At 39.6% G+C, this 109,940-nt stretch overlaps 3 protein-coding genes and 1 non-coding gene across 9 annotated transcripts; 2 read left to right on the forward strand and 2 right to left on the reverse strand.

The window, feature by feature from the left end:
- Nucleotides 1–8,034: 8,034 nt before the first annotated feature.
- On the reverse strand, nt 8,035–14,543 carry ERICH5 (glutamate rich 5). The gene is given in 3 exon segments (XM_088065340.1): nt 8,035–8,306; nt 10,267–10,680; nt 14,489–14,543. Coding segments are annotated over 3 exon segments (741 nt in total).
- A 9,147-nt stretch (nt 14,544–23,690) lies between these two features.
- RPL30 (ribosomal protein L30) lies at nt 23,691–27,574 on the forward strand. The gene is made up of 4 exons (XM_014255662.2): nt 23,691–23,895; nt 24,769–24,914; nt 26,018–26,148; nt 27,410–27,574. The coding sequence occupies exons 1-4, from the start codon at nt 23,875–23,877 to the stop codon at nt 27,457–27,459; spliced, it is 348 nt and encodes a 115-aa protein (XP_014111137.1). The 5' UTR covers nt 23,691–23,874; the 3' UTR covers nt 27,460–27,574.
- Nucleotides 27,045–27,179, forward strand: LOC148185023 (small nucleolar RNA SNORA72). Its single transcript, XR_015774580.1, has one exon. It is a non-coding gene; the product is annotated as a small nucleolar RNA SNORA72 (small nucleolar RNA).
- A 931-nt stretch (nt 27,575–28,505) lies between the features above and the next one.
- Nucleotides 28,506–98,078, reverse strand: MATN2 (matrilin 2). Of its 6 annotated transcripts, none has more exons than XM_014255649.2 (27): nt 98,025–98,078; nt 87,901–88,062; nt 72,861–73,430; nt 68,728–68,850; nt 65,289–65,411; nt 59,210–59,332; nt 55,086–55,208; nt 51,087–51,209; nt 48,743–48,865; nt 47,731–47,853; nt 47,442–47,564; nt 46,946–47,068; nt 46,736–46,858; nt 46,401–46,523; nt 43,213–43,335; nt 42,996–43,118; nt 42,780–42,902; nt 42,489–42,611; nt 42,162–42,284; nt 41,900–42,022; nt 41,612–41,734; nt 39,237–39,650; nt 36,633–36,785; nt 32,583–32,654; nt 31,952–32,056; nt 31,614–31,709; nt 28,506–28,843 (listed from the first exon to the last, which is right to left on the reverse strand). In XM_014255649.2, the coding sequence occupies exons 2-27, from the start codon at nt 88,025–88,027 to the stop codon at nt 28,791–28,793; spliced, it is 3,804 nt and encodes a 1,267-aa protein (XP_014111124.2). In that variant the 5' UTR covers nt 88,028–88,062; nt 98,025–98,078; the 3' UTR covers nt 28,506–28,790. The 6 variants fall into 6 exon arrangements, with proteins under 6 accessions (XP_014111124.2, XP_014111121.2, XP_087908718.1 ...); XM_014255646.2 differs by lacking the exon at nt 98,025–98,078 and adding an exon at nt 97,265–97,340; XM_088052592.1 differs by lacking the exon at nt 98,025–98,078 and adding an exon at nt 97,265–97,340 and having other exon boundaries at nt 28,506–29,491; nt 31,584–31,709.
- Between the last annotated feature and the right edge of the window lie 11,862 nt (nt 98,079–109,940).

Consider the following 109,940-nt stretch of genomic DNA (forward strand, 5'->3'; position numbering starts at 1 on the left):
GGCAGATTTATTGTATTTATTAGATGCAAGATAAAACCTTTGTTATTTCAAACACCAAACTTCCAAACAGCCTTTGAAAAATACCTGACTTTTCTCTAAATAAGCTCCCTATATGTAAACTTTGATTAGTTTTGGCTTCTGTTCTTGTTCTATTTCCTTGGCTGTACTAATAATGCAACTTGTGCTCTGTAGCTTTGACTCCATAAGCAATCTCACCTAAGAAAAAACATGGTCAGACTTGTTAGGAAGGAGTTAGTACTAACTAATGTGGCTATGACTTTCTAGGAAGCATAAAGCAGATATTCCTTCATTTTTTCGATTAATAATCATTAAAAATAATTTAATTTGAGTTACATTTAAGTTTTTTAATGTAGTTTAATTCCTAGTTTATATTTAGGTTTCTTTGTTACAGCTTTGTTTAGGTGTAATTACTTGGTTGGGATTTATTTCACTGATTTGTAGTGGATTTAGTTAAAGTTCACTGTACATCAGTTGATTTCAAGAGTCTTGAACATTGGCTAAGTTCAGTCTTTTATAATCACGGTGGTTATCCCTTCTTACTGCTCGCCGTTCCCCTCTGCCTTCCTAACGCGGGACCCGCAGCCTTTGTGCCACCTCCAACCCAACACGAGATGGCAGTAGCGGTATTTTCTTGGCCGGTGTAAGTCCATTGCCGCCCTCCTTGGGAGACTTCGGTGGTAGGAGAGGGAATACACCATTGCTTTCCACAGTAAGGGACAGTCTGAAACTGAAATGTAAATGAAACACCTGGAAAAAGTTCCATGCTGAATGCTGCCAACAGGGCAGAACACATTAAGTGTTTTAATCAGTAAGGAGGTGCCATTCTGCAAAAACTCAGGAACTGAAGTTCCCTTTTAGCTCTACCATTCTTCAGGTGAAGACAGTTATAGTTTTTAGACTATATATTTAAATCAAAGCCATTCAAGACATTTTTTTGATATGTATTCTTCTGGTACAGGAAGTCTAGAATAAATGAAATAAACTCTCTTATTTACAGCTCTAGCATAGTAGTTTTCAAAATAAAAAAATCAGCGTTCCACAGAGAAGCGTAAGACTTTTATTTTATTAAGCAGAGTTATATTATATGATTCTATTCTTTAAAACAAAAAGGCCAAAACATGTGATTCTCTAATATGAAAAGTCTGTCTCTTAGGTCTTAATTTGCAAACTACTTAGTACATAGACATTTAATAAATCCAGTTTTAAACAGAAGCATGTTAAAAACAGCTTTTTTTTTTTCCTTTGCTAGAGTGAGCTGCATGCAAAATACAAAGTTGAAATTCAGCTTGTGGCATCCTGATTTCAGCATTTAAAATTTGTTTCTAATACATGTAACTAAAAAACCACAGCAAAACAGGTCACTTTCTGTAAAAGTAAAGCAATGTATGAAATACTGAAATGTGTATGTTCTACCAGGCGTTTCTTTTAGTAAGACCCTTTCTTCTTTAAATGATTATATTCTCGACAGATTAAACAATGCAAAAAATAAATTTCAGTACCTAGTTTTAATAAAACTGTGTTCTCTTAAACCACATAAATGGCCCCAGTCTTCTACCAGGACTTGCTCTTGCTGCAGTGTTTACCTAAAAGCAGTTCCTCATTGAGTGAAACCCTAGCCAGCCAGATAGGTGGATATCTTCTGAGATCCAACAGCGTGTGTATGTGTCTGCATAGAGCTGACAGTGTGCAAATTGAACCTCTTCTAGGGCTGTGTTTATTGGTAAGCAGAAAAAAATTCTACCAGAACTTTCTTGTTAGCTTGGAAATTAAGTTTGTTCTTTCAAGTGTACTGCCCAGCACTCCCTGCAGTGAGGAATGGTTACTTCTACCTTGGATGAAGTTGAGGGCTGGAGATTGTTTAGCTTTTGATGAAATACAAAAGAATGATCAAAAATTCTTGACTATATTAAAAATGAAATAAAGATTATGTTGCTTAAGATATGGAGGAGTATCCTGTAAACACAAATATTGGAGCATATCCTCTTCCCAGCCTTTAACATGAGGAAGCTCTTTGACAGACCAATTTCTACTCCTTGCAACCTCTGTGTAGTCCCAGGTTTGCAGAGGCAAATAACTGCAGGCACTGGCCCTTGATCTATAGTACATGATTTGGTAGCTCCCAGACCATGAATACTAGATATCAATGAAATTTGCATGGTAGGGACATCTTATTTCTCAGGGCAGGAGTGCTCAGTATATTTCTAGCAGGCAAATTTTGATCATTTAGGTGATTTAATTTTTCATGTTTAACATAGTATCAAGCATATTTCCTCTTTAGGAAAGGAAAAAGATAATTCACTATTGTGAATATAGAATATGTAAGGATGAAGATGATTGAGAAAGACTGCTACTGTTGAGTCACTGACTGGTTTATATTCCTCTTGTTTTCATCTGCATTGCTTAATGGCCTGAAGGAGCTGAGCAGTAAGGAAGAACATACATAGTCACCTGTCTTCATTGTTACAACAGTGCTAGAAAGAATAACTCTGAGGTGAGCAGGTCATTTTGACTCCCTTGTCAAAATCTTCATATTTTATTTACACTTATTTCACATTTAAGTGCAGTCTCCTCTGTTTCTATGAATATTAGATCTCTGTCACAAACCTCTTGTTGGTTTTTGCTTAAAAATAGTTCAATGCTTGCCAGACTGCAATTCATGATCTTGCCAGTAGTCAGCTTGTCTCTGCCAATTTAATCTCCTGTGTTTTGGAGTGGGCTGTGCTGGCACATGTGCTGGTGGCTGAACTGAATTCCCAGCTCACAGGAGGAAATCAGCCATGAGATGCAGCTGAAGATGGAAGTGCTTGGGGCATCCTGGAACATGGCTGTACACTCAGCCCGGTCCTATGTCACTTTGGGGTGCTCTCATTCTGCTCAGTACCTGTTCCCCCACTCCTCAGCTCTTGAAAGTACACAGTGTTGGTTTTCATGGCTTCTTTTCATGGAATGGTTTGAGTATGTGGATAAAAACTTTGACTACTTCTGTCTGAATTTTTGATGCTCACTTTAATGTCAATAGATTTTTTTAATAGAGCTAGGAGCTTGTTTTAGCTTCTCCATTACAGAAGGCTAGAAAAACTAAAAAAAAAAAAAAATTAAAGATGGCACCCACCTAGAAAAAAATCCCTAAAAAAAGTATGTGTTTGGGTTCTAAAAGTTTATGGTATTGCCTACAGGAAGTTGACATTAAATGAAGGTGACAAGTTCATAAGAATGCTGCGAAGCAGAAAACTTTAAATTTAGTGATACAGCCAAGAACTATCTGCTTATACAAAAGGTTAATAAGCCAAGGATATCAATTAGATTATTTAATACAAACAAGAGTCAGCTGGAGTCAGGCATGTACATGCAGTATGAAATCATCTCTTTGAGGGGATTTGTATAATTTACTGGTGGCAGGATTTTTGTTAAGTCTTTTTGTACAATAAAGCTTATTAGAGCAATATTGTGCTTGCCATTTTTAGGTAACTGACCTTTTCTCCATGTCCTGCATCCTTATGACAGAGAACCTTGTTAAACAAAGTCCCCAGCAATGTATTATACAGAGTCCCTTTGCACAGGACATAGCCTCAAAGCTCCTCAAAGGGGAGGTTCAGGAGGAACTTCTTCACTGGAAAGGTTGTTAAACATTGGAATGCACAGGGAAGTGGTGGAGTCACCATCCCTGGATGGGAAATGACTGGATGTGGCACTTAATGCCATGGTCCAGTGACAAGGTGGTCTTCAGTCAACATTTGGACTCAAGTAACTTTGAGGTGTTTTCCAACCTAATTGATTCTGTGATCCTGCAATATTCACCAACAGAAAAAAATTCTACTCTACCCAAACCACAAATCATATCCAGGGCCTGTTTTCACAGGAAATTTGTTTGAAAGTATTGCTATTCAGCTTCATCTCCAAAATGAATATTTAGCATTTTGGAAAATAACCCAGGTAGTCCCTGATAGCATATTTCTTCAGGAGGACAGCATTCCAGAGGAATATAATATAAATATAAATAATTTATGATATAAACCTTATCTTTGGGAACAGGCTTATATTTGTCTCTTAGACAGGTTTGTGTTTTCTCTCTTAGAAATCCATTTTAGAAGCCACAAAGGCATATGAGGAAAGTTACACAGCTAAAGACAGGTTATTATTGACCATGAATGTTAACAGCTGTGAAGTTTTAGGATTTATACAACTAAAACTTCCCACTCAGCTAAAAATGCCCTCTTCTCACTGCTTCTGCAGAAGTCATCACATATATTGTAATACAATCCCGTCAATATTTTTGAGTTTAGAAATAGGGAGTGATCAGCACACAGCTTGGTCCTGGACACTGCACTCTGTTGTCTTCTATTTTCTGGAAAACTCACCTCTGCATTTAGTTAGAGCTTGGTAAAAGGGCACTTTCCCAGTCGTCTAGGTGCTGTGCACTTCAGCAGCTGCCTTCATTGGTAGTCCAGGCACACAGAGGAACTGCCTACATACAATCATTTAAAGAGAAAAAAGCTACACTCTATTCTTTATCCTATATAATGTTGGTTGAAGGTTTCAATGGTTGAAGGCAGTTATCTGAGCCTGGGAAAAACTCGTAATTGAAAAAGGAATGATCATACTGCTGTTGAAAAATGATCATGGTGTGTAGAAGGCACTTTGTGGCAGGGAGATGAAAGTTTGGGTGTTTCAAACACTTGAAGTCTTGGCAGCTTGACTTCAAAAAATCTGTATTATATAAAACTTTTTTTGGTGCCTCCTATCATGTGTCTGTAGCTTGTGGTTCAATCCATTCTATTTTCCCAACCCAATAAAATTTAAAAATATTCATGTGAACAGAAGAGCAGGCCCAAGAAGAGGACGTTCATTGAGACAACTTCTATTCCTTGTTATTAGCTGTCTCTGAAACACATGGAAAAAAAATTTTTTAGCCATTAATTGAAGGTAAAACTTGATATTCACTAAATCTGACAGGAACTCAAAGTGAAAGTTCCCTGGAAGTATCACAGGATAACTCTTCTCCCACATCTGTAAGAATGGTCTGTGTGGACCTAAAAGCAACCACTGCTTCTGCTTCCTCTTCCCCCATCCCATTCATACACAGTCTTCCTGTTACAGACATTAACATCACATCTGTGTGTCGCTGCTATAATCTCGAGCTCCTCCTCCTGCTGCCTTTTCTCTTAACAACTTTTGAAATCACTACGTCATTCCAGTCAGATTTGACAGAGGCAGGCATTTCATGAACAGTAAATCCTAAATAAGGACAAGAGACAAGGAGTATAAATTGAAGTGCTGCGTATTACCTTTAAATACAAGATTTTTATTTTTTTTTCTGTAAGGACACTTTAAATTATGGAATAGGCTGCCCACAGTTGATGGAGTCTCCACCCCTGTGGATTCAAAACCCAACAGGACAAGCTCCAGAGATATTTTCTACCTCAGCTATTCCATGACAAAGTATGGCTGAGGAACTGTCCAGGCTCTGAAGCTACTGTTGGCCATCAGCAGCTGAGAAGCTCTGGGGCTCACTTGATAGCTAAAAGATAGTGCCTAAGGGGATGATTGTCTGAAATCACAGTGACTGGCCATTCCAGCTCCAATTACTTCTTAACCCAGCTAGAAAACTCTGCAAGGGTAGGGAACATGAGAACGTGGGACTTCCTTACATTGAATTGTGGTGTTCCATGAGGGTGGGTACGGAACACAGGAAAGGTGGGAAATTTGCATGGGAAGGAAGGTGACCAATGAAAGACATCCAACTGCAGTGATTCCTCATGACTATGAAGATTGTTAATGTAACATGAAAAAAGCCAGCTCTCTTTAATTCATTAATTTCAAATTCAAAACTTAGCATGTCACTGAGCATTCCCTTGTCCTTAGGTGGACATCAGCTACCTTTAGAGCCCTGTTGTTTTCTTTAACTAGGACCAGCTTGCATCCTCTCAGTCATACCCTCCTAGAGATAAAGCTGTGAGTGTTTTTGATGTCGCTCAAAGTAAGAATTTTTCCATTGCCTTGAGCAGTCTTGCTTTCCTGCCCAGAATCTTGTTTTATTTCTTCAATATCCTTTCAAGATGGAAGAATTGCTCCCTTACACAACAGAATCCCAGGTCTAAATGGTCACTATTCCATTCTTAGCATTGTTTGCTCCTCTTGCCTGCAGCTGTTCTCCGAGCTGTGTCAGTGCACTCCCACCATGTGAAATGTGTTACAGACATAGAAGCAGGACTGCTCTTTCTGCTCCCTTACAAAACTGTTGGGGAGAATACTGCCAAAGCAGGCAAAAGCAGGAAGAATTTCAATAAAGCTGTAATCATCACTGGGTGAAATTTCTGGAAATGTTGAAGGCCAAGTTGCTCCCAGCTGGAGCCCTGACCAACCTGATCTAATGGGTGGCATCCCTGCCCATAGCAGGAAGGTTGAAACTAAGTGATCTCTAAGGTCCATTCCAACCCAAGCCCTTCTGATTCTCTCACTCTTCAGGAACAGGAAGGTGTTCTTTGAGGTTTCCTAGAATCAAGCTAACTGCTTTGCTGGCTTCACAGCACAGAGAGGTGATGCTTTGCAAGAGCATAGGAGCTTTTAAAAAAGACATAATTTTAAGACATTAAAAATAAGTTGATTGATTAAACTTGTTTTGACTTTATAGGCAAAGTTATCTGGCATAAATTTAAAGATCCTGCAAAAGAACAGTTGTCAATGGCCAACAACTGCTTGGTTTAGGCATAGCTTTAGGCTAGCATAAAAAGTAACAATCTGTAAAGATAAGCAACTGTGAAACATGAAAATTAAAGGGAGGTGAGCATTTTTTTTTTTTGTCACTGCTGATTTAATTTTACTTGGGTAATCACAAGGTCATAAAGGTACATAAGCCTTGACCAAACTTCTTGACTACCACCCTATTTGTCTTACACACTGCAGTGCTTGTGCTGGAAACCATTTCCCTTAGCCCTCTAGCAGAAGCATACACGCTGGCTTGCCTCAGGCTGTGACACATACTAGCTTTGGGAAGGAACCAAAGTCTGCTCACCCCAGCTGCAAGAGGTTCCTTTGGAAGTCATTGAAGACACTGGTGTAGGGTAGCTACCATCCTTTCTGATGAAGCTGTTTCTCTTCTGAATTACAGAAATACTTGCTAGCTAGAGAGATTTCGAGCATGAATAAGTACACCAGTGATTAGGAGGGAGGGGAGAGGAGAAGGTGGTTCCAGCTATTGCAATAACTTTTGCTGGGGAAAAGAGGCGTTGTCTGCATTGCTTGCTCATCCTTTTCCACATTCCAGCAATACCATATGGTAACCTCTGGTGGTGGAATCACCATCCCTGGGGGCATTCAAAAAATGTGTGGATGCAGCACTTACAGACAGGATTTTGTGATGGACGTGGCAGCACTGAGTTAACAGTTGGACCCAATGATCTTAGAGGTCTTTTCCATCCCAAATGACAATATGATTCTAATTCTGCTTTCTGGGGCATGTGAACACACCTTACATGATAGACTCAAGTGTGAGGTTCTCAGTGAATGTGGAGGAAGAAGAAATTTTGTGGAAATTTTTTTGTAGAAAGACTATGGTGACAGAATTTTGACCATCATCTCAAAGTCTGCCAGAGGGATAATCTTATCCCCTTGAATTTTTCTCTTCACTGGTGTGACAGTTTTCCAGAGGAACTTTAACTGGCCTGTGGCCTTTCCTTCCCACCATGTGTCTGAACATGCTGTGCAATGTGCTTTCACCACAGCATCACACTGCTGATTTCAGCTGATAAGGAGAACAAGGGAATCTAAAATGACTGGCACACAATGGAAATCACAAAGCAGCATTAAGGCTTAGCTTACAAAAACAAACCCACAAATAATAATAAGCAGAGTCATGATTTTAACAAAGGTTTTTATTTTCCAAGACTGCATGTTACAGTCTTATCATTCTTCCCAAAGAGGGAAAAGTTATCACTGGTAAGGCTTGTGTATTATATAAAGATGACCCATGTAAAAAGCATGACTTCCAATTGATTGCTTCCAAAAATATATCTTTTAATGTAAAGTATTTTTGATTCTTTTATGTAAAAATGCAGAAAGCACCTGTGTGCCAACAGGGGAATAACAAGATACGCTCATTAAGGACAGCACAGACTTTGCTGTCTCTTAAACAATAACCCACGTAGTCCTTCCCTCCTCTGTCAACGTACCTATCTCTGATGCTGCTGCACTATCCACAGCTTCTCCTGTTTCTTCTTCTTTTGTTTCAGGCCCTTCACTTACTGTCTCACTGAGCAGCTCAGTTTCCACCTGTTCTCCCGTCTCACCTGGGAATGGTAACCATGGAGATCAAATTAGGATCCACTAAGACAAAGCACCAAGTCCCCCAGCTCCTTTCTGTAAACTTGATTTTGCTTTGACAGCTCTTCAATGCCCCTTACCAAGGTACCCTCTGAATTAACCCCTCTGAATGAACCCCATATAGAACAAATAGGATGATCCCAAACACTTTTCATCGTCCAGCTATATGGTTGCCTCATGCTCATGAAGTTCTATTAATGCTTTCACAAACTCCCCTTGATGCTGTGTCCAAAGTAAATCATGAGTACTATTTCTGTTCTAATTATTTTTCCTGGATTTTATTTCATACATATGCAGTTTTATTTGAAATTGGAACAAAACAGGAACAGAAAACATGGAACATGCAAGTCTGGCTGAAACCCTGCTTTCCCAGGGAACCTGCTGCCTATCTCATTTCCTCCCATAGATACAGAAGCATAAAGGAAAGTAAAACAAATGCTAAATATCATATGTACCATAGCATAAAAATAGAAAATCCCTTCTTCATCAGATGCCTCTGGAAAGAGAATGCATACAAATTAAGGTATTACTTCTACCTTGGAAGTAATAGGAGCAAAACTCTTTTCCTCAAAAGCTTCATTCACTTGCCCTGCATGCATCACTTGGTGCTAAAAGCCCCACAACTCATCTTCAGCCAGCCAGACAACTGTAAACATGTTTCCACTAACAAGAGATGACAGTGCAAGGTCCAGGGCGTGCTGCTCTGCCTCTGGCATTGCCCTGAGGCTTAGAAATGGTGAATAATGAAATTGGAGTTTGCAGCTGGGCAGGATGTGTGTTTAACAGGTGAGCAACCTGTCATTTACTGCTTACATAAAACAAGGCTTTATTCCAGAGGGTAGATGCCCATTTTATGTAGAGGACAAAATTCTCTCATGCAGAGACACAGGAGAGGACAAAGCAATCCTACAACCATGCTCAGCTACTGGGATGCACAGAAATGAGATTCATATGGCCAGTTCAGAGACATGCAGCACAAAGCCACAGGATTAGTGGGAGTGTGTGTAACTGACTCTGGACTTCACACAGATCAGTCCTTCCGCCCCTTGCACTTCTTCAAGGCAAAAGTGGAGTGAAGATGTCTCCCTGCAGAGAAATACTTTTCATGTGCTTTACCTGCTTATCCCCTGAAGAAGAGCTACCCCAGGATGTATCTGATTCCTTACTGAGCTACTTTGTACCATTTAGGAGAAATTTGATTCCTCCTGCGAAGTGTTCTTCTGTATGAGCAGTCCATGTCCTCTGGGCACTAACCCAAAGATGAATATAGCCTGCAATTTCCAGGAAGGAGCACACCTTCTGCTGAATGTCCCTCCACAGCACATGGAAATACCCATCACCTCAGACACCACCGCTTCCTCATACAGCCTCTCTCCCCACCCAGTCATCTCCAAGCATCTGTGCAAAGACAGCCCTATGTCTCTCCACTACTACTTCTATTCTGCCTGTTTTGTAGCCAAGTTTCCTGGACATGCCAAGTGTGCATCAAAGAGATGCTTTTACTTCTATATCGAAGCATGCACCCTCCAGCTTTATGTGTGCAAGGACAGTTGCTTTATAATTAATACATGTGACTAAGCAATCGAGCCTTTGTACTGGGCAAATATCAAGGAATGTGTCTGAGCTACCCAGGGACACAATGTTTTAAATGGGGGTTATGGTGGGACATTTTACCTGCCAAGAACAAAACGCATATGAAATGAAACAGCAGAGGTGGAAATGCTGATTAAATTTATTATAGCTTGGACTTGTATATCCAAGGCTTCCGCAGCCACATTCTCCTATGCCTCACATGGTACAGACTCGCTGGACCAAATTCTGACTCCAGAGGCTCATTTGAGGCTCTTAGTAAAGCCAAAAGGACCCACGCAGAAGTCCCTGGAGGCAAATTTTGGTCTCCTGAATTTATGAAAGCACAAATATTACCCTCAATGAGGTGGTCCTCTTCAGTAGTATGTACTTTCTCGACAATTTCCACTACAGAGCTGTCACTGCCCTCTACCAGCCCACTGTCCTCCGCTGGTCCTGGTGATGGTGCCCCAGCCTCTTCTCCTGGTGCTGGTGGCGAAGGCCCCTTGCTCTCCTCTCGCCACACAGAGGGCAGCTCAGAGCTTTCTTCCTCTCCTGCAGGCAGGGGCTCAGTGCCCTCTGGCTCCTCCCTTTTGCTGACTGACTCTGTCTTCCCCATCACGTCCAGGATCGTGGCTGAGCCCTCCTCTCCCAGCAGCTGCTGGCCTGGGTTGGTGTCCTCAGAGGCAAGGCTCACACGCTCTGCTGGGTCCAGCTGTGTTTTGTCAGTTTCATGGTCATCTGCAGTCAGGGTGTTTGCACCTGATGATGCTTTCAGTTTCAGTAGGACAAGGAAAGGAAAAAGAGAATTACAGATAATTGGTGACTGGGCACATGAGCTGGATGACAACTAAACCCACAGTGAACCACACAAGCACTACCTGTCAAAGAGATCCCTCCTGGCTACAGATAATACTCTCTCACAGGTCTGCTGCACATACCCACACATGTCCATCAGAGGATAATGCTGCTCTTAAAACTTTTAATTTGATGCATGTAATACATTTTCATACAAAGACAGCAGACTTGCTTGTAGGTCAATGTTCTGTTACATTTTCCCTTAAGAATCTGCAGTGTGCACATGGTTTGCTGGTGATGGGACACTGCAAGGAAGCACCTTTTCCTGTCCCAAACCAAGCACAGGATTGATGTGGGGAGTGTGAGGGAGCTGTGGTCCTGGGCTGCATGTGAGAAATTCTGGTGGTACCTTCAGGTAGATTGAATAAAAACCCTGAGAGCCCAGAGGATGAGTAGTGCCCTCTTCTTAAAAGGAAAAAAACTGTCTTTTTCAGTATTGAACTACCGTTCATACTATAATTTGTTTAATAAAAAATTCAACAACAGGAAGCCTAAACAAATTAAAACTTCCGCTTCTTTCATCTTTCACCAACTTATTGGCTAGAAATGTAATGGGTCTTGGCAGAAAAAAAATAATGAATAAAGAACTGACAAACTTGCTTTGACAGGTATTTAAGGATAAAAGCTGAAGACTCAAAATGAGCTATACCTACCTATCAGACTGACTTACTAACATTCTAATGAAATTCAGTTTGACATGATCTTGTACTTAACCTTTTCCTAAAGAATCTCAGGGTGAAACTCCCAGTAATTCAAGCATGAAATATGTTTATATAATAATTACAAAACTGGAAAAACTGTATTTCCCGAGAAAATTATGATTGCAGTGTCAAAGCCAGAAAGCAGAACCATATGACACTGTTCACAGATGAACACATATATATATGCTCATACAGACATAGGTGTTCATAGATGAACAGGAAAAAAATACCGTATACTCTGCTCTTAAAACATCTGCCTGAATACTGCTGCCCTTAAAGTAAGTTTATAACTCTTTTGAGACACTCAAATAAAATACCTCCCCAGCAAGTGTTACCTAGTCAGAGTGTGCCTACAGACCCAGGGAAGGATGGCTAAGCCAGAAGAAGAGCAAGAACTGAGAATCTGGACTGTTGAGACAGACAGAAGGCAACTTTGACTATGAGACAGATAAAACCTCATTTGTCCCAGGAACTGTCAAACTATCCAAGTTCCAACCAGTCCCTCCAAATCCACAGTGGTATGGAAGTTTATAATGCAACTCAAACAACAGGACATAAACTCAGCTATGGGTCTCGGACAACAGACCCCCCCCAGGGCAAGACCCTGCCTCTGACAGCTGCCAAGGGGCAGGGGAAAGGGCAGAGGGCCCCAGCCCACGGGGCTGAGTGCCAGTCTGTCAGTGGAATTCCTCTGTCAACCTGTTCAAACCCCTTTTCAATCTGTTTACACTCAGTCTCCAGACTATCCAATGGTAATGAGGGCTGCAGCCCATTTACATCCCCTCTAAAATACATCTTGCCTGGGTTTAAGCCTGCTGCTGGTCATTTCAAGTGGCAGTTCTTGTATTATGAGAAACAGCAAATATATTTCCATGATTACTTTCTCTAGATCTCTCTCACACCTTGTCTTCCAAGCACTCCTTTTCCTAAAATGAAGCTCAAGGTGAAATAGATACCCAATCAGAAAAATAGTGAGTAAATCTTAAGCTATTGTAAGCAGTGATTTAAAAAGCAATGCATGCTCAGAGACCAGGCATTCCATCTTTCCACATTTTTATTTTTCGTCCCTTTAGACACTTTTCATACCTTCACCTTGCTCAGTGCCAGATGGACAGAGAGCTTTTAAAACCTACAGACAGAAACAAATGAGCCATGAAAATTAGAACGTTACATAGAGTTTTAATTTATGTTAGCAGAAAAAGAAACAATTCAAATGTATTATTACTAAGAATCTCCTGCAGCTCCTGTAAACGCTAGCCCTGTAACTTCCAGCTAGCATTCTCTAAATCAAAATGTTTTCTATAAATTGGATTATAAAATACTGCCAGGCAACACAAGATCTGCGCTGCTGGAAACCCTGGAAGCATTCCTCTGCTCTCATCTGAAATGCAGAGAATTCCCTAATATGGAAAAAATAAATCCTCTCAGTAATCTGTTCAATACCTTTATCCCCAAGAAAAATGAATATCATGTGGCAGTCAGCATTCCTAGGATTCCTTCTAGTTTTGTTTTTTTTAAATTTAAAATTTTTATTTTCTCTGCTGTAGACTATTTCAGCTGGAGAAACAAAGAAAAACACAGTGAATGTATGTGGGCCATGGCTAGAGTACTTTCTCTTTGCTTTCTTTCCTTCTGGAAAAGCCTCAAAGTTTTGTGAGTTACACATCAACAGAAGAAAATTAAATAAATTTTCCTCTATTAACTTATTTAGGTTTTTTTTCAAATTATCTTTTCTCATTAAAATAAATTATAAAATTGTTAACATATCTGGTTAGTAATTGCCAAATTAATGCAGATCTTTCAGTTGTAATTACAAACTGTACTTCATCCTTACCATGACATTAGTGTATGCATTTAGTACATTTTATGACCTATCCTGCCACGAACATGCTTTTATACAGAATAATTGAAATACTCAGAATAAATTACTTCTGCTGGTTCCTTGAGCCCTTCAGTGTTCCTGCAGGTATCTTTCAGTGGAGAATGGAAAGGCAGAGGAATTGGTACACTGACCAGGTGAATGAGACAGCAGGTACAGAATAAAGAGGTTTCTCCTGATACTTTCAGCCGGGCTCCTCGATTTGCAGATGTGTGCTGGCTCTGTAGTGGCACAGACAAAGCTCAGCCCACACAACCTGCTCTCCTCTCCGCAGTCACAGCACCACCAGAAAACACACACAATATAAACCCACACAGAAACCATGGATGCTGCAGGCAGAGCAACAACAACAGATCATAATTCAATAATATAGGGAAAAAATGCAGTAAAACGAAATGCAAACAACTTTTTTGTATCTGCCTTCAAAATACATCTTTCTGGACAGGACAATTCCTGTAATTGCAGCAGGCAGGTTCTTACAGATGTGTTTCCAAACCTTCCTTGAAGCAAAGAGTTAAATATGAATATGGAAACAAAGTTTTGTTTTACTTCCCCTGAATAGCAAGGATATTCTTATGGAACATGCTACAAATATACCTTGCTCACAAAATTAATCTGCTGTGACATGAGCCAATTAAAGCCACAGGAACATCGCCGATGCTGCACACTATGTCGGGGTGGATTTTGTTAGAAAAAGGAAGGATAGTAGTTCAGAAGAACTAGAAGTAGAATATTGCTAGTTCACTATTCTTTTAATGAGGGAAGGAAAAGGCAGTAGACTGGCAAGGTACTACACAAAATAACCAGCAGCAGGACTTTCCTGGAAATTTAACAAACAAAAAAAAAGCCTGCGGAGCGGAAGGGACTTAAGCATTCATTCACAAGAAACACGAGTTTCGAAGCCACCACTCACGGGGCACAGTTCCCTCCACTGTGCGGGCAGAATTAAAGCCGAGGCAAGTCCGGGCTTCTGGCCCCGCCGCCTTCCTGAGGTTCGCGCACCTGCGGCGCCTTCCCCGCCACGGGACGGGACCACCCTGAGAGCAGCGCGGCCCCGCATCCCCGAAGAGCTCGGCGGGCGGCCCCGCATCCCCGAAGAGCTCTGCGGTCTGTCCCGCCCGGCTCCCCCGGCCCCGCTCACCCGGCAGCGGCGGCGGCTCCTGGAGGCGGCTGCGGGCGCTGCTGGAGCAGCCCATGGCGGGGCCGGCGGGCTCTGCAGCCGCTGCCGACTGCCGGGCCGGGTCGGGTCGGGTCGGGTCGGGTCGGAGCGCAGCTGGTGCGGCCGCCGGGCAGCACCGACCTACGGAGCCGGGGGCCGGCGGGGCGGCCCCGGCGATGGAGCCTTAAATCCTGCCCTGCCGCTCAGCCCTGGCCACCGCCGCGCCGTCCCTGCCCCGGGGCGGATTTCTGCGCTGTGTGAGGGTGCCACAAGGTGTGAGTGGCAGCAGGTGGGAAGGGACTGCAGGTCCAGTTTAACCCTGGGGGTGTGCACGTAAACCTCGCCAGCAAGCTTTGAGACACGATAGCTTCGAGTAGAGGAGATCCATAGTCCGGGTAAGAGGGTCCGGGTCTGGGCAGGGGTGTTAGGCGGACTTGGAGACCACGCCGATGTTTGGCGGTCCGTGAATGTGGCTTAGCTTGTGAACCTGAGACTGAGGGTGTGGGGTTTGTTTCGGGACCCCCAGCCCGGACCCGGGGAGAGGAGCCGCAGGGCTGGGTTATCTGCACTGCCTGGGTGAGGAATGGGCATCCCGGGGGCTGTGCTCGCACACACACCGGAGCCGCAGCCCCGCTGCCGGCCCTCCCTGCGCGCAGGAACAGCTGCAGGGTGCATCCGTGGCACTGGGACAGACAGACCCAGCAGCTCGGAGGCAAAAAGGAATCTCTGGTTTACAGAGCCCTCTGGGTTCAGCGGCCACCTGTAACATCCTTACCATCAGCCTGAAAGGTAAAATAAAGATAATATTTTATATTTGCTTATAGGCAAATCAGCAGATGTCCAGGAAAGTTGAGGTGGCCTAAAAGCTTCCCAGAGAGTAAAAATGAAGCATCTTTACCACACGTTTGCTTGCATAAGCAGATAATATATTTTTTGCACCCAAGCCATATTTGATTATGTCAAATTTAGACTAAAAATGAACATTTTTTCATAGTGAACATTTTTTATCCACCTAGAAATTTATTCAGACAAACTATATTGTATTTGGACATTCGTCCAGGGTTTGTGATGTTTCACAGCCATGAGAGAACAATAGCAATAACTCCAATAATTCCTGCAATAGTTTCTGCTTCCTCAGTTTGAGTTAATTTTCAGGATGCTTTTAAAAAGTATCAGAAAAAAAAAATCCACTGTAGGCTCTATAGATTTCTCTCTATAATATTTCTGTGAGACACTAGATGCTGAAATGCTGGTAACTTTAGGATTAGCAAAACATGTTGCTGTGTGACAACAAAAGTAGAAGTGCAACAAAGGGCTTAGCAACTTAAAAATTAATTTCAGATATATTTAACATTCCTGCTGTTGGTGTGAAACCCTGACTGCTGTGGTAGGAGCAAGGTCAGTTCCCTAGACAGCACATGGGGATTCCCTGCACAGCACAGATTAAGACACCCAGGCATCCCACTGCTCTGCTGACACAGACAGGAAATAGAAGTGACTGTGGCTGTGGAGAAGTACTGACAGCTGAGGAAGCCTGACATGCCAGGAAACATACCTGACATCCCACCTTTCTTCTGTGATCTTTCAGAGAACAAAGTAAGGAGGATGGGCCACCAGGACTCATCAAACACTGGGCACTGAGGAAAATAAAAAAGGAAAGGTAACGTTCAGTTCATTCTCTGGCCTGCAGAGCTTTGTACCTGCTTCCCTCCCTGTCCTAACCAAAGCGTGTCCTGCAGAGTGCAGCTGCCATCCAGCTCACTTAAACAGCAGAGAAAGGAATTCTAGGTTTGCAAGGCCAGAGAGAGGGAATATGAGACAGTGTGTATTGGCAGCAAGGCTCACCAGAGTTTGCTCTGTATTTCATCTTCTTTAAACAGGCCTTGGATAGGATACAGAAATAGAAATGAGAACCCGAGGGCCGTTTGGCAGGTGACTCCCACGATCACAAAATAACAATGTCATGGTCTTCCCTCCTCCTGCATGAAGGAGCAGTTGGAACTTTTCAGCAGGAAGGCTGGACATACCATAGCCAGTGCTGGAGCTGGACAGGGGCAGGACCACGCCGGGACAGGGCTGCACCTCAGCGTTTCAGCTGGACTGCCATGGACCAGGGCAGGCCAGGACACCGTGCGCCCTCTGCGGAGCGCTCAGCACTAACGCATTTCCCCGGGATAAATGCAGGCTGCCTCTCTGCCCGTCCTACCTTCTGGGAGCACAGGATTGTACACAGCTTCTACAGAGTCACGAAGAAATTCATGCAAGTGATACAGTGGCTGCAGCATGATGTTGGCAGATGAAAAATCCTCGGTAGGTTTTCCATCCCTTCCCCTCAGCAGGGCACCTCTCCACAGACTCTCTGCCTTCTCTAATCCAAGGTACCACCCTCGTACTTCCCCAAATGAAGGCAGTACCAAAGTAGCTAAAAAACCCTCCGAAAACCAACCCAAACCTTAAAGAGCAAATAAAGTAAACAATTATATTGAACTAGTTATTTTATTCAGGAATACAAGCTGGGAAAATTAAATGTAAACTATGAGTATTCAGGGACAGATATATATTCAGAGGTAAAGCAACAAATACCTATGACCTCTTATATACAATCAGCAATACACTTCCAAAAGAAAACTTGAAAAAGATTTCTCTAAGGCCCTGATAATCATTAAATTCTCCAGGCCAGTACTATATGAGCAAACTTGTTGCACTCATTCCAGAGCTCACTAGCTGCTAAGATTTTTGAGTATTTTTGCTCCTGACAAAGAGCAAGTCTACACATTTCCTTCTGACATATTATTCCTGCTGCAGCTATTAAATTTATATCTATTTTCTGACAGTCCCAAATCTTGAGACTTTTCAAATAAATCACAGTGACTTCTCAAAAGAGTATATTAATCAAGAGTTTTATTTTTTTCTGACTTCTCTTCCCAGCTCTTTGGCTGTTGTGTATAGAACAACCAGTACCTAAACAAGTAATAAAATATCCTAAATTGTTGTGTCAAGTAATTCAGGCCAAATGTTCCACTGATCCAAAATTTGTAGGTACATCGAAGGCTGTTCTGTGATGCTGATTTATGAACTTCAGAGACCTGCCTTCTGAAACAGCTATTTTTGTTTGGCCTGGGATGGAAATGACCTTGAAACTTAGCTCCTAGTACATGCCTTGTAATTTGCTGGAAAGGAGGCAATCTGAAGATTTTATCATCAAATTACTATCTTTAGAAATCTGCACCTGTGGATTTCTGCACAATTTGTCCCTTAGAAAATGCAGTTTCTCATTGTACTGGCACTGGATTTAAGCTGGCTACACATATAGGTATACAAATGTATGTATTTATACATGTATATATTTATGTACGTGCATACACACATACTTCTTAGCATGCTTTTACTGGCTGAAAAGCTATCCAGGTCTCAGCAGACATTCAGGTATTCATAACAGATGGTATTTAACCTCAAGGTTTGTCCTTAACAAGATAACCTTTCTGCATTTGACCCATTTTCCTCCACAACTCCTTTCTTTCTTTCCTTCCTTTCTCATAGTAAAGCAGCTTCAAGGGTGGCTGAGGAAAAGTTTTAATTCAGATCTAGTGGACCTGTGCCTTACTGGGATTCTACATTCCCAGTGATCTGAAACAAAGAGCTGCATTTGTCTGCCTGACAAAACAGGGGATAGTTCAGTGTATGACCCTGTGAAAATCAGATTAACATGTTTGCATTTGCTGTAAATGCAATGATTATCAAGGAACATAATCTGTCACTTTTAATAGCCCTGATGTGCAAAACTAGAGAATAATGGCTGCAGGTGTTCACACAACATTGTTGTGTAATTGTGCAGATTTGACCAGACTGTAAATCAAAGCAGGACTGTATTTTTGCATATTTTCATCCTATAAAAATAGCATGTTTTATCCATATGGGTAAAATAAGATATAGGCCTAGCTTGTCAGCAGATCAGTCTCCTTTTTTAAATTGGATCTCATCATTCAGGGTTAGCATATGACCTGTGGCACCGGAAGGATGGCTATAGACACACTGTCCCTCTTGCAGAGGCTACAATTTGAAATCCCTCCCAGTCATATCACACATTTACTGCAGCTTTCCTGATAATGGGTCAATACCTGTTACCGCCTCAGGCACCTGGCAGCTCTGACAAGGAGCAAGTCCTGAGTTCTACACATTTCCTTCTGACACTCAAGGGAAGGGGCTAAGCAGGGGTACAGCTCCAGATGTTCCTCTGCATCCCTGGCTGCCAGAGTGATCCCCACTTTCTCTCAGGATCAGCAGTGCTGCCACTCCAGCCTTATAAAGACCTCAGAAGGTCAGAGAATTTAACAGAATGATCCACCCCAGACTGTTTCATAGGGTGGCCACGTACTGCTCATTTTTCAGACTTCAGAATGATTTTTTCTTGTTCTTCTCTTCTTTCCAACCTTTTCTCTCAGTAAACTATACACTGTCAACAACAGCATACATCATTAGCACACATACCTGTTTTTTTAGTACCTCATTTTACTGTTCACTGGATTTTCCGATGAGTAATGAAAAAAGCTGATGATGTTCTTACCACGGCATTTGGGGAGGGGCAGTTCTTGGGGTTCTGTAACACAGAGAAGAAGTTGCTTTGGGATTTCTCTGCAGAAATGTATGCTGCTTGGATGAGCCCACATATTCACTATGTCCAGTGCTGATTCCTTGCAGCCAAACTGCTGCAAGAGACTCCACAGGTGATCCTGGCCAGCTCCATGAATTTGCTTGTTTGTCCTCAGGTATGTGTAACCCTGCCAGCACGGCTTGTTTGCTGATACACTGGCATTGGTGTCAGTGCTGCTACAGGAGAGTCCCTTGATGCTTTAGGATTTTATCTTTTATATTTTTCATATATTTATAATCCTGCAATTATTTAGTGTATAAATCTAAACTCCATATAGAGTGTTAGGTGCAGCTTTCCCATTTTGGTCAGACAAAACAAACCCTCTCTAGGCCTGGGAATCAAGGACACCTTTCTGTCTCAGGCCCTGAAAAATGTAAAATAAAAGAGAGTTGGGGGTGGAGAAAACTTGGGGTAAATTACTTCATTACCTGAATTACCTGTAATTGAAGATTAACCCCCAATATGAAAATAGACCAAACTTATAAAAGTACGAAAACTCATGACCCGTTGTCCATTTTTTTGGGTGTAGCCCCTGGGTGGGCTTTGTCTGCCCAAAGTGTACCTGAAGGTCCTTCAATAAATACAACCACTTTTTATTCCCTTAATTTTGTCTGGCCTCTGTTTTTAATTAATCCCAACAAGGCATCACCCTGACTTCAATTTTAAATACACTGAGTTGATTTCATTCACCCAAAAAGATGAAGTTGCTTTCTAATTTTTGGGATAGGTCAGTGTTCCACCAGTGACTTTTCTCACAGTGCTGTGACTCTGCTACCTCTTCATACCTCTAACTGGTGCTTTCTTACACAACCTTGTCAGTATTTTAGTGGGGAAAAGTGGTGAAAGAATTTCAAGACCACTGCTCTCTGGATTAAGTTCTCCCTCTCTGTTGGCAACCCTGGTCCTGCCCTCTCACCAGGCAAGCACAGAGTTAGGGCAGGGTGAGGAGTGGACCTGCTTTTCCCAAGTACTCTGCATTCCCTGCATGCTCATCTTCACTGCCAAACTGAGCACCAGCCCGCAGAGCCCCAGAGCCAGAGTAACACCTGACCCAGCCCGAGAAGGAGCTGACCTCCCTGGCTGAGCATGCTGGGGCAGGCAGGGGGGCTGGATGAGACCACAGTGCCTGCTGTTAGTGCTGGCAGAGGTAACACTGCTTTTCCTGAGGTTGCCAGCTGCTCCCTGGGTTGCTCCATCTTGAGACTTGTTTGTGGGAGACAGACGTTGTCTGCTGCTTCCCTGCCTTTCTTCTATTTCTGCTGTATCATGGCCTCATTGTGGAGGAGAGCTCAAGATCCCTGAGGGTGCTGAGGGTGCCTGGGAGCCAAACTCTCCCTGATGTGCCTTCCCCCATCCCTTAATTCTCAAACAGCTGCTGTCAAGGCCCATCCACTCCCAGCTTCTGTTTCTAACATAAACAGTGGCTGTATAATATTGTTTAAGGAATTTTAGTGGGGTCAAAGCCTTTTCTTTCTTCTAGTGTAATTTTCATCTGATTTGGTCTGGCCATTTGTCTTTATAAAGGACATTTTATGGACCACAGGAGAGGCTTTCACAGAAGGGAGATCTGGGGGGGAAGAGACATTAGTGCCAATTTCTGCATGTATTCCCACCACCCCCAACCCAATCCTTATTCCACCTAGATTTAGGGACATAATTTGGGGTTTAATGCTAAAAGTGTCTGTCAGAAAGTTATTTCGGAAATGCAGAGATTTTTAAAAAGCACATTACTGGAAAGAACTAGTTTTATAAACAGCTAAGGAAAGTTGTTCTCTCCTGAGTGGAGGCTTCAAGGGTACCCTTGGAAACAGCTCCCTCTCCCGGAGCCATGCATGCCTCCCGCACTTCGCAAGGTGACATAAAACCCGGAACAGGCAAAAGGAATGGCACCCAGGACTTGACGAGGCCCACTGAGCTTTATACTCCCTTGCCAGTAATTTCAACAAGAACGAAAGATGAATGTTTCACCAGACCACAACCAACCGAGTGAAAGTATAAAGAGCTAAAAGCAAAGTCACAGTTTGATGGGGAAGAACAGCAATGCACCTGAGGGCTGGGACAAGGGGAAAAAGAGGAACAGGAAGAGACATAGAATGGAGTTTGCTTTTCAGTTGCCAAAGAAAAGTTTGAAGTATACTTCAAAATTGATTTAACCATGCTCTGTAAAGGGATAGAAATTTATTTTTTTTTCAATAAAAGAAATTGGACTATAGAGACACATCAAAATGTAACATTTTTATATTATTATTTATATACTACATGCATCATTTATGTGCTTAAGAGAGGCATTATTCCTGGAGAACTTTACCTTTAGAGATGGACCAATGTCAGAATTTCACTTGTGATATTTCAGCTCCACTTAAGTTTGGTAACATTTTTTTTCCAACATACCTTTGTCTCCATGTAAGTTTAGATGTTAATTTAGATGCTTAAACTGATCTGTTGAAACCCAAGGTTGTTACCCAGAAAAAAATGATTGGGATGATGGTTTGCATTTTGACAAAAGGCTCCCTGTCACTGAGAAGGTTATCCTGTTGGAAATATTTTGGTTAGGTCTGTGGTCATACATCAGAAAAAGTTACTATAGAGGTAGCCATACCAGGAGAAGGACATAGCAATATATTGCTATAAATTATTTCCCTTATTTGAAATAATATCTATTAATATAAGTATACTAGAATAAGTGAATACAACATGTTTTGTCTTGGCTTTTTAGTTTGTTGCTCCATATTTCATATTGATAAAGGCATCACACTTCCTAAACCAAACAAACACAACACTTTCCCATCCTTGTGCTAACCTGCGCAAGTCTAGCAAAGCTCCTGTGTTTGTAATTTCATAAGAAAGGTACACCCTGTGATGCCTTTCTGGTGCAGCCTCTTAAGAGCATAATGTCATACCAGCAGCAAACTTGTTGTCCTGTGGCTGGACCCCTGAGCATCCTCTAGGGGATGTCACAGGCAACCTCCACAACTCAAACAGCAGCTGAGCTGCTGCTGCACTCTGCTCCTCCCTGCGCCTGCCTGGGGTGCTTGTTCTAGGATGGACAGCACTGTGGGACTGAGAACAAATGTCCTCAGCCTGAAAATGGCAGCCTCATGTCGTGGCCCCAGTCCCAAACAATGCAGTGCATGTGTGCTCAGCGAGATAGTTTTCAAGCTGGTAGTTTCCAGACTCCCTCCTGCATGGGGGGCAGGAGGAAGTTTCCTTGCACTGTTGCTCTGGCACAGCTATGGACCCAGCAGCTTGGGGATGGGCTAAGGACAATGCACAGCTACTGGGAGTGCAGAACCATCGCCCCAGCGAACTTGGGAGCTGCACTGAGGGCACCCAAAGTTGAACCTGCTAACACGGGCAGCATTGGGCCCAACTCTATTCCCAAGCTCAGTGGCTGGTTTCTCGCAAGAAACCTGTGTGTCTGCTCGGGCTCGGGGTTGTATCCCATCAGGACAGGCCATTCATGCAGAATTGGGGGCATGCGAGGGGCTGTCGTGCAGGACAGAAGGCAGGTGCTGCTGCTTTAGCGAGGCAGTGTGCACGGTGCGGACAGCAGGGACACAGGGGCACACCACCGCATGTGTCCCCTGTGCTGCTGCCTTGCGGTGCTCAAGTGATTTATTTTCTCCATCCCATAATTTTCCCCATCAGCCCTGCGTCAGAAGTGATAGTCCCCAGGGACACTGTTCTGGTGACACAGCCTGAAGTACTGTGTTCAGCTCTGGATTCTCCAGCACAGGAAGGACATAGACTTGTTGGACCGAGTCCAGAGGAAGCCACCAAGATGATTAGGGGGTGGAGCACCTCTCCTATGAGGAAAGGCTGAGAGAATTGGGATTGTTCAATCTGGAAAAGGCTTTGGGATGACCTGATCGTGGCCTGAAGGGAACCTACACGGAAGATGGAGAGGGACTTTTCTTTACAAGAGCATGTAGTGGTAGTGACAGGAGAAAGGGGAATGGCTTCAAACAGAAAGAGAGTAGGTTTACATTAGATATTGGGAAGAAGCTCTTTACTGTGAGGGTGGTGAAGACACTGGTACAGGCGCTATGGATGCCCCCCAATCCCTGCGAGGTATTCAAGGCCAGGTGGGATGGGGCTCTGAGCAACCTGCTCTAGCAGAAGATGGCACGGCAGCAGGGCTGGAACTAGATGAGCTTTAAGGTCCGTAACAATCTAGGGCATTCTGTGATTCCATGATGGGAGGCTCAGGACGCTACGTCTCCTCCCGCATCAGCTCCTGAAGCCTTCCGCGAGACTGTAATGTTCAATACGCCTTCAAAGCTCCTCTGCGGAACGAGGGAGGAGGCCCCTCAGCCGCGCCCGCCCCTCAGCCGCGCCCGCCCCTGGCCCAGGCCCCGCCCACGTCCCGCCAAGCCCCGTCCGTCATTCCGCCAGACCCCGCCCACTTCAGCAGCGATCCGTCCCCACTCAATGTGGCCCCGCCCACGCAGGGCACGGCCCCGCCCCGTCCCGCCGCCGTGGGCCGGGTGCATTGACTCTCGCGAGAACTGCTGCCGGCTTCAGGCGGTGCCTCGTGTTAGCTCGCTCTTTTCTGGCGGGCCGGCCATCTTGGCGGTTCGTCTGCGGTGATCGGGGCCGGGCCGGGGGCGCGGGGGCCGCTCCGTGAGCTGCTGCCGGGTTCTGCTGCCGGGTTCTGACCACTCCCCTACGTCCCCCTGTGTTCCAGTTACCACCCGACCCCGCGCGAGGCATCAACATGGTGGCCGCGAAGAAGACGGTGAGTGGGAGCGGGGCCGGGCAGCGCCGTGAGGACCCCGGCATGGCCTGGGTTGGCGGTCGGGAGTGCCGGGGGGTCCACTGGGCGCAGCCCGGCGCGGCCCTCAGAGCTCGGATCGTGCCCTCCTGCCACTGGCCGCGCCCCTCGGCCTCCTCCCGCTGGGCTCGGTATCCTCGGGTTCCCCCCATGCGATGTTTTGGGGTGCTTGCAGAGCTCCTGAGATGGCTGCAGGGAGGGAGAAGTGGTGCCGAGGTCCTAGTGCGGGTGGTGTTCAGGTTTATCCTTTCCTGACCTGTTCGGGCCTTTCTCTTAGAGTGGCTCTGACGGATCTGGGTTTCTTGTTCAGAGGTGGTGATTTCGTCTGTCAAATGCACCTAACCTGTTGTCATGAGCATCACGCTCTCCTGTTGTAATATGAGTTCGATATTGCACAGAATTACTTCTTTCTGCTGCCCATGTAACGTTGTCAGTGTGTGCCTTGAGGAGAGACAGACTCTAAACCTGGCTTAGATTTGCAAGGCAGAAGTGGTATTTACTTAGCCTTGGCTAGCTGAGCTTGATAAGAGCTTGTCAGATACACGGAGATGTCGCTGATTTATGTAGACAGCAGCAACAGTGGTTTGACAGATTTCCTATTGAGAGATACGGGGGTAAGAGAGAACTTTCTGAACTCGTGCAAACACAGTATCAGCAATGCCCCTATCCATAAACTTTCTTACACTCAGGTAACTTGACTGGCCTTTCTTATTCCGTATTTCAGATTATAGGGAGATTATAAAAAATGCATGTATTTGAAATGTCTCTATTAGGTTCTCCATTGTTTGAAAAGTGTGAAGTAACACAATGATTGATGCTTTTCTACATCTTCTTCAGAAAAAGTCCCTGGAGTCCATTAACTCCAGGCTTCAGCTGGTTATGAAAAGTGGCAAATATGTGCTTGGGTACAAACAGACCCTGAAAATGATTCGTCAGGGCAAAGCCAAGTTGGTCATCCTCGCCAACAACTGTCCTGCTTTGAGGTAAGCAGATGTGTGAGAGAACAGTTCTGAGATGGGTTCTTTGTCCAAATGCAGTGTGTGTTTCACACTAATTGCTCCAGAGACTTAATGCAGAGGGCTTTGCTGGCATGTTCTAGAGTGCTCTGAAATAAAAGCGATAGGTAGTTTGCTGTGCAATGATTTCAAGTCTAGAAGTGTTAAAGTGCTTCCAGGTCTAATTCAAGGAGTTTGCACTAGAAAAAGCACTGGAAGTTTTTCACACTTGGTAACTTTCACTAAGAGTGTAATGGAGCTGAATTCCCATGTTTTTCCAAAGTAATGTATTGGAAAATAATTTTACAGCTAGGAAAACTGATAACTGATTTAAAATATTTGAGTTTGTCGAAGTTAGTTATAAAGTTGGGGTCCTGGACAGCAAAACTGCTTTTTTGAGAGTGTAATCGGTACTAATAGTGTGACATTTTCCTCACTGAATATCTGGGCCCTTTTTGTTGTCAAGGGATATTGACAGTCTCAGGAAAATGTAATCGTGAAATCCAGAAATTAGATACTTGAGGAATAGCAGGACTCTTACAGTGGGCAGCAATCCCCAATATTAATGGGGATCCCAAAATGCTTGGAGAACAGCATTGACTGCTAGACCTTCCTAGTGGGAGTCAGAGGGCAGTATAGATGGACTTTTTATTTTAAATTAAAATACATGGTTCATTTCTCAGCTGCAACAACTGTGTCTCTCTGTTCAGCATCTGGCCACCAAGGGCTGTCAACATTAACTCTTAGTTTGTGCACTTCGGCACAGCTCCTGTGGCCTTTCAGAGATCTGCAAGTGCCGAGTCCTTCTACCGTGTAGAAATGAGCCTGTGTAGGAGCAGCCTGAAGGCTGTACCTGAAGGAGTACCAGTCTCCTGAAGGAGAAGCCTGTACAAATCAATTTCAATAAATAAAGGTTCCTGAGCCGCAACCCTGAAGTAATTTTGCCTCACAAAAACTGGCTGTGTTTTTCTGGATGGGAAGGAAAAGTGTATTAAGGTTTAAGTGTGGTAGGAGTTAAAGCTGCTCTTCCTGTATTGCAGTTGGTCAGAATTGTTTGTGGGTCTTGTTAACACCCAGTTTTTTGATTTCAGAAAATCAGAGATTGAGTACTACGCTATGCTTGCCAAGACCGGTGTCCATCATTATAGTGGGAACAACATTGAGTTGGGCACAGCATGTGGAAAATACTACAGAGTGTGCACACTGGCCATCATTGACCCAGGTAATTCCTTCCTGCAGTGTAGGGATCAAATGAGGAGGTGTCTGTGGATCCTCCTTTCTCCTGTGAGTAGCAGCACTGAGCAAGGAATGAACAGAAGTGATGACGCACTTCACTACCTTTTTCCATCTGGTTTAACACTTGAAATTTCCTCTGACCAAGATCCTGTTCTTTTGTGAGTCCTAATAGGACTTTTTTTCTTTTGTGAACTTGGTAGGACTGCTGCTTCTCTTGCACATAGCTCTTTTACTGCTGAGCCCTGTGAGCATTTTGTCTACTTGTCAGTCTGTAGGGAGGTTTCAGTGTCTGGAGCACAATTGTACAGGATCTGTTTCTGAAAACATTGGCTAGGACATGAGCTTGCACAACATAATGTTTACAACAGCCCTGTTTGACTGTTCTTAATATGAGACAAAGGATTGTGACTTGTCCTGCTTTCCAGAATAGTATATAGAGAAATAACCAGTAGGCAGATGGATATTCATCAAGGAAATGAGAATGTTTATTATAATAAACACTATTTTAAAACTGTGAGTTTTTATGTAATTACTATGGTTTGGTAACAGTCTTTGTCCCAGAGAGTTGCTCAAATTCTTTGCATAGAATGCTAAGTAGGTGACTTTCCATCCTCTTTCCAGAATGTTTTAAGAGCAGAATCAATCCCTTGTTCTGTTTGTTGACCAGAATTCATGCACATAGGTTTAATGATTTCTGTAATAACTTTAACCAACTGTTCCCCAAGTCACAATGATCTGAATTTCCTACTTCTTCAGAAAACTTTATTTAGCTTGCTTGTATTCAAATAGTAGCTGTAAACTTAATTTTCAAAATACCACTTTCAGGTTTGGTCTTGGGTGGGGTGGGAGCTGCAAGTAAATCCTAATGCTCTGTAGCTAACAATGCGAATATTCTCGCTGTCCTGATATTTCTGTGATCAGGGGAGGCTAGACATTCGCTATAGTAAAACTATGCATTGTGTCCTCCAGGACTACTTTGTTGTTTTAGTCCTGGCTTTGTAAATGCTGGTGACAGGTGCATAATTACTGGAAAATACTGTATTTGGATTAGAAAGACACAGTTACAAGTATTTTTATCGATTTTATCAAAACTATTTGCTTTTTTTGGTAAGCAGACTGCTGCTTTCAGGTTGTTTTCTTTTTTTAGAATCTCTGGTGATTTTATGGATTGGGATTTTTTTCTTACTTTTATTCCTAAAAACATTCTGCTGTGGGTCCTCTTGTAACAATCCATTTTTGTTTTACAGGTGACTCTGACATCATTAGAAGCATGCCAGAACAAACCAGTGAGAAGTAAATGCTATAAAGGTGTTATTTCTACAATAAAACTGGTTACAGTTTTCTTTAAAGAAAAATTTGTATTATAACTTTGTTGGTTTTAGGGAACAGACTATATAAATGAAGATTCATTACCCCTGCTGTGTTTCCTGTTCTGTTAGAAATAACCTTCACATGGCAAAATTTGCCTTTCTTTCTGTGGCATTGTGGATCTTGGGAGGTAAGTGAAGGAAGGGTTGATCATGCCAAGTGTGGTGACAAATTCCAGTGGGCTAGGGCTTCCTTAGTGTTTGCTTTTGGAGTGCTAATGCAAGCACAAGGTATGAGAGACAGTAGCAAATTTTGGGATGTTGGTGGGGAACCCTAAAGGTTTACTTGCATTAAAATAATTCACACTGTTTTTACCAAGTGAATCAAGTAATAATGTGTGTTACTCCCTTTTTGCTTTCCTTCCAAGAGTACATATCTGTAAAAAGGCAAACAGGATATAGCTTCTAGATGTGTAACATAGGCTTTCAGTAAAATACCAGTGAACTTCACAAAGCTGTTTTTAAATCAGTAGCCTTCAAGATATTAGAGGCAGATGAGCTGGTGTTCTCAAGTCACAATTGCTGAGAACATCAGTATCTTAGAGATTTGGGCCTGTTTTGTGTGACACCATGGCTACAGGATGTTCCTTATTATTAGGGATTGTTAATTGAGGTGCCAGTGATTTTCTGACATGGTAAAAGCAAACACCTAATGAAAATCAGAATGTACCTGTAACCTTGCAGAATTTGAAACTACTAAAGCACAGGGTACTTTTCAAAGTTTGATGTAATGTATCTCTGCACACTCATTGGCTTGTCTGAGATCACTTAAGTCCTGCTGCAACTACTTCTGTTATAAAATGGTCCCACTTGTTCTATATATGACTGTATACATAGAAATATATATATATATATATATATATATATATATACACATACATAGACTGTGTGCTTAAAATACTAGGAGTGGAGGAGGGAAATACATAAAAGCAAGCCAAGTAAATTCATACCCTAAAAATACTTCAAAACATGGAGGTTTCATTTCAAAAAATAACACCATTTTATTATTTTGCATAGCTTATTTCAGTTGTTCTGCTTAATTAGAACTTTTGCTAGTTACTAAACTGTTTATATAAAATTTTCAACATTTCTTATCTGCAATCAATGCAAAATAACACATGGCATATAAATGCAAGGATCCAAAAGAGTCTTTTCCACTTCAGGCACAAAGATGTTATTTTACTTTGAACCAGTTTAAGAAAATAGCTCTGACAAGTTTGAATGTATAAATATACAGTGTAGTGTACACTTAAAATTCTGATCAGTATTTTAGCCTGTTTTCCAAGTCTTCCATTCTCTTCGTCATTTCTTCCAGTGGATAAAAGTTAAGGAAAGAGAGTTTCTGATAGGAGGCATTAATAGAAAAAGTCAGCTACCTGATTGCTCTGGTCCATAAACATTCTCTTGTTCCTCTTCCAGTAGTTTCTCATTCAATGTTCCCCTGTATTTTCTTCAGATTTGATCAGCTGAGTTGAGAAAGCTGTGTGAAACCCTCATTCCTTAAAAGGCATACCTTTACATGGAGTTCAGACTGCAGCTTATTAAAAAGGCTGTTTCTACAAATTGATTTATTTTCTCTATTTTAAAGGAAGGGTAAATATTTATCTAGTTAATGCTGTTTAGAAAATGTTTCACTTAACCATATGGAAAACTGGGTATCTAACAGTGGATTATAAAACTATAGGGCTCTGAGACCCCAGTAAGACTGTCTGCTCCTCATGATCTCTTCCTGTCCACAGTTGTGACAGTGGTTTCCTGACAAATGTGGAGTAGAGCACAACAAACTCCATAGGGCTGGTTCCATTTCCAATAAGATGCTATAGAAATACAAAGTAGTATACAGCATCCGTTTCCTGATAAGCACGTCCAGTTGGCAGGAATGCTGTCTCCTGCAGGAAGAGGTTGGACCAGTACTACTTAAGCACTTCTCTCTGTGTGCCATGGAAAGGCAGCCAGGGGAAGCTGAGAGGAAGAGGAGACGTAGCATTAAGTGAGATCTGGAGGCACTGAGATCTACCTCAGAAGGATGAATTTGCTACACCCCACTCCTTGCTTGTTTGACTAGGGTCTTGATTTTAACATTTTAAGGTCTTGCACAAGGGAAGATGGAGAACTGGGTGTATAAATTGGGATCTTTGACACATTGCTGTTAGGAATTTTTTAGTGCAGACAGGCAAATTGAATTTGGCCTCTTGACTTTGGACAGAACAGCCATGTGTACCATGTCCCCCCCCATCGACATCAGGAGAATCTCTTGCTAGTACAGAGCAAGAGTGGATATCCTGCTTCTGTGGGTCTGCCTGGACATTGTTTGGTAATTTCTCATCTGCTGCAGCAAGGTTACTCTGCATATGAGCACCATGTGAACTCCATTTTCTTCAACAGCCATATTTCTCAAGTGTTCAGAGAGGCAAAGTTGAAGCAGTGAAACTGCACTCAACTACTGATAGAAGTTAGTGCAGCTGGACACAAAACAGTTTGGACTGGTGCCTCTAAATTTGTAGTGTAACTGGAGCTACTTTTGTAGCCAGTTCTCCCTCCCCCACCCTCCAGATCTCTGCATGAAGACTAGACAGCAATCTGCAGTTATCAAGAACTAGTGTATCACCTCATACCTGAGCTGCTCTTGAGAGAAGGCAGAGAAAGGAGGTTTCTAATAAAGAGGAAACTGGATGGTTCATACTCTTCTATGCAGTGGCTGCACAGTGCTCTAAGGAAGTGCTTAGCATTGTTCCTATAAAAATTCCTAGTCTGGCTCAGTGTTGGCAGGTTTTCTATCACCTTGAGCCATTTGAATAAAAATCTGAGGGTTGCCTGCTCAAACGGTAAAGCAAAAACACATGTTTCTAGGCTTAGCAACTAAATTCTGATTCTGAGTAAGCTCCGAGTTCCTCATAGCCCAGCTGCAGGGGATTGCAGTAAAGAGGTGGAAGGGCAAGAGTTGGTGTCCTTTCTTGTCAGCATGTAGGTCGGAACACTGCATGCCATATAACACTTAAGGATGTGGGAAATGACTTAGAAATTTTTCTCCAAAGTTGTCTGGAGAAGTCCTGTCAGAACAGTATGTAGATGAACATTTGAAACACACAGCAATAACATTATATGATGGCTTTCTCCTCTATGAAAATCTGCTTTGCATGGAGTAATTTAATAAAGTGATTAGAACATAATTCCTTAAAGTCTCTGCCAAAGGATTCACTTGGGTAGGTGAGAGGTTGGCTGTTGCTGGGAAGGTCTGAACGGGTAGGCAGTGTTCTGCATCAGGTTACCAGCCACCGAGGGCTCTGCCTGCCTTCCTCTGGACAGACTTCACAGTCTGAAGCTGTTCCTGTCTAGGAAGTGTACAGTGATGAGCTGCTGGTATCACTGCACTCTTCTGTGCAGAGAATAAATGCTTACTGCTCTTGCACACAGTTACGCAACTCAAGTCTAAGTTGTGATGTCTTCTTACTGTTTGTTTGATCAGAAGCAACTTTGATGAAGAAAATAAGAATTTGCTGCATAAATAGTACATGACGGGTTGTATTGCCAGTTTGCTGCTGTTTCCTGAGATGTGGATGCTACAGGCAGCAGCTGCCTTGAAATAAACAGACTAACTGGGTGGCAGAAGCTACTTATCTGCATTTCTTTTAATGCAAGATTAACCAAACCTAAGTCCTCTGATTTCCTCTGCATCTAGAGTATGATTTTAAATGACTCACTGCATATGGTGCCTCACCAAGCAGTTCAGCAGGGAAACATCTCCTGTACTCTGACACCTGTAGCCAGTAATAATATTTCAGTAGCATCTGAAGATGCAAAGCATGTTAGTCTTGAATTTGACCGGTTGTTTCTTTGCTGTTCCTGAAGGTGTTTACTGTAAGTGGTTATTAAAGTTCAAGTTCCTTACTAATATTTTGGTCCCTTCTATGAAGGAAAAGCAGATTAAAAGTTAAAGGCCTTGCTTCTTGGAAACTAACTATTATATGGTTTAGATTTTCATTACAATAAACTGATTTTAGCTGTGGAGGCAGTTGCAAAAATTAGTTTGTTTAACCTGCCTTTCTTATCTTACCTGTAAGAAACAGTTACTCAGAAAGGATATATCGCTGGGTGAGTTTTCTTACTTGACTGGTTGCATAGTTTTGGAATGTTACAAGGTTTTCACATTTGCACTGGTCATTATCTTTTGAGGCTTTTGCTGAAAAATAGAAACATTTAAGCATAGGCTAAATGTTGAATAAATTGAATAGGATGGGGAGGAAATGACAAGGAATTGTAAATGCAGAGCAGCTTCAATATGGCTTCCTGTTCTCAAAACAGGTCAACAGCCAAAGGAACACCCTGCAGCAGATTCTGTTGGTACTGGAAAATAGTACAGTGTGTAGTCTTCTGTGTTCAAAGAGCAGTCTGGGTTATTCTAAACAAAGGTAACCCAATTACCTGTTGTTGAGTGAACGTGACTGTCTTCAAAAAGATACTTGTGGTGTACTGCAAGATGTGGACAGTCAATGACATCTGTGATGGTTATTGTGGTTGATTCAGGTCCTGCAGGAAATCCCCCAAAAATCTAAAAATCAGACCCACTAAATTATACTTTTTTTTTCCTACCGGCATGCACTGAGTTCTCCTTAATTAGTAAGTAATCTCACTAACTGTAGTGAGGATCATTCAAAGAAAGGACATGGGATACAAAGATGTGAAGGAACCAAGCTGTTAGGCTGTGTTTACTGTATACATGATTTAAGTTCTGGGTTGCAGAACTGAAAGGGAATCGTGAAGGTTCCTGTGAGAAACAGAAGCAATTGAAAGCTGAACATGCTTAAAGTGTCAAGCACAGTGTTGAAATACAACCTTCCCCATGAAGTATTTCATTCAGATGATGTAAGAAGCATGCAGCCATGCTTTTGTTACAGTGAATCTCCATTTTTCATATTGCAGAAAGTAGACTTGGAGAGGCAAGGAGGCAGGGACATGGGATTGAACCATTTTAGCTGAATTGTGACAGTTCTCTACAGAAGAAATTAAGCATGAAAAGGCAGAAGGAGAGGACATTTGAGCTAAACCAGCCAACCTGAAGGCTGTGGACCAGTCTTATGAAGCCTCCCAGATGATGCATCCTGCTGGTGATGTGGCTCTTTCAAGGCTGGTAGATAGAAATTGCCAAAGGAAATGATATCACAAAAGGAGCAATAAAAATGTTCACATTCCCTAGAGTTGGAGATGTTTCTTGCCAGTAATTTGGTGTTTGTCTCTCATAACACCTGGAGAATGCCTCATAACTGTGCAATTTAGAAGTCCAGGGTTGATGGAAACTCCAGGGCTTGCCCTTCAACTCAGACTATCAGAGGAACTCCTCCAAAACCAGAAGTGAATATTTAAGAAGCAATCTGAAATGTCAGCAATCTACTTTGCATCCTATAGTGAAAATTCTTTAATGTTTCATTATCCATCGTCCTTTGGAATGCACTGAATAAGAATAGTGCCTGGAGAAAGAAAAAGTTTCTTCCTGTCCTTAGGTTTTCTTCTTTATAATGGGAAATGTTGATCAGACAGTTGGGAGCTTTTTAGGTGAGAAGGGTGCTGCAGAGTCTATTTGATACACTACAGTTATAAGCAAAAATACACGTTTCTAATTCAGGAAGCACAGCCTTTGAAATGTGAGGATTTATTTCAGAGTCTACACCCCGATCTTTTTAGTCAAGAGATTGGGAGGAAACCTGTTTTTTGAGGTAGAACCTCAGCCATTGTGTGCCCTGCCCGTTTCTTGCCGCCAGAGGGCAGTGTGGAGGCAGCTGCGGCTCCTTGGGCACGGGTCCTTCAACAAGGAATGAGCACCTCGCCTCCGACTGACAGACTCCGGAGCCCTCCATGGCCCAGAAGAGCTAAAGAGCAGGTATTTAACAATTGCACGACGTGACCGATGATGACAGGGTGCATGGAGCATCTGGGACACACTCCCTCCTCTGGAACCCAGAGCTCCTTCCCTGAAAGTGAGTGCATGGGGTAAAAGGTGACAGCGCAAACTCACCTGATAGGCCATGAAGATGCAGTAGGGAGCTGGAAGATGCTTCTGTGACATCTAGATTTGCTATAACTATTTGGGTCCCCTGCTGGTTTAGTCAGTTTGGAGAGATGCAAACAGCTGTGCTAAACTGCACTGGGAAGGAGATGAAGCCCTCTTGAGTGGAGGTTGGAATTACTGAGCATGAATATCAGGGAAGAACAGGTGAGTGGTTGCATAAGACTAGATATCAGGCAGCAGAACTACAATATTTATATATAGAGATAGATATAGGTAGATATGGATACCTGAGTCTGCATGGGACCCAGCTACTGGAAGGAGCTCAGATTTTGGAGAAGAGTTCAGGGCAGAGGTGTGGGATGAGATCACAGGGGAATGAAACAGATGAGAAGCAGACTCCAGCTGAAGAATGATCCAGTGGGAGCAAGGATGGTGAAGATTTCTGTTGTAGGAAAGACAGAGCAGGTAAGATGAATCTTGAGTGTTTGACCCTGGGTAATGACTTGTTCAGGAGCTGCAAGCTAATGAAGGGGTTGTTTAGGAAGGGCAGAGGAACTGACCTAAAATGTTTGAGCTTTGGACACAGGGCTGATGTGGACACATAATTAGAGACAGAAAAAGGAAAAATGCACTGGTAGAGGTCTGGAAGGAGGTCTCCAGTTTGGAATAGGAATTGGGCATTTCAGAAACTCCTCTTCAGGCTTCAGAAACTAGCTGGGGCTCTAAGATTTCTGATCTCATTGCCTCTGTGAAGCTGAATAAACACACAAATAGTGACAGAGGCTGATCACCCTGAATCCCTCGGTGAAGTCAGTGCAATGAATAAATTTGCTGGGGACCAATGCTGAGGTTGGATGTTCATTTTTAGTTTTCAGTTTTGTAAAAAAACACAAGTAATTTGTTAGGAGGAGCCTGTGAGAAAGTGTCATCGAAAGCAGTGTCTGAATATTAGCTGAACTGATAATGATGCACAATTTAGAAGGAGAACAGAATGTTAACCAGCTGGCTGCTGAGTACTGTCATATGATCAGGGCTGCAGTTTTGTGACAAAAATAGTATATGACCATGTAATTAAAAGCTCCCACAATGCACATGCTCAGAACAGGGCTGCATCTGCAATCATATAGAGTGTGTATTATGTATGACATTGCTGGAGCCTCATTAGTGCTTCCAGTCAGATGAGAAATTAACATTAACCAAGGCAATGAATGAGAACCTTCCAAATGAATTCTTCTTAATAAGAGGCAAGAGAAAAAAAAACCCTCCTTTTTTTTTGCCTTTACTACTAGTCATCAAGAATAATTAATAGTAATCAGCGACTATTTTACAAGGCAGCTGCTTTCTTGCAGAATAAAAGAAAAAAGCCTAACCCCAAAAAAACAACATTTGGAGGGCTTCTACTGTAGTTGGAAACATGCAGTGCATCCACAGCTGGGACTAGGGATGAGAGGCTCTGTCAGTGGAGTCCATGAGGACAGGATCTCCTACTGTCCTACAAGCTGGAGCCTCAGATCTCAGCTAAGGACCTAAGCTGGAGTAAAGATAAAAGTCATTATTATTGCAATGGAGGAGAAAAATTGCGCTGTATACAACAGAAGGAATTTCAAAGAAGAACTTTCAAATTGTGTAACAGGTTTGGAGGCTGAATTTCTGGTGGAGTGAGTTGATGAGTAATAGGTAGTCCTGGAGTGTCCAAAAACAAGGCTGGGTCAGTCCTCAGTTCACAGGTATGAGGCACTCATTGCCCGTTGTTGAGAGAGGGGGAGGACAGAAGCTGAAGCAGCAGTGCTGCCCAGTTACCAGAGGTGTAGACAAGAAACGGCCACAAAGGGGCAGGATTTACTTATTTTTTTAATATTGTAAATAATGTAGTTAAAAGGAATAAAAATGGTGATTGCTAACCACTGTTGTGGGTATCTGAAGGATGCATTTCCATCACTGAGCTCTAGGGTTTGCTGCTCAGTGAGATTTATTATACTGGGCTTTGCTAATGAGTGAGAATTATTGTTCTGGCTGCCAGATAGTTTTGGCTTTGGCATCTCCAAAAGCTTTTAAGATGACATGCTGTCATTGGAAGATTATCTGCTTAATAAGGTTAATTGAACTGACTTGGTTTTATATTATCATAGTATTTAGTATTTCAGAAAGATGAAGCTAGGACTTCTTAGGACTGAAGGACAAAGAGTATGCAAGCTAAGAAACATCCTCAAAGTCTTTTTTACAGAATCTTCCTTGAGATCTGTATAAAGAAATATCCTGCAGCTAATTTTATACAATAATGTTATGTTAAAGGAAAAAAAAAAAAAGGCTGTTTGCCTTTAATTCCAAGAAAAAAACCAAACCAGATAAAAGCTAATGAAAATTAAATAATTTTGCACAATTCTAGTCCTATGACTAACATCATTTTACGTGTTGTTTCTGAATTTTGCTTCTGATACCAGTTTGAATGTACAAAAAAATACTGAATCTTGGGAATGTGTGAGTGGGAGAGATGCTGTCCTCTCTCTGGCTCTATAGCTTTCATCTCAGCTCAGATTCCCCCTTCCCCCTGCAAAACTTCATCTGGGAATGTTTATATACAAGCTGTTCCGGAATGAAGAAGCGTGCTTTCTGAAACAAACCTTCCACATTTTGTAGCAAGACTCAGAGCTTATTCATAAATGAAATCCACTCTTTGTAGCTGTGCATGTTCAGTGAAATATTTTTAGTTCTATAAATACACACAACAGCTCTTGACAATTTATTTTGCTGTGGTTTGGGTCTTTGCTGCTGGTCTTAGGATTTTTTTTAATTCTAATTAATTAATTAATTCTAATTAAGGTATACATTCCCAATGAAATAGATAATTTTTTTTTTTTTTTTTTGGGGGGGGGGGCATTGCATGGCTGACCTGACTGTAGAAATAGAAAAGAGAAGAAGCAATTCATTCTTCTAGGCATAGAATTGTACATCTTATGCAGCCTTCATGAAAATAAAGGGAAGATGATTACATTTACCCAGTGATGGATTAACAGTATATATTCTTCATGTATTAAAGGGCAGAAAAAGCCAAAAAGCAGCACATTCACTTCTATCTCAAGGAAAATTGAATTTTGTTACCTTCACAGATTTGGGCTCTTAGCTCTTCACTTATGTCCTCCAGAGCTGTGAAATCCTCAGCATAGAAGAGATGTTTATATGATGGCTCAGAAGCAATTTCCAGCAGTTCTTCCTCAATTGCTTTTCCTATTCCAATGGCATAGATGATTATACCTGGTTTCAAAAGAAATTGCACATACTTATTATTTCAGCAGTTCTAATTCTAAGCACCTTTTTGACCACGGAAAGAAAATATGAGAGAAAGGGAGGGCCCAATAAATGTATATTCTATGTAACTTCAAAATCAGTGAAGAGGCTTAATATGCTTTAATTACTGTGAGATTTGCATAAACTCTCTTGTTTGCTGTAATTTGACCTACAGGTTTTGTTAAAGAGATGACACTTGCCTAGCCACTACTGATAGTAAATGGTCCCAGAAAAAGTATTACAAACAATCCAAGAGACTTGCACAATTCAGGCCTCACAATTGCACTGCAAGTCCCTGGTTTGTGTGTGTCTGTAGGGTATATGCAATGCAGCTGGCCTGATGGAAAAACCTGTTACATATTAGTAAATGGGGCAGAATCCTGAACGATGGGAGTAATTTTTCAGAAAAATACTTCGGTGTTTCATTAAAATCCTCAGAGCACATTGAGACTTGATTCTTGCTCTCCAAGGGGCACTAACAGGCTGGAGGGCCCACTTAGGAGGGTAAGAATGGGAAAACAATGAATTGATGGGGCTAGAAAAGAAAAAGCCTTACAACAGGGATACTCAGGACAAGCATTTCTGCAGTGGGTTGCTTGGGAGAAGGTAAGTGAGGATGTGTAGTTTTCTTAACTCTTGAAGCAGGGAAGGAGAAAGTGGTTCACAGCTCTCTCACCAGATAGATTTTAAACAAGCAATAAATACAAAACATAACGATCTTCAATAATCTCTTTTTCAGCAGTTATGTTTTTATGCTTGTAAGCATACGATCTGATACAACATTTCTCTTTATACCAGTTCTGGCTTGGAATGGGTCCACAGCGAGTACTTAATTTGTGATTCATAGTACAGCTATAAGCTGCACAGCTCTTCTATGACTCAAGAGAAGAAGCTGCCTTTCTGGTTGGCTTCAGATCGAACCTGGGATGAGGAGGTTTGATATCTTTATTTAACATGAGGTGATAACTGCTGCACACTCACTGAACTGCAACTTTTAACCTTTTTGCTGAAGAATCATGGACCTGATGATACCACAAAATGTGCATTTTCCAAGTTTTTACTTAATATAAGTACCTCCTTACTTTTCTTAATGAATCTGCCTACCATTGCAGGAAAGGAAAGTGTGAAGCTGATTCAATTTAATGAATGCTGAAGTCATGCTGAAGTTATTGCTGTTTAAAGACTTGGGGATATCAGTGATAAAGTAGTCAAGGTCCATTTCATATTGAGCATTACTCTTGGTTATGCTGCTACACAAGGAATGGGTTTGGCTTTGTAACATTGCAGAATCAGTGTAAGGAGTCCAGAGCTGAGGTTTCATTTAGCAAGTAAGAAAGCTGGTTTGTACTTCCTTCCTTCTTCTGTAAATCCTTCATGTAGTTTCATGTCACTAGTAAGCCTGTAAATATTTGGGGTTTTAAAAAATATTTTAAAACCACTTTATCTTTCATTGTAATGGCACTCTTGTTAGCACATGCCCTTCTCATCTCCTTGGATGTTCTCCCCTTCTCTCCTTACAGAGAGATATTGATCCTGATCAATACTCTACTAATCCTGTATCAAATTCTGATTAATATGTCAAATCAATAAAACAAGCACAGAAAAATAGATGTGCAAAATCTTTTAAAATCTGGCTATTTTCCTCGTGTTGTGGCCCATTAGCCGTGGTTTTTAAAGCAGTTTCTCATAAAATAAAAATTTTTGCAAAGAAAAGAGGGATTATTTTGTTTCTAGAGAAGTTTTGAAATTTTTTTAGTTGACTCTGCTAAGCAGATTAAATGCTTCTGATTTGTGGTACAGGTGTCCTAAAGGATGGATGTCTGCCCAAACATATTAGAAGTTAAAGATCACCATTTTTTGTCACATTTCAGCATATAGGCATGTAGTAATAGTAAGACAGAGAGTACTATAGCTATATTCTCTGAAAAAGAGTAATCTTCCTTCCTGAACATGCTTAGCACTATAAAACTGGTTAAAAATAAAGAATATACCCTGTAAACAAAAATATAGCAAATTATTACCATAGTATTTCTCACAAGAATAGGTCACTGTATTTTGAAGAGACAGCTTGGGGTTTCTTTTATTGTTTTCCTAGAACTTTTGATGAAGTTCCCAGTGTTCCCAGATCTCTGTATTGAATGTCCACCCTTAGAGATAAGTTCAGGGCACTCAGGACATGCCAGGTGGGTGACACCACTACCTGTGGTGAGATGCTCCCCATGGGTCCTGCTCTGGGGATGATGCACGTGCCTGGCAGCAGAGGCTCTTGTGAACACAAAGATCTGATGTGCAGGACAGTGGTCACTGTGCTGGCCAGGCTGTTTTGGCAAACACTCTCGATGAGCACACCCAGACTGTTACTACATCTTTAACAATATTTGCCTTTTAGAATGAGACATCAAAAACATCTCCACTTACCACGTTGCTTTGCTCTGGTAGCCCACTCAGACACTTCATCCTGGGCCCGTCCATCTGTAAACACAACGGCGATTCGAGGGACATTTGCTGAAGATGGTCTTGCTCCTTCTGTCTCTGTGAAGCTTCTCTCAGACATTTGCCTCAGTGCCAGTCCTGTCATGGAACCTCGGCCCATGTATTTCATTTGTGACACAGCTTTCTTCATGTCTTTGGCTGAGCTGAACTGCCTTAATGTAAACTCTGTACGAACCTCAGTAGAATACTGAAGCAAACCAACTCGAGCAGCTTTGGGTGAAATCTCAAGTGTATCCAAGATTCCTGAGACAAACTGTTTTACAATTTCAAAATTATCCTCTCCAAGACTTTTTGATCCATCAATCACAAACACCAGGTCAATTGGGCCTTCAGTGCATCCTGTGAAATGAGGAGCAGAGTGTACAGATCATGAAAAAACTCCACAAGGCTGGGAACAGAGCCAGATATCCTGGCAAAAACTCAGGGATCATCTAAAGTACCCTGTTCCTGGCTTGTCCTACTGTGCCATTGTGTTTGAAGATGTTGTGTACAGTCTGTCTCAAAAGCTAAGAGTGGGCCTATGACTGAGAATTTAACAAAATTATAACTATGGTGAATATTTACTGAGCCATAATCTGCTTTGCAGAATATCAGAACTCTTAAAAAATGCAGAAACAATCAGCAAATGTTAAGAATTACTCTTAAGTGGAGAGAACTCAAGAACATATCTAGAACATAGACAGAGTTGCCATCATTTTCTTCCAGAGAAGAATGCTAACTTTGCACTTGTCAAATTTGTCAGCACTGAGAGACATGGAAGAGAATCATTGAAGCTGCATTTGTGTTGCAGGAGTTATAAAATAGTTTTAAAACTATTTAATTATTGAGAGAATAAGAATTGGCTAGATAAGGGCTTTTTTGCTTTTAAGTGTCTACCAATTTTGTAACTAGAAGACTTACGTATTGCTGCAATTAATCTTCTCTGGTTTACCCATTAGAGCTGGAAGTTTGTCAGAAGACAGGCAAATTTATAAAATTTTTATTTCCCATACTTTCTGGCAAATGCATATACAAAAATCAAAGTAGTTTGTAGGCACTGGGCATCAATAATGAGGTGAGGGAATTTAGAGATTGCAGAATGTCTTCCAAGCTGCAGACTGCTTCTGCCAGGTGGGTTGTTTTGGTATGTTTGGTGTTTTTTTTATTCTGGGAAGGAATTGCCTTCAGCAGGCAGAGATTAGTGTGCTTTGTACAAAGGATAGCTGCAGATGTGCTCAGCTCCTATTGGGTCAATGTAGCTTCCAGGGCAAATACGCCATACTAAGGAATGTAAGAGCTTCTTACATAGTCTGGACCAAATAAACTTTGACCTCCACTCATCTCTGATCTTTGTACAGGGAGAATTCTGTAGCAGTACACAAAAGAGAATCGTGCAGCAGAAGTTACTCTGCAGAAATTACTAGAGATGCTTGTTACCAAGTCAATGTACAAATAAGGGGTTTACAGCTTTAAAGCCTGGACTTTCCTTCTTAGAAAATATTTTAAAACTGCTCAAGAATTCTTTTTTTTGCAGTCAACTGAGAAAAAGACACCTCACATATACTAAGGTGATGAAAATGTAATGAATATATATGTATATATATCAGAACCACTCAATACTACTGCATAAGTCAAGAAAGGGCAGTAGTTCATGGTGCATGGTGTCAATTAGGATTGAGAACAGCCAGAACTTGTTACTGTTCTTTTGGTAATCACAGTCTCCTCAACTAAGGCATCCATTTTTGGCAGAATAAATATTTTTACTGAGTTGCAGTAGAATTTCTCCTCCAAGTATTAAGAGACAATGAGATAAAAGCATGTCATGTTGGAAGATAAGCAAATAGAATTAATGGTATTTTAAAATATAGTACATAAAGATAAAAGACCCACAGTATATGAACTCGATTAAAATGCACATTCCTTGATAGTAATGTTCCACTTTGGCTTTCTCCTGATGTTTCAAAAGAATTATTGTTGTACTCAATGCTATACTAAAACAACTCTTCCAATATAGATTTTTGCTTAGGAGAGCATCAAGTTAGTTGTTTGAGACATTTTCTTCCACACACGTTATGCCCTGGGCTTTCAAATATTGTATGTTTGAAATGAGAGGTTGTGGCAGTGTTCAAAGCCTAGCTGGATTGGAGACACCTGGTCTAGTAGAAGGTGTTCTTGCCATCAGCAGGGCAATGGAACTAAGTGATCTTTAATAAGGTTCCTTCCAACCTGGACTATTCTATGATTGTATAATTTTTTTGAAGTGAGATCAATTAATTTTAGAAATAAAAGAAACAAATGCTTTCTAAATAAAATATACTTACTTCTGCATGTTTTCTGATCCTCTTTTAGTACATATCCCTCCTGGCATTTGCAGATATAGGAATCATCATTATTAACACAAGCATATTCGCAACCATGATCAACTGATTTACAGACATCTTTACCTAGGAAAAAATGAAGTATTTATCTGTATTCAATGTAACATTTTATAAATCCAAAGACTCCAAACATGATATCTGAAGAACATATGACAAAGGAGTAGAACATTTTTGCTCATTTATGTAGCAATGCCAGAAAAGAGAGGCTGACAGACATAATGAATTACTTACTTCGACATGTTTTCCCATCTTGTCGCAGGACAAAGCCCTCATGGCACTGACAGCTGTATGAGTTGTTATTATTAATGCACACATGTTCACAGCCATGGTCAATGGATTTACACAGGTCTTTATCTGAGAATTGTTAAGAGAATCCCCTTATTAGACCACTTTTCAAATACAAAACTGCTATGAACATGCTTTGAGAGAAATTAAATCTGTTGTTTCTTTAAGACTGAAAAACATATTCCCCATAAAAGTTTCAGCTACTCACTCCTGCATGTTTTCCTGTCTCGCCTCAATATAAATCCCTTATGACACTGACACACGTATGAATCGCCAGTTGGAACACAGAGATGTTCACAACCATGGGTGACTGTTTTGCAGACATTTTTACCTTGGAATAATGAAAATTGTATTTAGCACAGTTAGTTAAGTAAATAAATTTCACAAAATATAAAAGATTTGGCTATAGTTTTCCATGAAGGACCTCACTTACACGAAGCTGATTCTGTAATAAAGACACAAATAACACACTACTGTTGCACAGTGTGTTTCATTAACAGATCAGGAAGTACAAAATGAAGATTAAATAACTTACTCCTGCAAGATTTTCCATCTTCTCTCAGCATGAAGTCTTCATGACACTTGCAGACATAGGAATCATCAGTATTAACACAAATATGTTCACAGCCATGGTCAACTGAGTTGCAAACATCTTTATCTGAGAAAAGTGGATGGGGTTTGTGAGGTGAGGCTTGTGAGGGAGAGATGATATCTTTTTTTAACCAGCCCAAATAGTTGGAAATCACAAACATACACATGTGCACTCACACCCACAACACTTGAAAGCCTCAAATAAAAACAAACTTTTATAGCTCAGGCTACTCACATCTACATGTCTTTCCATCTTCCTTCAGTATGAATTTTTCATGACACTGGCAGATGTAGGAATCTTCAGTATTCACACAAACTTGTTCACAGCCATGGTCAACTGAGTTGCAAACGTCCTGGTCTGCAAACAGGAGAGTTGGTAGTCAGCACACATCAGCAGAGGCCTTCATTATTGTATGTGTAATTCATCCAATAAAGCTCTTGTGCTGCTTACTTCTGCAGGTTTTCCCATCTTCTCTCAGTTGGAACCCATCATGGCATTTGCAGGTATATGAATCACCAGAATTAACACAAACATGTTCACAGCCATGGTTGACTGATTTGCAAAGATCTGCATCTGAAAACAGGTAACAGCTTTTGCTGGTTAGCACATTTCTACACAAGCACAAGCTGCAGATAAAAAGTATGTTGATAAATATCAGACTACTTACTTCTGCAAGTTTTTCCATCTTCTCTTAGCAGGAATCCCTCCTGGCACTTACAAACAAATGAATCACCAGCACTAGCACACACATGTTCACAGCCATGGTTGACTGATTTGCAAATATCCTTGCCTGGGAATAGTTAGATAATATTTATGTGGCTTATTAGTTAAAATTTTTATAAATACAAAGACTGGGGGGTTAATCCCATGAGCAAAAAAGATGGAAGCTTGCAAACTGAAAGCAAATCTCTCGCTAGTTAAATGATGGACATCTTAGATTATCTAGTCTTTATCATCTGACAGAACTTCATGCTTTGGATGACCTCCAACTGAAAATAAACCATTTTAGGATTAATCTGACTAGATTAAGGAGGAGGAGAAGGAGGATTTTACATTAAAAGCACTAAGAGTGAAAGAAGGGAATAATTTAGTATAGTCATTTAGCACAAATTTACGCTGGTAAAAACAAAACTACGAAAAACACCACAGGACGTGATTTAAAACCATAATTCTTAACATTCTTATATCAGTGCCAAAAGTCTGCATAAACAAAACCTGAAAAATAGGAACTACTTATTTAAGACGATAAACAAAATCTAACTGGATTGATGAAAATTGATGCAAGAACTTGTATGACTGCAATGTTAAACCAGTTGGTTAAAAGCTCTTCAAAAAGGATAGATGGGAAGAAAGTGCAGAAGAAAGTGGAGCCATCCCTTTTTCTTCTTCATGCAACACAAAAGAAAATATCAGTTTCTAATGGAGAACTACCTTTACACTAGAAGTGGCCTCCTGAGAGCCAAGTTCAACTTGACTCTTGAGGTTTATAATTTAAGAACTTCAACCTGAGCCAAATTTCATCAGGGTCTCCTGCTACCAAAACAAAAATTCCAGAAACTACTACATAAGACAAAATTCTAACTGAAAAATAGTTATACTTAAGACATGGCAATCGAATCTAGATCCTGTCATAGTGGATAAGGGAGAAATTAAAACGTAAGTAAAAATTAGTATCATTATACACAGCTGTGCACAACTCAGAAACATTTGCTTAAATGTTAAACAGAATAAAATACAAACCAGCAACAGACATGGCTATTACTTCAGATGGATGAATTTTACGAAGCTGAAAGCAAATATAAGCTAGACTACTTTGGGATACAGGGGGGAAATAATAATAGTAATAAAAACCATCAATGATTACACTATTTATTTACTTTACTAGACATGCCCCAAAAATGTAGTCTCTATCTAAAAAGAATGCCAAGGTAGTTAAAAAATCTAGAAATTGAAGTTGAAAACAGATATAAGATTTGAAAAAGACTGAAAGAAACATTCACAGTACTTACTCAATGTGAAAAAATTAGGAATTTGAAAACACTTGAAATAAGAAGATAAAGGACAAGGGGGTACACAGCCAACCAAACAAAGGGTAGTATGAGTACATTATTTAAATGCTGTTAGGAACAAAAAGCATTCTACCAATGTATTATTAACTGATTGACAGAAAGGTAGAACTGGTAATCTTAATGCAGAAATAGAGAACATTTTAGTGTATTCAGATGAAATATATTACTGATGACCTTGTTGGAGTGAAGAGTTTCACATGTGTGAAGTAGATCACACAGCATCTACTGAACACACACACACATATATTTTTGAATCAGTAACTCCAGATAATTTGCAGCAGAGAGATGCAAAAGAGGTTTCTGAAGAGTACCTTGGATGCTTAGTGTTAATTTTCAGTAACTCCTAGAACTCTGAGGAAGCCCCAAAACACTGAGCTGTCTCTGTTCCCAGTGTATTCACACACACTAAAAAACGTACTATGGTTCCAGTGTTTAAAAAGATGAGTAGTTCACTGTAAGCCTGTCAGCTTGACATTGATCTGAATTAAAATAATGCAACAGATAATGTGGAACTTGAGTCAGAGTAAAATCAAAGAAAGGACTAATATCAATCAACTTAGTGTAATGGAAAAATAAATTCTGAAAAAACTAAATAAATGTCTTTCTTAATTGATGATGAAGCTGGTTCTGAAAGCTTGTGCTGTTCACACAATGCAGGATTCAAAAAGGCAGCAGTCTTTGTATTATTTTGATTAAGGAAACAGACTACAGAATCAACAATTAACACTGCCTAGAAAGGGCTTCAGAACTAATTGTAGATAAGCAACTATCAGATAGCTGTCTTTCTAAGAATTTGCCTTGCTTCTCTACTACTTAATATTTTTATAGACAGCCCAGAATAAAACATAAATAATGTTTTACACAATTACTGATTATTTTATTTTAAACAAATAAAATAATCTGTAAAAAATTTGTAGCTTACTCTACTTCTGTGAGAATAGCAAATAAATATAAAACAGCTCCTGATATAAGCTAACATTAATCTTTTTGGATAACAGCAAATCATATGTATCTTAAAACAGGCAGAATTACGGATATACATTTAGAAACAAAGAATGAAGGCTGTACTTACAGGACATGTAATACTGAGAATCTTAAATAACTTTTGATCATGGTAGATAACTAATTGAACACAAGTACTAGCAGAATGTTTTGGTCAGAGACTAAAACTATTTTTTGTCAAAAAGAAAAAAAAGATTAAACAAAAAATAAATTATAAAAAAAAGATAAGTAGATTGAAATAAGAATTATATGGCTTATTGTTCCTCTGCCCTGAAGCCTGTTTTGTCTCCTATTAGAAGACTTTCACTCTGGTGCATCCACAAGGATGTTGATAAACAGCAGAAGTTTTAGGGAGCAAGAAGAAAGTTATAAAAAGATTAGAAAACATAAAAAGCCCAAAGGAGTTTCATTTACTTATAATTTACAAAAGTACATGCTAAGAGGTTACAGAACAAGTTATGTCTTGATCTGCATGAATATAGACAGAAGAACACAGTGGTAATTAGAACTTTAACCCATTACAGTGAAATGCAGCAACATCCTATGCTCAAGATTAAAACTTAATATACTTAATTTGGAAATGAAGTTAACATTTTAAAACCTACATTCAAAACTTAAAATTGTATTATTTTTCTGAAATGTAGCTTTAGTTCAAACAATCTTTAATTCATACAAGTCTTATGATCTATAGAGAAAGATATTCCATTCTGGCTATTATGAACCAGTGAATAATATTCTAACAAGACAAAAATTACATTTCTTCTTGTATTAGTTAACTACTTACTTCGGCATGTTTTCCCATCTTGCCTTAGTACAAATCCATCATGGCATTGGCAAGTGTATGAATCATCATTATTAACACAAAGATGTTCACAGCCATGACTGACTGATTTGCAGATGTCTTTATCTAGGAATAATTTAGATTTTATTTACTAAAGTTTGATGAAAAAGAACATTTCCAAAACTTTAAAGACTAACAGTAGTAATCTCATAATAAATAAAGAATTTATTCTCCTTTTTGCAAGGAAAAATCTCCTGTAAGAAGAACTGCCTCTAAATAATATGTTTCTTCTGTAGATGTCTGAATATAAAATATATAGTAACATTAAAATAACTTACTTTTACACGTTTTCTTATCGTCCCTCAATACAAAACCCTCATAGCACTGGCAAAGGTATGAACTGTCAGTATTCACACAAATATGCTCACAGCCATGGTCAACAGAATTGCAAACATCTTTATCTGTTAAAAAATAAGATTACCATATTTAAAATATATCTAAAAATGTGCAGATTATAAAGAAAATCTGCTAAAGAGAAGTATACTTACTTCTACATGTTCTTCCATCTTCCCTTAGTGCAAATCCCTCATAACACTGGCAGATGTAGGACTCATCAGCATTAACACAAACATGTTCACAGCCATGGTGAACTGAACTGCAAACATCTTTATCTGAGAACAGTTGATGATATTTGGTTAAAACACATCTACAGCACATGTATCATGCAGGGAGAAGTAACAGCTTTCATTAGGTCTACTGATACCACTGGAATCAATAGGTTAAATTTTAGGCAGCAAATACTTTTACCTCTTGGTACCTGAACATATTTGAGTATTTTCTGTTTCCAGTCTGTCCGTTGATCTATTAAAATACATTATTTTTGTCCACAGAGTCTCTTACAAGCATTGAAAGGTCTAAATATATTCCTATATCAAACATATGAAGATGACTACTTTATTGCGACACTAAATTGTATTTGTTTGAATGCTTCTCAGATCTACATACTGTAAATAAAATTCTATGAGTAATTCTCAGAGTACTTACTTCTGCATGTTTTCCCATCTTCTCTCAGCAGAAAACCTTCATGACACTTGCAAACATAGGAGTCATCTTCATTAACACAAATATGCTCACAGCCATGTCTGACTGATTTGCAGATGTCCTGTCCTGGGAATGATTGATTTAAATGTAGATTTTGAATGAAAACATGTTAGACAAATGTAGCTATCAAAAGGAAGTCTGTTACTTCTTTTCCAGTAAGAAGTGAAAAATACCCCTTTCCTTCCTTGCCTGATGTACATGCAAAAGTGTTCAATAGATACCAGTCACTCACTTCTGCAGGTCTTGCCATCTTCTCTCAGTATGAATCCCTCACGACACTTGCAGATGTAGGAACTGTCAGCATTAACACAAACATGCTCACAGCCATGGTTGACTGACTTGCAGATATTTTTACCTGGGAATAATTTAATTTATAAAAAATTCTGTTACTTAAGGGCAGTATGTTCAAAGTCAACTTGGTTTTAGTGTATCCTAACTTTTTGAGACAGGCATAATTTGTCTCTGTTTGCACAGAATAACAAAAGAGGGTGATGTTGTGAAACACCAGCTAAGAATAAGATGCTTTTCATTCACCATGGTAATATCTGGATGCCTTTAATTTTTTTTCTGTAAACACCTTTTAACAGCAGATGTTAATACTAAATATTATGGGGACTGCAGTACAAAATACTGAATTCCTGTGAGTTTTTCCAAGACTTATCCAAGATTCTTCTTTGATCATGGTGATTTATGCTATATAAGTTGAGAAAAGTTGAGAAAAATTTGCTGTTAGTCTTTTTTCTTGATATCTGCCACTCGTAACTGTGTAATGTAGTCAAATTTGTAACACAATTATGACATTTCTGTTGCCATCATCCTTATCCTATGCTGGACAAAATGAACCTTCCATTTGTAATGTTGCAAGCTTCATGCTAGGTAAGACTTTATAAACTTCATATATTTTTGTCTTGAAATTTTAGAAGAAAATCAAAGTTGTCCCAGCTCTGGATAGTTTTGGATCCACAGCTATCCAATTTCAGGGCTACTTTTTAAATGGCACAGATGTTTAGGGTGTGATTCAGGTGACCAAAAGTGTGCATTCAGTACCATTTTAGATACCTTAGCATATCCAAGATATCAGCATACTGCTGGCAAATACGACACCAAAGGGGAAATTTGGCCTCTTGAAAGTCTTGAACATATAAAATTGCATTTGACTGCAACATTTAGGCAATCCAATCTTACCTTACAGATTTCTTCTATGTGTGTCATATTAGACTCTGAGTTGCTGAATAATAACTTACGTTTACATGTTTTCCCATCGTTACGAAGCCTGTATCCTTCCAAACACTGACAAGTATAAGATCTGTCACCATTTACACACAAATGTTCACAGCCATGATCACTTAGAGCACAATGGTCAACTCCTGTAGGAGCAATCAAAATTATAAAAAAAATTAACCAATAATGACTCAATTATTTTTCATCTTAGTATTTGCATTCTGTATAAACAAGTAAATATAAATACCTTGAACTGCTTAAACAATAATTCAGTTTCTCATCTGGTTATAAAGTTTCAATAAAAATGTAAGAGAGCCTAGTGAGGTCCTAGAGGTCCTATTTTTAATTTTTTTCTTTAAGCAGAGTTGAGAAATCATACTTTTCTGTGCTTAACATAGCTAAACAGAGTCCATGTCTGAATTGGATTAAAGTGGATTAAAACAAAACAAAATACTTTGGCAATGATTTTCTACAAGACACTGGCAAAGACACAAAAGCTACCTTGTGAACATTCTTTAAATAGTCTCTAAATGGCCTGAAGTGAAGGTGGCAGTCCCCAGAACTCATTTGTGGACCTGACCCAGTTCCTGTGGCAGCAAGAAGAAAACCTCTCAGATGTCAGTGGGACTTGGCTTGGACTATTCAAGATTTTACAAAGAATTGCAAATGACAAGTACTGTCAAATACGGTCCACTTTTTATCTCAAATTTCCCAAGTGTTTCTCCTCTGTCATATAAAGACATAGGGCTCCTGAGACTTTGCAAGCAGGACTTGCTACTGTCTATTGGCTACAACACATTTTTTTGTAATGAGTTGTCAGAGTACAGATTTGGTCACAGTTCAGGTGTTCCCATAGCTTTCTTAGGATCCTTGAGCCAGTGTATATCATACTAGAATGTCCCAGATGTTTTCTCACTAGGACTGGTATATGTTAAATGCTAATCCCTTCCGTTCAACTTAGCATTCAGGAAGTTGCAAAGTTCCAAAACTCTCTTTATGGTAGCCTGAAAATGTTCATGAGGTTTCAACATTTGATCTAGAGCTCAGGAATAGGACAAATCTTTCCTAAATATATATGAGGACAGGGTTATGAGAAGAGGAGCTATTAAAAAAAAGCTCAGTTTCACTGCACTCAGCACCATTTTCACAGAATCATAGAACACCCTGATTTAGAAGGGACTTACTAGGACCAATCAAAGTCCTACTACTGGCCTTGCACAGGACAACCCCAAAACTCACACCATCTGCCTGAGAATGTTGTCCAAATGCTTCTTGAACTCTGCTGCTTATGGGTTTCCAAGTACAGCCTGGAGGAAAATAACTCAGGAATGAAAAATCATCTCTTGTTACTACTAAGGAAAAGGGATTTTCCATTTGCAAGTTGATTAAATGCCATTATTTGGGTGTTTCCAGATTGTCAGTGGTATTATGGATAAATATCTAAAAAAATTGTTTTTAGTAGACTCTACTGTTCATACATGTACACTAATTATACTTCTGTGTTACTGTCTGTCCCTTTCTAGAGTGCTGCAGTGGCAGACAGAAGCAAAGTCTGTCAAGGTATCAGATGGGGCTAAAAAGGTTAGTATGGAGACAAACAAGGATAAATACAAAGGCAAATTGCCTTTGCTGATTTGCCTCACTTCTCTCTAGATAATTTTTGTGACTGAGGACTTGCAGTTTGAGTTTTCTTAAAACTTTGTGCCTGAAAGCAAGAAAAAGGCTGAACTCTGGAGCTGCTCCAACATTATACAAGCTTGAAAAATAATGTACCTCCAAAATCTGGAAAAAGTGGACAGAACACTCTCACCAAAGAGGTCCATAGAAAGTCAACAGGTAAAATGCACTCATACTCTTCTTCTGGCCCTTTCTATACATTATTTTTCCAGTGAAGGAGGCAATTCAACTGTTTGTGAAGTTATATCAACCCTCAATGATCATTAGATTTATAAAGAGCGGAGAGCTGCTAGGACAACTGCTCACTTACAAGGATTCCCATGCTAAATGTAAAGCTCAGTGTGGAGCTCTCAGTTCTCCTCCTGCCTCAGGTAATGTGGGGCACTTTGCCCTGGGGACACTGCTGTCCAGATGACCTGTCAGACACATTTGTCATGTGACTGAGAAACTGTCCTCTACACCTGGGGATGAATAGGTCTTCAAAACCTTTTCTGAATATGTAAGGACTAACAGTTATCTTGACACGTATTCTTTCATAAATACTTTTTCTGTTTCTGCTTTCAAATAATTACTAAAGTATTACTGAAATGCAGACTGTAAGAATAATTTGAAGGGCAGTCCTTTTCCCTGTATGAAAACAGAAACTTTTCCCAAGGGAGCTGAAATAAAGGATGTTCTTGCAAGACTCACGTGTGCAGGTTTTTAGGTCCTCATTGATGACAAATCCTTCAGAGCACTGACAGACATAGGAGTCACCTGTATTTAGGCACAGTTGCTCACAGCCATGATTGCTTTCAGCACAGTGGTCCACTCCTATTGATTTGTGTTAATGATTGAAGAAATCACATTGGTGTTTTAGATACATAAATTATGACACTGTAGTTAGTACATGTTGCCTTTGTAGAGCAAAAGATCAGTACTGCTCTTTACTTACACAAGTATCCCCACCTGCTTGAGTAACCTGAGTTAATTAACACCTAAGTGAAATTAATACAACAACCCCACTTGGCATATAGAGAACTTGGTGAAGTGCAGATTTCCTTTGCCAAAAATCACAATGTGATTGGACTAACACAAAGTGGAGAGAAGGGAGAATCCTTAAGCCCAGTTTGGTCTCACCCATAGAATCATGCTTCCCTTCTTTAAAAAACAGGACTCTCACTTCCATTCACCATTAAATTTTTGCATTACTCACTCAAATATGAGTATTAGTAATTTTTTAATAGAAATTATGGCTTCCAGATTGTTTCAGAAAGATTAAATTCTTTTTTCAACAGGCTGAGAAATCACCATTTTAAAACTTTTACCTGCCAAAGGGTTCAAGCAGTTAAAGCCTCGTGGAGGACAGATAGAAATGACAAGTCTGAGAGTGTCTTAACATGTTCCATTTCTTTGATTTTCCTATGCCTATTCCAAGTAAGATAAAATGGAATATGTCTTTTAAGTCTTGTATGCAACTAGTTGTGTGAAAGACAAAAGGTGGGGGAAAGGAGAGAGGTGTGAACTAGGTTTAAAAAAATACATTTCCTCACAATGGACAGCAAAGCTGTGAGATACGTGCACTTGCACATGTACTGTGGAATTTGCTGACTCTGTGAGTATAGGAAAAGGACATTTTTAGGAAAAAAGCTTTTAACTTCCTCACTGTGTTTTACTGCTGGTTTGTTAATGGCTAGTTTTAGTTCTATAGCCCAAATCATTTTATCTTAACTTGATCAAAAGTAGTGGAGTTCCCTCAGACAAACAGTCTCGCATGTCTCCTTTGCAAATCACTTACAGATGTGAGCAGACATGTCTGCAGCAATTTGTTTACATTAAAAAAAAAAAATCTGTACTTAATGTTAAATCACTTATTCTAAATATTTCGGTTTATTGGTTTATTTAACTAAGCAATGAGTTTGCAGTAATTGGTCCAGATTTACCATTATACACAGGGAGACAACGTAGATTTGAACAAATGAAGCTGAGGTGTCAGTTTTTACTAGCTAAAGCAAGTTCCAGCTGGAACCTTCTCCTTTTTCCAAGAGTTCACATCATCATGAAGAGGCTTGTGTAACTTCTCAGAGCACACAAAAAATGTGGAAACAAAAAAAAAGAAAATACCCGTATTCTCTGTGAAAAATTACATCTGTTTGGCTCCATCTTTTCAATACAAACACCCACACCAACATGAATTTTTAATGTTTAAATATTTGGGGCTCTCATGCAGAATTTTGTAACACACTCTTTCAAAGAGTGCAATAATCACAAGTAAAGGTGCTATTTACCAGGCTTTGGAAATCATTATAACTGTAAATTTTATAATCATATGTGCTTTATTGCATGTGTAAAAAAAAAAATACAAGCAAGTGAAAGGACTGGGGGAAGCTCACAATTTTTACAAAGAAGGAATGTCTTACAATATATTAATTTTTAGAAATTCACCTTGAGATAGTTTAAAACTATAATTGTCAAAATGTTGCAACTTATCTAGGTTACCTTAAATATGGCTTTATCACATTTATTTAAAAATTATTATTCCCTGTCCTACCAAGTTTTTTAAAAATTTCAGTGACTGAGTATTCCTTTGGAAATGTATGTTGTAAGTCCATCGGGAAAAAATGCTGCCAATATTTTAGGTGATATGCAAAATGGTTCTCTGCAACAAAACTATCTTCTAAAACTGGGTGGTGCCAAGTGGGCAGCCAGTTTTCTGGGGCAACACCAATCCTTTGTTTCACAACATTCTTCTGAAAAAGGACACTTCATTGAACGGATCACTGAAGCTGTAAACATACAGAAGAGATGGGTCTCTTCATATCCCCACATATCAGTATACAGCAGCATGAGGTGTGCAGGTTACACAGCCCATAGCAATGAAAAGGATGTTCAGTAGCAAGCACTGCCTTCGTGTTAGACAGCGCTTTAGAGTGAAATGCCTGAACACATTTCCTCAGTTATTTGGACTGGAGAAAGTGATGCTTTAGCTCTCTATAGACCAGGGATCTCACTATAGCATTACTTCACTAGGCCTGGCTTGTGGTGGACTTTGCAGTAACATAGGTTTGCATGACTCAGAAATATCTCAAAAGGGACCAGGAATGTTTTCTCACTCTGTTCACACCTCTGCCTTGCAGCAAACTAGTCACTGCAGTTCATGAGACAAACTCATTGCTGCACGTATCACCATGGTGCTCTTGGGTGTATCTGGGATGACATTTGCACACAAATGACTCTTCCATGTTAACACATTCATGTTCACAGTCGTGCTGACCTAAAGCACAGAAGTTGACTTCCGTGGAGAGAAAAACTGAAGCCAGCCATAAGGTCTTCTAAAGTAAAACGGCTTAGAAAACCTCACTTTTCTTAAACAATACTGGATTTTGTGCTTTGGACACCTAGCTGACAGTGAGAGGAAGATCTGAGAGCAGACTGCAAACACTCAGCTGTGTAAGGCTTCACTCTGACCCCCACAGATCTCCTGTAGTCATCAGAAGTCACACATGGTGGTCACAGAGGAACGTCTACTGCTTATCGCACTCACGTATTGTCCCTGATTTCTAAAAAAAGCATATATGCAAACATTCTGCTTTCTTTTACAAGCTTAGCTAACATGACCCTTGTTAAAGCAAGATTTGGAATAGGAGCCTAATCCTGGAAACATCACCAGATCTGCAGCCAAATCCAAAACCTCATAAGGAAAAGTACTCCAAGTGGGAATTACAATTTGCCTTTAATTTGCAATTGCATTCTTGGCAATAAATACTTTATACAATGCTGTTCTTTTGCTCACCAAGGCTATTGAATCTATAAAAACCTGAATGTATTAAATAGCATATAGATAATAAAAAGCAGAACAGCATGGATTACTGCAAAAACATCACTGTGCAGACAAAAATGCTTTTGTATCTTTAAGACTGAACAAAAATACAGTTTCAAAACCAGATACATTTTATGAGTTTCTAGAAATAGAATTAGACTGCTCCAAACAAGTTTATTCTCCATAAACTATCAGTAACACAATTTTCTCCCCCCAACAACTCAGTCACGAGATCCGCTATTTAATTTTGCTGAATATATTCTCCCTAAACTTTAACACACTACATTAAAAATCTTCTGTGATTTCAGGCCTTCGCTCAGGAAGAGATAAAACACTAAGTCTTTCTAAAGTAAATAGCATGAGTGATTGGTTTATAACACTGACATTGCTCATGCTGCTCTTACAATATTCTTAGGAAACTGTGAAGTTTCATGTGTGACCCTAAGTTGATTTTGATAGCTGTGTTGTCTGTTCAATACATTTCCAAGCTGATGAAATGTATCTGTCCTTGGCTAAACCAACTGGGTAAAACAAGGTGATTTTTTGTGATTTTTTTTTTAAATTTCAAAGATGCTTGTGTCTTTACAAGCCAAGGCCAGAAAGTTTCAAATAAGTAATGAACTTTTTTTAAAGTAATTTTGGTTCCTATATTAATCCTCAGGTTTTCATAAAAGTCTTCCAAAATGTCTAATATACAAAGTAATCTACAAAACAGAGAAATGAATATTTTCCCAGCATGATTCATTCAGTTAAAATTCAAGTTTATAAAGAAACATTTGTTTCAACCTTAATTACAGAGAAAACTTCCATCCTTTCAGAAGGGAAACAATTCACAGCAGGTTCAAGAAATAAAAGAAGATGAGCTTTATTATGTCCAAAGGATTACTCACTTTTGCATGTTTTCTTATCTGGATTAAGTCTAAACCCTTCTTGGCATCGACAAAAATAGGAATCATCTGTATTAACACATTCCTGTTCACAACCATGGTCCTGAAGAGAACAATAGTCCGGTTCTAAACAACAAAAACATTTCTGTCAATGAGTAATAAAATTTCTCAGAAATAAGCTAGGAAAAAATTAGTTGGTTTGTTTTATTTTGCCTTTTTTTCCCTTAGGCACCATTTTGGTGTTTTACCATATTGTTTCAAACCATGAAAATAAAATGTTTCTTTTTTTCCAAATATCTGCTATACAGATGTACAGCTGACATATTAGACTTATTAATTATTGATTAATTAATTAATTAATAATTAATATTAATTAGACTTATTAGAGAACAGAAACAGTTCATGCAGTAGAGAAGTTAGAATCTTAAATATTTCTTAACATTTTGCAGCAGAGCTTTATACACTGCCTCATCAAAATTACCTCTATTCACTCAGAGCATGTTAGACTTGATGTGCAATAAACACACAAACACGCTTTTGAATGCTGTTCATTAGATCACAGCAGGACAAACAGGTCATCAGGAGTGTGGACGTTTTTAACAGCTCTGAGTGCTTGCTTCACAATTCTTCCATTTGAAATGCCCATGGAAGAGAAGATGGGCAGTCTAGAAACAGCTACCACTTGTGGAAAAAGTACCTTAGAAAGGAAAGCAATTGTGCAGTGAGCACTGAGATATTTCCCATATGGAGTTTATCATTATTGGTGAAGGCAACGAACCTGACACTCACTTGGATGCAGTGTCTGCCCATCACTTAGTTTTGTGTCCGTGTAGTTAATTTATATTAGTGAAAAATACTCCTAATCCCTCAGCACTGCTAAAAGTAGATAAACAAGGCACAAATTACATAAATCATGCTTCAAAAAATATCCAGGCACTTTTGAACACCTCATTATACAACCTGAAAACTCAGGGGGCTTTATTATTCCCTGAAGCTAATTAATTATTATTCCCAGAGGTGATTTGCTTTCAGAGGCATGGACAGTTCTTTCTTTGGATTTCTGGCAGGTTAATGGAATTGAGTCTTTATATATGATGAAAGCCCTTTGTGGTAATAAACCACTTGTATTTTAAGAATAATCCAAGTGGAATATGACTTTCTTAGAAAACTCGGAAGGACTATGTCATAATTTATGAACACCACTCTGTATATTAATTAACATTTCCTTAACCAAAGCTTTTTTCTGACAGCATATGCACATACATATATATATATATATAGCATGGAGATATCTGTTTACTAAAATAAAAATTAGAAAATATATTTTGTTCAAGAGGGCACTGAAAAGATAGAACCCATAAAGCCACATGTGTGCACCAGAGGAATACAGCTGTATGCTTTCTGGAGCTACTCAGTGCTGTGGGGCATTTACCTGCTCAAATCCTTGCTCACTCAAGAGTGCAGGAGAGACTTTTCCTGGATAACTGATTCTGGAGATGACCAAAAGGGTTGAAAAATATGTATTATCTTTGTTCAAACCTTGAGGCTATTCTGTTTGGGACACTAAAGACACATTTCACAAGGCTTCATTAACACAGCGCAGATTAAGGTTGTTAACAGAGCCTTGCCCAGCTACAAATTACATGAACACAGAACTCAAATGAGCCTTTAGTAAAGAACAGCAGTTGAGGCTCAGCAATGCCCAGTACAAGCAGAAGCTGCCATCTGTCCTCTTGGGGGGAGCAGCAAGAGTGGCAGAAGTCTCCTTAATAGTAGCTTGAATGTTCTCCACCTGCCTCACTGATAAAGCAAATTTGTGCTCTTCCAGCCATAGAGCATTCTGATGGTATTGGCAAGGTTGCCTTCATGAGCACTGCTCCTTGTGTTTCATTCTAAGAACTTTGGAGTAGTTCCCAGAGAAAACATTTGTTAGATATGCATGACCATACCGACAACACTTAGATTTCCAAACATTTATTTGTAGCCATGAGCATAAAGGCTTACTTTCTATTTTTGTAAGGGAAGTCAGGATTCTGAGACAACCATGAGATCTCAGGAGTGGGTGCCTCAAGACTACTTGCTGATGGAGAGAACTGGTCTGGCATGGTTGTGAGTCTTGACTAGTTGGCCATCACTCCTGAGACTCAGTACATGAGTCAAATATGTAGAAATTTATGTTAAAAGTTTGAAAGTCACAAACATTTTAAATCCAGTGATCTGTAGTTTGTTTGTTTGCATTGTTTATGCAGACTCAAACACAGTGTGATTCATAACTAGGGGACACTTTTGCTCTGAAGAGCTCTCATGTTGTCTTGACTTTTGCAGCATTAAGAGCTACAGTTTTTTCACTCATGCTTTGATTTATCAGCAAGGCTCAGAGGATATAAAGTGTTAGGAACAGTGGCTTAGCAAGTCTTATTTGTGCTTACTTATGCCCAATATAAGCAACAGATAGAGGACAGAGACAGGTCAAACCTGAAATACTACTTTCCCAATATATTCCCTCAAATGTCAACATTCTGTGAATCAGCAGTTTAAACATGTAAAAATAATGAATACCACTGGGCCATAAACTAAAAACCAGTCAAGGCAATACAAAATGTTTATGCAGTTTTAAGGACTTTCTTCGGTTCAAACTGGAGGAGAAAACACTGCTTAAAATCCGCATTTGTAAATCAAATAAATTAATAAAAACCTGTGCTTAGGCAGTGGAAAGAACACTAATATTTCAAATATATATGGATGTGGAAGTATATGTGGAAGTACAATTAGCCAGCCCTTAGCTGACAGATACATGACAAATGGGAATGTTAATATAATCTACAAAGGATGTTAATCACTACAAATACTCTGGCCCTCAAGAAGCAGAAATTTCATCTCCCCTGACTCTGATAATCTAAAAATTATGTGTCCAGTCTGGCAAGTCATCCAGACCCCCTATATATTCAAGGAAAATACAGGCATTCCACAAATTTGTGCCAGAACTGGGAGCAATCATCTTTGAGCAGTGTATGTCTCCTCCCCTTGATGGAAAGAACACATGTACAGCCTGGATTACATGTTTTCTTCCTAAATGTTAAATTTAAGTAGAATAGATATCAAGCATAATACACAATATAGATACAGTCTATAGGCTAACCAAGTCTCTCACCAGAAGGACTGAAATGCCCCTCAGACTGGGAAACAGAAATGCAGTGCTATATTGATGCATTTTTTCAGAAATAATGTTTGAACATACTATTCAATGATATGGGCTAAATTCACCACTGGCAGCAGCAATCATCTAAAACTAGTGGAGCTTTCCTGCTTACAGGCACAATAGTAATATTTCTTTATCAAAGCCCACAGTTATGAAGAAAGGTAACTAGGAAGTTACATTAAGGTTTTCCCTTGACATTTCCTAAAAAGAGGCATGACATTAAACACTGTGGAGCTTTTAGCTTGTTTTCCCAATTATGGGAGGCCTTGGCATGAATATTTTCTGGTCTGTAAGATCTCGTCCACTTCGTGTCCATTCCTAACTCTAGTAATTTTTGATCTTTTTAGCCTGGTATCAAATTTGACAAACAACAAACAAGCAAAGCCATGAAGTTATTATAAGCTAGTGGTAACATGGAAGCCTGGTAGAAGATACTGATACTGCCAGAGCTTTGTCACACTATCAGAGAACTCACTCTGAAGAAAAATCCACAGAAAAACTGACTGCAATGTTTCCTCTGATTGGGAAACTACTCATTATTTTAGATCATCTTACAAAGCAACTGATTATAAATTGTCTTGCACAGACTTGCTTGTTTACTCAGCTACGGAGATTACATTCTAACTGAAAAAAAAAAAAAAGAATAATCAAAGAGAAATCCAAGGCAAAGCTTTCACTTTTTACTGCTGAAAAGGAGCCTGGTTTCATGTTAAAAGCTTCCTGTTCATAGAAGGGACCCTTCACCCTTAGGCCCTCCCTCATAAACAACTTGCTTTGCTTTCAAGACCTTTGGCTTCCAGGCCACTCCATCATTTTCTATACCTGATGCATTAGTCAGCATTCCCAGGACCAGTGGGGGGATTATTGCTGAGAGCTGGAAGACAGAAGAAGTGCAAACTGCTCATAATTAAACGTTATCACTACTTACTTCCGCAAGTTCTTTTGTCTGGATTTAAAATGAACCCTGGGTGGCATCTACAATAATAGGAGTCCTCAGTGTTAACACATTCATGTTGGCAACCATGGTTATCCAAAGCACAGTAGTCTACAACTGAAAAAGAACAAGACCAACATGTGCAATTAGGAAAATATATCAGAACTATCATGCATAGTTATTATGGTTCTAGTGACACACAGTAACTATAAAAAAAAGGAAAAGCTGATGCAATTTCTGTCCTGAAAAGCCTGTCTGCAAAAAGTAGTCCATGTACAATACCAGTCGGTAAATCAGATCTTAAATGAGTCCTGAATCATTTCTCAACTTTGAACATTTATCAGCTCTCAGATTGTCAGGAGCCTTCTCAACATGTTTTCTCAGATTTGGAAACCATGCCTCAGTGAGAAACTCTGTCCAGATGTTCACACTGTAGGCCAGGGCATAGCAAAGTTTGTTTGGTTTAATTCTGTCTTCTGTCTTTCAAGTCCCAGTTCTGGAATTACTCTACTTTTCCTTAGTTCCCTCCCAGCTGTATTAATTCATAAGAGCTGTTCCTGTAGCCTGTACTCAGGCTACTGTAGGAGAATCCTGCCATTATCTTCTGCACTGAGGACTGTCACAGTACATTCATTCCCTCTAATGTGCTCCAGATTTGTTCTGTACAAAGCAGCTACAACTGCAAAGTCTGAGAGCTTCAGACTGATATTCACCATGGATATTTTGCTTCTACAATGCCTTTTGAAAGAAAAAAAAAAAAAATCACAGATGTTTTTCACTGTGTTCAGTTACTTATTTCATAAGTCTGGTCATTTATTACACAAATCCATATTTAAAAGTTAGATTGCCAAAGAGTAATAAAGTAATACTTCAGAGCTTACTCTGTCAAGCCCGTTCAAAGTTGCTAAAGAAATTGAAGGGTTTTAAAAATTTCTTTGCAGGTTAAGCTTCATCTTCACAGCAAAAGTCTTAGAAGAAAATGAAGTCCCAAAGCTGTTGCTCTGCCTGCAAAGAGCTACCAGGCCTATATTAGGAAAGTACACCTGATTCTTTCTGCAGAAGACAGTAATGTGCTTAGCTTCATACCAAGACAGGTTCCTCTTTGACAAATGAGTAAATTTTTTCACTACTTTATACTGCTGATCCTCACAGTTTCTTTAAGACACAGTAATTTGTTTTAATGAAATAATTCCTTCTTCAGTTGCCCCACCTATGTAAATCATGCAGACTCAGGTGTGCTACTATATAAATCAAGATCATCTGGTCAGGAAAGCAGATAATCTATTCAGTTACTTTGAAAGAGTAACCCTTTTAACCCTTCAGAATATTAGTGTTGAATCAAGTAAAAAACTTACTGGCTATCATTTTCCTGGCATGAACCTTCCAGTTTCCAGACTGAATCGATTCATATTAAAACCTATTTACAGAATATATGTTTCAAGGATATACTGTGTCATACAATTCGCTTTCCTCTTAAATCAATTCTAACCACAAGAGCATTTTCAAGCGTTTAAAAGACACATTAAGAAATAGGTAGGCCAAAGAATATATGTTATTTAGCATCATGCCTGGGAAATAACCCATATGGATATCTTTATAAAGTCACCTCCTCCCTGCATTTAAAACTTAACAGAATTAATTTCTACTGCAATACCTACAACTGCCCAACTGATGGTACACAGTGAGAACAGAGTATTCAGTAGGAAAAGACACACAATGACCATTTAGTCCAACTGCCTGACCAGTTCAGGGTTGGCTTTGTCCAAATGCCTCTTACACACTGACAGATTTGGAACATCTACCTCCTGTAGAAAACCTGTTCCAGTGTTTGGCTATACTTTTGGTAAAGAAATGCTTCCTAATGTCCAGTCCAAACCTCGCCTGGCACAGCTTTGAACCATTCTCTCATGTGCTATCCCTGGGAGAAGAGCATATTTCTATGCTGAGTCATGAGATATACATGAGAATGTGAAAACTTGAGATTTCACTGTTTTGAATTTTATCTCATGTCTATTTCAATAAGAATTTTTTCTAAATGATTTATTAGTGTCCTTTTTTAGTGAGCAAACTATTAATTATTATTCAGTTGTCATCTCTGCATATTTGTTCCACCTTGTTTTTCTCACTTGGTATTAGTTAGTAAGTGATGAGAACCATTTTTTACTTTCAGTTACCAGTTCTGCACCCCAGGTGCTTACATTGCCCTCTCTGAACCATGGACTGCATGGGTCACCTTTCTCATAAGGGGCTGTTTTAGCCCTATGATGTTTATAGAGGTTATTCAGGCTTGGGAGGATGAAGGAAGTTAAGGAGAAGGGTAGGAGAAAAAGGTATAAAATAAGTAAAGGCATAAGGAGAATGAAAAAGAATATGAGGGAAGAACAAAGCAGACTCATGGAAGACTCATAAGAACCTAAGAAACAGCCAAAAAATCCAGCAGTGCCAGGACTGCAGAAGAGGGGTGGCCAGCAGCCAAACTGCTGCCAGGAAAAGAGGATCCAAGCCTAGCAGCTGCAGCAAGATGGAGACAGTCTAGCACTGGTGCCAGGAAAGAGACGACAGCATGTGTGGAAAGAGACACCACCAAGGCAGAGAGGAGAGACTGAGTGTCCAGCAGCATGATGGAGAAAGGGTAGCTCATTACCACCAAACTGCAACTGACAGGACTTGGTCCATATGAAAAACAGTTCAAAAAAGGCAAAGTGATAGTGCCCTGCCAGCCAGATTTATTGCTGAGCAGACAGTTTGTTTTTTTGTTCAAGTGTTGTTTAGCCTACAAATTCGTTCATAAACTGTGCATTGCAAACACTCAGAGTGGTTGGTTGAATGGATACATTGTGAGTTCTGGCTGTGAGATTTCATATAATTATTTCCATTCAGGTAACTGGCTGGCACATGTCAATAAAGCAATTAGTATCACCACTCATCCTTAAATTAGCCCATCAGAAAAATTTAATAAACATGCCTGTGAAATGAAGTTTCAGCACTTTCTCATTTGCTTGTGCTGGAGTTACAACTTTAGAAGTCTTAGATATCTTAGATGGAAACTTTTGACTCCTTCCAAGAATATCACAATGTGTATTTCCTACTGAAATTCTCTTTTCATTCTCTGGAAGGGGAGGAGCAACTAACCTTAATGAAGTCCCTGCTTTTTGCAAAATTGTTATTGTTCTCACTGATCTCAAGCATATGTGTACATCAAGATCTTCCTTCTCATCCTGCTGATTCGATAATAAATATTTCACAGAAAGGAAGGGTTAACTAGCTTAGGAGTAATGAAAACTGAGAGTTATCACTACTGATTCAGTACTAAACATAGTCTCCTCAAAATTATTTTCAGCAAGGATGATTATTCATTGGTGATCACATCTGCAGAAGCTGTATATCTTAGTAGCAGCATATTCCTCAAAAATCTCAAACCGTTCAAACTTGAAAAGTCAAAGTCTGGAGGCTGACAATAGGATTTGCAGACAAATTAGCATCATATTCATAAATTAACCAGACCAGCTTTTCCTGTTCAAGAAATGTAGAGAAACTAGATTTCTGCATAGATGAAATATAATTAATATACATTGAACCATTCTTCTACATCAGTAAGAAATTTAAAAGTTAAGTGGTCAAATATGCAACTGCAAAAGAAAACTAAGAAATATAAATATTAATAATGTCCTTTAAAATCCCTATTAATACTGCTAATTATTAATACTAATATTATTAATTAATACTGCTAATTATTACATTATGAACAGCATGTATTCATGTTTTGAAAGGTACAAATGAATAGAAATCAAGTGGAGAAGAAAAACTGCTATAAAATTCAAGATAGTGAACCCATGCACTCTGTATTTTGAAAATAACTGAAGAGAGAGTATGAGATCTTTAAATGTCAACAACAGCGCTTTTAATAAATGTATATCTCTTCAAGCCAAAGAGAGTAAGTGAGGAGGTATGTTGCTAAAGGACATGAAATGATTCACACAACCACACTCAGTGTCAGAACAAAAACCCGTGACTTTATTCTCTGACTCCAGTATTTATAGATCCTCGACAATGACCAGGGATTGGATAATTAAGTTACCACCTTCCCAAGCACACTGGTCATGCGAAACGTCCATCAAAAGACTTTTCCTAGAAGGAATGTGATAAACAACTTATGTTTACAGGACTTTCATGGGAAAGTAACTAAAACTATGAAAACATTATCAGAAGGCTTAATTTTCAGGGCAACAGAGGTAGAAAAAAGTCAAAGATCTATCACACCTCTAAACAGCACTCTCCACAGAATATGCAGACAAGTTATTAACAGGCAAAAAACCAAATACCAATGCAAGAAATTTAATAAATGGCACAGAAATATTTTGAAGCTTTAAATAACAAAAACAGACTTTGTATTTATTACAAAGGATAATATTAGACTTAACATACAAAGAATTTTACCAGAATGATGCCCTGGTAGCAACCTTCCTGGCAAGAATATCTTGGGCTGCCAAGGAACTTCAACTTAATAGAAAAGAGTAACAACACCTGACGACACTGAGCATGAATATTTCGGATTAGAATATTTCATAAGAAAGAATTGGGAGTGAAAGAATCTACCAACAGAAGTTACAGGTTTTCTGTCTCAGGATATAGTCAAATAAATAGCACAGAAGTATATCCTTTATAATAATACAAGTAAAAGTCAAGAGGGTGAGCTAAGGTTGTTAGATGAACATTAGATATAGAAATTTGAGCCAGAACATAAAAACTTGCCTAAATAACCAGTATTATCTACATTTTCAAAACAATTTGGCTTCAAAAAGCAGGTTCTTAAAATGGTATACAAGTGGCCAGATTATGCTGGAGACCATAAAAAACTCCTATACTGAAATCATGAAGCTACAAGTAAAGGCAACATTTCTGAAGAGTAAGCACAGAGTGAATATTCTTCAAGACCTCATGTTATACTGGGCCTAAAAAACCTCAAAAACCTTGTTTGTGTGTCCTGTGTGAAGCTACATCCAGAAAGTTCCATAATTTGTCACCTATTCTGCATCTCAAAACAGAGTTATCCTGCAAGCCAAAAGCTCTTTGAAGGTAAACAGAGAAAGAAATGTTAGAGTTGTCTTAAAATGACAAGAAAGAGTAGGGTGTTGGAGAAAAGCATTGTGGCAGCCTGTGGCAGATTTGAGGCCAAGGATTCACTTGGATTCATTTCCACAGGACTTCAATTTGTGTTTGCACAAATTAAGCATGCATCTAAATTCTTGCCTGAAGAGAATATCTAACAAATAATGTAATTTTTTATCCAGATCTCACTAAGGCTTTTTGCAGTGGAAACCAGAAGACAGCATTTTCTCAGAATGCAGCATGGGATGAAAAGTTTACAAGAGTAGGTAGATAAGCTTGTAAAAGAGATTATACTAGAAGCATTTACCACATATAAACGGGGAAGAAAAGTGAGGTACTTATAGAGTAATAGAGAGGGAAGCATGTTTTGTGCTAAAAAATTATTGTACCGTATTTCCATACTCTTACTTTTGAGCTGTAATTCTTGGAGCTGATATTTACTTCCATATTGCCCACAGTGAAAATTAAAGGAACATAGTGGATGGGTTCCTAAAGTGTCTAAACTTTCCTTAAAGTCATCCTTCCAAAAGGGGGTTGAAATCTCTCCTCCCATCCCCAAAAGATCAAGTGAAAAAACATCAAGAAATTGTCCCCTTTCAAGTTTTTCTGTGCATAACTTCTGCCTGAAGAGAAGCTACCAAGTTCGTCCACCCTTGTTTTTTTAATGGCCACATGTGTCATGCCAGTATGTTGCTGGCCACCCACATGGATCTTGAATAAAACATCAGGTGTGTTGTTTCAAAATGGAAAATTATTTTCTGTGTGAAATTGGTTGGAACAATTTTCCCAAGACACCATTCATTATCAGTAAAGGCCTACAAACATGTTAATTATGTGTTCTTTTTCATCTACCACTTATAAAGGAGAACATCATTGTCTATGGCTAAAGTGGATATTCATTTATATTGAATTTTGCTTTGGTTTGTGTGAAGAGATAAATGTGAATTGCTGAATTCATACTCACCAACACAACCCTTTCCATCTGCATCAAGCTCATATCCTTCATAACACTGACAGACATAGGACCCAGGTGTGTTCACACAAATCTGCTCACAGGCATGCTTCTCCACAGCACAAAGGTCCTGAGCTACAACACATAATTGCATGAGTATGAAATTCTTTGACCATCTACAATGCACAGACTATAGATCAAAATAAATTTCAGGAAGGTATGGACAGCACTTTAGAGATGGGCTTATTTTAACACAGATCATGCCAATGTTCTGTCAAACAGTGAAAGCCAACATGATCTGTCACTCAAAGCTGAGGCACTCATTCCTTCAGCTGAAGGCAAAGACTATTAATGGACCAATGGTGCCTAGTAGAATTGCTTGATGTATGTTTCCCTAAAAAGTTCAAAGGGCATTCTTTAGGGATTTTTTTTTTTTAAAAGAAAAGTAGTTGCATTTATTTGTGTATTTTTGGGGGATTGTTTTTTGCATAACCAGATGAATGATGATGAGGTTGGAAAGGGAAAGAAAAGGAAAACAAGCAGCAGAAAACTTGGGGATATTTAATTTCTGAGATTTAGAATTTTTCAGTTTCATGCAAAATGCCATAGCAAGTTGCCTCTCCCATGCAAAAGACCTCAAAAAAATTACCATGACAAATGAGGTCAGTTGAGCACCTAGCCAAATAAAGCACACTGGGCTCTTTTCAGCAGACTAAAGCTTTATGAGAACCCCAAGTTTCCCCAGCGAAAGCTCTGGAAAGCAGAGTACTTTGTGTTGCTCAAAGACTGCTCAGCCCATAATGGTCATTTACAGCTACAAAATAGGCTTTTGGAACATGTTTGAGGAAATCAGCCAAGCAAAAACAAATTTTCTTTTATAGCTGTCTGCTTCATATCAAGCAGCATGATGAACAGCATAAACAGTCGCTTAACTCTTTTGTTCTAGTGTAAACACCCACAAATAGATAATTTTCCAGCTTGTTTCAGCTACATTCCTCTTTTGTATTATTTTGTTTATTAATGTAAGATTTGAGCATCTCTAGAGAAGAATGGGAGAGATTAGTTAAACAAACAAATACAGTGTAATAAGTAAAGAACACCCATTATCTGACATAAACACTCTTCTCTAGAAAAGTTAGACCACAGTACACAAAAGGAGCATCCTTTCATGGATGCAAAACCATCATAAACAAATGTAAGAATATTTTAAGTTGAACAAACAAACCATTTCCCAGCCTGAAGCAAAGTTGTCATTTCATTGCTGATTGAAGCCATTTGGTTAAAGGCTTTAAAGAACTGAGTACTGATAGCATATACTCTCACAAGATTAGAAAAAAAGTGAACAGAAGAATAAAAACAGTCTAAGTTTAGGTACAAAAGAATGAAAAGAGACTTTAACATTAGGTACAGACCATTCATCTTTTCTGCACTGTTTAATTCAGAAAGTGTTACATTATGTATATAAGGAAATTATTTGTCCATGGAACAGCTGCCAAATACATCCAAACCTTAGATAAATACATCTGGTTTATGTTGATCATGTATTGTTCTTAACATAAACATGATGAAGATTTATTTTACTTAGATGCCAAGTGAGGAATCCATGGTCTCTGTGCAATTGTGGGTGAATAACAGCTAGTGAAGGTAACAAAAATACAGACTGTTCATTTTTCTTTCACTGTGGCTCCCCTACCTCCAGAACTAAGCTGTCCACTTTGTCCAGGCTTGGCTCCCTATCCTCATGAAATCTGTTACCTCTCTGTGGGGGTTTTAGATGTAATGCTAGATTGATAGTGCATCATTTCTCTCCTACACCAATGATTTGCACCATCCTAGCACATTTAAGGCCAGTTTGATGACTTTCAGATTTCCAGTGCTAATTGCTGAAAGTAGTTTATAATTTGATGATGTAAAAAAAAAAAAAAAAAGGCTACAAACACACTGAAGGAGTAATTTCCCTTTCATATTGATCAAACTGCAATCTGGTGTCATCTGATTGATGATCAAAGCAGGTACACAAACAAAGAAAACATGTGAGAGGTAAATGGGGAAAACCGATAAAAATCATAGCAAAAAAGAACATAAAGCGATGCAGCAAAGGGCTTTGAAAAATGGTAGAGAGGGAGCATATTGAGGGCTGCTGTGCATGGGTCACCAGCAGGAAAATTGCACACAATTCCAAAACTCTTGGAAATTTACCTGTATTTGAAGCAATGCAGTGCCCAAATGCTGAACTACTGACTGAGAAAGACTATGGAAATGTAACAGAGTAAAAAGAAAAAGAGACAATAAAGAATTCTTCATACTTGTAATTAATTTATTTTTAAATTGATTCACATACCTTCACTGTTTCATTGGTGCTTAGTAATTGATATTAAACACAGCTCTAAGCAAGAGAGACTAAGAATCCACTAATCTCAAGACACCATGTAGTTTTATGGCACTCTCCTGAGATACAGAACATCAAACACAATGATAGGATTTGAGCCTGCAGTCTTCACCTTAGGACAAAATTATCGATTGTAAGGGTACATCCTTTGCTGTCATGATGACTGTTTCCTACAGTTTCCTGAAAGGATGTTTTCCAAAATTTTTTTTCTGGCTAAAATCAGTTTAGCAGCTTTCATTTGAATCCATGCACTTTCATTTGAATCTGTACACTGCTGTGTGATAAAAACTTAAATTTTTAGCAAGTACATTTTCCACAAGTAATTAAAGTTCATGTTACATAATTTCTTTAAAATAAGGTGGATACAGAAATAAACTTGGCATATCTGTCTAATGTAAATTGCTGTTAATTACAGTAATTTAACAAAGGTTAAATGGAGTAATGAAATACTGATCACAAAGATTAAAATTAAAGTGAAATAAAGTTTGTTATTATAAACTATAAGCAAATTACTCAAAAACAAAAAAAAATCAGCACTTTTAAAGAGAGGAATGAGAGCATAAGCAAGACTTCTGAAACCATTCTTAGAAACGTTGCAAACCCTTATATTTCCATCAGCAGTTAGAAAGAGCTTTTCAGAATGCCAGGTTATTTCAAAGTTTTCTAGCATGGGGTTTATTGCACCTTTCTGTACCATTCAGTACTGTTGCTAGCTGGACAAGTTAGTAAAGTATTTAAATTCACTTCATTTGAGATGATAAAATTATTTATTTGGTTGTTGTTTCATTGTTGACCTTGATATACCAAAAACATTTGAATGCAATTTCATACAGTTACAGTATATCTCTGCAGAGCTGTGTATAAAATTTAGCTTGATGTATTTCAGAAAGATTTGTAAAAACTTCACTTACACAAAGCAAGAAGAACTTCAACCTTTCTAGACACATTCTGATGATTATCATTAATTATGTACTGACCTCAGTTCTTATGAGCCCAACAGAAAAGGTAAGTGATGTTAATCACTTTTTTGGGAGTACAGAAGAGAAAAGAAAGGTAACATACTGCTGCAAGTCTTCTGGTCAGCATTCAGAATGTATCCTTGTTTACATCTGCACAGGTAGGAGCCAGGTGTGTTTATGCAGAAGTGATCACAGTGATGCTCAACTATACTGCACATATGAGGCACTGAAAGGAAAAAGGAAAACATTATTAGCTGCTGGTCTTATTTACTTGTGATCACAACTGAAAAAAACTGGTGTAGAAAAGTTTAGTGAAGTAACTTAGAAATTTCAAATTAAGTGTTGCTAGTAAAGATAAAAATGAAAGCTTAAAAAAAAATAAACAATGGAGTATCTGAAAAAAACTAATTATTTGGTGGTCCTATGAAGACAATGAAACAAGCCTATTATAATCAACTTTAGAAAATAAATGAAATTTAAGTATAAGCTGATTTAGAGGACATTCAATTTCTTGCATGAAGGAAATCAACACAGTACCCAATAATAAAGAAGAATGACTAAAAAACAACTTAATAAAGAGACTGTTTTGCTTACTTAGTTATTAATGCTGAGGAACATGCAAATAATACATGATGGCACTGAGGAGATGTATCTCCAAGATTCATTAAGCAGGAGCTGAGTTGCACTACCCTCCAGACAGTAAGTCTTTCTGAGTCTATTTTTGTTATGTTTGTATTTTATGTCTCTAATAGAAAGTATTAAAATGCAGCAGAAACACAATGAAAGAGAAAAAGAATAGAGGCACATTCAGTCAAATTCATTGTTGAGCTATTTTTCTCCAAAGCAGTATTTGGGGATTAAGAAATTGATGTTTCCTTTCCAGTGCAGCATTGCTTGTAAGTAATCTCTATAATATATAGGTGAATTACTTGTCAGAGAACATTGTGTGGAAAATTACCTATTTTGTTCAACAGCAATTAGGGATTGATGTGCTCCTTAATGTTCCGGGTTGACAAAGCTCAAAATTTATGGAATAGATATTAACAGTAATCTTCTAGAAGCCACAACAGAAGCCTGCTAAATAACTCACTGTACTAGGTGTAATACTTGTGGGAAAAAAACCCACAAGTGATTTTAAGATATATAGACTACATGTCTGCTCTTTGGAATGGTTACAGGAGTTAGGTATTTATTGCTGACACACAAACCACCACAATTCCCTAATCTTTTAATCAGCTTCTTGGATCTCATGAATTTTTCCCATAATAAAACTTCTCAAGTCCTTTTAATTATATGAACACAGACCTACTTTGACTTCTTGTCTCGTCATCTTTCTGTCACTCTGAAAATGAAAGCATTCAAGGACAGGAGTCCCAATAACTCAAGTTCCTTCTGAAAGTACATTGTTACTGTCTGTTACCAACCTCCCATCTACCACACAAGCAAAGTGTACATATTCTGAAGTGTTTCTGTTGCACCCATTTCAAAGCAGTGATACTCTGGTCATTAGACCGACTTCAGTGGCGAAGTCTGCCCTCTGAATGATTCCTGCAACCTCATCAGTTGCAGGAGGTGTTTGGTGATCACAGGAAGGGACTGATGTAATAGAAAGGGTGAGCTCATAGTTAAGGAATCTGAACATAAACCTTGTTGTGAATTACATTTTATCTCTATATCACAGGGTCCTTATTTGATTTTGGGCAAGACAATAATATCAGTATCTTCAAGGAAACATCAGCCTTCACACTGTAACTGTTCAGGTAGAGACATCTGAATCTGGATTTGCAAGAATGCAAGTGATGGCTGTAGAGCTGTGAATAACATGTTCTGTAAGTCCAAAAATGTTAAATGCCTGAAAATCACACAGGGATTGCACTGAGTCAAATATTTAAAGTTATTGGGTGGTTTTGACAAACTTAACCCTGTTTCTGTGCCTCCATTCCTCCAATGTAAAATGGGGATGACACCACTATCTACTTTACAGGAATATAATAAGGTCTTTATTTGCCCCCAACTGCTCCATTCCAAGTTTCTTTCCAAGCATCTTTCTCACACTTCATCTAATCTCCATCATCTTTCCTGGATTCTGTTCCCATCTCCATTGACATTTTTCTGAGTTTTCAACTCCTGTCTTATTCTTCATGCCTCTGATCGCTCAGGATACTCGTTGCTTATGTTTTATCTTGCTGACTAGTAATAAAAAGGGGTCCTTGGCTTCAACTGGTGTTTCTGATGTGCCCAAATCTTTAGCAGTCCGGGGCAGCAACTGTAGGGAACCTCTGACTTAAGAGAATGGAACAGATTCAGTTTACAGGGGTTCTTCTGATAATATATATAGGTCCTGGGTACTTAGTAGTCTCCCCTATCCAGTACTGAGTAGCGGTTAATTTGGCTTACTTTTTGTTTTCCCCACAGAGCTTCACAATTTGGCCATGGTTTTCTTTTGTCACATAAGAACCATGAGGACACATTCTGACAGACATAAGGGTGATTCAGACACAAAGACAGATCAGGGGCCAAAGTCTTCCCACAGCACAAAGCCCAGCAGACAGCATTCCAGATGACTTGACCAGAGGGGTGCCTTCAATTGCTTTAGCAAAGAAACAAGGTGTCCAGATGTTCCACTCAGCTACAATGATACTGCCTCTGGGTCCACACCTGGGAGGACTTGAACTAAACACATTTCCTGGAGGAGTGAGTGGCTCTAGGAAGCGGAGGCTATGATTGCTCTCTTGAAATTCAGCAAGCTGAATGCTGCTTCACAATCAAGAGCATATAAAATGTTTTGGATCCTATCTGCAATTTAGTACCTTATGTTGAAATCCATATGAATCTAACAGCTTAAACCCTCTGGTGAATCTGTGTCTGAGTTTTTAAACACATCTTAGGATCTCACGTAGAATACACAGCACAGCAAATCCTGTAGAGGCATTCCCTGGGAGCAAGAGGCAACTGCTATCCTTGTCACCTCCACAGTCCTCCATCAGCAGTGGGGAAGTGGTTTTACTGAGGAACATGTGTTTCATTAAAAGTGAGCTAAAAAACTCTAGTAAATTTATTGGAAACTGCCCAGTCAGAAAAAAAAATCCAACCAAGTAAAGGGTATTTGTACTGGATTTGTTTCTAAAACACAATCTAAAAAATCAGCATTTGCTGTGCATTCCATTTAAACTCCAAATCCATGATTAGTTTACTCTTTCTTGGTTTTTAAATATATCCTCCTACGCCAGCTAATAATAAAGCAAGGAAGAAATGGGAAAAAATCTATTATCTGATGAATGTCTGTGCTGGTGTTTTGTGCTGAGGCAGTTCAGCTGCTCTTTGAAACAATTTTGGAAAAGATCAAGCAAGGAAAATTTTCCAGACTATCCTTACAATAAGCTGCAGCTCTTTTCTGGCAAAAGCATCCCAAGACATGAGTGACCATTTAATCTCACCACGCATTCTTTTTCTGGATTCTAATGAAAATGAATCAGCTTAATGCCAAATTTATATGAAATACTTCCATATTTATCTCAGGAAAAAATAAAAAACTCTACTAAGTATGCAGATTCAAATAAAATTAATTACAAATGCCATGATATTTGCAAAAGATAATTCCTTACCAGGGAATTATAGATGGAAGTAATATCTCTGTTGTAAGTTAATACCTATTAAAATATTTACTTTATTGTATGAATGAATAATATCACTGTAACAGCTTTTCCTAACTTCATGTATTTAAAATAGATGGAATACATCTACATGGTTTCACTTCCAGTCACAAGGCATATACAGAAATGATTCTTTGCATAGAATTAATATGTAAGCTTTGGAAGAGGAATCCATGGACTCTCAAGAATATTTAAATAACTGAAAGACAGTTGAGCAGTTTAAAGTTTCATTACTAAGGGAGATCACATTTAAAATGAAGAGACGAAAAAACTTATCTAATAGTCAAATATCAGAGATCATAAATTTATTGCTATTATGCAATAAACAGGAAAATCATGATATGTGTGTTTTCCTAACTGCTTATGACCATGAGCAATTAAATCACATTTTATGGCACTTAACAGTAACATGAGTTTTCCCCACATGTGACAGCTGCTCTGGATGTTGTTTGGCTAATCTGCCTTCAATATATATGTTCTAACAGATGAGGTTTCATGTAAAAAAAAAAAAGTTTAATTATAATGCATATTTTTTCTGTTTCACTTTCATCTATGTATTCAAATCTATAGATAATAATCTTACCACAAAGTTTAGTCTGGAAGGCAGAGGTCAGTGTTTCAATCTGACTGAAGTTAGCAACCAGAAACACATGTTCTTCATGTGGTTCACTCCCAATGGACTTCAGGGTGTTCATATCCACTCTTCCTACTCCAATAGCAAAAATTAGGATTCCTGAGTTACGTGCTTTAGCAGCAATCTCTGCCACAGGATCCTGAGGCCTCCCATCTGTCACTATCATGATAATTCGGGGCACATTCTGCCTCAGAGGTCGAGCCCCCTCTGTCTCTGTAAATGCGATGTTCACAGCATACTGCAGAGCCAGTCCAGTCATGGTGCCGGTGGCCAGGTGCATCATCCTCTTCACCGCTCTTTCGATATCCTGCTTCCGCCTGAAGGTCTTCAATGAAAACTCCTGTTTGACCGTGCTGCCGTACTGAATCAGACCCACACGCGTGGCATCAGGGCTGACGTCCAGAAACTGCAAGATGGTCAAAATGAACTCCTTCACTTTTTCAAAGTCATAATGGCTCACACTGCGAGAGCTGTCAATGATGAAAACAAGGTCCAGACGTTTGTTGTTGCAAGTGTTTTCTAAAAGGAAAATGCAAACAAAAATACAATTTCAAAAGGTGAATAGGTTCAGGTATACTGTCTAAACAAACACTCTGACAAGTGGTGTGAAAATTCAGGAAAAAGAGGAGATACCACAATTAAGACTACTTGGGCAATATAAATTTGTTCTCTAGTAAATAACAAAAACTGCCTGATACTTGATCATTATATGTATTTGTGTGTGTGTGTGTGTGTGTGTGTGTGTTTGTGTCAGTTAAGTGCCCAGAATGGTTAATGGCAGTGGAATGGTGAGACAGAATCACACAACCAGAGAGTAGCTTGTGCTGGAAAGGACAATAAATATCATGTAGTTCAACTCCCCTGCAGTGAGCAGCGACACCTTCCACTGCTAGACCATGTTGCTCAAAGCCCCATCCAACCTGGCCTTAAACACTGCCAGGGATGGGATATCACAACTTCTCTGGGCAACCTGTTCAAGTAAAGAATTTCTTCCCTACATTGAATCTAAACCTGGCCTCTTTTAGTTTATTATTGGTTCATTACTTCTTGTCCTATCACTGCATGCCCTTGTCAAATGTCACTCTTCAGGTTACTCGGTATTGTGTCATTGTTGAGATTTTGACCTCATTCCCCATGCAGGGTGGAAATCCTCTCTGAATGACAGTTAACTATTTAAGTGGGCTGCACTGTGATGCTTTCTGTGGCAGGGCCTTCAAATTTAGAAATCTAATACTGTGACAAGTCAGGGGGATATAAGTGTTTCATTAGAAACAGGGAAAATAGAACACAAAGAAACACAAGTCAAAAGCATCTGTTAATTGCACCGACTGGTAAGAGATGTGAAGGGACTGGTTTGTCAAGGAAGTTGGCAGTAAGCAGCACTTTGTATGTACAAAGTACTGTTCTCAATGACGTCAACTGCAGCTGTGAATGCTCAGCAGTTCTACAAAGCAAATGTCATGATTTCAAACATGTAATTAATACCCATCTCATGCATTGGACTAGCTCAGCATTACAGACAACTTCTATGGTTGCATTGGAGAGAAAATCCTGTTGTCTACAGTTGCACTCCACTCAGCTAAAAAAAACTCTTACTGAGCACCCCCTGAAATCTATGTCAGCCGTCAGAAGCCTTTTTTTCCAAAAGTCACTGAAGCAGAAATATTACAGACAGAGTATGTCTATATTTGGCAGTGGCACAGATGGGCAGGCCAAGCTATTATTGGATAGCGGCAGAAGTGAAGGCTGCTTGCCTTCTAGGCATCCTACAAGGTGCCCGGGACCCTGGGTGTGTTCCCTGGTTTCTGCTCACCATCCTTTTCTGAAAGAATATGAGAAATAGGAGACACATGCATGAGTTGCATGATGAGCATGGATAGGGACTGACCATTCACAGGAAACCAGCACATGGCAGGCTTGAGGCAAGCCTGCCAGGTGAGCTCAGACTTGATACAGGAGACAGCATATGGAAAAAGATTAAAAGTACTTTGATGGGATGCTGATGAAAAGAAATCAATAGAGGTTTAACATGTATACTAAAGACTCCTCCAAATTAGGAAATCCCTGAGTCACGAAAGCATTGAAGTTCAGGGGATAACTGCAGGTGTTTTCCTTGTCCTTAAACTATTCCACATACATCTACTTTTGACCACTGTCAGAGACATAATATAGGTTTATACAGACTTCAATCATTATGTCTGCTCATCTACTTAAATTCCTATGGCTATGAATAAACCTGTGTTGTTAGTTGTGTTTGTATGCCTAGCTTGAAAGATTAAAGATGGCAAAAATGCTCATTATACTGCAGTGGCACCCTCATTTTACTAAAATGAGACACCCCTAATCAGTAGTTTCCTTTACTGCCAAACCCAGTTCAATTCCCAGTGCACCATCATCCATTTTGTGCAGCGAATGAAGCAAATGTTCGGTGGAAAAGTAGTGTCTGACTGTATAATCAAAGGTCATGTCATACTGCACTAGTACAAGTGGGACAATCAAGGACTCAATTGGAAAAATGTCTGTCTGCAGACTGTCCTTTAAACAAGTTCACTTGTGACTGCTGACGAACGCTCATCATGCACTTCTGCCAAGGCAGGGGGTGAGAAAGATGCCTGTTTTCACTTGTTAACTCAGAAGCCTCTTTCATAGACTACCAAGAACATTTTTTGGCATAGAATAAAAATGCTCTCTAATGACAATAAAAATGACTGCTTGGATTTATTCATGTGCAGTCTACAGTACAGCTTTATTCATAAGCATAGGAATATGCTTGGGTTGCTTATTCTTTCAAAATCAGAGCAGGCTGAATATAAGCCAAGCTGAGCAGAAACAAAACTCCAGTTCTAATGGAATACAGATATCCTGACGTAACTATTTTCCACCTTATTGTCTTCATTATAATTATCCATATATATATATATATATATATATATATATATATATATATAAAATTACAAATTTTCTTTACTAATACAACATTAATGATTCCAGCAATACAAAGATAATGCTAAGTTATTATTTGCGGGAGCAGAGCAATAGTAAAGGAGGATAATTACAGAAAAAAAATGCTAAGAATATGTGTGTGCATATGAAAGGAAGGACAGACAAGGGAGAAGGGTAAAATGGCTGCTATTTTATTTCCCTTAAAACACTTCAGCATGGTTTCACTAAAGGTAAATCATGCTTGACCAGCCTGATTGCCTTCTATGATGAAATAACAGCAATAACAACCTGGATGGATGAGGGGGGAGCAGGGGATATTGTCTACTTTGACTTCAGCAAAGCTTTCTCTCACAATATCCTCACAGGCAAACTCAGGAAGTGTGGGCTGGGTGAGTGGGCAGAGAGATGGATCGATTGGCTGAACAGCAGATCCCAGAGTCCTAATTAGTGGGACAGTTGGAGGCCTATCGCTAGTGGCATCTACCAAGGTTCAGTCCTGGGCCCAGTATTGTTTAACTTTTCACCAATAACTTGGATGAAGGGGCAGAGGCCTCCTCAGCAAGTTCCCCAAGAACACAAAGCTGGGAGGAGTGGCTGATACCCCAGAGTGTTGTGCAGCCCTTCAGAAGGACCTCGACAGGCTGGAGAGATGGGCAGAGAGGAACCATCTGAAATTCAACATAGGCAAGTACAGGGTCCTTGGTCCTGTAATAACCCCAGGCACCAGCACAGTATCCTGCTGGAAGCAGCTCTACAGAGAAGGACCTGGGGGTCCTGGAGAACAACAAAATGTCCATGAGCTGGCACTGCATTCTTGTGGCCAAGAAGGCCAAAGGTATCCTGGGGTGCCCTAAGAAGAGCATTGCCAGGAGGTGATCCTGCCCCTCTGCTCAGCCCTAGAGAGGCCACATCTGGAATGCTCTGTCCAGTTCTGGGCTCCCCAGTACAAGAGAGACATGGAGCTGCTGGAGTTGTTTCAGAGGAGGGCTACAATGATGATGAGGGGACTGGTGCATCTCTCTTATGAGGAAAGGCTGAGAGAGTTGTGCCTGTTCAGCCTCAGGAGGAGGCATCTGAGAGGGGACCTCATCAACATCTCTCAGTCTCTGAAGGGAGGGTGTCAAGAGCATGGACCAGGCTCTTCTCAGTGGTGCCAAGCAATAGAACAAGAGACAATGGGGCAGAGAATGATGCAAAGGAAGTTCCACCTGAACATGAAGAAAAACTTCTTTACTGTGCAGATTCACCGGAACAGGCTGCCCAGAGAGGTGGTGGAGTCTCCCTCACTGGAGATATTCAAGAACCACCTGGATACAATCCTGTGCCATGTGCTCTGGGATGGCCCTGCTTGAGCAGGGAGGTTGGACCAGACAACCCACTGTGCTCCCTTCCAACCTGAGCCATGTTGTGATTCTGTGAAAACAGGTCAAAACTACAGCCATGGTGTTGAATCCTTTTAATTGGAATATAAAGATTTAGATCCCAGTCTAAAGAGACTCATTTGTCTATTTTAAAGTCTGGAAGGAATCTTGGTGGGAAAAAGCTTGGAGAGCATTGGTGGATAGTAGTACCAAAAACACATTCAATACTGTGCTGAATAACTTTAGAAATTACTTTAGAAAAATCTATTCATCTGAATGAAACACAATGTATTTCAAAACTACTTTGATCATCAAAGTTCTATCTATAGAAATACCAAACATTTCCAAATTAAGATGTATTTAAAGTCTTTGTCTTCTGATTTGGTATGATTTTTTAAAAACTCTGCAATTATTAAAGTTGATTTAACTTGGGCTCAGTGAAAAATAATACATAACTCTTCTACAGATAAAAAATCCAGCTTGGTGGTATTTTGAGGAGTGACAATCAGTAGTAATGACGAACAGATATAAACACTCATCCCCTCAGATAAATTTTCAGTGATAGCTTTTTAGCAGCTACATGCTTCTTCATTTGTCCTGTAAACTATAATCTCTTCCTCTGACCAAATCTCATTTTGAACAGTGAACTTTCACACAACTTTGGCAAACATCTTCATAACTAAAAGTAATTCCCTTTCACTTTTATGAAAATTGACATACTCATTGAAAAGAGCTACTCATCCATAAACCTACTTCTAAGTCAGCAGAGGTCTTGTATTGCAAACATGAAGTTAAAAAAATCCCTCAGTGTGGGTTGCATTATCCAAAGGGGAAGCCAGGAGAGGCAAGACAAAGACAGATCAGAAGGAAAGATCAAGTCAGTAGTAAATATGTTCTCCTTCTCTACTCAATATCCACTTTCTAAATAGCAGTTACAGTGATGCCACCTTTGGAAAACAAACAATGCAAGGAAATTTCAGTTCTACTGGGAAGAATCCAGCTGGGATCCAATTACTGAGAGATACATAAAACAAAGCTTAAAATAATACTGAGCACCTTAATTTCCTTTAAAGCTGAAATTTCTGTTAAATCATTTTATCTGATGACAGCAGGTTTCCTTCTATTCCTTTCTCAAAGCAAATTATGCTCAGCCTGTTTTGGCTTTAACAAAGCTCATACTGCTTTGATTTTGCTCACCCCCACAGGATCTGTGTCTGAGAGCATGTTGGTATCCTCTCATTTTTTTCACTAATGCTTCATTCCCTTAAAAGAACTAAAGTAGCATTAGGGAGCTTTCTTGGGCATTTGAACTGACCCTTCTAGGCTGTTAAACTATTAGAACAGTTCCCAGTACTGTTGTCTGAGCACAATTCACATTTTCTCACACAGTGCTCAGGCATGATATGGGAAGTAGCGTGAGCCAGGGCTCCATCCTTCGTGGATGGGACTGGTCTGTGAGCTCAGGTTATTCCTCAACACAGAAGCAGACCACGTTGTACTACTGGTCTCAGTACCAATAAGCAGTCTAAGGTACCAGCTGAGCCCAGAGGCCAGCTGGCTGCACCCACAGTGTTAAACTCACTGTCCTGCTCAGAGTGGCTGTATGCAAGAGGCCTCCTGGGAACAATCCCTGTAGAGATTATTCTCTGCCTTCTGAACCATGCATGGTGATTGCTGGTCACTGTGGGCCAGAGACTGCTCCAGCCATTTAACAGCAACAATAATGGTGGAGTTCCAATGCCCAAGAACTGTTTCATTTCTTCAAACATTTCCATCTGGGGATATTCAAATTGAACACATTCAAAGGACACAAGTTTTAGATGGTGATTTTTCAAATGTTTTCACAAGTTGGCTGTCTTGGAAAAACTGCTTCTTTAGAAATTAATTAATTATTTTCTAGTTTTGTCCTACATCTTTATGACTCCTTAATACTTTTTTCTTTTAATTTTTTTTTTAATCCAGATATTACTTATTTGGTTATGTAGGTCTTTATCCTAATAGATGAGAGTGGATAAATGTTAAAGAAGGATATTGTTGCATGCAAAGCAAAAGGAGGTTAATTCAATTTGGTAAACACTACAGCACAGTTTGGACATTGAAAAAGTAATTTATAACAAGTAAATATTAGCTCCATGAAGATGGAGTTATAGATAATGACAATTCAAGCAAACAGGAAGGATAAATCAGTTAAGAAAAAATGAGATCATAGAATAATTATTGCCTGAGCAGACTTTAATAGTAATTTTAATATTTTGTGTTTCTTAGCTCACTCCCCAGTAATGTATATACAAAAATTACATGTCCCCTGACACTGCCAGCTGTAGCACCAAATTTATTTTTAAATTTTATCTTTCAGTAACAGAACAAGTCTTCACTCAAAATTAAAGGGGGAGAAAACTATTCTCCCTGTTAGCATATTCTACAACTTCTTCCTAAATGTCTCTTCTTTCTTTACCATTTTATTAATTAATTTTCTCTCAAGCCCTAAATATTACTTTCCCATCTTCCTTTTACAATTTCCTTCCTTATAAATCTCTGCATAACTCCTATGAAATTTGTTAAAAGATGCATGAACTTGCCAGGTGTCAAATATTTTTTTATTGAAGTCCAGAATTCTGGTTTTCCCTAGCTAAATATCCAGCCAGAAAGATTGTATTTGACAATGTTCTCAGATAATTCCAAACTATTTCCTACGTCATCAAGAAGGTTTAATCTTCTTATCATAAAATTATACAAGTAAAGAATAGCCAAATTTCCAATTCATTCATAAACATACCAAGTGCAAAACACTTTGGGAAACACATTTTGTGATTGTTGCAAAAAAATAAATGAAGAAGTGCAGTTATTCCAAGCACTTCTTGTCTCAAGTGAGACATTTTGAGCAAGTTAGCTTCCATTCCTTTTGGGTTTTTTTCACTTTAATTCAAAGATGGGCAAAGTATGGTATGGTATGTTTCAGATGTAGTCATACCTAGCTCCTGAAGCAAACATTAGAAACTGCTCACTACTCCCTTTTATGCCACACATGCACGATGCACTTGGTTCTGCAGGTGACACCACCCCTTCCCAGCTCTGGGACAGGCCATAGATCCAAGACCTGCCTGAACTCTCTGGCCCCATCCTTGCTCTGAATCTTTCCCCAAACACACAGGCCTATGGCCCTAACCCAAACATTTATTATGAGTTTGGCAGCTCACCCATTTTTCTTTATAAATTTCTTCATCTGGGAACAATCTCTAAATGGAGCACAGCCTCCAGACATTTTTTTATTGCCTCTGACAAAATCTTTTCTGAACTTCCAAAACTTCTGGGAGAACTGTACAGCAGGAGGCTCTTGTCCAGAGATTTCCATTTCCTTCTACATGCAAATGCTTCATTATTAGTCACTGCAGGGGGGTTTATTACTTTGTTCTCATTTCACCTCACTATTTCTTATTCCTTCCCTGTCATGCTTTTCAAAATAACAGGGTCATTATTAACACTAATCTCTAAATCCAGACTCCCAGAACTTACTCCTAGTATTTCTTCATTTCTTTACCAATACTTCTGGTATGAAGCCAAAGTATGGTGCAGGGATAGTCTCAAGTTTCTTAGTTCCTTCTGTGTAGTTCAGCTGTTCTGAGACAGAAACTGTTGGGTTTCCTGACAGGAGTCAGACCTGCTCCCACAGTCAGAAGGACCAGGGAGCAGCTTGCTTTCCTTGCAGGCAGTGGAACACCTGGACAGAAAAAGCATCCTGATATCCCCATGCACATGTCAACATGAAAATCTACCCACCACTTCCTGACAGAAACAAATGTTATGTGCTCTCAGCTAAGGATAGCTTACACCCATGAGAGATGAGGAATTTATTTTCTGAGCCACGGTGGAGAAACTCGTGGTACACACAGTAATGCTACTTTGTATCCTGTTCCCACAGGCAGTCTGGAAGCACTTAGAGTGTCTTTTCCTGCACTCACCTGTAAAACATCAAATCACAACCAACATGAAAAAGGTGATTGTATGGGAGAAGGTGATCTTAGTATAGTTCTCCTTGAGGACCTGAGACTCCTATCTTGCCTGAGCTACTTAGGGTGCTGTTGGAAGGACACAGAAATTAGAGAAAGAATAGATAGAGAAAGTAAACAATTGTTAGTAGCAGCATAGAAAATCTAGAGAAAAATGTGACCTTACTGAGTTTGTGGTGTCTTGCTTTCAGGACATTAGCTTAACATTTTTAAAACTCCTATCCATACTTTTTTTTAAGTTTCCCATGTCTTTGTTTATGGGGAAAGCTGTTAGCAACCTCAACATTACTCATTGATCAGCTGACCTGAAACCACATATTTCTATCTATTGGTAACTAAGTATTAGATTCTTTTCCAGAACAAATTCAGAAACAGCATGAGGGGATGGTGCTGTGTACCGCTCCCTCCCAGTCTCCCAAACCATGTGGGAAATCATGCCCACTGGTGAACCAGAAGCTCTTCCACTTCAGCAGTACTTAAATAAGATGGTGTCTTCAAGATTCCAAAGCAATTTAAGGTATGTTGTCTTCATCCACAATAGTATCTGATTACCCACTCATGCCTATAAAATGAGATGTTCCTTAAGTCATGAAAATGCTGTTTCCATTATTTTCAAATTAATTTTGCACATATGTACTTTTTTAATTAAGAAGGCATAGTGCTCAAAGTTAAGTCAAAACCAGCACACTGCTGAATATCAGCGTTCTTTCTTTTGGCCCGATTTTTTTTCAAGAGATAATACACAGAGGAGGCTTTGAGCTCCTTGAGAACATACTCATAGCAAACAGTTTTTTTACTTACAGTAATTTTCCTCACTGAATTATTGTCAAAGCAAACTCTTTTTCAAACAGAAATGGTATTTCACAGTAATTTGTGGGGGTTGTAACAAACAAACTCAGAAATACAAAGATCATTTGATGTTTAGTTCATGGCTCAGTTTTTTCTGTAACAGCAGATATTCCTTCATCCTGTGGAAAAATTCCAAATTGCCTTAAAAAAAGGGAAAAGAAGAAAAAAAAAAGGGGGGGGAAATTAAAAGAATGAGAAAACAAAACAAAGAAAGAAGGGAAGAAGGAGGAAAGAGGGGAAAACTCTATGTTAGAGGAAATACACATCAAAGAAATACAATACAATTTCTTATGATGTTGAAAATTGAATTATATTTCATAAAACTTAAATCACAGAAATACCCCATAGGTGGCTTAAAAGTGAATGTGATTTCATTACATAAAAATTAATAATGAATACTAAAGAAAGAGTTGGCAAGCAGAATGTTGTTCTGTGGTTAAAAACTGCTAGCACAGATCAAAATGCAAACTTTCTGATCTCCATGATAACTGGCTGCAGATGAGCATACTCAGATTAGGACATAAATCCCTGAGGCCTGTCACAGTCCCAGCTAGCCCTCATGGCTCATTAGCCAGGGCTGTTTAAGGGATAACAGCTGCTTCAGGAACAACTGGCTGGCCAGGGATATGGTTGCTGATCAGATCTCTCTTCTCAGACTCCAGGACCTCTGTTGGGGCTGGGGAGGCACAACCTCAGCACAAACCAGGCTACCAAGCCTCAAAGCCACAGAGAGGGGGTGTTCTACTGTGCATAAACTCCAGAATCTGAAAAAGTGTTTACTGTGGGGGAGAGGCCAACAACTGAGAGATTAAGATGAAAGTTGAAGTTTTGAGAGTTGACATAAAGTTCATGGGTGACCTCTCTGCTATTGAAACAAGCACTACTGGGAAGCAAAACAACACCATTGCTAATATTGCCTTGAGGCACAAAGTTTTCATTATGTATCTATACACCTCAGAAGGAAGAAACAGGTGATTTTGCAGGCTGTAAACTGCTTTGCTTGCTCTCTCTCCAAACACATGTTTCTATTTATATGGCAACTTCATGTTTTGAATAGAAAGCTGATAGGTAAATAAATGGATAGGTATTTGATTACCCTGTATCCTTACATAAGTTTGGCTAAAGTTGTGCTTATATTTTAATTAATTATGGGGTAATTCAAAAGATGAAATTTGCAACCACTTCCTACCTTCATCTGCTGCATGGGAGAATTTTCATCTCCTTGAGTACTGTATGTACTCAAGTTCAGTATGTCTAATACATGATGTAGTTTCTGTGATACAATTCTCATTTCAATTGCAATACAAAGTTCAGTTACAATAATTCTACTCTGACAGGATTATGTCTGAGGACATAAGACTTGACAGTGTTACATTTATGTGAAGAAATAATACATTCACATATATGTTGAGGTTGTGAATTAGTTTTTTATAGCAGAAAGCATCCCACATCGGCTCAACAGTCCATATTAGCAGAATTTAGAGATTCCTGGTGAGCTCTTACTGTATAAATATACAGTGAATTAAAACCAAAACTAAACAGGAATCTTATCTGTGCTCCACAGAAGCATCATTAGTTGGGTTCCCTTTTGTCACATACTTTCTCCTCTAATTTGCTGCTAAAATAACAGAATGATTAACCTGATAATGTCTTAAGCCCTAAAATTAAATACACTTAAGTTTAAGAACTGGGCTGGGTATAAGAATTTTTCAATTCATTTTAACTGGCTGTAGCAAGTGATTCATAAACTCAGTGAGTGCTCCATGTAGCTCCTATTACTTCACTTCATACTATTAGTGGAATCATACATATACAAGCAAGAGACAAACCATTGTATATTTTGTTGCAAAATATAATTTAATGCAGACAGGGACACTTGCATTTTGCAGTAGCTTCCACTGAACTGGAGCCAAGTACATTTCCTTCTTGGCCTCCTTTCCCCTCTGTTTTAATTTTGTGCAGTATCAGTTAATTTTTGTTATTTCTTCTGGTACCATGTAATATCTAAAGGAATGCCTCCTAAATTAGTTTTTACATAGTTATTTTTAAAATCATGTAGCTGCATGTTTCATATTCCTAAGGAAAAAAAGTTACTGCTTAGAACAGTGTTCTACATCTTTCACTGTAATCACTACTGCTTTCATGCATTCACTTCAGATCTTTCCAAAGAAGTATAACCATGTGATATGAAATACGTGCCCAGTTTACAAGAACACAGTTCATCAAGAAAAAAAGCAAACACAAAAACTTGTTGGGTTTTCTTTTTTACAATGTGAGAATTTTGATTTGCTTTATTTTATAATAAATTATTAAGATGCAGTAGGGCCTAAGTCCCAAATCTGCTTCAGAAAAAACCCCCACAACTTCAAACACCAAAAAGGCACTACATCCTCTAAGGGCTGGACACATATTGCTTATAGAAAGCAACATGAAACCTGCTCAAGGGTGCTGTGGACCTCTCACAGACCTAGCAAACATGGTATGGAAATCACCTCTATGGACAACTGACCCTGCTCTTCATCAAACTGTTCAGGTGCAGAAGTCCATTTCATTGTATCTGAAAGGAATCAGCTAATCTAACAGACATAATTTTATCTTTATAACCATGTAGCAGGTATATCACTACTTTTCTTTAGAAAAAAAACAAAGTATTGTTTTCCTTTCATGAATCAGGATAAGCCAAATTTGATCCAAACTCTGGATCAAAGTACTGATGAGGGGAAAAAGAAAGCAAAATTTAGTTCATATGTCAGATAGGGGGAAAGGTGACTCTTATCTATTACAGGAAAGAGAAACTGACCATCCTATTTATTTCTGTTGTTTCACAAGATCTTGCACAACTATGGAAACAGTTCTTTAAAACATAAATACATGCTGCATGAAAACAGCATCTTCCAGCAATATAATACAAATTCTTTTATTACCTGAAATGCATGCATATCTAATATGCTGCAAGAAAGACTTAACAAAATGTTAGAAGTTAATTTGGCACAATTGACAATTTTTTAGTATTTGGAAGTCTTATTCAGTGTTTAATAAAAGAAAAACCTGCAAAGCAGTTTAGCTTTCAAGGGCCACATAGTGAGAGTTCCAAAAACTCTATTTTTGATAAATCCTTGAACAAAATATTTCAACTTTTTCACAGAAATTACTAGCTATAATAATAATACAGCAATAAGCAATGCAAAGACCTGACAAATTAAAACAACATGCATTGAGATTTAGTTGAAAAATTGAGGCATAATAAAAATATGTATCTTTTCATGCAGCTCATTCCTTCAGAAGACTTCGTTAAAATATAAGTAATTACACCTAACAAGACTATTAAGAAATCTATGAAGTATTAGTGCATGGCTGATGAAAAATTAAATCCTACTGGATCCATCCTGGGTCTCAAAGTACTTTTCTCTCTATATGGACAATCCTACAGAATTTTTCACCCATTCCATTTTACTTATTTAACTTGTCAGTCTCCTAGAACAATTACTTTTACTTCTGTACCTGGACACTACTGGTATTTTACCAGTAATTAGTTATCACAGCAGTACATTTTGTTTTAAAAATGGTGAAAAGAAAAAAGGAATAAAATTATTTTAATACTGTTACACTTACATAGCATAAACTTTAATTTTAGTCCTGAAAAAGAGACTTCCATCCAAAAAAGTTGAACCCCCAACCTTAATTTTTATTACTTTTCCAGGTATCTGTTGGTTCTTTGCAGCTATTTTTCTCCATTTTGCCTGCCAAGCAAGTCTTTACACAACAGCAGCAATTGTCATCACCGCCACTACTTATAATATGCATACTATATAGAATGTGACAACTTCTAATCCCTGTTAAGTTGCTGGAATTCTGGAGTAATTTTATAAGTCTATTACTTGATCTCACTGAGATCATGTTTTGGCCCTGCTCTTCCTCATGCCATTTGAGGAACACTCAACTTTCCAGCACAGTGGCACTTTACACATTCTGTTCTTTATAGAGAGGCATGTTTTTACCATGCCACTGTTTCTGTACGTTGCTACACATAAGCTGGTGACCTAATTTCTTGAAACAGAATGCAAGACCCAAGAGCGTGACTCCAAACTGCCACGTACTTTTATGGGCTGGATCAGAGAATGTTCCAAGTTTTTTTGCATCATTTAATGTCTTGAAAAGGTTCCTTTAGACAGAACTGTTTTCATCCTGCACATGCCAAACTGAATAGGGATCCAGTGGTTTTCAAGTGCAGGCACCAGAAATCTCCTAGTTTTTGACAAAATAAATAAATAATTTAATCTATACATTTTAATTATACTGAGTGCTAAACCCATCATACATTTTCCACTATTTAAATTTGAAAGAGAGGCTATAAAAGGAATTTTTAAAAATCACAGGGAAAATGGCAATGGAGAAATGTGGCACTTCCAGTTTCTCCACATAACACCTTGTCTTTGTACTCATTTTCTAGAGAGATGGGCAGTTTATTTCTCAAGGTAATAAGCTCACTTAGGATATTTTCTAGGAACCCTAAAAGGTTCGGGAAGAGTTGATATATAATAACATTTTAGAATTTAAGATTTTAGAAAGTTTGAGATCCTTGTTAAGTAAGATGTGAATGTGGGTATTCATCTTTGTTGTTCTACATCCATGTTTTTTGTGAATTAGGTCTCCAGAGCTGTGGTTTTCAGCTTTCAGTGGCAGAACCCCAAGTGTTTCAGGATCGTATGCATTTCAGGGATGATGAATAAGAAATGGAACTCTGTTGTCCTCAGTTTTAAATCTGTCCTACTGGAATTGAAAACCAACGTTTTTAAGTTAACATATTGCGAATCCATTATTTAAAGGATTACATTTTGTCTAGAGAAGCATTTCACTGATAAAACTTGGTGGTGCTCTCGTCCCTGTCACCCCTTCTCCCAGATTCTTTCTTTCTTCTTCTTTCTTCCCAGTATATCTTCTGCAGGACATTTCACATTCCTCATATTCACCTAAGGGTTAGGTGACCCTTATGGAGTCCACTTACCATCCCAGTGGCTGGAGAAAGGTATCTGATGAGATCTACTGCTCATGTGAATCATTAATCCCTAATGATAGGCTGTGTCCAAACCCCATCCATGCTGTGTTTTCATAACCTGACAATTACTTTAAACAATTAGCAAAAGACAGTCACAAACTGTTAGATGTTGACTGCTTGGTGATGCACAGGTGATGACCAACAAGACAGAGATCAACCTTATATTTTAAAATATGACAGCCCACAAGCTGAAATGGATACACCCTGTCCTAAGATTTTTGGCCAAAGAGGAAGAAATTAGCTCATTACAAAAAATAACTAATTATAAAATAAGCTACTTATTATAAATAAATCTGACAAAATAAAGAGATTAGCATCAAGTAATGTATTGACAAGCCTCATTTCAATAGCCACAGATCTCCATTCGATCATCTTTATGCACATTACACATATGTAGACAACTAAAACTTTCCAGCATGGTAAGAGGCTCACTTGACAGAACCTCCACGGACTAGCATGTATTTCTCTAAGTACTGAAAATAAAGTTGGTTTGTTGTTTTTTTTTCAAGCCAACAGTCCAGTAGCAAATATTTATTTCACACCACTTTCACACCACTTACATAAAGTAAATCTGGTACCCCAAAAGTATATACCTTCATTCAACAGCTGCTACCTGGTCAACAAACTTTATCACATACTTGCTGGCAAATGAAAATCTCCTTATTATAAACTAACTCAGCCAAGTAAGTTTGGCCAGCTGCTTATGCCTTTTATCATCTGTATTTGAGACAGCTTTTGGTAGTGGTGTCTGGGGTATTTTGTGTGTAACTTACCCAGCAGAGACTGTGTGTTAACATCCCTTCTTCGGGTGAAATGTCTTCCTGGGAGATCTTTTGCCATGACAGTGGAAAGCAGAGTGTGTGCAAACAGCAGAAGGAAACATGCAATCATTTTCGTCATCTTCACAAAACAGAGAGACACACAAGGATGTAAAACTGCAATAGAGGAGAGAAGGAGACAAATTCTTTGATTACATAAAAAGATGCACTCCAACCGTATCAGTCACCCAGCAGCATTGTTTCCCTTCCATCACATACAAACATGCAGACACACTGGCACTGAATAATACCAACAACTTCAATAAATAAGGTTTACATAATAACAAAGCAGTTGGCAGTCCCTGTATAGCATTTGTAAGTATTGTTAGTTGAAATCCATAGTTAACATTGACAACAATTCATAATAATCAAGTATTTTTAAACCAAGAAAAGGAAGTTTGTTTCACTCAGCCTGTCAGCATAAACAGATTTGAGGAGGACACAAATATATTTTTGTTATTCCACTCAGCACTCCTTTGCATTTTTTTTTTCAGAAATTTAATGGTTCCTGTAGTCTGAGGTATTCTTGCTTCAGAAAATCTTGGAGAATTAAAAGAGAGAGAAGAAAATATATTTCAGAAACAGCAACTATAAATGTGAACTGGTGACAACTCATGCTTACTTTTCAGAAGACAGTCCATGGTTGCTAACATGATGATAACAGCACAAGATTAATCATGTTTACAGGAATAGACTCCTGAGGACTGGCAAGGAGCTTTCCATAGGTTCTGGAGAAATTTTATTGTACAGAAGAACAAACTGACAGACAAAATTCCTACATTAAGAGATGATTCCTGACCAGGAGCTCATTAATGCATCATGAAAAGCCATGGCTGACTCTGCCATGAACAGAAAACAAAGACTGATATGCTAGAGACTAATTTTCTAGCTGTGTTCCCCATTGTTGGCTTCCTCAGACAGACACTACTTCTATCCTCCCCTAACATTTACTGTTGTGGTTGAGAGCATCCCACAGGAGCTAGATTCAGTCTTGGAGTGGGTGATATGATGAAACTTAGTAAAGAGCTCTCCTAGGTGTGCAAGAAACGGATAGAACTACCCACTTTCATAACAAGAACTTTTTAACTGAATCTGAGTGCAATTTCTGAAGCAGTGCAAATTTTAATAGTAATTATTGGTGAAGTAACTAAGACTTGAAAATAATTTTAACAGGGCCCTTAACCTGATAAGCAGATATGTAACAGAAGGTAACTAATGCTTCAGTTCTGAAATATAATTTATTTTCTTTCCCACCATGAGGGAAGAATGCCTTTCACTGGCAGAAAGGAAAATTCTGAATAAATGTTTTCTTTCTAATAAAGATATTTTGTTCATTATTTTTCAGTCTTTCCCATGCAACCACTACACATAATGTATTTTTCTGACAATCAATCTATTTTTCCTTTTGTGTATCCTACTCAGCAGCTCCAAATGCAGACAAAATGTTCTGGTACATATGCTAGAATGAGTCTTTGCACTCAAAAGGCCCAGCCTTACTTCAGTGTTCAGTATTATCCAGTAATGGGCAATATATGATTTAAGGACATTCAAAATAGGAAAGAGATGGAAATAACCAGTGTTAATGAAAATGGCCACAAAAAAAATTAAATTTCTGGGCATCTGGATGGTATTATTACTTGAGTTTTCCCAGTGTTCTAGTAGAAACAGATGAACACTGGAAACAGCACACACCACTGGAAATGGGAATAAATTTCACTGGAAGCAACAGTTGTTACATCTGGAGACTACCAATCCCAGGTGGTCTCTACACTCCTCAGCACATCAACACAGACAGGGCTGTGCCAGGGGTCTCCTCTTGCTCAGACCTGTTCCTTCAGCACACCAGGCAAGGATACATGCCAGTTGTACCACTGGTGTTTTAGAAAATAAGAAGCCATGCTCTCAGGGCTAAGGAGAGTAGAGAAATATCCTCCTTGCAAGGCTGTTACAGGAACTAGGCATGGTCAGAATGTTCAAGAGGGCTTTGTGGCTCTTACCTACTTACCAGAGGCCCAACTCATCCCTCCTTTCTATCCACCCTAAACAGCTGTGAAGATGGCACTAAACTCTCAAGTAAAGCCATTTTACCTGTGCCTGATGGCACATTAAAGAACCAAGGACAATGTGGAAGAGCCTTCACAACACATTACTAAATGACCCAGCAACAGCAGGATGCCAGAGGAAACGGTGATAAAGCAGTGTCTCAGGACAGTCTCACTCCAAACTAAACCCTCCTACATCCTGACACTTAACATATTTTAAACCTTTGTAGCAATTTTTGATATTTGGTCATAGTTTCAAATTCACTAAACTCACATCTGTCCAAAAGCAATTCCAGAAATAAGGAAAAAAAAGTGCTTGTTGTGATTTTAAGTCTTTGAATTCTGCGAGGAAAATGTTTACATCGCAAGCAAATATAATATGATTAGCTGACCATATAAACTGAGATGTCTTCATAATCATTCATTAGCTGTCACTGACTTCTGAAATACATTAAAGCAGCATATTTTCAATTTAGTGTCATTTTTACCAGTCCCTTTGAAAAGTAAAGTAAAGAAACAGAACCACTGAATAACATATTGCTCAATAGTACTTACTTTGGATTCAAAAACCTTAGATCCTCAGATATCAATATCTCTACTAGTCTGATAATCAGAAAAGAAGTCTACTTAGAGATCTACAAAAAAGGATCCAACTCTTGCTAAAATAAAATCTACTATGAACATATCCTACCCTCACAAACAGTATATTAAAATACTGTATCAAACAAAAGCTATACTTAACAGCAAAGAGCTTTAGTTGCCTCATCTTAAAAAAAACCAAAAAACCCACAACATATAATCTAAAATAAAAATGTAAGCAAAATTGCATCCATTTTCAGTGTGAAGGAAAAAACAAAAAAACCCCAAACCCAAATTCCCAAAGCCAAAGTCTGTATTTGTGATAACATACACTGATCCAAGCCTGCTGTCACCCCTTCATCCACACTGAAACCTTCTGTGCTGCTTCCCTGAGGTGATGACAGCCTGGACTTGTGCGCTTTGCTCTAGTTCCAGGTACATATTTGTGTCCTCTGCTGTTTGCATTTTTACATGACCAGTGCTGTGTTTACTGGCTGCTCCACATACAGTCCTCCCATGGTTCTCTGTTTATCTTCTGGGTCTTCTGCAAGGTCTCCTATCCTACTCCAGAAGCTGGATGGTGCTTACTGCACTACATTTGGTATTTAACACCTCATTTCCCAGCAGGCTAAGCCCTTCTGCCACAGCAGAAGCAGTATCTTCCCACTGTTAGTTAACCCTTTCTCTACCAGCTGATAACACATTCCCAAAGTGCCAAACTTAGAAAGTCATATTTTTGTGACTACCTGGAGAATATATTTGAGGCACTTTGATTCCTGCTGTTAGCACTATACTATTGGGAACCAACTCTCCTGGGCAGACCCAAGACTAAGTCACTGCAAGACAAACATCCTGAACAGCTCAAAAACACCTAAACAAAAACAAAACCACCAAAAACAAACAAACAAACACACACAAAAAAAACCCAAACCAAAACAAACAAACAGAATAAAAACCCAGTAGGTGGAGGTTTGGCAGTCCATGGGGCTCTACCAGACTTAGCACCACCAGATTCACCAGCTACCACTGCTCCACTCCTCTACCCACAGTGAGAGGAAGAAGAGCAGGGCTTTCACAACAGCCTTGGAGCACTCAGTGCAGCACAGTGCTGTGCTGGACATGTGAAGAAGCTGCTAACAGAGAAGAGACAACTGCTGCTCACAGAGGTACAATCTGGTGAGGGCTACTGGCAGTATCTGCAGCTGTCTAGAAGTTTGGTATAAAAGAGGAGATTCTCCTAGAAGATGGCAAAACAGACACGCTCTCTGTTCTTTTAAGGCTTCCCTCACTCTCTAACTGGCTGCTAGTCAACAGCTGAATATTGACATGATGTGTTCTTATCAGTTTTACCAGTGCTAGCTTAGCCATATACTCATGCAGCAGAGTAATTTTTCTGATGCACTGTTATGGACCTTCATGAACCACACTGTAGGAATACTAAAAAATAAAATTGAGATTTCGTCTTTGAAATACCTATTTCCTTTGTTGGACAGCAGTGAAACAATACAAGTCTGTTTCTATGCTTTCAAATATATTTCCATGGAAGTCACCTTGTAAGGGATTGATGGCTGTTTTGGGCAGAGACACCACGGAATATTCAGTGTCAGTGGTGATAAACCACTGACCTTCTCCACTGCCTGTTGCAAGTTATTAATATTTGTCTTCTTCACTGTGATAACTCTTAAATAATATCAAGGGAAAAGAGAAGCTCCGTGGCTTATGCCAAAGTCAGTGTCTTTCCATCTCTTACCATGCTTCAGGAAAATTTCCTTTACAGAGAAGCAGAAAACCTCTCCTGGGTTTTTAAACTGGCCTGGAAGATCACCTTTTTTCACTCATGTACCTTAAAATGTACCTGTCTTTGCTGATCAGATCATGCTGAAAAACAAATTGGAAAACAAGGGTAGTAATATGTTTCAGCTCATACCTTCTGCTCCTCTGTATGGTCTTCCTCCTTGTCTTGTAGTACAAGTTTCCTTCCAAGGCTAAATCAGAAACACAAACTCTACAAATCCCTACCTCTCTACCTTCTCCAGATACCACCAAAACTGATGCAATGCACAGAAGGGGAAATTCTCAGTAGTTATGTGGAACATTAACACCTGTAAATGGTATCCTCTCTCTTGAACCCTATATAATTTGTCATGATAGATGGGAGGGAAAGAGAAGACAAAAAAGCACCAGAGGCAACAGTTATTAGCACTATAGAGGTTACCTTTGGCTCTTCTTGTTTCATAGCTAAAAGAGACAGCCATTTACTCTCATTAAGTTTCCAACAAACCAAACTTCAGTGTTTTTAAGTTATAAAGAACATAAGTGCATAGAAGAGAACCATTCAGCATTCCTTACTATCTCCCCCTTTCTAAGACAACAGGAAACTGTGATCAAATCAAAAACTTTCACTGAAGGTAAATGAACTGCAAGCAATCTATGTGAGTCAATAAAATCAGAGTCTGTATCCCTAAATTTGCAAACATGGTGAGTTACTTGGAAAAATAAATGAGGTCTTATTACATGAAACCCACAAAATACCTGTTTCTCAATCCCACCATCTCAGAAATTAAAAAAAAAAAATAGATGGCAGGCACTGCAAAGCCCTTTTAACTATGAGTTACAATGTATTCCAAAGTACTTCACTATCCAAAAGCCAGCACATGCATTACTAGTTCACTACTCATTAAAATCACTGTGTAGCAAGGGCATCAGGACATAGAGTATTAATAATTTCCTCTTTCTGGACCAGTTGCAGACACAGGCATTTGCCAGCTCTAAAATAGAGCTACAGAGGTCCATAGAGTCCAACATCACAAAACATCTGTCCCTAGCCACGCAGGTGTTGTGTGGGGGCAGGTGGGAGGGTGATACTTAGCACATCAGTAAGAAGCACCATCTTGCCTTCACCATTACAAAGGAGCATCTGCTGTCATCCAGTTCCACCAAGTGATGGACTGGATTTTCCGTAACTCCTTGCTGCACAAGGAAGGCTTCATTAGGCTTAGCAGCACAGGACAGGTAGACACCTATTCTAAATCATGACTATCAACTGCATTTCACCAATAGAGTTAAATCACCAAGAAGAAACGAGGCTGCAGATTCTGTAAGTTTGTGAATTCTTCACATGCTGCTCAACCCTGATGGCAGGCACTAGGTGCCCATGAACCTACCCACAACCGCACCATGTCCTACAAAGCAGCAGAGCAGTACTCATTTGTTAAAATATTCTTTAGCTCCTTTTAAGAGGCTACCTTGGACCACTCATGTTGTCAGTAGTATGAGACAAATCTGGGAAGCTCATTATCTGAAAGTCAATTAGTAATTCTGGTGTATTCTGAGACAGCCAACCCAATTACAAACAGCTTTCACGGCAGCGCAGCAAGCCACCACAATAACAAAAGGAACTGTTGACTTGGCAACATCAGTCTTCTATCAATCTAAAATAATGAGTGTCCAGGCAGTATGAGTAACCTGAATCTGCAGTGGATTTAGGACCAGAAGTTGTGTACTCCGGTGTGAGAAGACTGGGACAAATTCTTTGCATGGGTCCATGAAGCTTCATGGCCACAGGCCGCTGTTTTGTGTTTGCAGTAGGGCACAATCCTAGAATGTGATAGCAGTGTCTGTTCCAGACATATCTGCACAGTGGTGGCAACAGGGTGACAACCACAGACTCACAAAGTCTCCCACCTTTGTCTCATATGCTTCCACACAGTCCTCCTCATCCAGCACATATCCCTACCTTGGTAACTAAAAGGATATTCCAGTGCTTTCTGTACTGAGAGATGCCCCTGCCTTGCATAGGAGTTGGGCTGCAGCTGAACCTCCACCAGTACTTATTTATTCCATCTGCTGCTGCAAAATCCCACAGCAGAGTTGTAACTTGGATTAATAAAATCAAATGTGACAGTGGAGTAAATTAACTTAGATTTTGAAACAGTACAGGGAAGACCCAAAATACATTACAGAGCAGTTCCTAGAAGGGGAGGTGAATGACATTTGGTAATCAGCCAAATGTGCTCACAAACCCAACCCTGTACATGATACCCACGTGCAGAGCATAACCGAAGGTGCTACAGGAAACAGAAGGGCAACCACATTCTGGAAGCTGCCCAAAGAGTGCTGGGATAGGGAAAGGACAACTTGCCTATCCAAGCACAGAGGCCAGAGAAGCACACACATGAATTGATGAGTTCAGACACTTAAACATACAGCATATCAGAAAGAGGAGACATCAGCATTCAATTTTATTGTCAGGTGTAAATAGTACAGAAGTAAGACTTCTACAGAAGAGACTCTGTTATTTAATGGGTGTAGAGTATATGTACTACATATATAACCTAATTTTCTACAGCTCTAATGAAGTGAAGAAGACTAAAGGGATCTCTGTTGCTTAATTTAAAGTCATCCATCTGAATGACAGATTTCCTGATATCACTGTTGTGAAATGAGTAACTACTAAATCATATAATGATAGAAAGAATTAGGTAAGAAAGGACCTCTGTAAGCTATCAGGTCCAACCTCTGCTCAGAGGTGACGTTGAGGACCATTTCAGTAACTTCAAAAACTCACCACATAAAAGTTAATGGTGGTGCTATAGAACAGTACATCCATAGTATGGTTTACTCTGCATAGTTTCCAGTGGTCAGACAGCAAGCAGTGGGAATTCTTATTTTATGACAGCATCAATCTCCATGCCATGATTTTCTTCAGTTGCCACTTGGACAATAGACCTTTTCATTATCTTGTTCTGTTGAGAAAGACTCATTTGCACTTTCTGGTACTGAATCTCATCTAGACATGAGAGTTTCCACAATGTGCCCAGAAGAGTAGCATGGGAAAACAGAGAAAATTCACTTTTACCATGCAGAGTAGGTATTTAAATGAAAGCATATATTATATGACATATGATACACATGTAGGCTGAAGTAGTCACAAACCATAACTGTTTACTGCAAACAGAAAGGTTTGAAAAAAAAAAAGGATGCAACAGTTCTGAAACTTATTTGCAAGTCACACTGACCTCAGAACCAGCACCACTGTAAATCAATAATTTGGGGATTAAACTCACTCCATTCCAAATACTCTTTGCTCATAAAGGAAATGCTAACAATGAGTAAACTGTATAAAAAGAGCTTGTTAATGATATCCACAATATAATTACATAGTACTTACTGTTTAACCCTCCTATGGAGATGGTTTATAAGTCATGAGAGGGTATTTAGATTTGATTAGCCTTTCCCTAGTTTGCCTGGATTGACTAAAACATCTCTTACCATCACAGCTGGGCCCCTGAGTCCCAGCTCATAAGCAGTAGAATGTACATTCCCGTGTTCATGAGAAATCCCAGTGAACAGACTCACATAATTAGGTGTGAATACTGAGTGCAGGATTAAGGATCTTAACTGCAGCTTTGTGTAACTGAGTGCTGCATTTTCTGAAGATATAAAATAAACTAAATTTAATTTGATGAAAAGCACAGTGATACACAGTACATGAGGAAAAGTTTAGAAAATCTTGTGCTTAAAGCTGAGACATCTACATGAAAAGCATAATACTCCAAAATTATTCTTTAGATTTTGTAGGATTTAATGGGAAAGCCATATGTGTATTTTACTTAGCTCTTGATTTAAGGAGAATTTTTTATGAGATGCGGTTTGGTAATTTCTTCTGAAGTAGTCAGCTGTCTGACAGAAGCACAGCTATAACATGTAAAACAATGTCACATTTTTAAAACCTCAGTCAGGATTATCCACCCTTTGAATGATGGTCCCACAAGCAAACCCAAGCATTTAGGAAACACTACATAAGTCAGCAGTTTGCATTCTTCTCTGTCAGTCAATATTCTACAGTTTAGCAGTGACAGAGGCCAGCTTCATGTGGTCATTAAAGATGCCATGATCATTTTTACCAGATTGGTGAGCACCGTCTCAGTAGGGCTTCCCGGGTAAGTATAGTACACTCAGCAAACCGTCCCCAGCTCTGGGACCACCTCCAGCAAACCAGGGCTCTCAGGAACCGCGGGGAGCCCCTACCCTGCATGTCCCAGGTGACCCCTAAAGCAGCCTAGAGCTACCTGTGGGCTGTACCCCGGCACGGGGAGGAGCCGCAGCCCGCGCTGCTGCAAACTGGTGAAGACACCTGCCGGCTACTCTCGAACACCTTTCTAAGCAAAGTTTGGTTCCGATGCTACACTGACTTTACAATACAGCGGGAGGGGGTTCCTTACAGCAGATACACTGTTAAATGTATTACTGCGGCATGCACGGGGAGGAGGATAAATGAAGAGTTTGCTCAGACCCACGCAGTCCAAAGGAAAGGGAAACCCTTCTCCTGCGGGCTGCACCACCAGCAGCAAACCTCTCCAGCGGGACCCAGCAAGCGAACATTCAACCCAGCCCCAGACGCCGCCGCGGCCCCTCGCCTCGGCCTCCCGCTCCCCGCCGGGCCCCCGCCGCCCGCGGGCCCTTCCCGGCCGCCCCCCACCCAGAGGAGCCCCCGGGGCAGGGCCGTCCCTGCGCGGAGCCTGGGGCGGGGTGCCGCCGGTAGTGCAGAGACCCGGGGTGGCAGCGATGCCGAGCCCCGCCGGGCGGCACGAGTCGCGGCAGGGTGCGGTGTCCCCGGGCGGAGCGCCGCGAACCCGCCTGACGGGCGGGAGAGGCGAGACGAGGCGGGGCAGGGCAGGCGGTAGAGCCGGGCTTACCTGAGGGGCTGGCGGCGCCGCTCCGCTCGGCGCGGGCAGCGGCGGCGGCCGGGAGCGAGCGCGGAGCCCCCTCCCCTCGGCGCGGCCCCGGACGGCGCTCCCCCGCCCGCCCCCCGGGAGCAGCCGCCTCCCGCCAGCCCCGTCCCCGGCGGCAGGAGCCCGGCTCAGCCCTACCGAGGGGAGGGAAAGGGGGGGACTCCCGCTATGGAGACACCGACTGCCCTGCCCAGACCTCCAGAGCCGGAGCGGCGCCGGGAGGCCGCGGGAGGAGCCGCGGAGAGCGGCGTTCCTCTCTCCTCAGCCGCCCCTGCCGTCAGGGACGCGATCCTGGTCCTTCCCCCTGTCCTGGGGTGACTTTATGATATTTGTATCCCAGCACACCCCCCTAAGGGGCACGAGCTGCCGTCCCGCTCCTTCCCGCCCGTCCCGTGTGAGGGACGCGGTCCCGCTGCTCTCCGTGGGCTGCTCTCCCGCTGCCTCCCCCTGCCCCGTGTATGGGACCCGGGCTGCTCTCCCGCTGCCTCCCCCTGCCCCGTGTATGGGACCCGGGCTGCTCTCCCGCTGCCTCCCCCTGCCCGGAGGAAAGAGAGGGAATCGACGGCTCCCGCGGGACACGGGCCGTCGGCCCTAGGCGTTCCCGCCGGGTCCCGAGGGACGCGGGGCCCGCTCCCTCCCGCCTGCCCCGTCAGGGACAGGGCCGGCCGGCCCCTCCGGGCTCCCGGCCCCGGCGGCCCCGGCCCGGCCCCACCGCCCCGCGCACCTCGGTCCCTCTGCTGGCTCCTCCCTGCCAGAGCTGCCCCTGCGCTGTGGCGGGCGGCGAGGGGAGCTCCCGCAGCCCCAGGAGCAGCGCCTGCTCCGGCCGAGCGGGCTCTCCCGAGGGGGCCGTGGGTGAGGAAAAGCGGTGCGGTTTCTGTCTGGCGGCTCAGCGCATCATTCCCCGGCCAGCGCCGTGCTCCCCGGGCCGCAGCCTTCCAGGGAAACCGACCAAGGGAAACGTCGGGGAATGGAAATCCCATTCCCGCGCGCAGGACCCGCGGGCCAAGGCAAACAGTCCCTGGTGATTCATGCGGTGTCCGCCACCGCGGCGAGCCGGTGGGAGTCTCCGTCGGGGAAAGCGCTGAGGGAAGCGTGAAATAAGCTGGCCCAGTAGCAGGGACCGTCGTTTCTTAGCTGACACAGCAGCGGCGCGGTCAATAGTCCGGGGGAAAAACTAAGTGTGGGGGTTTATAGCAACAGTTACGGTATTATGTATGAAGAAGGAAAAATAAAATTCCTGCTTTGTTTCCAAGCAATTGTGATTTCTGTTTCCTGGCAAAAGCAAACAAACCAAATAAACAAAAAACCAAATCAACAAAAAAAGCACACCACAACAGTGAAAACCGTTTAAATGGCAGAGGTGAGCCGGACTCACTGTCACTGTCCAATAGGAAAGACATAAATCGCCAAACCATGCCAATTGCAGTACATCAGATGCCAGAGGAGTCTGACAGAGGAGACTTGTACCCCTCAGAGCTGCTGTGAGTCTGGCAATCAGCAGAGCTACTTTGTGTAAGTTTTGTAAGGCACAATTGTCTGTGACGTGGGTGTACAAAATCTAATCTCTAAAAGGAAGCATATAGATAACAAGCAAATCTCAAACTGAAAGTGGCTGCTGGATTCACCTTATCTTTAATTCTGAGCACTGTCTCCTGAACCTTTCCTGCAGCCAGAGAAAAGGCAGAAAATAAAAATGCGACTGAGCACTGATAGACACAGCAAACCCAGTAGAGCCAAGTGCAGAACAATTCACCCATTCTGTTTCATCCTTGTAATGTAGCATAGGATGAGGCCCCAGTCACGGTCCTAATTAATGCTCTGCTGTCCTAAAATACAGAAACCACACTTCCATTTCACTGTGCTGTGGCTTGAGGCATCAGCTGATTTGCCAGAGGAAGACAAAAGTCAGGAGGAGAAAATGTTGTAGTGACAAGATCATGTGAGTGCCCAGAGTAACTCTGGTGGCTTTAGCTCCAGTTTATGCATAAGAGAGCCCATCACTAGTGCTCTTCCCAGAGGCCGTGCAGCCTGCTGCTGTTGGCAGGTTGAACACATGGAAGGTGGAGATTGATCAGTGGGAGATTGGAGGAAAGGATGATGGCAGCAAGTCAGTACAAAGCATTTTTCTTCATAAGAGAAAGCACAGAAGATGGAGGATTTTTATTTGACTTTATTTTACTTTGGTATTTATTTAATATCGCACCAGAAATACTGTGTAATCCCCACATTTCAAAGTCTCAGTCTCTTTGCCACTTGTCCTTTCTTAAATGATGAGCTTCTGTCCTCCACTCCTATTGTGTCACTTCTTTTTGGTTTGGGAGAGCCTTTGTTTAGTCTGTCAACATTTGAGACCATGGGTAGAGGAAGATTGGAAGATGTAAAGAAAGAAAGATCTGGAGGCTTCTACCAAGCCATGCTTTGATATGCAAAGAATCAAAAATCTGACAAAAAAACCCCTGAGCAATTATTAATTATTATTATTAATAATAATTATTAATTATTAATTCTTGAAGATTGCTAACTAGATACCTGAGGCTTTGAGTCCTTTTGTTCCTTTCCTGTCTTCTCTTAGTGCCTGGAAGGATTACTTTTAATCTGGAAGAAGCTCCCAGTGATGTAGGCTGCTTCTCAGTTATCATAGGCAACCACTTAATAAAAAAAACATATTTTCAGAAATTGGGTTTCACATTATAAGCAGGTGCTTTAAGTAAAACAGCAGTGAATTGATTTTCCTCCTGCTGTTTCAGACCTTCATGGTAGTTAATTTCCAGTCTAAATGTATTTATGGCCATTTTTTATTTGTTTCCTAGTATCAACATTGTCTTTTAACCTAAAGAAATCATTTTGTTCTCCAAGACTTGCCTACCTAGAGCATTTAGTGACAGCAATCATTTTGTTTTTCAGCTTTCACTCTTGTTTCACTCAGCAATTTCTTGCTGTGTATGTGGCTCCTGGGAGGGTGTGTGGCAAAACTAAACATGATACACCGTTCAAACCCTCTCCACATAATTTCTGTTTATTTAAAATACTTCTCCTGATGTGGTCAAGCATTTCATTATCATTTTCAGTGGCCACAGCACCACTGATATCTGATGGTCACCTTTGTGTTCAGTTTATATATGTAGCTGCACCTGTTTTCCAGTGGATTAATCCTCTCTAGTACACGATCTTGAGGGTCTCTCTTCCAACCTTGATGATTCAGTAATTCTGTGGTTTTATACTATAGTATTTAATCTCTCTTCTAGTTCTTTAATTATTTTTTTTGTTTCTAACTAGCATTCCTAATTGTACTTATTGCAGATAACAAAGTAGATGACTGATTTTTCTATCTTTTGAAGCAAAAAGATTTGAACTTTTCCTTTGGGTTGGATTCAATGGCAGTATTAGAAGTATCTGTTCACTACCTAACCAGGTTTAACTTGTCAATAAACCATACCAAGATTACTACAGATCTTTTGTAGTATCTCATACCTTTTCTTTTACTCAGTTTTGCTTTTATGCATTTTTCTGTGAAATATCATCTTACATTTGAATGGATTTTGCAGATATTTAGGGGCAGGGAGAGTTGGTTTTTTTTCCCCAACATTACCCGGCACACATTAAATTAAGATATTCTATACCTACAATATCATATCTACTAGAATCTAGTAGTATTTTCAAGAACCCTTTCATCCTTCATCTTTTCACTACAACTTCTTTTTCAAAGTTTTCTTTCTCTTCAGTCTTTTAAAATACAGTGATTGGTGCAGAGCCAAAATATTGGCAAATGTCACCACCACCACCACCAGTGATTGCACTAAAAAAAACAAGTTTTGGAGAGTTCCTAAGGTAAAGTTTATTGACTTCAGGTAAAACAGAAGATTCGTCATATGAGGCTATAACTTAGAGATGCTGGACACCATCCTTGGGGAATTTTTTTTGGTCACTTCCTACCTAAATATTTCCATAATACCGTCATTCAGTGCATTACCCACATAACTGGTAATAGAAGACAGGACTGCTTAGGGAAATATTTTCTTTCTTTTTAATGGGCTATGAAATGGATCAATATCGGGTTGAGTATAAACATTATACACTTGGACATTTCTTAGGCACTCACATAATACAATATTTTGACTAGGGAGCTATAATGCTGCAGCAACAGCTTTGAACATATGAAATAAATTGCAAAATAGATGATAAATCTCAGCCGTATGTGAGCAAAGAACACTTATTAAGTAAGTGTGTTTCAAGAGAAACTCTGCAAGGATAAATTTTTGACTCCATAGTGCTTTAAATTCCTTATCCACAACATTAAAGAAAATATATTCTATTTTGGCTACACCTCAGAAAAATTCAAGCAGAATGTTTAAAAAACCTTGGAGTGGGATAGCAAAGAACTGAAAGAAACATTAGAGAACTGGAAAATATGCCATCCAGTGAAAAACTCAGGAAATGCAGTGCCTTTAATAACCCAGATTTAGGAGGTGACTTAAGGACACCATATAAGTTAGTATATAAAGGACAAAACTTGAGTAAAAGGTGTCTTCAATGCAGCCAATAGAAATGCAATATCACTTAATGATAGAAACCTGCAGATAGAAAAATCAGACTAGAAACAGGCTGCTTTATCTACATCTCCGTCCTTCATATTTGATATCATTTTGTAAGGATTTTTTTTTTTCTCTTTTGCAATTTTTTGACTAATAAAGAACTGCTGTTGTAAGGCAATCCATAAATTAATGCAGAAAATAAGCAGTTTGGGGTAATTCTTTATCTTTTTGTATATTGAAGGCTCAAAAAGATCTTGTATTTTAATTCCAAATGTGATGCCTAGACAGCATATTCAATGGTTGTCCAACCTTCATCTTGCTCCATTTCACTGCTCCCTTGGTGCCTGCAGTTCTGCCTTGCAGATCACGTTTTCTCCAGCCCATGGAGCTTGGCACTCACCTCCTGCCTTGACCCGAGAGAAATTTGGTATGGAGAAAGACACCAATTTGGACAAGGTTGAGCAGGCTGGTGCCCAGCTCATGCACAAGCTCCCTGCAGCTGTTTGGCCACTTGAGTTCCCCTGTGTGCTCTTACATCACAGCCAGCACAAACCAGCTGAAATCTACTCCTCAAAAAATGCAGAGGTGTCTCCTAATGTCTTTTGCAGGACAGTCTGAGGTGCAGGTGAGGCTTGGCTGCTGCTAACTGCTATTTACACAGAGGCTTGGAGCATCTGTCCACAAGAGCAAGCACAGGGTGTCCAGCACAAGGTCTCACAGAGAGCTGGACAGACCTGCCAACCCTCCTTGGCTCCCAAGGTCCTCTGCACAGCCCTGGCAGCAAATCCAGACTTCTTGTCTTCCGGATGTTAGAATACAACTGGCAACAAGGGGATTAATATTTACATTTCATTATGAACTTCATGAAAGACCAAATTACTGGGGCGATTTCCACAAACTTAGGCATTGCAGGACCAAACTTTCAGTTCGGTCAAATATTTTTTTGAGGTTGTGATTTTTTTTGAGAAACCACCCAAGCCTCTGAACATATACTTAATTTGAAGATCATGAGAAATCTCTTAAATCTAAATTCAGTACAGAGTTTGGTGTCTCCTGTTATCTCCTCAAGATGGTTCATGAGTCAGACTTAACTGTGGCTCAGCAACACAGCTGTACCATAGCCAAAAGAAAAGACACTTCCAGTACACAACACCACCAAATCAACACCAAAGCTTTTGTATATATGCATATATATGTACACATATATTCTGTTTATTAATACTTATAATATATATAATAAATATATAATGTATATTAATAAATTATAATGGCTTTTTAACAGAACATATTTCATCTGAGACATGCAGAGCCAGACAATATTCATTAATTATACTTCTTGTTTTATTTTTATTTTTAAATATGTACTTATGAGTTTAAGTGCCACACTCTTGTTGATATGTGCTACAAGACATTATCTTTCCTTTTAAAAGTATTATCATCACTAAAGAGGAAATCAGAGGACATCTCAAGCCAGGACAATGCAATGACAGATCAGGCAGGTATTTCTGCTGCAAATATTGCCACAAAAGCCCCCAGGGATCTGATTGGACTGGCTAACCTTTGGCTGCTGGGCATCTGAAACACTACATTTTAAATTTAATTTTATTTTTTTATTCTTTGATCTATATAATTCTGTATGAAGACCATTAGGTCAAGAGCCATACTGCGTAAATTCTACCGAAGTTGTAATTCAGATGATATTTGCATGCTTATTTGAGCACAACATAGATAGACATTACATAAGATTCATGAAGAACCTTGTTATTTCATTTAAGATCCAGACACAAAGACATTAATACATTACTACATTTAGAATATTCTTCATTGTGCAAGGACTGATTTAGAGCTAGCAATTTGCATGCTTTCTGGATAACGTTGTAAGATCGAAACTGAGCTTCTTGTGTATGTGATGTCAATTTTGTCCCAGAACTGAGTAAGAAAATATTGTTTTGGATTCTGAAGGGGAGTTGAATTCAAGCATGGCATGGCTTAAATTACCAAGGGAAATGCTGAAAATGCAGTTTTCCTGATCACAGCTAATCAGAAGTAAAGTTTATGAATATACTTGGCAGAGTAGCAATCCCAGGACAATTTTTCAGCTGGCTAAAGTCGGTGAATGCTGTCTGTGGATGAATTCAGTATATATTTTATCAACAGTATATAACTTCATTGAGTCCTGCCTGTGATGATATCATATATCAAATTTTTTTCACAGAAAACATTATCCAGTCTGGATGGTAATCATAAGCTGCCACAGAGTTCTGAAGAAAATTAAGAAAAGATGTAACCTACATATAAGGCAAACGCTTGCTTTTCAGTTACCATCTTCCAGAGTTCCGATTTTCTTGTTCCAAAACATTGTGAAGAGTCAAATGGAGATTCCAAGAGAATTTCAGTAGGAAGAACTTAGTTAATTGCAATATGTGGGCCTCAGCAATCAAAATTTTGCCTCTTGTTCATTTCTCTGAGCCCTTGTGGCCAGCTGCTATCCATGGGACCCAGAAAGATGCAGTGGTACAGAGACAGCAAGGCAAAAGGGATACGAGCCTGTATGTCCAGCCATGTACACCAGGGAGTTACCTGCCTTTTTCATTTACTTTCAGAATGTGAAATGGTTCTTAGATTCAAGCACGTCAAGATTCTAATTCTCAAACATCTGAAAATGAAACACAGCAAGATGACCACAGAAATGCAGGAGAGAAGTGCAAGCTCTTTACTTTTACATTTATATTTATATTTATACTCCTTCAAACCCTTTGATCTGTTTCAGTTCCCCTGTTTTTATATGTATATAATGAAGTTTACAAATAGTGAATTGTGAAGAAACTGTGAAATTCATGTATCATTGACCTATCACTAACACTCAAGATAGTCCTTTTTACCACAAGTGAGAAATAAACACTTCTCATTACATCCATGTTTGAGTCTTTACTGAATTTCTTTTTAACCAGCAGCATGTTCCTGGAATTAAAGAAAATGTCAGCTGAATGCAAAGGATTCAAGTAAGAAAACAGTATGGATTTGCAAAATATCTGTCTTTTTACAGAACAGAAAATATCTGCTTCCTTTTAGAGGTGATATAATGTACCATGTACAAATTAGAATCATGTAAGTGTCAAGCAGATGTCTAGCTAAAGGAAGAGATGCTCAAAACAGCAAAGAAAAAAGTGAAGTGCACATCCAAAGCAGAACTTGTGGTTATAGCAAAAGGATGATGTTTTTAGAGGGATGATGAGATAGAGCAAATGATCTACTCACTTCAGGAAAACAGATTAGATTTAGCCTTGAACCCTATATCCTTATCTTTTAAGTGATTTTTAAGTGATAAAAATGGAGAATCATAAGGTAATTGACAAACTACCAGTAATGGTTGGTTAGAGTGTTTCTGACCAACTGTAACATACCTGCTTTATATGACAGTAGTTTGAACCATATGTAGTGGTATATGTAGTGGATATGGTAGTTTGAACCATAGTAGACATCTAAGCAAAAACAAACAAGCACACAAAGAAAAAAACCCCAACCAAACAAAAAAGGTCTTTATTTCGGAAGAGCAGTAGAGAAAGAAAAGATTGATAAAGTTTTACTTTGAGATATTGTAGGAAATAAAAAAACTCACTGTAACTAGCAAGAACTTGCATTTATTTTTTTTTTAAGATACCAAACACCTGATGATCTGGCACTTCAGGAGTCAACCAAGACAGTTTGATTTCAGTAAGCACTGGACCCAGGAAAGGGTGTCTCTTCTAATTATACAATTAAGACTGATGTGTCCACTGATAGACTCAAATTTGCATATACTGCTTGATTAATTGCAGTACAGTGTGGTTTATAAACTCTGTGACCTAGTATTACACATACATTCTAGATTTCCAGTTATAAGGCTGCCAGATACAAATGTTTTAAATTATTTAAAAAACTGTGGTTTGATTTCTGTGTTGACTAACAAACACATTTAATAGTACAACAACATTATGATCTTATTGATAAGCATTTCAAATCTTGCATGTCAATAGGTAAGAAGCTGAATTCTTCCACTGGTAAAAGCCATAGACTTTTTATTGCACTCCCAACCTTTTAAATTTATTTATTTATTTTGAACGACTTTTTACTAAATTCTCTATTTTTCCTGTTGGCAATAGAAACTAACAAAAATTTTACCTATGTCCTTAAGAAATCCATCTTGCTTCTGTTTATGCAATTCTTAAAGACTTTGCTATCTATAAATATTTTATTACAGTTAACACAGACAAAGGCAGGAAAATAAGTGAGGGCTGCAGCAACTACAAACAAGGGAGACATGAAACTTAAAACACATTCACATCAAGGGGAGGGGACTATTTCCACCCCAGCACAGGTATACCAAATTGAAAAGCAATAAAAACCTCAGACCCTCATTATTTGTACAAATACCAGAGAGGAATAAGTAATCAAAATTATATAAACCAAAAAACAATATACTATGTCGTGCTTTGGGCTTTTTTTTTTTTTTTTTTTTTTTCTGACAATTCACAAGAGAAAAACCACAATGAAAATATACATTTGAAACAGAAACCTGTCAGTTCTAGATAAACATATGGCCACAGATACAGTAGCTAAGTAGCTAAATATCTATGTATTTAAAAGGAAAATATTGGCATTAAAAAATAAGCAAAATTCAATACTTTTCAAAGAAAAAAATCTCCAAAACTAGTGGATCAAATAGTCTGTTTTTAAGAGTCTTTTGAACTTCTTTAGCTGTTCTTTTAAATGAGAAGCAAAGCAGCAGGATCACACAATAGCAGGAAATTTAAGCTGTTCTGCCTAACTGATAAAGCTAATTTCATCCTTTGCTCTAATGCAATGAAAGAGAAAAAAAGTCATCCCATTTTTCTAATGATTTAATGGGTAGAAGACTTATAAATTCCCAAAAGATAAATATTTTTAACTAGTTGCCAGCTCTTGCCTTTGTTCCTTTATTTTTATTGTCTTTGCTGCCCCAGGTGAATGTATCTGATATTGCCAAGAATGACCATATTCATATAAATAGTATCAATCTTCCAGAGTGTCCCATTGATTTATTTTTTATCTGTTGATCTTAAACTGGTGTACTGGTGATATACAAAATAAAACTGTAAAAGTACTTGTCTATCCAGGCACCTTTTCTCCATGAGAGGATGCCCGTGTTGTGCTTGCCTCTGGCACAGAAGGAGGGCTGAAATATCTTCCATCCATAAAGTAGAACATATTCTATTAAGATGGTATCTGGATTTTGAAGGACACCTTGACCATCCTGGCATTGAATGGGATCAGAAGATTTGATACTAAAAGTTTACTCATGTTTGACCTCTAATTTCATGCTTTCCTCTACTGTCATGAAGGGTCCTGAAATGGAGAGTTTTGGAGAGGGAAACAGATTCAATATTACATTTAAAAAAATAAATCTAAAAATCCCCCAACACCTTCAAAAACCAGAAGTATTTACATACATAGGGAAAGTTTATATGAAACAGAAGCCTTGTTAGAGTTATTACCAGGGTGTACATAGGTATTGTGATGGAGCCCAGGCTAAAAATCTGTATGTGGCTCATCCCTGCTATTGCTGGTCATGTCGACCTCAAAGAGCAAACAGAAGTCCTCTGAAATGCCTGCAGAGACTCTGCAGTGCTGCAGCTCCCTCCCTCAGAGCAGCTTCGCAGCTCTTTTGTCTCTGCTGGCTAGCCAAGCTTCTCATGTAAGCCAAGTAGCCAGCCCTGCTGCAGGCCTGATTCATCTCCTTGCTGTTTATTCAGCTTTTCAAGTGACCTCTGTGTCCTCCACTCAGACTAATTAGTTAAGCCCAGCTCTGGCTATAAATGAAAACATTCCATTATTTCCCGAAAACTCTACTGTCTAAAACATTTGAATAATCTGTGTCCTAATTTCAGCTATGACAGTTAATTTCTCTGAAGAAAAAGAAAATCATTTACTGCATAAACTTTCACTAAGGTTCTTCACTAAAATAAACTACTGTTGTAACTCATTGTCCAGGGTATAGCTGTAGAACTGCCTTTTTGCTTTGAAATAGCTTTGTATCTGCTGGCTGGGTGACAATGAGGCTTTGACTCCCAATGCTGGAATATCCTCTACTGCTGGAGGTAGACACAGGCTGCAGGCAGAAGGTCACAGATCTGTATTCCACACCCTGCTGAGCTATTCAGCTGAAAAACTGGCCACATTGCAGAATGATTCCGGGTCAAACCCATGGGTGTGGAGCCATCATTTAGAAATACCAGAGTCGTTTCTCTGAAAGAACACTAATCCTCATTTATCAGAGCCAAGTCTCCCTTTAGATAGCTATAGCTGCTGTTTTGGATTTCTCAGAGCTGGGAACTGAGATAGTGTTGAAACATTTCCATAGTGAATTTGCAAGAAATGCTTTTTTTTGTGGTCTTTGACTGCAGTTTCTACAGCTAATAGAGACAGTTAAATGGGAAAAATACAACCTGGCTCCAGAGAAGCAGCATCTAAGGAGAGAAGCCTCTATGGAGAGAACATCTAAGAAATCTCTAAGGATAAAACCCAGCTCCAGAGGAGCAGTTTGGAGTCCTCTGTCTGCCTAGATAGTTTGGCAGGCATTTAACCAATACTCCTTTTGGTTTACAAATATTGATCTGTAGATGTCCTTGCATTAAAACAGGTAAGACAAAGGTATCATCCACTTCAGTGATAGAATTCTGGAACAGAGCTTGTCTAACAGCTAATATAAGAGGTTACATGAGCAATTGTATTTCCTCCTGACCACAGCAGAGAAGAAAGGACACATAAGTCAACCAATATTGCAGCAGTGAACCTTGTTTTTGTGCTGTTTAAAAGATGTACATGAATGTTGCCCTCCCATGTTCTGCTCCTGTTCCTCTTTCCCTTCTGCCCTTAGCAGTAGCCAAGTCTTCCATTTTGCACATTCCAAGCACCACTGTGCACAGACTTAGCAACAACTGTCCATGGTGTCCCTAGCCAACAGGGTAGTGGTGAGGAATGCCCTAATTTGAAACAATTTGGAATTTGTTTGGAACTTGCTGACTGGTTATCATTTGCTCTGCTTCCTTCTGCCAAGATTTTATCTGGCTGTATATAGATTCGATGTGGCCTTTGCTAACATACCAAGACTGGATTCTTTTTACCAACCAGACATTTTCTTAAAGAAGTACAGACCAGCTAACACCTAAAATGATGCTCATTAGTAACAGTTTTGGAAAACTTCATGTGCTTAAAAGCACAAGTGCCACACTGCTTGGTCGTCACTACAAATTCCTTATTGCTTTCTCCAATATGATGCATGGATGAGTGTAGAATGAAGGAAAGCTGCATTGCTGCATTGTTCAATCAGGAATAAAAGTGTCAGGCACATACAAGAAAAGCTGGATTTGTGCCTTAGCATGTGTAGGATTTGTGAAGCCTGCAATACCTTGTAACACACATTAAAAAAACAAAACAACAACCCAGAAGAGATTTCAGCAAAAAATCTACTTATATTTCTGGTACTATCGTTTAAGATTCCTGCTTGCTGCTTTTGGAATTTGGTATTTTTGACGTTTCATGTCAACATTTCCTCAAAGTATGTTCTTTCCACTAGTAAGTTACTAAAAACTATTAATAAAAAGCTGCTATGTTAGAGTTTCAGATACAAAACCAGGAGAGCATTTGAGTAAGCAGATGCTCCTAATATCTGTGAGAAAGGAAAAAATGCAAGGAATATCAGAAAAAACTGTTAGGAGTAAGCAGCTCCCAAAACACAGAGACTTAAGAAGCCAGCTTTTTAGTGGGTTTTCTGTCACAGATGACTATTAAAAAATGAATTAGAGGAAAGCTGTGGTGTAAATTTCCCTGAATTATACATGGAAATGGAGAATTAATTCAACATCTGAGGATAAAACTCCTTCAGCTGGAGTTCATATCTCTTCATGTAACCCATAGAATCTCATTTTTGTATGGGAACCGTGGAACTCATCTCTCATGGGGATCCTCTGATACGTCACCAGAACTGAACTTGTATTACATTATCTGTTACCTCTTACCCAGCTATTTACTCTGTGTGCAAGAATGCCATGGTTTTGATACCATAACCTTCCTTCCCTCTTTACTCAATC

The sequence above is a fragment of the Pseudopodoces humilis genome, chromosome 1 (assembly GCF_049639895.1).
Source record: "Pseudopodoces humilis isolate 2021_Gansu_Grassland_sample_001 chromosome 1, ASM4963989v1, whole genome shotgun sequence".
Lineage (NCBI taxonomy): Eukaryota > Metazoa > Chordata > Aves > Passeriformes > Paridae > Pseudopodoces > Pseudopodoces humilis.

Bases quoted from the DNA above. Each gene is read 5' to 3' on its own strand.
- RPL30 (XM_014255662.2), top strand. From the start codon at position 23,875: ATGGTGGCCGCGAAGAAGACG. The intron at 24,915-26,017 runs GTAAGCAGATGT...TTTTGATTTCAG, and splicing joins AACAACTGTCCTGCTTTGAG to AAAATCAGAGATTGAGTACT. The intron at 26,149-27,409 runs GTAATTCCTTCC...TTTGTTTTACAG, and splicing joins ACTGGCCATCATTGACCCAG to GTGACTCTGACATCATTAGA.
- MATN2 (XM_014255649.2), bottom strand. From the start codon at position 88,027: ATGACGAAAATGATTGCATGTTTCCTTCTGCTGTTTGCACACACTCTG. The intron at 55,209-59,209 runs GTAAGTAGTGAT...TTTGTTGTTTAG, and splicing joins AGACAAAAGAACTTGCGGAA to AACCGGACTATTGTTCTCTT. The intron at 46,524-46,735 runs GTAAGTTATTTT...AATTATTCCTAG, and splicing joins CGATAAGAAAACGTGTAAAA to ATAAAGACATCTGCAAATCA.